This window comes from Atractosteus spatula, chromosome 3 (assembly GCF_055471065.1).
Source record: "Atractosteus spatula isolate fAtrSpa1 chromosome 3, fAtrSpa1.hap1, whole genome shotgun sequence".
NCBI classification, from domain to species: domain Eukaryota; kingdom Metazoa; phylum Chordata; class Actinopteri; order Semionotiformes; family Lepisosteidae; genus Atractosteus; species Atractosteus spatula.
In genome coordinates, this window is record NC_142708.1 from 11,566,390 (window position 1) to 11,710,568 (window position 144,179).

Sequence of the window (144,179 nt, forward strand, 5' to 3'; positions counted from 1 at the left end):
AATGTGCTTACATGAGTGTCTTTATTTCTGTTAAGTACTCACACTTTGTACTGGAACTTATGGTCAACTTTGATGGCACAAAAAGGGACTTTTTTATTTTTTACAGAATTTCTCCAAAAATAATGGCTGGGTGGTACACTACACTACCTTGTATTGCACTAGACTATGTTGGTTTTGCAGTAAGAAAGACTGGATTCTATTTCGTTCTTAAAACAATTAGGTAACTAGATCACAGCTCACACCATAGCATACAGTACTACTGTATATTTTACAGAACCAAAAAATAAAAAAATTGCAGAACTTTCTTCTTTAGAAAAGGTCAAGCTAGGATCTGGATCTGGAACAAGTCGGCTTAATGCAACTAAATGAAATGACAAGGAATGGGACTTACTGAGTTTATTTTTTAGATCACTTGTTTTAACCAAGAACGTTATCTGACATTCATTAGGTTTGTATGACTTTTAGAAATATCATTATCAGTCACATGTTGATCTTTAAGAAAGTAAATGTGTATTAAAGGAATACCACAGTACTCCTGTAATGCCTCAGCAAAGTTAACAACTTGTGGAAGCAGAGTTTCTGTACATTTCTCAAAGGGGATATTGACATTTCTTACATGCTGTTCTGCCTAAAAGTATTTTTCCCTCTGACTGACTTCAGCATGTTCCTGCCACACTTAAAGTAAGATGAATTAATTAGTATTATTTCATGCAATGCTTGAGCTGAAACTGGCAATGTTAAAGGAATCCAGCTGTATAAATAAGCTTTGATTTCACTGGCACACCATCAGCACTTGAGATGGTTTTTGCAAAGTGTAAGAAGTTAATAGCTGAAACTTTGACCTAAGCTACTCTGTTATTGTGTTTCACTCAGACCCTCTACTTATCACAGATTACTAGAGCACAAGTGAGAAACTGTAAAGAAGGGATGTCATGTTTGATAATCACCATTATCAATTTGTTTAAAGGTGGTGAGTGATAAAAGTGCACATGAAAGCAAATTCCGAGTTAATATACTGTAAGTAAAATTGAAGTTTCTGTTGGTTCCACTTGCATTTTCATGGCAGCTGTTATCTGCCACTCTGCGAGTCAGCTGTGCTGAATCAAAGGTCTAGCCTTCTAGAATTATCACGGTCTGTAATCTATTGTTTTTCACAGGCATCTGACTCACTAGTTTTCACTCACATACAAAACTTGCTTGGAAAATGTCACTTTACAAAAATGAACACTTCATGCGGATTGAAATAAACTTTTCAAATTATTTCTAAGGCTTAAGTAGTAAGGTTTATGTGACACATCAGGCAAAGATGGTAAAAGGTTATTTTTTAAAATAATGGCTCTAGAAGAAATGGGCGAGTTTTTAGTACAATGTTTGACACCCACATTATAGACAGCACCTTTTCTCTTTCCTGCAAAAAAATTACCTTCTCATTAAAGCTGCTGGAGAAAACCACACAATTTGTTGGTCACGTGACACTAATGGATGTGTATTCTAGCATTTTTTTTTAAACTTTCATCAAACGTTTCAAGGCTCCAGTTGCTGTCCTGCCAAATGAGAAGGAGAGAAAGCCTTAGACATGCAGTTTATTATTTAATTCTATTTGAAATAAACTAAACAAAAAGGAGCCCCATAAAAAACTAAACTTGTTTAACTTGTGATTTCTGAAGAGGGCCATCCATCAAATCTTTGACTGCTTTTTGGGTCGGTACAGTTTAAGAGACTTTTTTTTCTTTGAGTAAACATTTCAGGCATACGGTTTGAGTTAGTGACTTTTTGGTGTTGCGACTTGCACCTGTACATTATTATGTTTGTTCCAAAAAGCAAAATACGGGGTGAAGGAAGGCTGGCATCATACAGTACAAATGCAGTGTCTGATGACTTTTGTAATTGCAGAAAACATACCAGGGTTTGCCAGTTGAAAGCAATGGTTTGATTTCAGCTTTGTTCAAAACTTTGGCTTTCCTGAAAGAACACAACGGTAGTTTGCAATTTATAACTACAAGTATAAAGTTTTGCCTACTAAGCATCAGTGATATACAATCTCTTCGCTGTTTTCTTCCAGGGTGTTCCAGCCCTGTGCCTGTTGCTTGCTTGCTGAAATAGACTCCAGCTTCCCCATGACCCTGTAATGAATAAAGAGATTAGACAATAAATGGATGTCATTAGATAACGTTTTTACTTAATTTGATGTTATTTTACTTATATTTATATGTTAAAATGGTCAAAAATCAAGTATGCCAATTCATTCAAGTAAAGTACATTGGGATTCTTCTGTCTGCCCATTTATCCAACTTATTAGTCACAGAGATCTGAGTCACAGACTCAGAGGTCTCCAAAACTGGTTCTGGAGAGCTGCAGTCCACTTATTCTCTATACTTGTAAACTTTGAATATAATAAATACTTTTGACTTAGTGATATCATTTTTTCAATTGACATTTCTTAATGCTATTTTGTACAAATATATATATTTTTGCCTGCAGCTATATCACCCTGCAACTTACACCTGGCAGCCCACTGAAGCTCCGCAGGTGAGAGCCTGGCCAGTACCAGGATGGAAGACCGCCTGAGAAAAACTAAGGTTGCTGCTGGAACAGGTGAAAAAACCAGTAGGGAGTTGGGTGTATGGTCTGTGTGGGGACACTACATACTGTAAAAAAGGCATCGTCCTTGGATGAGATGAACAACTGAGGTCCTGACTCACTGTGGTCTTTACAAATCCCTGGATGATTCTTGAAAAGAGTGGCCAAATTTCTTTATCGATTACGCCTCCTAATAATCCCCATCTATGATAGACTTCATCACTCTGTTCTCCTCCCCAGTGATAGCAGATGTGTGGTGAGTGTTCTGGCGCTCTTCAGCTGCCATCACACCATCCAGGTCGGGCTAGACATTGTTGGTGGTGGAGTGGAATCCCCATATATGTAATTTTCTTTGAGTGGATTGTCCAGAAAAGCACTATACAAGTGTAAAATAATAATAATAATAATAATAATTGCTTACACTTATATAGCACTTTTCTGGACACTCCACTCAAAGCGCTTTACAGGTAATGGGGACTCCCCTCCACCACCACCAATGTGCAGCCCCACCTGGATGATGCGACGGCAGCCATAGTGCGCCAGAACGCTCACCACACATCAGCTATCAGTGGGGAGGAGAGCAGACTAATGTAGCCAATTCATAGAGGGGGATTATTAGGAGGCCATAATTGGTAAGGGCCAATGGGAAATTTGGCCAGGATGCCGGGGTTACACCCCTACTCTTTTTGAGAAACATCCTGGGATTTTTAATGACCACAGAGAGTCAGGACCTCGGTTTTACGTCTCATCAAAAGGACGGCGCCTGTTTACAGTATAGTGTCCCCATCACTATACTGGGGCATTAGGACCCACAGAGACCACAGGGTGAGCACCCCCTGCTGGCCCCACTAACACCTCTTCCAGCAGCAACTTTGGTTTTTCCCAGGAGGTCTCCCATCCAGATACTGACCAGGCTCACACCTGCTTAGCTTCAGTGGGTTGCCAGTTGTGAGTTGCAGGGTGATATGGCTGCTAATAAAATAAAATATATTAATTAGATCTATTAAATATAAAGTAAAATAACTATTTTGCCATTCATCTAATGATTACTGATTGGCTTTCTCTTTTTGTATGTGTAGTCTCAATGAAAATAGAAAAGGAATTGTGAATTTTTCTGTAGTATAAAAATCATAGGAATTGGTAAATTGGTTTACTTATTCCTTAGCTGCTTACACATGCAGCTACCTTCTTGAACTATCATAGTAATTGTGGGTTCAAAACCACATGAATGTCAGAACAGGTTAACCATTTATCTGTATGATACAGTATATTTAATCATCTCAACACTTGGCATGTTTGTCTTTTGAAGTATTTTTTGTAGCAATATCAAAGGTAGCATCATTAACACTTTCAACATTCACCCTAACCTACTTTGCAAGAAGGAATGTACAAATTAATTTTTTTAAACATTTAATAACATTCAACTGCAATTATTCCATGATGCTTCCAATGTTAAATCCACAGATTTCGTTGGATGTATTTGACTCTGTTTTAAAGATGAAAGTTTCAATTCATAAATCTGTTTTACTTAATGAGCATTAAGCCTTAATATTTGTGGTATTTTTCTGGCATAGATTTCTTTCATTAAAGGTGTTCCTTGCAAACTAGCCTATCTAATGAACAATTTTCCATGTATGGTGTTTTATGTACCCTTTATTTTAATAAACAGTATTCAGCTCTTTCCAGTACATGTTGAAAGACTTTTCTGAGAGCATATTTTCCATTGCTCTATGAAAATACAAAGGAATTTATTCTTAAATTACAGTGTCTTGCAGATGTTTTCAGACCCTTTAACAGTTTTCACATTTTGTTGCTTAAAAGCTTGTAGTAAGGACACTTTAAGGAGGAATGGATATTTGCCATATATACAATCTACTCCACACACAAAAATAAAACAAAAAACAAAAAGAAAAGTAAATAGAAAAATACTATGAAAAAAAATGGAAAAGTCATGATTGCATAAGTATTCCAATCCTATACTATAACAAATATAAATAACTTTACGTGCATAAAGTTACTTTAATGATTCATACAGTTAATTGAAAGTCCTGTGTATTGTAACAGTGCAATAATAATAATTCCTTATACTTATATAGCACTTTTCTGAACACCCCACTCAAAGCGCTTTACAGGTAATGGGGACTCCCCTCCACCACCACCAATTTGCAGCATCCACCTGGATGATGCGACGGCAGCCATAGTGCACCACTACGCTCACCACACATCAGGAGAACAGAGTGATGAAGCCAATTCAGAGATGGGGATTATTAGGAGGCCATGATTGGTATGGACCAGGGGAAAATTCGGTCAGGACGCCGGGGTAAAACCCTGCGATTTTTAATGACCACAGAGAATCAGGACCTTGGTTTTACGTCTCATCTAAAGGACAGTGCCTTTTTACAGTATAGTGTCTCAAGTAACTATATTGAGGCATTAGGACCCACAGAGACTGCAGGGTGAGCAATCCCTGCTGGCCCCACTAACACCACTTGCAGCAGCAACCTTAGTTTTTCCCAGGAGGTCTGTACTGACCAGGCTCACAGCTGCTTAGCTTCAGTGGGTTGCCAAATGTGAGCTGCAGGATGATTTTGGCTGCTAGGGCAGCAATGATGAAAATACACAGTTAATAAAAACACTTTAAGCACGGTGAAGTTGATCATTAAGATGTGAAAGGCACCCAGGCACTGCCTTGATCAGATAGTCTCTCCAGAATGAACAGCAAGGCAAGTAGGAAGCTTAAGCTAAGTTAAGAGACGTAACTGTGAGACCATTGGCAACTTTGAAAGACTTACAGACTTCAGTGACCAAGAAGGGAGAAAATGTAAATCAGTCAACAATATCCCAGTCACTTCACAAAGAGGGCTTGTATGAAACTGAAAAAGAAACATCTCAAATTCCACATGAGGGTTTCAACAAAAGAAATAATGCTGCAAACATGTGGCAAACGGTTTTGTGGTCAGACAAGACAAAGTTGGAAAACTGTGGTCTAAATACAGAAACCAACATTGTGCATCATTCAGTCAACACCATCCCTACTGTTAGGCATGGTGGTGGCAGTGTTATGTTCTAGTTCTTTTTCTCATCAGCAGGGACTGGAAAGTTTGTTATGACTGATAGGAACATAGATGGAGCAAAGTACTGGCAAATCCTAGGTGAAATCATTTTTCAGACCTACAACTGGCACAGAAATGTACCCTTTAGCAGGACAATAACCTGAAGCTCAAGGGCAATGCTTCACTGGATTGACTTAAGAGTAAAAAAGGGAATGTCCTTGAGGGGCCAAGTCAAAGCCCTGACTTGAACTGAGAAACTGAGATTCTGCGAGAAGAATTGAAAACTGCTGTTAATAAGCAATCCTCGAGCAACTTGAGAGATTTTGAGCAAATCTGCCAAGAAGAATGGGCAAAGTGTACCCAGCTATTGTGTAAAGTAGGCACGAGACTTACCCAAAAAGATTTGTGGACGTCATTGCTGCCAAAGCTGCTTTCAGTAGAAAATACATTTAGTTTTTCTCCTTACTTTTACAAAAGTTTTTTTTATTAAAAAGTTTACATTACAGTACATAATTGTCTCTAACTTAATTTAGTTTTCAGTATAATAAAATACTAAGTTTTAATAAATGTGCATCATCATTTTAGAATTTCCCAAAATGGGACAGCATAGGAAGGGTATGAATACTTCTGTTAGTCAGTGTGGCCATTTTGTTCATTAACAACATTAGTGTGGAATCGTCGGAGATCCAATTATTTCTAGTGGGGAGATAAATGACTTCAAGTCTCAGAACAGTAAGTCTACTCTTTAAAAAACAAAAACAAAATTAGAAATTGCTTGACGCACAACTGGTATTGAGGTGCTCATTTTCCAAATTCAAAAGTAAGAGCACTTTCCCAAAACATGTTAATGAAGAGTGAAGAGTGAATAACTGAACAGTACTTATTTTGCTTTTACGATGATGGCTGAATACTGTGAAAAACTGTTCAGAAACTCTGAAAAATGGCTTTGACAATCACGTAAGTATAAGTAGGATTAATTTTTTAGGAACACTCAATCAGACTTTTGATGTTCTCAGAGCTTTGTGATTTTTTGATCAGTCCTTGGTCATACTTGTCGATCCACCTGTTTTCTACTGCTTTAATCCAGTACAGGGTCTCAGGTGAGCCAGAGCTTAACAACAGAGTTCAGTGTCTTCAGACTTCAGGTGCAAGGCGGGATAGCACCCTAGACAGGACTCCAGTCCATCGCAGGGCAGACAGGTAAAAACGCACACACTCACATCGGGGCCAGTTTACCCAGAAACCAATTAATCTACCAGCGTGTCTTTGAATTTTAGAAAGAAACCAGAATGGTTATCCTTACCATTCCAATTTATTTAATATTGGTTGAAAGGTGTATTTTTAGTAAAATCATGTTTTAGGTATAAAACAGTGTTTTAACACCCAAGTTATTAATGAGCTTTTCCAGAGATGGTGCTTCCCGGTTAGCCAAGCAGCTTCATTGTGCTGCACAATCTTATATTTCCTGTTGATGAATAGGATAGACATAAAAGTTCTTGCCACTCCCTTTCTCAGTTCGGAATGTAAAGGCTAATGACATGGACAACTGGTTTTAAGTGAGTTATGATAACAGTAATCTGAAACCTCTGAGAACTGTATAAATTACTGAAGGAGATGGGAACCAGACAACCCCTCCCTTTGCTACCTTGAAATGGGGATATTAATGTCACTAAGGGAGAGAAGAAATAACAATCTCCTTCCTCCTATTGTTGAACTTCTTGGGTCCACACTTCAGGGCAGTGGTCTGGCATATCTGCTGATTGGAATTTCTGTGTGGGAAAAAAGCATGGATTAGAAATCAAAGGGTTGACCTCAGTAGAAGAATGAAGGAAGAATAATCAAACAAACCTTTTATACAATTGTTCTCATTGAAAATGGACAGAACAACATATGGCCAATACACGAGTCAGTATGAAAATAATGCTCATCTTATTACTATTTTAGTAAAGGAAAAGGCATTCTGTTCATACCAGCCCTAACATGTCAAATGCAAAATGCAGCTCCACCACCAGCACTATGGTCAATAAATGCTTATTTACTCACCACTCCACCATAAGCTGCAGGTTTAATCATGGACTTGGCTGTTTGTGTGTACAATGTGCATGCTTTCTTCATGAACATGGACTTTTGCAGCTTGGTTTGATTTCCTCCTACTTACTTTATACAGTCTCTGCAAGGTTTTCTGCCCTGCAACAAATTCTGGCTGTGACACTACACTTAAGTGAGGACCATTAGAACTTCTTAGTGCAACATATGGTCACCCAGAGCTACAGCATGAACTGATAAAGATGAAGCAATCTGACATGCTGGCTGAGTCTTGAATACATTTTTGGATATACTGTAACTGTGCAGTCTAATAATCCATTGCTGTAAAGGCTACCCTCTCTGGGAAACTAGCAAGGCTTGGTCTAGGTGCATGCTATTGCACGAAAATGTCAACCAGCTGCATAATTCAATATGTTTGAATGATGTCTAGAGCAACCCATCCTTACAAGTCACCAACCTCTCTCTCTTCCAGAGATGACAACAGGGAAAACAGACAGACACGGTGCTGCCTATACAATGGTGCATACTTTTTAAGGGGATGATGCATTAAGAAATTTAAGTGCCACAAGCATAAAAAAAGAAAACATGCATGGTACTGTACAGAGTATGCCAGGTTACAGCATCTCATATTCATGTAGTTTTCTGGAGGTTCTACACCTGAATGGCCCTTTATTTCTTTGCCATGTATATAATGCATAGAGAAGAAAAACAAAAGAACACTGAAGCTGTGGTTTTTGAATTCTTGTGGAGCTTTAGTGAAGGTTTTGGCACGAGGAAATGTCTGTTGCTAATAGTGTTGCTATTGGACCACAACTAAGCTAAAACAAATGGTAGTGTTAACCTCAAGAACAAAAAAGCACTTCAGTTAATGTCTGAATTGTGAATTTGGGTTAGTTTGGAATTGCCCGCCGTGACTGAAAAGAACATTGCTTTAAGTGTTTTTACAATGATTTTTGGACAGAGTACCAAACCCAGTCCATCCCTTGCGAATTGAAGAGGCAGACAGGGTAGTAAAAGAGAAACCAGCTTCCTAATGGCTGCCATTCTTTCACCCGTGTTTTGGAAATGCTTAAAGGAGGTCTGAAGACAGAAAGCGATTGTTGCTGAATCCACAATATATTCAGTATATGTTCTTCACAAGTTAATACCTGTATACCAGGTTAAAATAGCATATATAAATCAAGAAACATGCTTTAGACATGACCTTAAGGTAAAGTTCCTTGTAAAAAAACATTAGAACAGCCAAACCAACAATGTTATTTTTGCTTTACAGTAAAGCAATTCACATTTGTGATCAATAGATTAATATGAATGACAAGCACTGTATATTTTAATTTTGGGTAATTAGATAAAAAAATGTTTTCTAGTGAAATTAAGTATAGGGGCAAGTACCTGACTTTGAAGTACTTGAAATTTACAATAAGTTAAAATTTAAGTATAAAAATCAGTGGTATTTGGCTGCATGTCGCCTGTGACCCATTGATCTCACCAAAACCTTTGTGGAATAATTTGAGAAGTTTTGCCAAGCCACTGTACAGTAAATGCTCGTCTATTCTTGGGGTTTGAAACAATGTGGTTAAAGCCAATACTTTGGCTTCTTTATAAAAAATAGCTAGATGAGATCCTTGGATCAATATGCTACTACTAAATGGGCCAGGGTGACCAAATGGCCTCTTCCCATTTCTCCAACCTTTATGTTTTCAATTCTTTCTTAATCAAGTAAAGTGGACAATCGTATGTATTTAATCCCAGAGACTGACTTGGTCAATTTTAGAATTATTGATTATAAAATGATAAACTGTGTATGTTTAATATAAAACATGCAACTATCCAACTTGAATATATAAAGCTCTATTACATGATCAATTAATTACTATCACCCTGTAACTAATACCTCATATGTTGTGGACTAACAAGTCAAAGCAACTTTCTTAGTAGCTGATATATAAAATTTAGAAAAAAAACTAAACATTGCCAGAAATTAAGGCAGACGCAGCAGGAGTTTTATACAAGCTTTATTTACAACTTGTGTAACAACTGTACAATTTTGCAGCTTAGGAAGCATTGTATTAACAGATTTCTAATGGAAAGATACTGTGAAATCCCTCTATTCAACAATGTTTTCATATGACTCAACTCCTTGTCAAATGTTTCTCACATATGTACATATGTATACAAGCAATATAAAATGTGGCAGATGGGAAAATGTTACTTGCTTCTTCAGCAAATGTAAAACAAGCACATGAGGTCTATAAAAGAAATGAAAAAAAACTATAGTAACCATACAACCTGCTAAATAATGATGAATTCAATATAAGAGGCGCTGTTTTACACTTTGTTAGACTATCGGTTCTATACAGAAGACAACGAAAAACAGCTGGGTATTCCTGTGATGGACGGGTTAAATGGTGACCTTTTAGATTAACATTTATTCTTGACTTAATCTTATCACATACTCCCCATCTTTGTGTGCCATTGGTATTGCAGGACTAACATTATGCAAGACTTTATGTAATAAATACAGCATGTTTGATAGTATCGTATACATATATACTGTATTACATACATGATACCCACAAATTGCCAAACAGATAGGGGTTGAGACCTTCTTTTATTATTGTCTGACAACATTTTCCCTCAGTCTTAATTTATCCCTTTCTGCACTCAATGTTATTAAACATTTTTAAATATTTAAAAGCTGAATTATTTCAAAAGGCTCATAAATGACCATTTCCTATGATTCGTAGATAGGATTTCTGTGCTGACAAGCTGTAGCACAGAAGTTATGGTAAATAATTGTCATCATTCTGCTTTAATGCTTACTTGCCACTGTTGTTAGAAACCAACCATACAGCACATTAGGTAAAAGATCCGAATGCTTCGTTTGTAAAAAGAGCAACAAAAAAGGAGATGCTTGTAAAACTGCCACCTCCATAGTATTTCAGTTCAACTCTTTGGCTTTACTGAAACAGATGATGGAAAAGTGGTTTTGGCAGTTGTTCAGATAATGGAAGAAAGCATCAGAAACAGAATAAATCATGCTATATAACCTAAAGTGTCACCAATCCCTGAATTTCTAAACTAGCTAAATATGTCACATTTGCTGTTAATTTCAAACAAAGCTTTATTGTCAAGCATGACATTTTTCATTAAAAATATAACCCCCAATAAAGTCTATGAGTTAAAATGTTGCTGATCTATTAGTAAACACATTCTAAAAATATATATATGACAGAATATCCATTTTAATGCATTGGTAAGGACAATACTGCATGTGTAAATAAAAAAAGGTAATTACACTAATATAAAGGCATAATTGTGCAAAAGCCTTAAACTTAAGCTGCAGCTCAAACAAATTTTCCCCATTAGTTCACTTTTTTATAAGGGTTATAAATCCACTGTTAAGACATTACCATGGTGTGAAACACCCAACAAGCATGATTTCACGCAAAATAATAATCAAAGATGATCTTAAAATCGAAAATAAATACAAATCAGAAAAAAATATACAGATTTCAATAAACATTTGAATATTAGGGGACGGGACATAAAAACTGGAATCTTCTGGAATTCATCCATTTCTATAGGCAGTAATTACAGGAAACTATAATCTCGAAATAGAGCAAAACGTTTTAAAATACTTTTGAGCAGGATCTTTCGCCTGAAAAATAAAAACTAATAAAAACACAAAACATTTTTGCTGAAAATTTAACTCGGCAGCCTTGCATACAGTGAAAAGTTTAACAACAGTACACAGCCCATTTTTTAGAGTTCAAGAACTGAGGGGTTTATCCATGTTCAGTCTTCACGGCTTTGAAACCAGTACAAGAATGAATAAAGTTATATGCCCCACCTTTTTATCCAAAATGTTGTTTTAAAAATGGCAAATTGCTGAAAACAAAATGCAGAAGCAGGCCAGCTGAGAAAAGCAACCTCTTTAGCAATGACAAAAACTGATCTGCATGAAAGACAGCAGGAGGCAAAGTCATGCCTTTCCACCAGAGGACCTGCTCTCAGAGTGAGCCTTTTCTCTCAAGAGCACTGGCCCTTGCTCTGTGCTCAGACTTGGCAGGATTGCACAGTTTTAGTTGCACAGGCAAGCGTCCATGATTAGGACAGGCATTAATCTCTTCATTTCGAGACCTCTCCCTAGGAGTTAAGAGGACTGTGTTGGGAGCAGGGTTAGTCGTTATGCAGACTCAACGCAAAACGCCATGCAACTGCAGGTCATGCAACCATCACCCATGCTGAAGGTCATGCAATCACATCGCTGCAAATAAGAACAAAGAACAATAAAATTAAAGAGAAGCAAATCAGAACTGTAGATGTTAGTAGTATCCTGTTAGTGAAGCTATTACAGTGCCAAGTCCTGCAACTGGTCAAAATCACATTTCAATAAAGGAAATGGAGCAAAGACATTATGGAAAATGTTTATAATCACAGAGAAATTTAATAAAACTGTTAAAAACTGGTGGAAAAATGTAAACCAACATAAGGCTACAACAACATTAGAATTTCTATCAGAAGCATGAAATGTGCAATTTTTTCTAAACAGTATTTCCAAACTGTAATCTTCAAGCTGAAGTATGGCTACTATGAAATGAGATGCCTTGTGCACTGAAGGCATGATTCTGTACTGCAGTTGAGAAAAATGTGTTTCTAGCTGATTATTTTTCGAGTGTTATGATAACAAGAAACCACCTATGTAGTACAACTGATTTATTCACGGATAAAAATAAGATGCATTGTTTTACGAATTTAGATAGTCCAAGGACCAACATTACTGAAACCAAGTTGTAATCATGCTTGTTTTTAGCAGATTTTCCTCTGCAAATCATCCATAGGCTGTCAGATAAGGAAAAGCCATGTAATTCAAAGAAACCACTGAATTGGAAAGAGCAAAATGTTTAACATGATTAATTCCAAATGTTTAGGAAAATGTATCCTTTTTGGGGGGTTTTCACCATATTTGAATGAACTGCAGTATTAATCACAAGAATAGCAGTTATTTTAAAATTCCCCCCAAAAATAAAAAGCAAACAGGAAAGATCTGGGAATATACAGTTCAAGTGAATTGTGAGTGTTTCTACATTGCCCTTCTCAATATATATATTTATACATTATATAACAACAATGCTGTAAAAGGAGGGACAATAACTTCACAATGAATGACAAAATCAAGAGACATTACAAGCGACAACATTTTTAGCAATTGATAAAAAAATGTATAACAATGTGTACACATGCCATTAGAATTTCAGAAATTCAAATGGACATCGAACAGGTATAAAGAAGTAGGGTCATCATACACAACTGCAGCTTGAAATCATTTAAAATAATTTGGTTAATTAAAAAGTGTATGCCAATTCCCTTGAAAAAGTGAACTTGCGTATGTATTGTAGAGCAACTTGTTCTGTGATGTAATGAAACACTGCATGATAATCCACTACAAAAATGTTTTACACTTTGCATTTAATTTGTAATAATAAAGTCCTCAATCAAAACCCTTACTAAACAAGAGTTTTTGAATCATCTGAAGGGTTGAAGACTTAAAACTTAAACTTAAAAAATCTAAAAACCTTTGGCACTGTTAACTCAAAAATGTGTAATATTCTGGAAGACCTTTTGTAATCTTCTGTACAGGTGAACAGGAGCAGTTGGTGCTGCACGGTATCTCATGGGAAGTTATTTCAAAACGTGTTCTTACCTAAAGGATAATGATTATACTCCAAAACTGAACTTAAAATTAATATACACATTGTTTTATTAATTATTCTATTTTTGAATTATCTGCACCATAAATAACTTCAATATTTGACAACTAAACGCTTGCAGTTAACAAGTTGCTCATTCATAGCCTACAGAAAGGCTTTCTACACATATGGGCCCAATATAAAAAACATTATCTACCACAAATGATGAATGGTACTGCATTGCAGGTGCCATTTTGTGATGGAAGTGCAAATATTTAAGCAAAACAGTCTAGTCTACTTTCTTTGGATAGGTGGTGGTAATAATACTAAAAATAAAATGGAAAAAAAAGCAGGATGCTCACTTTGAGCCAGAATTCTGTAGCACAAAACTGGATTTTGATAAAGCTTGTAAGGAACAAATGTCAGAAATAACTATGCTAATGCTGTTTAAAATAGTGGTGGTAAAACCTTACACAGAAGAAGGGTCTACAATTATAGTGAAGTTTCAGAACTGCAAGATATAATCAGTTGCATTTACTGCCTATGAGTATGCATAGCATTGCCAGTCTTTGCAGGAAACATGTTGCACAACCGCTGATTACCATGATTTGGATAAAATCAACTTGGAATCGAAAAGCATGAGGAGCCTAATAACACAAAATGAACAAAAAAACAGCTGGTCAGGTGTTACTTTAACTGGTCAACATACTGTATATAGTGTCCAGTTTTAAAACTGGAGGATTATTATTTATTAATGATGACATAGCATTGACCAGAGAACTATCACAAAAATGTAACGTGACAAGACTTTGGGACCAAGTATACCTTCCCAATTAATGCATACATCATGGAAGAAATCAATATGTAAACAATACACAAATTATATATGAAAATGCAGGTTTTCCAGCATTTTATAAAAACAGAGAAACTAAAACTTAAGGAAAAAACATCTAAAGTTTGAAAAATGTTGATACTTGGAAACCACACTGCACACCTTCAGAAAATACATTATCTTTAACGACTTAAAATTGCTTTCTTTTGTGTTATGTATAATTCATTGCAAATTTAGACATGTAGCATTGTAAGTCCATGTCCCAGACATTGCTGTGCTTGTCATGCTTTGAGTGTTTGCTTGATGTCACACTTCATTTAAGGCTACACTGCAACATTCCAATAGGTCATGATGCATAGAAATTGGAATTACTAGTACAAAAAAAATGACAATCGTAACGAGTAAATTGTAAACTATAGACCAACTGAAGCTCAAAATTCAATTCCAACACTGCCCACCCATGGTGTCTTTGTCTTTCAATATTATTGGAATCACCACAACACTATATTGAAGTTAATCCTGGCATTTTTAAGCAGAGATGCTAATCTCAACGTAATACTGATCAATGGAAGCTCTTGATTACTCTTGATATGACGAGGGGCATTTGCCAATGAGGTACTCAATACTGGTGCTACTAATAAGAAACAGTTCTATGAAAACAATTTTAACACTAATACATAATCAACAAGAAAATGTGAATTGTTCCTTTTAAAACTTCAAATAGTTCCTGAATGTGTCAACGAAATGATGGTTCTGTTACTAGCCCTTGGTGCACATTGACAAATGTTTAATACACAAGGCTCCTGGATTATGGAACCACAAAACTGGTGGCATAATCCAAACCTAGGCATTAGTTAGCCAATTACTTTGGGAATACATATCAGTGATGATGCACTCTACTATAGTTATGAAAGATTTCGACAATAATCCAACAATTTCTCCCAACTGTTACTGTTAGTACAAGTAAAAGGTCGTAAAATACTATTCCAGAGTCCTTGTGCTTATTCCTTTCCTAAAACTGTAAAAAAGATTATCAAAGATGTCCACAACTAAAAGCACTGAACATTTCCCTGTTGCTTATTTCTTTCCAATGTTAATTACCGTGCAAGATATAGGATGATATCCTCAGCTTAAAACAAATTTTAATGTGATAAATGCACTACTTCCACTTCCTCTAACAATTTAGGTTCTGTATTTCCTTGAAAATGCTAGAAAATTAACTTTAACAAGCATCTCTGAAATATATAAAAAGAATCATCCATTACATTTATTTTATAATCAGAAAAGCTTAATAATTTCTATGATTAAACACAATATTGTGTATAATTATGTTTATCAATACTGACATTTCAGAGGTAACCATCTTCAGTTGTGAAATAAAATAGAAAATTATTAAAACCTACTGCTTTCCCACATGCTTAAAATTTGTGTAAATCACACTGACCATCAAGCGCTGAGGCACCATGACATAGAAAACATGTAAAAAAATAAATCAAACAAAGCAAAAGTCTGAGAATTATTTTCAAAACTGTTGTAAGCAGCTACCAGCTGAAGAAAGTGGTTTACTAAATAAAAATGCAATCAATTGCCAACAACTAATCCTATAGAATGAATGTAAATATTAAAGCTTTACTACTGCATAAAATGAATTGAAGATCAGCCTATTTTATTGCATATGGATATGAGCACTGAAAGAGCCAACAGAAGCTGTGAGCAGGGGGAGTGAAGAGAGAAAAGGGTTAGAACACAAAGACTGATGTGCTGTGGGAAAAACTGAACGATTGGCATCTCTGCTTAAATCTGACGATTCATGTAAAGAAGCGAGGCACCCCAAACAATATTAAAAAAGGTCTCAGAAGTACAACATAAGCAACAGAAACATGTACTTTTCAAAGAAGCACAGTATTTAGTGTTCACCCAAAATATGAGTATTTTCTTTGTCCTGAATTGCTACACTGTGCAATGACATGATTGCGTGACTGGTGTCTCCCGTTTCCTTCTCTCTACCTGGCTGTGGCTGGTTGGACATGACTTGGGTATGACCTCCTGGTGCTGGTGGCTTGCCTCTGCCGGGCCAAGAAGGACTGTCCAGAGCCTGTGCTGGCAAGGCGATCTTCTGCTGCTTTCTTCTGAAGGGTCATACCCTGGAAGGAAGGGCAGCGCACATCAACTCACAACAGACACCCAGGATATTCTTGGGTCTTCTATCTCCCTCTGCTGGACAAAGTTAAAAGATCTGAGGAGGCAGCACTTCTGATTCCTCTTTCATTGCCGTGCTGCAGCTAAATGTTTTCACACCATTTCATATAGAGCACACCGAAAAAAAATACTAACGCCAGGAAAACACATGACATTTTCCTTTAAGGAAAGTGTTAAATTAGCTGTATCTTTGTAAAAGAGGAGATGAGATGTGCCCTGCAGGGTATCTTTCAGCCTGTTCTGTCTCCTCACTTTGCTAAGTGGCACTTACCATGTTATACCAAGCAGAAACAATCAGCTTCTCTTCTTGATCTCTTTGAGTTTTGGTCTTCTCATATTCTTTCTGTTAAGCATTAAAAGGAAAACAGCTCTAATAAGCATGGGCGTGCTTCTTATTGTCTGGACAAAGCCCAATCTGAAATCATTTTACAAATCAATACTTTTTTTCAAGCTTTCCAGTTTCAATGGTGATATTATGATGAATCACCTTTATTAGTGTGGATATAGAATCTTAGGTTTGTTATATAAGACTTCACGAATTTCTATTGGGAAAATAAAACTTAGAGGTTTAAAAGGGTTTCCTTAAAAGGGGGTCAAGTTTAATACTGCAGGAACAAATAACTTAAAATATTTTATTGTAAAATTGATATTAAATTATTCAACTAATGATTTTATATGTAGAGCTGAAGTTCACAAAATACTTTGCATCTGAATAAAACTGCTGCACAGTAGTATCTTAAATTTAAATTTTAACAGGAATTAAGAGTTATTCTTACGTCACCAGCAATATTATTAGAATGCATCTCTAACTGGTGAGCACTAAAAGCCTACTGGCTACTCTTTAACTGATTGTCTGTGGATTTCAACTAGCTAAACCGTGAGAAATGAATACCTTCCTGCTAGTGCAAAGGAAGAGATATGAACAAGCACGTGACAAGAGGACAGAGCAAAACTAAATACGATGCAAACTGACCTTCTTTCAGGCTATCTAAAATACTCTTACAAAGGAAATTTTAACTATTACTTAATGTTACATGCATCAACATTTTAGTGACGTCTAGTGACATTTTTAGACATTTTAATAATGTGACATCACAGATTAAATTTATCACAGTAAATTATCTATCTCTTAGATAAAATTAACTTTTTGAGGTGGAAAGAGAGCATCTACACTATCTAGAATTGTAAATAAAAAGTTTTATATATTTTATAGATGGGGATAATAAGCCATGATTGGTAAGGGCCAATGGGAAATTCGGCCAGGATGCCGGGGTTACACCCCTACTCTTTTTGAGAAACTCCCTGGGATTTTTAATGACAACAGAGATTCAGGACCTTGGTTTTACATCTCATCCAAAGGACGGCACCTTTTCACAGTATAGTGTCCCAGTCACTATACTGGGGCATTAGGATCCATGCAGACTGCAGGGTGAGCGCCCCCTGCTGGTCTCACTGACAGTTCTTTCAGCAGCAACCTTAACTTTCCCAGGAGGTCTGTCAAACAGGTACTGACAAGGCTCACACCTACTGAGCTTCAATGGGCTGTCACTTGCAGGGCGATATGGCTGCTAATAAGTGACATTGGCTTTGTAATGGCTTTACTCTGCGTTTACGTGGAAAGTAACACACAAGGACATAAAATGGAACGACCTTTCCGGTGATCACTTAGTCTATGTATTATGATTAATGTTATCTACCTCTAATGAATGGAGCATCCTCTCCCTCTCTTGTAGCTGATTCTTGAGAGCCTGTACTTCTGGTGCTGAACCCTGATTTTGTTTTGGGTCTAAGGTTCGAATCACCTGCAAAAAAATAAGGCAAAATGCAGCAGCTATCTGTAGAACATTACACATTACATACATCACTATTCTGTGTAATTAAGACAGATAAACACAAAAAAACACAGAAGGAAAAAGAGCCACAACATTCTAAACTCACCTTCCTTCAAAGAACGGGAAAAAATCTACTTACACTCTTAGCCTTCTCCAGATATTTCTTATATCTCTCTTCCATTTGCTTCATTTCTTCGTCTTTCTTCCTTAAAGCCTCTTCTAGTTCTTCAACCTTTTGAGCTTTAAAGGCAAAGAAAAAACAAATTTAATCAGTTTTAACACAACAGGACTTACTAAGTGGAATCATATAAATAAAAGAAAAATGTCACTTTGATTTTTCTACAACAAAATTGCAGAAAAGCCATTGGTAACATACTTTAATATATGGCAAATGAAGAGAACACAAGGAAAGAAAGGTTCTGCTAACAGTAAATATAAGAAATGCTTTGAAAAACAAAAAAAGCCAGACCTATAAATGACAATGGTTTACTCCTACCATTTCAAAACCTAACCCCAACAGAATACACATAACCTCTTCAAACATGACTCACAGATATACCGTCATCCATGCATTTCCGAACCGATTTATCCAATACATGCTTGCGAGGAACCCAGAGCCAATCCCAGGATGCCAAAGGTGCAAGGCAGGATACACCCTGAACGGGATGCCAGCCCACTGCAGGGCACACACAGATACAAACAAGCACACACTCACACCAGACTAGTATTCCCCAAAGCCAATAAACCTAACAGTGTGTCTTTGGACTGTGGAAGGAAACTGGAGCACTATGAGGAAACGTGTACACAGGAAGAACATACAGACTCCATGCAGACAGCACCCAGGTCCAGAACTGAACCAGGCCCCCATGCTGCAAGGCAGCAATGCCAATATATCGTAATGTGTCATTCAAATACTGCCTCACTATACTTAGCTAGTGCAAACCATGGGACCGCCAGAGATGTATTTTTCTCATAATTAATTTCTTATTAAATTATTTTATTTCACTGGAATGACCTTAACATGAAGAAATGCAGATGCTGTTGTCAGCTATGTCTTAAATAGGAACACTCACAGCTTGTGTTGTATTTCGGCTCCAAATCTTCAATGTATGCACTCTTCTTCTGAAGCTCATTGTGAACTTCCCGCATCTTCTCTCTTTTTCCATAAATACCAGGAGGGGAATGAAAATCAAGACAATGAGCCGAAATTAATAGAAGTTCACAGGAGTGCTACACAAACAGAAACTTGAAGAAAATTTACTATGTTGCTTTTGTCACATTGGACCTAATAAACAGCCTGCTAATTAAAGAAATAATCAGAATGCTACAGACCAGGTACATGATACAATGGCTAATTTCTTTCTGAATTCAGTAAATTCTCCTCGGGATGCAAATGGATACAAGACTAAGCCATTGCAGTCTGAACTAATGTGAAGTTGAAAGCAAGGTATCTAAAAACCTACTGCTACTGTTTCAGTCTAGTCTATTCCATAACCTGTAAACAAATACATATAATAGTAAAGAGACATGCTGGCAAATTGGGACCAAAAGAAACTAACTCACAAGTGCTCTTCGTACTTCTTCTTCAGAATCATTGACTGCAAAAAGAGTAAGCAAAATTAGGGAACAGAAGGATCTTAATCTTTCCTACGCTTTTCAAGATAGAGCTTGCTGTATTGCCAAGATGCCCTCTGCTGGTAAGACATCAGTACAGTAATTTTAATTCAGTTTATTTGGTATGGGTCGATTTTAAAAAGATTTTGCTCAGAGCCACATGTGGTGTAAAATTCTCATATCTTGATATTTTAATTACAGATTTCTGGACCATATGTAGAAAGTTGTACAGTTCAATGAGATGTCGCCAAAAGCCAATAATTTAAAAACAAATCGGTCTGATAAAAGCCAGTTTTATTTTAAAATCTTCTATTTTAAAAGATGCATTTAAGACATGGAAGACTTTTTTGGACATTCTAGGAATTCATTAAAAAAACCTTAAGCATCCATCAGCAAAGCTAGGAAATTCCTTAATCTGAACCCATTTACAGGTCATCTGGCAATGGTAAATTTCAAGAGCTTGACTTAAATTTACTGGCTGATCTAAATATCTCATCCTATTAATTTGAACAGTGTGATGAGTTGACAGGTTGCTTGGCACATGCTTGATGGCCCATATGAATTCTATTAGCTATGATCTTCAGGATGGAATACCTCAGGAAGAAAGTGTGGACAAAATAGGATTAATAACATAGACTGTACTGATGACATTCAATTAATTTTTCAGAGCTAATAGTGGAAGATTATTCTTGATTAAATTAAATAAATGATCCTACTATCCACCAATTTCCCAGCAGCTTGTATAAATATAGCAAGTGCTGGATTCTAAGTTTTTACCCTATGGCAATTTAAGATAATTAATCTAGGAAATGACACAAAATGTAACTCTGAAACATACTTAAATATGTGTTTTAACAACCGGTGATGAGCTGTGAACTTAAACTAATTTGGGTCTTGCTTTATGATACTCTTTCCTATTTCAAAGCAGTAAAGAGAAAAAAAAAACTGGAGAATAATTTATGGTATGAGTAGGTTAAGGTCAGTATCAATCACTTTATGAAACAACTGCTTTAACAAAAACATGAAGAAGCAAGCCTGATGCATGATGCCAAATAACTCTCCTTTGCAATCCTTGTTAATGACTAAGGAAAGGAATTGAACTGAAAGTTAATATAAAAATGCACATTTAAGTACTCTGTCAGCAGGGCAATGCACATCCATTTCTATAAAGCACCACACTGGCTATGCAGTTTCTTTTAACAAAATTTATAATATTTGATAAATTCAGTGTTAAAGATTTCTGAATCTTCAGCAGAGAACACAATAAAGCAACAGCACAAAAGCAGTCAGTTGCCCTGATACATGAGGTGTACCAAGGCATTTTAAAAGGCCAACCTTCAGTGTCAGTTGAACAATGTACCGGAAAAAAAAAGAGTTTCACTGCAGTTAAAATTTAGTAGCAGCTCAAAGAAGTTTTAAGAATATAATACTGGATGCACCACTTCTCATTAGTGCATGGATAACATCATGTGATGTTAAAGTTTGTCAAATTCACAGGCTGCCTAGTTTTCAGTCCAAAAAAGTAGACATTATTAACCAAGCCACTCCAATGAAATGGATTTAATGAATCTTAAGTAATTAAATCAGTCACTCAAAATAATCAGGGACATTTTAGGATGTTTGATATAAAGTATGATACAAATTAAAAGAATTCCGATTATTTTTGGCAGTCCTACAACTGATATATTTATCCCCTAAAATTCAATATAACAAAAACTACTACAGACTTGTTGCTATACAATAAAATTGAAAATAGGAAAGAAGTTTGAAATACTATCAAACTGAGATTATGACAGAAGTAAAACAATATAGCATACATGTATACACATATATACATGATCTCTTCTGAAAAATAATAATGGGACAAAAGGAGACTGCTAATCCTGAGAGCAAACTACAATAAAACATATTGAAGATTGATTTTAAAAATATCACTGTGTTAGTATCTGGTCACATAGATTATATGTATAAGGCTTAGATTCTGTAGTCAAAATCTGGGTAATTTGTAATATATTAAAAATATTACTGCACTGTGTATTTCTGTAAGTGTTTCATTATGAGGGTGTAGGTTTCACTGTAAGTTACAGAGCCATATTGTGAAATGCAATAATATAGTTTCTTTCAAAAAACAGCTAAATGAGATCCTCAGATCGTTTATGGACTAAAAACCAAATGAGATATACAATATTTAGTTTTTATTTAGTTGGGTTGGGTCTGACTGACCTCTTGTTTGCAATCTCTCTTTGAGTTTTGTTCTAAATAAATCTATTTCAGAACAGTCTCATTTGTCTTTTAGTATTTTGTGATAATTTATAATCAGCCAGTAGGTGATGTGTTTATTACTTTATTACCTAATTATTCATTGGCAGTGTTTCATTGGAATGGCTTGTTCAATATTGCAAGGTGGTGGGGAAAAAAAACTGGAAGCCATACTGATTCACACAAATTATTTCACAGGATCTTCCAGCTGGGAGAGGAAGCACGCGTGTTTTCGGTATTCTACTCATCCTCCTTTTAGAATGGTTCATGACAGTTTTAAGGTAAAGTACTATACTTTAATCTAAACAAACCAAATTTAGAATTATAGAAAGTTTAGCCATGCAATTAGAAATCCAGTATTATGAGTTGCAAGTCTCACAGCCTTTCACAATGAAATTTATCATATTGACTCATTAATGCACTGCTGTTGAAACCACACAGCTCACTCTTTCTCCCCCAGAACATGATTAGCAGATTAATTTTTCTTAGTTAATGCACAATGCCCTACTTGATGATTGGAGATAAATGTAATGAGACTTGGAGCCACACAGTTTGATTTAATTTTTTCAATTATTTCAATCAGATTGGGGGAAAAAAATCAAAACTCATTCTAGGACTAAAATGTTTTCCTCATAGGTTTATAGATTCAGGCATATGTCACTGCACAAAATTAACTCTAGCATCTGAAATTATCAAGGAGTGTTGTTTTAAAAAAAATAAGTCACTAATTTATTAGTTTTGACTAAGGAGTAGTAAAACATGACATCCTGATGTGTAAATTACCAAGCTTATTAACTAACAGGAGTAGGAAACAGCAATAGAATGATCTGCGCTGCACCTCAATCTTCAAGCATTTATTTTCTTTGATGCAAAACTATAGTTCAGAACTTTTTCAGCAGATTAGGGAAATAAAAAAATGATGCAAGAAATTCCAGACATCCATTGCCATGTTAGGAAGCCATGGGTTATATTTTTAGTTTTAGTCCTAGGAGCTTAGAGTGATTAAAATACAAGCCATACTCACAATAGCCTTGAGAGGAAGCGCAGAAATAGACAAAAGAAGAAAGATTAATGTGCAAAACCAGCAACCAAGAGACGAACGGAACAATGTAAGGAAGTATCAAGTAGGTTAACAGAAAAAAAAGATGTTAATGGATATTTTCACACATGCATTTTCATTCCTCTTCATGTTTTCATCTTTGGAGGAACCAACATGTATCCCTCTGTGTAGATTTCTAGATACACAGGACTCAGTATCCACAGTGTGTGCATGAAAATAAATGCCTTTCCTCTTCCACACTAAAACACAAACAACAGCACAGAAGTCAAGGGAACAGCCACAGACAACTACACTCTGCTCTCTGCATTACGTCAGTACTAGAATGTATGTTATCCACAACAAAAGAACTGCCTCCACTGCCTCTGCTTATACTCCAATTAAAAGAATTATTTTCCTGCTAAGGAGCAAATATAGAACAAAGTGTTCAAATCTAATGAGAATTAGAGTAAAACTGGTTTGAATTGCATCTATTTTTAAAAGCCTGAGTAACAGAATTCAAAGGTCCTTGCTGAATCCAAAAAATACCTCCCACTCACTTAATTCTTCACAATTACTCACAGAAGACATCTGTATTTATCATCATGTTTTATAACCATATGCTGAATATTAAAAAGATCAGATTCCTCCAACACATTTTTACATATCTCAACTTCAAAGCTTTGTCTGATCTGTCAAACCTGTGACAGCAACACTAGTGTACTTTAAGGTAGATGACATACTACAGTTGCAAGCAAACGTTTGTGAACCCTCTGGAATTACCTGGATTTCTGCATTAATTACTCATTAAAACGTGGTCTGATTTTCAACTAAGTCACAATAATAGACACGTATGAATATGTGCATCAGATTTGTAAGACAAAATCTGATTTGAAATGCCTGAGATGTGTGTGTATATATATATATTGCAGTCAGTGTTGACAATGCCTCATGAACTCACTTGAGAAGTTCTCCAATAACCCAACTGCAAAGCCCTTTGCCATTTGATGGGTTGTGAGGCCTAGAGAGCCTGGCATGAGAGAGTGCTGTCTGGAGCAGCACACCATGTCTCACTGATAACAGCACGAGCCTGCAGGAGCCAAGATCCCAAACCATGGACTGGCAAAGCTCGTCAGCTTGTGATACCTTCCAGGCTCAAAAGTAACCTTGGGACAACGAAGCTCAACCTGTGCTCTGAGCTAGTGCTTTGAATAGGGGCCAGTTCTTTCTTCCACTATTCCTTTATGCAAATAAGTTTAAACACATCCATGATGACAAAAACATGCTATTCAACTCGAACCACACTAATAGGAAAAAAAAAACAAACCCGACAAAAAAGATAAGGCATTTGCAGATTAGACATAAAGAATACTAACAAAAGTTGCAAAATATACACGCATAATACACACAGCAAGCACTGTTAAGGTCATTAGTACTGTTATTGCAAACACTCAAATATCACAAACGTTGGTGGATTCTTCATGTAATTTCATGTCTGTATTCCATAACAGACAAACTGAGCTAAGTAATGAGAGGAATAAAAGTGGAAATGACCAATATCACAAGGCTCTGTTATAAACTGTGCAAAGTACCAGAGGCCTGCCAACAGGATTCATACTCACATCATCTGCCTTGGACCCCTGTTCCTGTAGTGACTTCTGCAACTCCTCAACCTGAGACTGTACTTCTATCAGTCTCTGGTTAACTAATCTAGAAAGGGAATAAAAAACAAAAAAGGTTTGGTTAAGCAAATAAATGAAGGGAATTTATTTTTAGAACAGAAAACTTATTTACTGGATGTTTGTGTAGCAAATTCAGAATATGAAAGACCAAAGACCACAGATTGAGTTTTAATTTCTAAGGAATACAACACAGCACTTAAATATAAAGACAAACGACCGGTCTGTGAGGAATTTAGCCCATAATGGCTTATTTACTGGGGAATTCATTAGATAACTCCAGATCTTTAAGGGTAGGGACATTATTTTATATTAGTGAAGACAGGATGTGTTAGTTAGTTAGTTCATTTCTGCTATTTCAGATTAAGAACAAAATAGAAGAAAGGTTACAAAAATGAGGAGGCCATTCAGCTCATTTATCCTGTTATGTAGTTAGCAGCTAAATGATAAAGGATCTCATCCAGCTGTTTTGTGAAAGAAGACAATGGTTCTGAAACTGAAGCATGAGGTATATCACTAATGATTACTTGTATAGTATAATGAAAACTATTTGAGGTAACTCCTGTTCAGTACCCCAAGTTCTGTAAACTAACCACTTGTTTATTGATGTTCCATTTATCTGGATGTCTTCAAGTTGCACTGAATTCCTACACAATTATCTCAGTCTTACCTATTTTCGGTCTCCAGCTCATTCTTTCTGCTGTTGGCATCCTCTAATAAGCTCTGCAAAAGGGCTATCTGCTCATTGTCTGAGCCTTCTTGATTTATCTTCAGCATCCTATTCTCATGCTGCAGGCGGATAAGCCTCTCTCTGTGACACAAAAGATGCGTAAGATGCAGAAGAATAAACCTATTTTTACTTTTCCAGAAGAAGAAGAAGAAATTAACATGCTAACTTCACCTGCCCTTGCATATCTGTCTGCTGAGATATACACCTAAAGTGAATATTTTGTAATATCCCAAGAAACTGTACTTTAATTCTTCAGGAATATTAATCTGTTTTACAAAAATCATATTACATGGAAGATGTAACCTGGTCCATTAATGTACTGTGAGATGCTATGTTTTTACATTAGCACTGTGCTCAAAATCTGAAAAACATAAAAAAACAGTACACTCAATTTAATGATAAAAACAGACTCCAATTCAAAAATTTTCAGTCATGTTAAAACTTGCAGTGGATGACGGGTAGAAACAAAGTTTCAAGCTTACTAGCTAGAACAGAAAGTCGGCTGAAAAAAGACCTTAATCACAGAAGCATTTCTGGGTGTCTAATTTCACCAAAAAAGGAAATGAAAAAGCCTATAATCTTTGCAATTTAAGAGCTGTGCAGTGAAATCAGACTGGGTGTAATCTGATCATGCTGCTGAGGGTAAATACTATACCTAAAGAGTTAACAGACATGAGAAAAAAATACCACCACAACACATTGTAGATGTAAGAAAAAAAAACTCCACAGGTTTTGGCAGGCAACAATGAATAGCAAAATGATAATGCAAACCATCTGAACCTCAGCTGATGCAACTTGGAACAACTGGAGATCTAGTCACAGTGCTGTGGTTCCTCTTCTGTATTATGTAACCTGGACACTACTACAGTCCTCTGTTCTAATGAGCACATGGTTTTCAAAGAAAAAAAGAAGAAATCAAAAACAAAACCCAGAACAAACATGGTTAACAGAAATAAGACTCATGGGGCTAGGGGCTCTGCAGCTAACAATTTTGAAGATTGGTAAACATTAGTTTGAAAGCCTGATGCATTTCTTTCGCTTACCGAATTTCAGGTGTAACAATTTCTGCTGCCAGGCAGTCAGAAGCTTCATTGCTGCCTAGTGGCACGAGTCCTGTAGCAATGAAAAATTGAGGTTTTACAAGAGGAATAGGAAAGAATACCACAAGGCCGAATCTGCAACATGCTGTAAACACAGGCTCACAGATGTGCAGTCTGTATTGCTTCCAACAATGACCCCACTTGCTACTTGATGACAAGTGTTAATCAACGTAATGAACAAGGTCTTGTCTGTTCAATAAAATGTCAGTGGGGAGTCAGCAAATGGGGATTGTAATTTCCCCAATAATAACTATAAATTTGTAGCAGTTACTAGTGATAAGTTCCTTTTGTGACTCTATATATATATATAAGAGTGTCCAAGAAGAGTGCCTCTCTTAATCGGGACTGTATGTTATAGAAAAAACACACAGAATGTCCTATCACTATATATAATGAAAATTAAAAAGTTATGTTTTATATATATGAAAGGGTTATAAATTTATCATACTATATATATGAATTATGTTTTATATAAAGATAAAAGTTAGTTTTATTTATATATATAATGTCTTTAATTCAGGATATTAAGCAGTTTCACATTTCATCAATTTATGTTCTTCAAATGTTGCTTCTATTACATTTTAGATAAGAACCTTTAGTATAGGTTAAATGATTAAATCAAATATTGACTACAACTTTGAACTGAAGTCATCACCTCTTGTGAGTTGGCCCTCTTGTGCTTGTACACATCGCAGCTCCTCAATAGTCTCCTTTAGAGAATCTCTCTCTGTTCGCAAACGCTAGGAGAGCACAAGAAAGCCACATATTCAAAATGGACAAAAACCTCACAGCTGATGATCAAGGATAGAAACAACTGTTGCATTTAACATCCACCACTGGTAATGTTAACTTCTGACTTCCAATTTTCCTTTTCCTCTATGAAATGTATATGTCTTTATCTTTGTCCTACAGCAACCCCTCATGCTTTACTGTGCATAATTTACTATCCCGTGATTTGACAAGCATTTCTTGGCATCTCAGCCCAAGCAAGCCAAGAGTTTTGGTCAGGATCATAAGTGTGCCATATTTACCCTATCTACAAGAGTTAAGGAAAATACATTCTATCCTTTCATTTATTATAATTTATTTATCTGTTTTTGAGAAGAAAAGTAATCTGCACTGAGCAATAAACAAGCTTTCCTTCCTTAGAGATGTATCTTCTTGCTCTATAATGTTACCTGTATAGAGCAGGTACCTAATAGGACCAGGCTGTACTTGAGATTGGACACTGAGAACTTGATGTTGTACTTCTCATCAGGATTAATTTATAGGTTCGTTGGGTGTAAAAAGTTTATTGTCGGAAGGGCAGATAAGATATGTTTGTTGATTTCCAGTGCTACAAGATCACTCAAGGCTGGCCACCATCAGATCAAAGCTGAGCATTCTGATGTTTAGGGGGGACAAGGGTACACTGTGAGCTTGACATAAAAGAAGGAGAGAAACTAGGACAAATACTGCCACAAGTCTTCCAAAACAAAATGCCAGATGACCATCTCTTTTGTTATATTTCTGTACAAAAAACTAATACAGAAGACTTTTACATAAGATTGGACACTCACTGATTCTCAAACCATGGAAAATGTAGAACTATTGGATACCCTCAAATTTTAACATAAGGCATTGCTCTAAATCCCTAGTTAATAAACATAAAGCTGTGGTCAGAGTACAAAAAAGATAAAATTGGCTGTTATATGTCCAGGTTAATTTCAAAGCATGTCTTTTAAAGCCCTCTGCAAGAATTCTGGGAAAATGTTAAACTACATAGTTAACAATGCAATTAAACTGGCGATACACAGTAACTACAATTAATCAAGGGAAAAGAAAACAACATAACAGACTTTCTCATAGTAAACTAAAAGAGTATGTTTCAGATATTGTCCAGTTGCTCCCCCTGCTTAAAACTTAAAAAAAAATAAAAAACAACAAAACTAAAACCTTGTCTAACATCCTTATTAAATGAAAGTAGATGATGGATGTACAGTACATGGAATCTGTAAAATTCCTGTATAGCTAAATATATTTTCTGCAATACATGTATGGAAGTCAACAATGCCAGGGATAGAAACATGCAATATAATTACATAAGCTGAAAGACGGCTTTAAAAAGCGAGTTTGTTTGTTCCCTTTGTTCATGAGAGCTATTAACGAATTAAAAAGTCTGACAGGATGCATGACTCCCATCAAAATTATTGAGTAACAACCAAAACATAAAAATCATTCAAATGTTATCATTTTTTTTTGGATGAAAAGGAATAGCACTGCTAGCAAATTACAGGGCATGTCACTATTTGACCACATTCTGCATATTGAATGAACTATGACTTCTACAATTTCAACAACTGTGTACAATTGTGAAGACACATTTGCATGTGTAAAAACAAATTCTGAAACGGATTAAAACCGGTATTCTTTAGAACATGTATGAACCAAAATTGTTTAGACACCAAATTATTTTCCATATTAATACCTATATCGATAATGTATAAAAGATTATGAATTAAATACAAATATATAAGCATTACATCTTTTTCTTTTTGGAGTGAATCCACTTTTTCTTTCAATCTTTTGTACTCAAACTCCATCTTGTCGGCTTTCTTTGACTCCTCGGACAGCCTGTTCTGGAGCTCCACCACCTGTAGGAAGAAGGCAAAGGGAGTCAAGCATTGCCATCCGATTCAAATGAACTGAATGAACTTTCACTCAATCTTGCCCATCTCTCCCTCAAGTTCTGGAACGGATTTGTATTATAGGAAAGCAATGCATAACATTAACGTTTTTTTCCCCTCTTTGTCATATGTCACTATTGGCCTACCTAACTAAAGCATATACTGAAATACCTTTAGTTTTCAAGTATTTTCTTGTTGAAGCATTGGAAAATTGGATATATTCTACTGATATTTTACTGTGAACACTCTGTATATTAGCCCAGGTATGCATGAATGTACTGTATGTAAAGCTTCCAAAGCAATTCAGCATCCAAAAAAACATTACAATTGTATAGAACTCAAATGACTTGCATTTTCCTTTATGAGAACTTCTACTATTTAATAAACTCGGATGAGCTGATACAGAAAAAACAGAAAAAGAAAACTTTTCTTAATCAAAACGTAAATTTGCAAAATCTGTACATTGCTGTCAGGAAAATGTACACTTTTAGCAACAGGAAACATTTTTAAGAGATAGTTTATTAATTTTTGTTTTTACTTTTCTCATAGATGAAGCACACCTGTTAATATCATGGAGGCAAACCACTGTGTTGCAGAGCTTTGGAAAAAACTTATGTAACGTAAATGAGTTTCACAATTTAGCTTACATTAAAAAAATAAACCCCAGTTTTTTTTTATTTTTGCAAAACTTATAACTTCACAAATCTTGTTAAAGATGAACTGCAAATATATTGCTGCATCCAAAGTTTAATATGAAATAGCTACATAAATGTCAAATTTTGCCTGTAAAGAGATCTGAGTGTTGAAATCACAGAGATGAAAGTTCAGACTATGTACTCTGTAAGTCTGACTAAGGGAAAAAATTTATTAGTTTAGGCGTCAAAAGCTACAAATCATGTTCTTCTTCTGCGGCTTCTTACATCATTACTGAAGAAAATGGTATACTTTCTTCTAACTAGAAGTAGATTTTATTAAGATTATTTTTGATTTTCAAACAGTAAGAATACTGATTGACTCTAAGGCTAATTTATTTAATATTTAAATATTAAATATTTAATTTTGGAACTTTAAAAATAAAAAATGAAATTCTAACACTGGTTATAACAACTGTATATCTTTAAAAAAACCATTAAACTATGCTCACTCTGAAACAAAAAAACAACAAAGCATTATGCTAGCAGTTACAGAAGTGGTAAGACTGTGAATGTGTCAGGCTTCTAAAGTCCTATACAATCCTTGTGTCTATTCTCTTTGCTGTCTGAGCAGACCAAATCAGAAAATTGTGTTCCAAATACCATAATTTTGCTAGCCACTTTTAAAACTGCTACTTTGCCAGGCCGTATATTATATATTACGAATATCAATTATTTTCTTCATATCATTACAGAGAGACAGCGTGGTTATGGTATGGTACCTGTCTCTTGTAGGTCTCCAGCTGGCCGCGGGATGCATTAGCTTTCCTCAGCTCTTCCTCTAGGGCAACAGTGTTCTGCATGTACAGCGTGTTCTTCTCCTCCATCAGCTTCACTTGCCTCCGCAGGTCTCCCAGGTCCTCGAGCTTTTTCTTATACGACTCCACCATCCCCTCCAGCTTGGCCACTTTGTCGGAGGAATGTCTGAGTGCAGCAGAGAGCAGGCCAGCGTTAGTGCTCAACAATCTGAACACCGAAGCTTATTAAAGGGGAGCTGCAGTCCCAATTTCTCAGACCGGTTGTTAAATCTCGGTAACAAAATAAATTGACATTATAGAAAAAAGTTTTTTTTGCAAACTCGCACTCAAATTCTCACAAATTGTTACATGCTGTGGCCTTCCTGCTCACTAGTCACCTTAATGGCTAATGTTATGTACAAGCAAATAAATCTAGGTTGTGCAGCAGACATTTTACTGCAGAAATGTTCCAACGTGATCTGCATGGAGAGATAACAAGTTAGTAGCATTTGTCAGCAAAACCATAGTTGAATCGAAAGCAATATTTCTATTAGCTTAAAACACAATTTTATTTTTTTAACACATGGTCGGAAGATTCGTTGCATCGTCCTGAGTCGCAGAACATGGCGCTGTGTAAAACCTGGAAATTTAGCATGTTTTGTGATGTAAACTGGAGGTTTGACAAGTTACTGTTACTGTGCATTGTGGTTTGAAATGCATACATCAATGCCGATTCTCTGAAACCCCGAAATATGCATTGCAGTTCCCCTTCAAGAAAAAGTACTCAGATTTTACTGAAAGACTCTTGTTAAAACACATTTCACTATGAAATTATCATAGTTACCCGTCTTTACAATAAGACGACACTTAAGAAAATGGAATTTAAGTGTTAATGGAAGATTTAAAAAAATAAGCTGTGGATTGCAACAATTTCTCAAAGCTACATACTGTACTCCTGTGCAAACGTCTGAATCAACATTTTTCCACTATTTCTGCTCTTCACTTAGTGCCCTTCCTTCTTTAAGGGGAGGTCAGGGCACATTGGCACAACAAGTAAAGGTTAATTCCAGAAGTAGAAATGAGAAACCACATTTTGGCTGCAGAGCCTTCTTTGGAACATCTTTATATTTTGTGGCACAGAATTAACCATTAATTGATCTTCTATGGCTGATGTCCATTGAATTTGGAGCTATGTTGTTAAGCTAAAAGTGCATTTTGCTTACAAATTAAATTAAAACTAAAACAATGTGTGTATTTTCTGCTTGTTAGTTTACCTTGAGTTATTATGATGTTCTGGATGATTCTCATCACTATATCATAATATAAACATTGAACAGCAGATCTTACCTGAGAACGTCCATTTCATCCTTTAAAGACTGTGCTTCATCTGCAAGAGAGGTCAACTCCTCATTTTGCCCTCGCAGTTCCAAGATTTCTTTCTCCAGTTCTTCACAGCGTATTCTATAATCATCTTTGGCTGCCTCTAACCTGCAAGCCCAGGACACCTTTCAAATACTTATTTGAATTTTTGTTATTGTCCCAATTATAACTAATTTTATATTTGTATTATTTGAAAATGGAAAGGACAAGGCACAACTTGCACACAAACCTACACTTACTTCCGATCTAAGACAAAAACACTGGAAAGATTCACAGATTGAAACACTACGGTTAATAAATTAACAGGGAAGAAGGGTGCCTCCGGAAGGGCATGGGTGATAAGACTTCTACAGATTCCTTGTTTGTCAGCCTTATTTTCCTGTCAAACAACAGCTGAGACCAATAGCTGATATGTTAACTTCAGTTCAATATGTCTTCAGCTATATCCAAGAATGCTAAAAAATAAAATGTAAAAAGCACAAAAAGCACTTAAATGCACTAGCGGAGTCCCACAGAAGAACGCTGGCAATTAACCCAAGTTGAGACGTTTAATACCATGCAGGCGTAAAAGACTAAAAGCACGGGGATGCAAATCGGGAGAGAATGTGTGCAGGTCTCAAGTTTGTGGCACCATGTACGAGAGCAGTCATAGTGCACCAGTACACTCACCACACACCAGCTCTCAGTGGGGAGAACAGGGTGATGACTGATACTCATGACACAGCATCAAGATTCAGTCTTGGCACACAGCTGTAATATTCTTCCAATATTAATTACTGGATTAGAAGTAATCGCAATTACAAAGTTCATTAATTGCATTTACAGTGCTTAATCTGTCTAAATGCCAAATTAAGTGGAATTGTTAACAGGGCCTATGGCAAAGGGGAAGTTCAATAACTGTCCACCAGTGCTCAGATTTTGCTGAGACTGCAATGGGTCAAGTGACACTTCCATAATTTACAGGAATGCGCTACAGCTGGTTTCATTTTAACACTGCATTAAAAATGTCACAACTTTGTTCAACCCTGATAAGGAGGAACAACTAAAGTACACTATTCACAGGAAACGCAGTAGTCAATTAAAAAAAAAAACATTTAGATAATTTAGAGCCAAAACCAGGTCTCATTTCAAGTAGCACAATACAAAAAAATTCAGTTTCACACTGCTTTATAATAATCCTACATCAGGACCCAACACATTCAGACTTCCATGTGGATTTTAAACTGTATTCCAGCACTGAAAAGCAGGACAGACTGGCAAGTGCAACATTAACAGTGCAATTGCCTTCTAAGTACATATCTGTAATGCATGTGAGAGAAACAGACTGAGAGGAGACAAGGGTCCCACAACCTCAGTCCCCCATATCCTGTATTTCCCCACTGAAGTACAGACGATGATCAGGAAATGATGCCAGTGCTGTAGGACTCTGCGGAGCCCCAGACATTTCAATCTGATGAGCAGAGGTAACTTCAATAAAGCGAGGGAAATCAACACTTAAATACATTAGTGACTTTTTTTCTCTCTTTTGAATATCTCCAGGTATGAAAGTAACCTGCCTGTGCCGGGGAACATAAACTGGCTCTGTGGCACATGCATCACATACTGCTCACCAGTTTAGTGCGCTCAGTTACCAAGGATACTGCAGCTGACCTCCTCATGACAAATCAGTAACTCAAAGAAACACAGTGTACTAAATCACACCTTTCTGTACATACTGATACTCTACACCAGCGTACCTAAAGGTTTCTTCTTGGAGCTGTTCTAATTGGGTTTGGAGATGTAGATGTCTCCTTCCTGCGGGGCTGTTGGGGTCTTCGATGGAGTCCGACTGGTTCAGTCGTTCCATAAGAACCTGGTTTTCTGCGAGCAAACTACTTTTCTCCTCCTGAAGTGCTGCCACCTGCATGAACAAAAAAGACAGAACCACTTATACAACTTTATGAAGGAAGGAATAGTGCAGACTGCAATCAGCACTGTCAAAAAAAATCAACTAAATTAGGTTTCAAATACTGGAAATATAATGCCAAACATTATTTTATTTTCTTAAAACAAAGGAATTTTAGCATGTTAAGACAAAAGGGTATTCTATGCCACACTGATTGTACTGTATGAACTGGATTAAAATGCAAACCAATATAATGTTAGGGCTATTGAAGAGGAACAACCCCAACCAACCAATGTAGTGAACAAATTAACTGTAAATACATAAATTGAAATAATTCAGTAGAACTCTGTTGGACAATTGCTGTTTAATGAGACATTAAACACATCATTTAACAAAATGGATTTAAAAATAAAATCATCTTTCACTGGCAGTTAAATTTATATCTGTCCATTTAAGGAAATCTGCTAAGTACTTCAATCAGACTGGCACAGATACAGTAGTTCCGAGGGAAATGTTGAAATATAAAGCTTATGGTAATATTCAACTCAGCAGACAAACTCAAAAGTTTTACATATAATAAAGGGTCACACAACAGTCAAATGAACAACTGTTCATTGTTACTTGGCTGGTTTCTGCCTTAAAAATAAAATGAGATGAATATAATGATAAAAACAATAAAACAGAAGTGACAAAGTGTTTTAGTATCAACTTATTGGAACATGCATCTTATTATTCGTGGGAGGAGTGGATTCAAACCTTAAAGCATTCACAATTTCAAGACTTAAGCAAAAAACAGCAAACAATGTAGTTTAGGAGGGAATTTCTAGGGAAATCAGTGATGCCGCCTCAAAAGTTGTTAGTCTTAAAATACTTATTTTTGTACTGCATGACACCTCCTCTACACAGCTTCATAAATTTCTTCTCCATATCATTTGGCTCTAAGATGTTAAGTCTGATGTATATAACATGCAGATTTCTATGTTACTTGCATAACGCTGTGACCACTTGTGAAATGTTCCTGAATAAGGCTTCCTTTGCTTTAAAAGAATAGCTTTGGAACAAACTGCTGTTATTCTGGTCTAAATCCAAATAAAAAGTTCATTTCTTATTTATACTATTTTTTGTTTTAATTTAAACATATATAATAGGCAGTTCAGTACACATAAACAAACTTCATCCTGATACTAGCAATATTCTGCACACACTTATTAATGGAAGATAATGTTCTTGATCATGCACATACAAAACAATTCAATTTTTTTGCTGCATGTCTTAAGCTTACCACTCCTTAACTTTTAATACATAGGATTTAAATCTTTTCTGAGCGAGACAGAATGAATGACTAAATAAATCAAGGACTTTCATCATTTACAATTAAGCCAAATTAAAACCATTTTTCTTTCTTTTGGCAAATGTAGTCCACATGAAAACAAAAACAAACTAATATATACTTGCCAAACTCCTACATGTTAATGAAATTCAGGAGATTTACTTTGACCACATAAAAGTTACTGCCTATATGAGAAATGAAAGCTTGTTTCAGAATAAAGCTATATTTTCAAGACATGACGCTGCTCCTAAGGATCTACCACAGGACGTCTAAGCAGGTTACACAGCAAGTGGGATGTGCCTCCTCCTTTTACAGCTTGTCTGCTCCTCAGTAAGAATCCCTCAGCCAACACTCAAATGTAAATCTACACTGTTTTTTTCTTTACCCAAAGCTAATCGATGTAGAACATAAAAATGGTCACAAACAAAAGGGAGGCCCTTTGCCCCAACTTGACTTGAAACTGATTCATGCAAGGAACTCATCCAATTTTTTTTTCAGAAGCCAAGGTATCAGCCAACAACATGGCGCAGTACGCAAACCATATCCTTAAAACCCTTTGAGCAAAGATGTGACTTTAAAAGTACTTCCTGTAGTTACTCACAACAACTGTTACCTGCTATTTCTTCTACTTCTACAGACTACATTCCTCTTCATAAGTCATCTAAGAAAACTAAACGTATTTTCTTAAAAACGGTTAAAAAACCTTAAAATATCCAGCTACAGAATGGCTACAAATGAGAAGAGGCCATTCAAAATAACAGCTGTTACAACCAAGAGCAGCTCATTCGCCACATTTTTCCCCGACTGCAAATATGTAGGACATATTTACCCCATTTTCTCTGGTGGCTACAATAAAAACAAGGTACACAATTCAATTGGTAAAAGTCAATTTACAGAGCTTTAAAACAGCTTTAGGATTCACTTCTATGTAAATCCTTAGTATTCACAAATATGTCCAAAACTTAAGTCAGAAGGTGTTACAAATTATTTTCTAAAATTTTAACTAAAATAATTTGGCCCCATAGAACTTGAGGTAATTACCTGCTTTGAACAGTTTTTCAACAATGGTCAACCCTTCAGTGGCAGTGAACTAATTCCCTTGCTTTCCCCAAACATTAGAGCAACTTTAAAAGTAGCCTTGCAGACGTATGTTATTTTCTTTTCAGCTACAGTAGAGTGCATGCTACAGTGGCATTTCATAGCATATACTTTGATTAAGTTTTATACAAATTGTGTATACTGAAAGTCTGAGTGTCGAAAGGCAGCAGAATAGACATGGACACTGGCCAGAGTTTGTATCCCAAAGAGCCAGATGTGAATTCTTTGCCATTAAATAAATGAATCTCTACTACATTCTAGGTGCATACTCCTGATTTTACAAAAATCCTGATTTTTACCACATTTCTTCTCTTATTGAATTTGCGAGTCATTGAAGCCGAATCATTTTTCTATAAATATATCCCCATCATCCTTGGGAAATGCATACAACTGATCATTTTATGTTATAACAAAACTATCTGCACACATGACAACCTAATAACTTCTGAATATTTAACATTCATACACTGCACATGGGTGTCTAGACCCATTGTCTGTGAATAGTACCACAGTAGCGAAAACATTCTCAAGATAAGATTATCAAAGGAAGCATTTCTACAATATACTGTACAAGCACTTATTAGCTCTTTTAACACAAACAAAAACAAGTCAGGTCATTCAAAGGCTAAACCTTTTACAGTAGGTCAATAATTTTAAGCTTTAAGAAAGATTTTTTTCCTGAGCATCCTGTTACCCTGTTTCTGAACTACAGTCATGCATTGATTCTATTGATGCCTTTTCTCAGCTGGCAGGAGCACAGAGTACTGATAAGGGCTCGGGACACCTGACCAGATGGCTTTGGGTTCAAACCTGGATTAGACCCTGCTGTTGGACCCTTGAGCAAGGCACTTCGCTCAGATTCCACTGGTTAATGCATGGCTGTATACATTGGTCGTGCAATTGAGAATCTGTTCACATTAAATAAAAGTATTTCTTTGCAGATTGGTTTTATTTACCTAGTCCACATTTATCAAATAAAAACCATTTGCTTTAAACTTGCTATCCATGCAATTTTGAAATATACTTCACTCTATTTTAGTGATCTCTACAATGAGATCAATGCGATCTGTGCTCCAAGTTGACTTATACTGACATAGGCGAGGAAAACTGAAATCCACCAATGTGATCTCTTACTAGGCTCAATTAGTTTTTAGTAAAAGCATGCTAAACCTCTGGAAATTTGTTACCTAAACTGTAATCCATAAACATTTCTACTAAATCAAATTTGACTGTTTCTTTTCAATTTTTGATATAAACTGCCAAGATTTCATTTTAAAGTCTAAAGACATGGAATGCCATCCTCCCACTGCATGCAGTGTTCTACACATCCAATGCTTTAAGCTATGACTTCAGTTTCGCAAAGCTTGCATAAGCATGAGGAGAGCACAATCATGCACTTATGTGTCAGCTTTTCAAAAGTTTACATTTTTTACTTACAAAATCTCAACTTCAGAAAGGCGTGACTCAAACTTTGTCATTCTTATATTTACAAAGCAGAATTAATGTCCACCTACTACAAAAACATTAAACTTAAATATACATCCAATCTGCAGCAGAAAATTGCTCCTCTTTTATATTAAACTACAGCAGTAAATACAGTAAATGCCAAATGCACAACCAACAATGGTTTAATAAACTACTCTATTTGTTGTGAATAGGTCATAGTTTCCATCAACATACCCATGTGTTTTATGTGTAAAATGAAAGATCAATTATAAGCATTAAAATATAACCACTGAATCTTAAGAGACAAAAGACAAATCATGGATTAAAGAACACTTCTGTTTACACTCCAAGTAGAGCTAAAAAGTGCTTCCCATAAGATTCATAAACTCCATTCAGTTTTAAAATACAACTACAACTGTTTCTCAAATACAGTAGCATTACTGAGTTCTAACAACTAGAAAAGCTGTTTATCCATGACAGTTCTTGAACGCAAACATCATACTTAATAAATATTACCAGAACAGGTTTTGAGGGCAAAATCTGTCTCATTTACAAACGCAAAGCAACTGCTTATTATAAGGCTAAACCTCTATAAGGGTCAGAAGTAACATACCAAATTCTGCCAAGCCGGCGCCCACACTTGAGAAACCACCCACTCAAGTATGCTAACTAGCTTATCAACAGTTAACTCGTTAAGCGACAAAAAACAACAATAGCAGAACTAAGTGGTAACCTTGCTTCTCTAGTCTCTACAAGTTATCTCTTATAAATACCACGGTAAACTAACTACCTGCCTGCTTCAACATCCAAGCCTCACTTCTGGCTTAATGCCAGCTCTTTAAGGCATTTATTGTTTCTTCTGTTATTGCATCCTGTGAGGTTGAAGAGGGAGGGTATTAGTTTTGAGCACTGTGACAGTACAGAACGCATTGTGACAGGACAGCTGACGCGCACACACAACCAAGAGTCTGGATTTCCCAGGGATGCTGTTAAAGCAGGCTGCAAATCCAGTGCTTTCTGAGCCCAAAACAAAGATAGAAGAAAAAGCGGATTTACCCTTTCGTCTAGTTCATTACACTCTAACCTCAGTCTATCTCGCTCCTCTTGAACAAGGTATGCCTTCAAAGCGAGGCAGAGTGAAGAGGTTAAAGGAAAAGGAAAAAAACAAAAAAAGAAAACAAAAACGAAGCACAAATTAGAAAAAGATTACAGGATACAGCAGGGTTTCCATGACATCTTGAAAAATACAATCTAATAGCCATTACAACAACTTCTACGGCATTTATTTTCACACTTCCTGTATATTAAGATTAAAGTTAAAATTTAACTGCAGCATTAACGTCCATATACATGTCTTCCAAGTTACTGCAATAGAGGCATTATAATTCTGAATTTCAAGAATAGTTTTAAAACTTTTCCTTTTCCATTTGCTTTACAAAAACTAGAAAGAATGTTGAGTCTAAAAAGATCCCATGGATTGGAGAATTGACAATTGCTATGAATTCAAGAGATTTAAAGAAAACCATTTTTTACAATGATATTTAAATTAGATCCCTAAGGTAAACATCAATTGTGTTGTTTGAAAAACAACCTCTAAATACGTATGAAAAGACTGCAATTAGAGGAGACACAGGCATGCAATATCATTTGTGGGCAACATCAGAGGAAGGGCACAGTGACTGCCCACATACAGATCAAGAAGAACCCCTCATGTCTGCTCTGTCATTTCTTTTAGATAACTTCACTGCAAACAGCTACTAAACTTGCCTACAATCTTGGATTTGATCATGTCAGAGCAGCTTTACACATTGTAGGTTTTATGAAAGTAAGACCCTAGCTTTCCATTTAGCCAAAGCAAACCTGCTGTCTTTCTGAGATGGAGCTACCCTGAAGTAAACAAATTAAAAATTTACTAATTCATTTTACCAACAGCTTATTGAATCACCACTGTGAAGATCTGAAACTTTTTCAAAGATGCATGGAAACCCTGTAACATGGCAATGAAAAGTAATTAAAAGCACAAAAAGTAATGATTTCCAGGACATAAGAAAAAAGGCTGAATTATTTAACTCAATGGATTTTAGAGAATAGGTCATTACAGAAGTAAATGCAATTTATCAACACGCACTTTTAATATCAGTATCATTCTACATTCATTAATATGAAATGCCTGTAAGGTGTTGAAAAACATTACAAAAAAAGATTACAAATCCCTGTTAAAAAAAAAAATAGTTTGTTGTTCAGTTAAGCCCACCTGCATGTCCAACTCGTGACACCTTTGGGCGATTTCTTCTTTTGCAGCTAAAGCATCATTGAGCTCCTCCATTGTTTTCTTGAGCTAAAGTGAACAAATAAAAAGACACATGATATGTCCAAAAAAAAAAAACAAAAGTTAGGATTTTATTTTTTACATTAACTGACAGTTATTTTAGGAACCAGCTAAATACTTTGGAACGGGCAAAATTCTGTTATCACAGTCCACTGTATAAACCCATAATTTTGATCATAATGAGTGAAAAGGACTCCAAAAACTCAAAATAAAAAAACAAAGCCAAAAAAACAGCCAACAGTGTGAATACATACTTTTACTTCTCATTAGCTGTAATAATTTATATATTTTTATTGTTATATTTTTTTTATTTTAATAATGTTCACATTATCTGTTTGATATTTAAGAAAAAAGTATCACTAATATTTTGTTGTACATTTCAATCATTTTAAAAATAACACTATCAATGTTTTTGGTGATACACAAAATAATAAGTATTAAATATTTTGTTTAATGAGAATTCTTCTGAATTCATACAATCAGATTTTTATATTCACTGGTTGAAGTTTTAATAATCTAGGAAAACAGAATAGTTCAGGTGGGTAGCTGCATCAGCATGCGTAGGCTGCAAAGGAACAAGTAATAGGTTTATTCCATGCTGAAAAAGGAAGAAAGAAAACACATTTCGGCCGTGGAGCCTGGACACACCTGAAGAAAGCTCCAAGGCCGAAACGTTGTTTTCTTTCTTCCTTTTTCAGCATGGAATAAACCTATTACTTGTTCCTAGGAAAACAGAATTCTACATATTGTAATTTTGCTCCTTCTAGACCAGAGCATTCAAGGTAACAATTTTAGTCTACCTGAACACAATATACCAAACCTCTTGATAACCATCTCTAGCACCTGTTTACCTGTCTGTCCAGATCCACATAGGTGTCGTTTCCAGGGGAAACTGGGGTCTCTTTGCTCATCAGCTAAAAACAGATAAGTGTAAATTTTTAAAATGTTATACCATTAATTAAATTCTACTTTCAGGATAATCACATTTCAGTTGGGATTCTACTTTTTACTGTTAAACTTTCAGCTATCAATTAAATAAAAATGTTAAAAAGGAAAAATGTCAAAATAATTTGAACATGTTTTCTGAACTCTCAACTTAAAATTGCAATAAATTCAGTCATTTTAACAGATTACCTCCTGGATTGCTGTCATGACGACGTGTTGTACGGACTCCTCCATCATCATTATTGTCTGAATGTATTCTGTGTAACACACACATACAGACAGTGACTAAACCCATGGATTCAATGGACATATTGGAGCAACAAAATAGAAAAGATTTCATTCCCCTTTTCATTTAGAATTCAGATTATTTTTTTAATTAAATGTGAAAACATCCTTGACGAATGGTGAAAATATCTGAAGCTAATAATCACACAGAATTACGGTAAATGATCCATCTATAGTATCTAGCTCCACATCATTTGAACATCTTATCTACTCAAAAGGTCTCTAACACTGCAATAATGGACAACTGCATTCATTAATGAAAGATCCACCTTCAAAATGTAAAACATATAAGGTAAGAAATGTAACTAATTCTTCTTAGATCTTTAGTGTTACACACTTTGAAACTTCACAAATCAGCAAACCTAGAACCTAGAACCCTAAATCTAGGTTTGGGGAGGCTTAGGGGAGTCAGTCCGGTTTTGTTTTTTTGAGGTAGCCATGAATATGATAAATATTGAATTTCTAGAACGTTCTACAGCTCATATCAACCGTGCCAAGATACAGAATTTGATCATGGGAGTCAACAATTGTTTTAGTTTATCTTTATAAATCCTTTATCGCTATTTATCAATTACCGTTACAGTTGTAGGCCTTCTAATTAAGTTTTGTTAGTGCTGCGTTTTTGCCTGACGCGGCACAAAAGGGGCACTAACGAATCACACCAATTTGGTTCCCCGGCGCCACTGAAGGGGGCTGTGACATCACCCCTCTGAAAAACTATAGGCGCTATATCTCGTAAACGAAATCAGCATAAACGCACCACTAATGAATGTGGTGGGCTTGATTGGTTCTGCTGTTTGTAGGGAGGCCAACTTCATGAAGCTTCTTTGATGTCCTACTGTCAGCCTCTGGTTTCTTTAAAGGTAAGCTATGAATATGAATAATTGAGTTTTCAGTACTAAACAAAAAAAAATGTATGACTATGAGTAAAAAACAAAAAGAGGGACTGCTCAAGATCATAGTGGACATAGTTTAATTTGTCAACGTGAAGATCTAGTTTAGTCAAGGAAATGTGTAATCTAACAGTAACAGTAATCTAGCTACTGCTTGCTTTACTTCCCAATTAGCACTGCTGAACAAATGAGGGAATGAGTGCTGCATCTAGTCATGCAATGCATTCCTAGTGCAGTGACCTTCAAACTGCTTTGGAAACCTGTTGAATTTAGGCTCCAAGAGCACAGTCGCCCCCCACCTTGTTTCTGCTCACAGTTGACAGCGCAGCCCAGGATGAGCTGCAACATCCTCCCGAGCTCTGCTGCGTCGGAGTGCTCCCCCACCAGGTTGACATCAGGCAGGGTGAAGTCATTGATCTGCTGGCCAAGGACCTGAGGAGAGAGGAAGGGACTCCATGAACATGACTGGGCCAAATACAGGCAGCAAGGATTTGATGGGTGTTGTAGACCGGAGATAATACAAGTATCAACAAACAATGACTGGGACAACAATTTTCAAGCCGCACAAGATTAGTAGATGATCTACATTAATGCTTCAATGGTTTCAGGAAACTGAGCTTCTTGTGTCATTAATATCATTTATATAATGTAAGGCAATCACTATTCACTGAAACTCAAAAAAAAATATGAATAAAGTTTTCTCCGTTTTTGGTACAATTCTGAATGTTTTTGTAATCTAGGTGTTCTAATTCAGGTCTTTTAAGCTATAGGAGAAATTCAAATCACTTCGGTACATTTCTGTACTTTGTCACCAATGGCACACCAACAGCTTAAACACAATACAAAATCAAACGCTATACTTGATACTCTTTAACATACAGTGAAAATAGTGACATGTTGTGCAGTCTTTTTACTGTGGACATGTCCAAAAATATGCTTAAAGAACAAGGAGGGCAATTTTGAAAAAATCCAGAGTGTCAAATGATGCAAGTGAGCTACTACAGCCACACCTGTATTTTCTTCTCTTCACCGACTGCGTTCAGAAAGTTTTTGTACAGCACACCCACTTTCAAGACATCAGTTTGCATTCTTTGCAGGGGTGCAATTTTCTGACATTATTCACAGCTGCTTCCATTACGGGGGGAGTGGTGGCTCTGTGGCTAAGGTTCTGCGCCTGCGGCTGGAAGGTTGACGGCAGAGGAATCCTACTCCGTTGGGCCCCTGAGCAAGGCCCTTAATCCCAAGTGCTCCAGGGGCGCCGTATAAATGGCTGACCCTGCGCTCTGACCCCAAGCTTCTCTCTCCCTGTCTATGTGCCTGTGTGTCTCATGGAGAGCAAGTTGGGGTATGCAAAAAGGCAAATTCCTAATGCAAGAAATTGTATATGGCCAATAAAGTGATCTTCTTACTTCATTTCAGGAAAAGCCATGCGTCTGTCGAATTACAGACAGACAGCAGCCTCAAGCACTCACCCTTGATGCAAACTGACTAAGTTATAAGATGAACAAGTGGTAAAGTTTAATGATGATAATCAAAATGCCAGATTTGCTTTTCAAAATATTTCAGCTCATCCTGAAGGAAACATTACAATTCCTACCAGTGAGGGCTCTCAAATATTTGTACCCATCACTGACCATAGATTTAACTCAATTATACTAATTGCTTTATTATAATCATACATAATAATTACAATTAACAATATAGCTAATAATAAATAATTCTAACCAATTATAATAATTTCCCTGTCTTGTCATTAATTACAATTTAATGTAGGTATATTAATAAATATATTTTACACACTTGTCATCCAACTGAAGCAAACTTTCTTCTCAGTTTGTATTAAGAAAACAGTCCTGTTTTTTTCTCACCTCATGATTGTAATCCAGAATGCCTTTCAGAATTTTCTTTAAATTGCTAACCTACAAGAAAAAAGCAATTTCATTAGGATTTCAATAAGAGATCTTTATGATAGCCAGTTTTTATATATAACCAAAGTTATGTTGCACATGGGAAAGGAGTTACAAAGATGTTTTGTACTCTATTAATCTATTCCCTCAGAGAGGTTTCAATAAACCCATGTGGTCTGCCATCAATAAACACATGCTGAGAACCCAGCTGCCCATAAAGATACCCTTCTACCCTGGAGTAACCCATACAGTGCAAAAAGGGCAAGGCAATCAATACTTCTGTCTGTGCTACACTGCTGGAAAAGGAGAACGTTTCAGTTAGAAGACGGTCAGGAGGGTGAAAATCAAATGTGCACTTTGAGCTACAAATTCTTTGGCACCAGAACATTTTCAGGAATTTATTGTGGCATACCACAATACTGTATGTTTTTATACTCTTAATAAACTCTGATCTAAAAGTAACAGGCTTATTTCCTGTACTTTGAGACAAGAATTCAAATTTTTTGATCAACAGACAGTGACTAGTGCACTGAACACTCAAACTGCAATACCATAAAAAGACTGATCTCCTGTGTAACCAACTAGTAACATTCATACACTTAGTGTCAAGAGTAATTACCGGAGTTTAAACTTATGGTGCCGTCATTAATTAGATGAAAACGTAAAACAAAATCTGAAATGAACTGGATGAAAACTAAACGATTTAACTGGGGAAAACAAAAACATGAAAATGGTTCATGAAAAAGCAGAATAGATTTTCACGTGCTCAAGAAACACAGAACTCTGCCTACACTTTACAATCTGGGTAAGTGAAAACCATTCTCCCAGGTCAGAGGTTGAAATAGTGCAGAAACATTATAAATATACCTTACCTTTAATCTCCAATTATCACCAACTTCAGTTTTTATTCGGCTTATCCAGTTGTCATTAAAATATGACACATCTCTGCAAAAAATTGAAATGTCCATGTAACAAAATATCATTAACAAAACAATACTTGGTGAAGGTGAGCGTGTGCCATTGATTTACTAAATGCTACTCGATGAAAATGCATATTCCAGTATGCATTTCGTCTTAAAGAAATTCCCCAAACCCCATTCTTAAAGCATAGTATGGGCTGCTCAAATTTATATTCTTATAAAATGAAAAAAAAAACTTTGCCAAGATGGTCTGGAAGCAAATCAGAAAATCGATATTTTCAGTACCAAGAGGAAAAGCATTTAAAACCATGAACAAATGCCTATCGGAATTAGACATTAAAAGAGAGCAAAACAGTTTGTCTCTTATGCCCTCTATAAATAAGATGTGAAGGATGTGCTACAGCAGTTATCACACTTATTCAGTCAAGAAACCACTCCTCCACAGCTCCACAGAGAAATGTACACGCCAACTGTAGACCATAAATACAGAGATGGAACAATATCTTTCATGGACAGATGAAAGGCTGCTTCATGGCTGTCTTTCCAAATTACCCTTAAAAACTCATCAGGATTTTTTAAGTCTGTATGTATACAATTCAGCTATGATATCTCCTTCTTGACTGCCACATATATTAAATGTCCCAGTAAAAACACCTGGTGAAGAATCTGATTTAAGCTCAATATCAGGAAGATGGTAGGAGAAGCAGGTGAATTCCACACTTTGCGTTATTAAAAGCCTAAGAGACTATAGTCATTGTATCACTTCTTTGTTTCCTGACATTCAGCTATTTTTTGGACATTTTAACTAGTGGTACATATGCTTGAGACCAAAATAACAAAAATGTGTAAATAAGGTATGGACAGAGACAACAGAACAAGTACAAAATTAAATGCAAGTGACTTGACAAGAAACAGGAAATTCTTAATATAATAAGACAGTACCATTACTGTCCCTTGAAATCTTTTCATACACTGATTTCAAAGAGCTGTTTCTTACACAGAAAAAACAAGCTCGATATACAGAGATGTGGCAAACTTTCACAGAGGAACTTTTTCACTACAGCTTTGCAAATTAAATACAAACAAAATATATACAATAACTAAAATAATAAGACAGAAAAATAATAGGTGTAAAAAGCAAGCGACCCTTCCAACTGAATTATAACATGTAAGATTAAAATATATCATACTGAAAATTAGTAGATTTCTCGTCATGTATATAGTATGAATTTATATTAACAAGAAATACAACATTAAATCATAAACTGAACTAAGTTAAGTAAAATGAAGTATAAATTCTACAGAGTAATACTGTAGGTTCAAAGCTACACTGTTAACAAGATCGCTGCCAGTCTCTCCCTCTTCACCTCTGCCAAGAACTTCTATCACTCTTGACCTCTCTCTTCATTTCTCCTAATGCAGTGACATAATTCAAGTATCCAGTTAACCCCAACGCACACCAGACAGAAAAAGAGTTGGAAGATGCAACGTCTGAGCCTTCTTTTTAAAACGGCTACACCGTCAATCTCACAAAGACTTAAAACTTACACAGCATGACACCGCCATGTTCTGTAGTCCAATTATGTAAAAAAAAAAAAACAATTATCCACCTCCTCTGTATTCTAACATATTCCTAAACTGATCTACTGTATATTGCAACTGGCTAGGCTACACGTCACATCCGAGTGGAAGCAGGCGTATAAGGAAATAGTGAAGTGGTGTATGTTTGGCAAACAGCTGAAAAAAATAGATGAGGTCTTACTGAAACATTAGCTCACTTTCCTCAGTTTACTTCAAAATAATGCAAATGTAATTCTCATACTTTTAAAATAATGAGACAATTGATAATGGGCAGGGCAAAGCAGGCAGAAGTGAAACTGTCGACACTGCCATCTTATTACATCATGGCTGCCACGGTACTCACATTTTTTGAAGAACTTGAGCCATTACAACCCCACTTGTGAGATCCTCTACTGTTTTACATGGTGCCTCTACTCCGAATGTCTGTATCTGAAAGGACAGGAAAAAACATGAAAGTTATTCAAGAGGTTGGTGTACATTTCATGGGAATTAAAATTAACACAATGCAAAAGACATGTGCAGGCCCTCACGGTTTTGAAGTTGGTTTTTGTGTGGAACCAAGGAAGGAAATCATTTCCGTCATTCGTAGTTACAATGTGCCTCAGAAAGGAATAACACAGGAACACAGAATAACAAAAGGAAAAAACAGACAGGGTCTTGGATAGTCCAGAATCAGAAACCAATCTAGGAAGTTACTACTGGTCTAGCGAATAGAGAGAAGAGTGACTACAGCACACGTAATTATCATATCACTGATAATTCAATTTTATTAGTGAAAAAGACAGGGGGGAAATTGCATAATAAGCCTTCTTAAGTGCTGTAAATGTGTTTAAGGGTGTACAAAGTTGCTGGACAAAGTTGGAGCACCTCATACTTTTTAAAAATTTAAACGCATATCTATTTTCAACTGATCACCAAAATGTTAGGTATGAATTTTTGCTTTACATATTCATATCTCTTGTTTTGTAGAGGTATACGTAGCGCAGGCCAGATATCCCCTCAGATTCCAACAAACCAAGCACTGGTCAAAAGGGGCACTGTCAACAAATAGTCAGCAAAGTAGAACAGCTGTAAAAGTGAAAAGGAAATTGTCAAGAGCAAAATAACCAGTACTTTGTCACAGGTCTTGAGTGCTTCAGATGAAAGCAAAAGGTAGTATCTTATTCTGGATAGCCCAAAGTAAAATGACTAAATTACTACAAGTATCTTATTCTGTCTGCTAAGTTCTATCAGCTAGAGAGATGAAGATGGAAATCATTTTCTGATTTTTTCTATTTTGCCAGAATGAAGAACATTGTATTATATTCAGAAAAAACAACAAAACCACTTAAATAAATACAGTCTGCTTCTGAAAAACATCAACACTTGCTTGTACCTAGCATACACTGCTTTGACTATTTTCTTCACTAGGTGCTCTTCGAATGAAAACTGTAACAAGTGTCTTGAGAGTAGGCTCTTGTGTACATCTGCAGTAAAATACAGCTTTGAAAATAACCAAGAAAAAAACACCAATTTAAAAACACTAGAACCCATAAGCTGTGATGTTTGTGTACAACTGTCACACAAAAACAGGAAAATATATCAGCAGTACCCAAACAACAACAAAAAAAAGTTCTCTTCACCAGGGGTCTACAAAGTCTCAGGACATGCTGGACCTTCCAATATACAGCACCTTCCAAGTTTTTCTTTCCTCAACAGGGCAATATACCACAGGCTAGAGAAGAAAATTATGATAAATCATTACACTTAATATAAAAGCAAATTAGACACACTAAGGTGGTGACAGTAACAGATCAGCTGCTGACTCACTATAAAATACTTTGCTCTTTAGTAAAGGACAACTAGGGTCACTCTAGAAGTGTTACGTTTAAAGTAAGGCTACCTACATGTATTGTGCAGCACAGACATTACACAACTTACAGCTCTCATGTGAAATATATTTAGAATAATTTTGTAATGGAGCTTGTGAACACTGTCTTCTTGTCACATGCTGCACAGTACCTTCACTATAATGTTTCAGAGTATGGCTGATGTGGGATAATATGAGTGCTTCAGATTTTCCTGAAGCTAAAATAGACACACTGCTAACTGACTACAGCAATAAGTAAGATAAAAACAAATTCACCATGTATTCTGAAAAATTGTCTTATGTTCTGTAAAAGCTACATATTAAACTACATATTTATGCACTTTTCAATACATTTCAATAGTTTAAATGAATGGCAAATGAACATACAGTTCATATGCAAGAAATATTTGCTAGAAAAAAATCAAAACAGGGTCTATTATAAAGCAGTCTAACTTTAAATACCAGTTAGCCCTTCTTTTTGCAAGTTCTTGACTTTCTGAGCAGCTTAGTGACAGTGCATCATTTAAGTAGTGGCTATGTCTGAGAAAATCATGCAAGGAATTAAAGATGAAAAGTTAAAAACCTTAAAAACATAGTTGCGTTGTAATTCATGGTTTATATATATCAATTATACTGCCAGAGTGTACTGTATATGTGTAATTCAAAATGTGGGAGTTCCTCAACATAACATTTCATTCATCACACCCATTTTTTTTAAGAAAATCACACTAGCTTGCCAGTTAGTTTTACAGTCACCCCCCAGTTAACGAATTTTTGCTACAATAAAGCCCATGTATATATATACCTATAAAAAACATTTTTCACTACTAAGAACGAAATCTCTTCGCAGGGTGCTAACTTACTAGACGCAGAAGAACACACACTGAGGCTGTGAGTCTAATAAGATCATGCCCAGATCCGTAGGACTTTGTCATACTGTTTAGGCCTGATAAAGCTGTGCTTGTCGTACTGCAGTGTGCACACACCCTAATCACTATATTTTATTGGAACATTATCTGTGCAATCAATATGTATCCTGGGTCCAAAAATGTGGCCAAAACTCAAGGTAGTGTTGAGAAAGTAAAGAAAGTATCGAAAAAAAGTAACCATTGCCCAGAAAATAGAAATAATCAAGTGAGTGGATGAGGGTCAGCGATTAAAAAAACATCTGTGTTGCTATGCATTTGGATGCTTCAATATTCTGTGTGTTGTTTTGCAAAAGTATAAGATACAGAACGGCACAATCTAGTGTTAGTGCTGTGACAGTGCTTTTCATTAACTAGGCAAAACTGTTACTCTTTTTTTCACATTTTAATGATTAAATTGGAGCTTCGAAGATTAGACATTTTTTCTTTCTTTTACACTAGTTTCTTCCAGTACCAGTTATTGTTTGGGAAAGCATGTTCTACTAAGCTTTAATTGGTTAGTGTATCTATATTTTACGATAGAATGTTACACTAAAGACCAAGACTGAAAATTTGAACATGTGGTAAGACCCTCCAAACCCTTAAGAATCTCTTGTCTAATTTGCCTCGTTATCTTAGTCTGACAGCACGCTGTCTACGCTGACACGCTTGAGCAATACAGTGGCCAGTTACGTCACTTTCAGTTTCCATCATAGCTGTCACTTTTTCTGCTGAGCTCAGGGTTTCCTGAAGTATGGCAATGCATGACGTTGTGGTTTATTAAAAAAAGAAAGATAACTCTTTTCACATCCGGAGATGTTATTCTCTTTCATGTTAAGTATTTTCTAGATTCCGTTTTTTGAAATTACAGCGAAGTTTCTAAAAATACACTGACAAGTACTGAAAGTTCAAAGCACATGACATTTCATGCTTCAAAACTATAGGCACAAAGGCCTCTGCTGCTACCAGAATGCAGCTTTGTTAATGCTGTACTGTATCCATATAGGGAAACCTATCAATGAAAACCAATTATGCTTATTTTCCGTTGTGGGCACATTTCCTAGGTCACATGAGACAAGAGCTTTCCCTGGTTGTAGAATAGCACACATAAAACAACGAGAACTCATAAAACATTCAAGGAAAAAAAGTACATTGAATTGACTTAATGACACCAAGACAAAGCCTGAATTATGTATTATCCCCTTTAGTAAACGGCATTTAACGGTTTTGAAAATGGCAATTCAAAGACTAATGAAATTGGGCAAGGGACTCCACAAATGAGGTGCTGCACATGGGACTATCACCCATTGTGGGGAGATTGGTGATTGGAATAAGAAGATCAAAATCAATATATGTAATATTAAGAGCTGGACAAAACTCATGCAATAAGTCTTTAAAATAAAAAATGGTGGGGCTAAACGATTCAGTGCCTTGAAAATGAGCGAAAAAACATTAAAGTTCACTCAGAATTTTATGGGAAGCCAGGGCAATTTATAGAGAAATCAGAGGAGGCCAATCCTAGTCCTGAAAGGCTGTTTTTTTCCTTAAAGCAGTAGTGCCTGAAGAGCTGGGAGAAGTCATTCTGGATCTGCTAAACCAAAAATGAGCCGGAAGAGATGACTTGGACCTGCAGACACAAATGCCCACCCCTGATCTAGTCTATATCACGCCATCAGTTAGATACATGTAAAAGAGCACTGCTAACTTATGTGGTCTACAAAGTCCATAATGGTAAATAATTTGACAACAAGGCAACATGTAAATAATAAAAAATTAGAACCCTATGGAATAATAACCTTGAATAATATCTACAGGTGGACTTGGCTCCACCACAGGCAAACCCCCCTGCAGTGACCGACTCCAGGCTCTAAAATATTGATGGTCCTCAGATACAGTTCTCTTGATAAGAGGGGCACATTGTTTGTTTTCTGTGTTTTCATTTTTTGGGATTTTCAACAGTCTCACCAGCGAGTAATTACCTGTGCCATTATTCAACCGGTAAGGCAATCCAATCAAGCCTCTCAATAAAGAGGTGAATTAGTACTTAAACAGTTAAAACCACTCAGCTGCAGCAAGGTCAGTCACGAATGATCAACTAACCAAAATGATTCCAAAAATATTTCACATCCAAAATCTGTACAGTATACTTATCTAAAATTGTACACATATAGAGGGGTTTATTTTGATGCCCAGTTATAGTTTAGTATTCAAGTCTTTATAAACAATTAAAAAAATTAGACTTCTAATAATAATAATCATAAAAACACATACAATTTTGGTTAAAAAGTCTTTGCACAGAATAACTGAATTAGCTTGTGACCCATTGACATCACCAAACTCAGACTGCATTTTTGAGATGCTTTGTGGTCATTTTATGTTGGTTGGGGTGTTTTTTTTTGGGGGGGGGGGGGGGGGATTCTGACACGAGTCTCCTTTTCATTATTAGATTTAATCTAAATTAGATTTAAATCAGGAGATCAACTTGGCCAGTCCAGGACTTTCCACTTTTCTGCCCTTGGTTGCGCTGCCAGTGGTGCGTCATTGTCTTGGAGCGTGAAGAAGCAACAGCCAATGAGTCTGGAGGTATTGTCTTGTACATGGGTAGACAAAATGTTTCTGTACACTTCTGAAATCATTCTTCTACTGCAATCATGAGCCAGTGAGCCAGTTCCAGAGGCGGCCCTGCATGCCCAGGCCATGACACTATCTCCACCCTGTTCACAGATGAAGTGGTACCGTATACTTTGGATTATCTTCGTTCCTTTCTCCACACCTTCTCCATCTTGCCATCACTTTAGTAGAGGTTTATCTTTCTCTCATCCATCCATAACACTTTAGTGCAGAACTCTACTGGCTCATCTCTGTACTTTTTAGTAAACTGTAATCTGACCTCTCTATTTTTGGCGCTGATGAAAGGTTTGCATCATGCGGTGTAGCCTTTATAATTCTGCTGTCAAAAGACTTCTGTAAACAGTAGATTGTGATACCTTCACCTCTGCAATGTGGAGGTTGTTGATGATTGCAGCGACAGTTTTCGAGTTTTCCTTCACAGCTCTGATAACTTTCCTACGATCAACTGCAGTTGTTTTCCTCGGCCAACCGGTTTGCTGCCGATTGCTAAGAATAGCAGTGGATTGCCTCTTGTTCAGGATATTCTAAACTGTTGATTTTGTTATGCCTAGTTTTTGTGCTATGGTTCTGACTGAATTCATCCTTTCTTTCAGGATTCAAAATTGCTTACTTTTCTCTCAAAGTTCTCTAGCCTTTGTGCTGGTTTAGGCCTACTGACTCTAAAGGCAGACACTAAAGGGAAGAGCAAAGGCTAAATCTGACACTAAACATTCGCAGCTCTTTTGTGTGAGCAACAGGAAACAACTGACCAACAAGAAAAACCTGGCAGCCAATTGTTCCAACACTTATGCTCACCTGATACGGGGGGATTGAACACAAAAGGCACTATTATTATACAACAGTATAACAATCACAGAACTGCCCAGAAATAGGAGATATTCTGCACTCGTCTCACATTCAACTTTTCATCCCACATCCAAATTGCTTGAGTATACAGCAAAAATAGCAATTTTGACACTGTCCCCACACTGCAGGAAGGCTCAGACCTGAAGAAGGCTCCACAGCCGAAACGTTGTTTTCTTTCTTCTTCTTTCAGCATGGAATAAACCTATTGTTCCTTTGCAACCTACTCATGCTGACGCTCTTATCCACCTGAACTATATATTTTGTTTCCATTTGTACAATACAGAAATAATCATTTTCAAGGGTACTGAAATATGAGTCTGCTTTTAAATACTTGGTTACTGCAAGTTATTCCTAGAACTAATCTTACATTCAAATACTAATTTTCTTATTAAAACTAAACTCCTGTGACAGTTATTTTCTTTATCGCGTCATGAATTGTAATTTTGCCTTGAATAGACACACTCAGGTCGGCCCTTGTCTGGCTGCTTGACTGACATCACTCAAAATGCTGCACGCACAGCAAAAAGGAGTATCAGTGAAAATCTCCCTGGGGGTTATAGATATTCTGAGGGTGTTCTCTCAGGCTCCTCCATCATTCAAACACCACTCGATTCCTATGCACATCCAGATGAAAATCCCTTACACTAGACACATGCTAACTGAAATCAAATTACAGCAACTAATTTAAACACAACAGTTCCTCATGTATCATAATGCCAGTCAAATCACGAACACTGTCAATTGAACATCTGTCCAACTGTGTGTCCATGAGCTTGATTTCAGTTTGTCAGCGTGTAAGAAGCAGAAGACAACTGACAAAGCTGACTTTTCGGGGTCACAGTGAGTGCAGGCTGAGAACGAGTTAGGTGCTTGAGTTGCAACCGACACCAGAGTATGCAATACAATAATCATCTGCGTGCTCAAGGGAGCTTTCTTTACCTGGGACAATGTTTTACATTTCGGGAGTCTTCCTACAGTACATTTTGGTTTCCTCCGTTTTTGTTACCTGTAAACAGCCACTTGTGAGCAATTCCACAGACAACCCAGCTAATCTGCCAGATTCATGAATATTGCCCCACATTCCCATTCTAAATTAAACTTACTGCTCAATGCTTTTCCTTCATGACCTAGTCTCCACGATTATATTTCCCAAGAGCTGAGAAACATGTGGGGAAAAGAAGATCATTCCAAATTATTTTTTTCCATGCAACAGTCTGAAATCAGTTTCAACATTTCTTGAAAATGTGCCCACATTTTTACACCATGAAATCCACAACTAACAGTAGGCCTACAGAATTGTGATTTATAACTTACTGTAAAGCTTGAGAACAGAATTTAACAATACTGGAAGAGTAACAGACATGTCTGTAACAGGTTTGTAAGGGATTTCTCTAATATACCTTCAGTTAAAGAAGTATAGCTGGAAAATTAGTTCTTTTACCCTGCTTTGCACGCGCTGTCAATTTTTCATGTAAGTAACATCATACTACAGTCTATTACACATGAAGACGGTGAGCTCAGCCTCCTTAGGTCTGAGTCCAAACCAAAGTTTATTTTTTCTGGCGTAATTGCAGATACTGTATCTCTAGGTTATTGTGGAATTTTTAAAACTGTCTTGCGTGCACAATACAGCACCTTTGTAAGCAACTGCAAAACCTGAGTTGTCTCATCTTCTGGCAGTAAAGTAACCGTTAAATAAAGATGGCACTGCAAAAATCTAGTTCATAGAAAAAACAGAAACAAAATAACCCTGTTTTAAAAATTACATGCTTAAGATTTTTAGTCTGAAAATTAGGACTGTACAGTTAAATTTCAAGCTCTGTTATGGCAAAAATTGATTGAATCTGAAGCATTTACAAAATCTGGGATTAGTGAGTTACCAAAGTTAAACTTTCTTATGACAAAATAGACAGCTATAAGGGACTGATCAATTATAACAAACACACTGAGTTGAATGTATACCTTGAATTTCAAGAACTTGTCTACAGTCTTTAAGAAGGGGTGAGTGAAACAAGTGAAGGGATTAAGATAACCAAGGGATTACAAAGATTGCAGTGGTAAACTTGCATCATAACTGAACCTTCCAACAAAGGTGCTGGAAACAAATATTGGACACCCCAGAAATAAAATTTAAGAAACATGTCTTTATTCAATAATTTCTGCAAGAAAACAGTCACAAAGACATTGGGGTGTACTTAAATGTAACTGCACGATTTGTTCATTCTTGAAAAAGGATTTGATATGCTTATTCAAAAATCTTGAAAGGCACTGGAAAAGCAAACCCCAAAACCTTTCACTCAACAATGAATCAAAAGACGGAGAGCAAAAATGACAAGTACATTGTGAAAGCTATTTCACTGGCATCCACGAAGATCAGGCTGAACAAGATCCTTGGATCTATGAGCAATTTACAACCAAACGCATATGATGCCCATTGGTGAGGTAGACAAATACATTTTCTTCAAGGAATGTAATGGCAAGGTTGGCTAGTTCTGCTCTAAAACTGATAATTGTGGGATTATATCATACTGTAAACATCCACAAAACACTTTCAATGACTTGAGAGAAGCATACAATTCAATATACTGTACATCCCAATGTTCAAATTAATCAAAAGACTAGGACTGCAACCCTAGGCAGAGATCAACAAGGCCACACTACAGTATCAAGCTGTAGAGTTGAAAACTGCCTGAGGTACAGTGACTGGCTGCTGTACCTCTGGGTTTAATTCTTCAAAACCCAATAACTGGGACATCAGAGGGTAAACGAATCTGACACTTATCAACCTAAAGTACTTATCTGTAAAACTGTACTGATAGCAACAAAGGTGAAGACAAGCAGTCGGGCAAAGTACCATGTACTACAGCTGAAACTGCTCTTTCATTATGAAACACTACTCGGATGCTATTTGTCTGCATAACGCACACCTGCAGCAAATGGTTTGTTTCACCCAGCAATCACACATTTGAAAAGATGTGGCAAAAACAGCAGTCTTTCACAGCATCACAATCGCACTAATCTCACCTCAGGCAAAGAGCTGGAGCACAGAACTACACTGCGGTGGCATAAACAGTTTAAGCTGTTATGTAATGGAAGCGGTCTATAAATGCTTGCATGCTGTCTGCTTAATACAAGCTAGAGTCTGCCCGAACTCCAGCCAACCTTATAAAAAAGGGTTTCGATTTTTCTCCTGGATGTAAAAATTAAAGCCATTTACAGAACAGAAACTATTGTTTTTATTCTCTTTCCTTTTGAATGCTCAAAACAAAAACATAAGCAAACTTGATTCCCTTATGTATTTCCCTCTGCTTTCCCCATAGTGCTTTCTCTTTCATTCAGCTTGTACCTGGCCTCCAAAAGCCTGTGCTAAATAATACATTGCATTTTGAGCTCATGTACATACAATAAGTATCCAACGTCAATTCCAAGATTTCTTCTGACAGCGTACCCTGTAGCGGTATCTGCCGTGATACACATGAAAGAGTGGTACTGTGAGTACCAAAGCGCTGGATTACAGGATGAGGATCCTTCTGCTGAACAGTTTCTGTGCATTACACCTAAATCAGTCTTCCTGTCCTAACACCAGCATGTTTTGATGGCTGGAGGGGGGGGGGGGGGGGGTCACAATTTGGGGTCTCTTTCCATCAGTTAGTGTAGCCTTAGCACACCTTAACTAGGCAAAAAATACAATAAAGAGACACTAGTGTATCTTCCGACAGTCGTCCATATTCTGTTATCTGCATGTTTTACATACTTAATTTCTAAGGCTGAGCACTGTTCAAAGGCTTAAAAAAAAGCAAGATGAAAACAGCATCCCCCAAATCTGGAGTAGATCCAGGCTATACAGATGGTCAAAATAGTACACCTTACCAGACTAATATTATATCAACTGGTTTTCTTGCCAAAGGCTGAGAAAAAGACAACATTTGCAGTCCTGGTAGATGCTTTGTACATTTACGCTATAGAATAAGAGATAGGAGAACCCCAAAGCCAATTAACTAATTAACAAATCATTATTTTATCTCCCTTGGGAAGAACTCCCTGGTTTGCTGTGGTGCTGAATTCAATGGGGTACAGTGACTAGAGTCAAGGCTAATCAGCACAGCAAAGTTTAATTACTAATTAATGATGCATCCCCGCAGTGTAGCTGCCCTGCCAGGGTTGTTTTCATGCTGCCATTTGCACCGTCTACGACACACACAGTTTACCGGTGAGAAACACCCAAAGGTTTGGAAATCCACACCACACCGAGCTGTAAGAACCACGCCACTGCTTCCAAAGTCACGGTGTGGTAAAGGAAAGAAAAGTATGTTTATGGCCTGTGCATACGAACATAAAAAGTATGCCCCTCACAGCCCTGGGAACAAGGATATCCCATAGAATTGAATGAGGAACTGTTGCAAACAGCCCGAAGCTATCAAAACTGCTCATGTGCAGCTTATATAAGCATATAGGCTACATTATAAAAACTATTTTATTTCTTAATGTTTTTTTCATCTTGATTGGCGTACGCTCCAACATCATCCTTGCTACATTTCAAGATTTTGTTTTTGTCATAACGTAAACATGCCCTGCTGGAACAAAAAAAGTGACTGCAGTGAAATTTCAGGTGAAATACTAAATCACCCACTACTGTACAATCCATAAGTGTTAAAAGAAATGCTGCCCTCCGAGGAGCACAGCGCACAGCTTTGAAAACCAGTTAATCAATGTCTGGAAACAAATTCAGTTCTTTCTAGCTAGATACAATTTCAATGTGATTTGCAATTTTTTTTTTCTCTAATTGTACAGAAAAAGTATGCAAATGCATGCTGAAACTTTCCCAACATTAATACCACCATGCCATAGAATTTCAATCTGTTCATAAAAGAGAACCCAAAATGTTCATGCACAATGTACATCTGGAGATGTACGTCAATACAGTCTTACCCCTTTTATTGTCCTTACACAGTACAGTACATGACATGATAATGCTAAGCAAAACATTATCAAATGTTTATCAACATAATTCTATTCATTCGAAATATGGTAAAGCACCTTCAGATTGTACTATGAGTTATATAAATTCATAGGAGTTACATAAAATGATGGTTTTACGATCATTAATAAAGTGTGATATTAGTATTAGTACAGAAGCTTTCCTAATTTGTCTTACAGTATATTTAGTTCTGCTAATACTGAAAATTGTTTTGAAATCTAATTTTTTTATCCCGTTAAACTACTGTATCATGTTCTTCTTCAAGAAAAGTGATCTTCTATACTGTCCACTAGATCAGGGGTCCCCAACCCCTCCCTGGGGATCACTGTCCCTGCTGGTTTTCATTCTAGCTGAGCTCTTAAACATTTAAGCATGCAAGCAGATGGATCTGAGGCGTGAGCTGGCACTCGTGATTTGTCTGTTTCAAGCGTATTGTCTCCAGATAATTATATCATACAGAACGACACGCATTTTCTCCTCAACGTGCTTTTAAGTGAATGTTACCTTAATTCTGACTAATAAGCAAGATGAAATTTTTTAACATGAACAGACACAGACAGGAATGACAATGTCTTAATCATTCCCACAATGTTTCAATTTTTTCTTTTCTCCAGCAATCCAGCTGATCCCATTTCAGCGAACACACCTGGACAGGACCAAAATCAATCAAGACCTTAGGGAGAAGACTGGAAACCACTGCACTAGATCTGCTGCATTGTTCGAAATGGAATTTTCCTTACAACATTGTGCAATTTACTTTCTCATTCCCTGCTTCACGCTTGTTCTTGTAGCCTGTATGCACAAATTTCAGACACAGATACTTCATTCTATGTGAACACCTCATTAGCTCAGACCGATCAATGTGTCTGGCACACAACAACAGCTGCAGCAGGACTGTCTGGGTAATGGGGACACGCATTACAAAATCCCAATGCTTAAACTTTAGGAAATAGATTTTCAGAATCTATGTTGACCCAAAAATAAAATGATTCTACAAAAACCTATTTCCTTTACTGGAAGCATCACAGGGTACTTCAGAAAAGGCTTGTATGAGATGAATGACAGAAGTATTATAACAAGGTTACGCATAGTTGCCTGCATGATACCCTGCTCTTTGCTGGACTGGTGCAGTGCTCATCTGTTTGCCCTGCACATGGCTGCTCCAGAATGCTGCCTGTCTCTTGGGAGTCTTTTTTGAAGCTGCAGTATCGTGGCTGAAATAATTAATCAAAAATGATACAATATGTGCAACGAGTACAAATTCAAATAATAGTAAAATGCAGATGACTTCACCTTTTCCTTTAATTCCTTACCAACATACTGACAACTGTTTCTGTAACATCTATTATATGGATGACTGTCCTCTTTTTAAATAATTACACAATCCTTGCACTGTAACAGATTATGTGCTGTAAGAAAGCAGAAATGCTCTGTTGCTTTTGGTGGGGGAGTTGAAAATGGCCATTGCTGCATTCAGTAAATTCTGCTTTGCCATCTTAAAATCTATCGCCACAGAGCTCTTTGTACATCAGATGATTAATCTGCACATTAAAATTGATACTGTTTCTTGTTCACACAGAGTGCTGAATAAGTATACTCATGTCCCAAGCTCTTTGATTTCTCATAAAACATAACATTACACAGATTTAATTCATGAGTAAGCAGTGATGTGAGCCACTGCAGTTCAGGAAATTGTTACAAGGCTCTAGACTGGTTTTCAGAAATTCTATAGTATCTCTTTCCAGAAGAAGGATTTACAAATGTGTAAATTTTAATTAGGGAAAAAAAAACAAGCAGGGATAGAGAGTGGGCCATGATATCTGGAGGAACTTTAAAGAGAAAGTTAAAAAATAAAAATAACTGAATCATGCATGGACTTGTGTCATGCATATATTAAGAACAGTGTAGATTTTGCTCATGTCTTGAATTGAAATAAATAGCATTCATTAAATAAAAACATTTAATTCACTATTTTATTTACATTATCTTTACTCCCCTTCAGAAAAAGTTATCCACATATCTAAATATATGTAAAAAAGATTTGGCGGGTTCAATGGGTTCCGAAAACTACTACTTTTGTTGTTTCTTATAAACATAGGTAGCTGTGCAGAAAAAAAAGGTCATTCAAAGCAATGACATCAGAAGCTAGATCAAAAATACATGACCCATGGGTCCAGTCCAGCAAGCTCATTTGTTTGGCTTGTATGACAGCTGTGGTCAGAGCTTCAGCCATGATTCAATCATAGCCTGAGCCTGAACAGTCCACACATGAAGCAGATGACTTGATGATGCTACTGGAAACACAGTGCAGCGCTCCTTGTGTTCCTCTACCTCTATCCAATCACTGTGCCAGTGCCTGATGTTGTCACACATGTACTATAACAACGGCGTGTCTTTGAATTGGTGGGAAATTAAATGATACTGCAAGACCTGAGTTTTGGAGCTACCTCAGAGACTGCACAATCCCACTGAAATTGCTCATTAAGTTGTTTTTTAGAATCTCAAAGGGAAATTTCTGAATATAATAATTTACAGTAACATTGTAAATATGTTGTTGAAAAAACGAAAAATAAAGTGTGAGATATGTGGTCCAAGAGAGGTTTTGAAGTCTTTATTTCTTTGTAGGAGTAAAAAGACAACATGTTTGATATGTAAAAATGTTACTTGTTGCCAAAGAGCAATAGCACTACTTGTAGAATTGAATATATTGCCGATACCTAGCAAATAATGTTCTGCATTTTCATGCTTGTTCCTTCTCACACAACATCTATTTCCCTGGCAAAAACAGTAAAACTCTTAATTACAAAACAAGGAAAACTTCTACTCACTTATCACAAGCTTTGAGTATTAGTTTTACTGATTATTAATCCCACAGCCAATATAACTCACATTTCTGGCATAGACACTGAATGTTTAAGCAATGTCTTCAATAAATAAGTACAACTGTTTGTGTGCTATTTATTTAATCATATTGTGTTTATCTATTATGATAACCTGGATGAAGATTGGACTACAATTAATGCAGGAACAGACGATTCAAAGGGTTCACAAAATCCTTTTCAATTTTTTTTCTCACAAGAATACATACATATACATTCCCCAATTTACAAAGACTTAAAAATGTCTTCATAATGTGATGAACTGTGGATTCTGCGGTATCTAATGAAAATTGTACAGTATTCGTTGCAAAAATACTGTATATGAATAATCAGAATGTAACATTTTAAACATTTTTAAGTATTATTCTGCAATCCTTTATTTGCAGCTACTGTAAACAACTTCAGTAAGTTTGTCTTGGTTCGTGTTAGTATTTAATACATCTTGAAGAAATACTCATAAACAACTATCCACACAAACACAAGCAGAGAGAGACACATATAATGTATATATCTATATAAAGTAAAACATTGCAAATATGCATTTATTGTAAATATACACTAATAATGTTTAAGTATAAACTTACAAAATAAATGATATTAGAAGAACAAATTTAAAAAGTACAATGTAAATTCAGGACACATTATATATAAAAGATTCACATCCTTAGCAATGCAATAACTGTACAGTACTGGATTAGCATTTTTACTTCATATCTTTAACAGTTTAAAACATTATGATTATGTGTTGAGACAGCTGTTTAGGCTTTAAATATAGCTTTAACCTATGAAATGCAGCCTGGTATGAACCTCAACCATGTAATTCAATGACAATTTCATACAGCAAGTTCTTTAACCTAATGTTAATTCCAAGCAGTCATGGCTTTAAGAAATATAGCTGGACTGTAAATATAAAGTTAAGAAGACCTTAAGCAGTACAAGACAAGGCCTGAAAGAAATCAAAACTCTGACATAACCAATCTCAAAATCCAGTCTTACAATACAGACCCTGCACTTGGTAGCAACTGTGCTGAATTTTTTCTCATCTAACCCCATTTATCAAATATTGAGTTTATAGTTTAATGATTTTAAACTCACACTGAGCCAGATTTAAAATTTGTAGCCTCAAAAAAGCCATCTCTCACTTCAAATATGGGTTAACAATCCTCAGAAAACCATTGTATTGATCTGTGTAACAACTAGAACATTAAATAGTTGCTTGCAACATCAGAGCAAATTCCAGTATTATATCATTTCATGTAGCTCCATGAAAAGGAATTCACACTCTTCCAGATTTTCTCAATTTATGCATACTTTTGCCATTGAATGTTATCAGACCTTCACGTGGGTCTTGGTGATATAAAAAGGAAAACTGGGTGAACACATAACACCAAAGATTGGTGCTTGTTTCATATATTTCACCAACAAGACTTTAAACCATTAAATAGGTCTCAGAAATAAATTATCTATGTGGCCTGTAGCAGACCAGAGGAATTTGTATGTAAAGAGAAAAGTACAAGGTATAACACTAATTAAATCCAGCCTAGTAAAGATTTGGTTAAAGATCAAATTTTCCATGTATTTTTTGTATTCAAAAACTTTCTTTTTCCTCTAAGACCCTCCCATATACCACTACTGCACCTACTATCACTATAGTTTACAAGTTACACAGTCCACAAGTGAGCTTTCAGGCTTAAGCATATTACTGTTTTCTGAAAGTCAAATTAAATGCTCTGAAACTGACAACCATAAAGTAAAATAGGAAAAGTAAAATAAGGAAAATGAACTAAACTAAGTACTGTAACATGCACTGCATTAACATCAACTGTTTGTGTACTAAAAGAGGACATTCCCTAATTTGGGTAAAATGGATAATGGTCAGAATTCTCCATTGGCACCATGCCTCACAGTGACACTTAGTATAGAGGCGTTGCTCCGGATGTTAAAAACTTCTACAGTTAAAAATACCTACAACAAGCACATTTCCGTTTACAGTTTTTCCACATTATAAATTACAGAAAGGCGAGTTGGTGGATAAACGACAAAGCATATCTATCATTTCTGTTTCACAATAAGAGAATAAAGTTCAGGCTAACAGAACAATTTCATAGTTACATTCCCCCTGACTTCTCACTGCATGCAGTACACGTGTACACCTTCCCCATATTTGACATATACTCCTACCAAGTTCACTGCTTTTGTAGATGAAGGATAGAGAGATATGTTAGGAATGTACACTGATCACATACCCCACAAAAACAGGAATGCCACTCTTTACATATCACCACAGCATGCCATAAAAAGCTCATTCTTTTCCCACAAAAGCATTGCATCACACTGTATCATGCCTAGAAAGAATCCTTTCAGCACTCTTAATATCGTCATCCACCAGCTACATTAAAATCATTAAATTATATAAAGTCTATAAGAGTTAATAAAAATGTTGATCAATTCTAGGAGTGTTACAAATGGCAAAATCAGGGTCATGAAAAAACTTTATCAGCAGTTGGGAACATTGCAAGTCACTGTGTAATCACATGCACTCAAAACCTTCAAGGCCACATTGTCAATCTCAAAAATGAGTCTTTTCAGTGAAGTCCCCAAAACAAGGAAAGATCTGATCAGAAAGTCTTGGTGAAGTATTTTTGAGATTTACTCTTTACAACACACTGCTCAGGAGCATACACCTAAAATTGAAGGATATTATTTTGACACTGTAGTATTGATGTTTTTCCCAAAACTATTAAACTTTCAGGAAAGACTTAATCTTAGTTATGTAAATACTTATTTTTACAAAAATGTAAAAACATAGAAAATGTATAATTTATAATGTGACAAAATATTAAAACCATTGTAGTGTTTAATCAAGTTTTTTGTTAACAAATGAGGCTCAGGCTCTAACATATGTCCTGGGAAAGGTTACTTCAGGTCATACCGATTCAACAGCCTTTAATGACAAAGTGCAGGCTTCTTTGAAGTTACTTTACTGTATTTCCTGACCATTATTAGCCAGGATGTTTTTAATTTAAAACGGCAAGTAGACACAATCCCACTGTTACACTGCTCACAAACAAGCAGCAAAAATGCACATCTCTGCTATCGGTTGCTGTGCTGACAAATTAATGCTGTTGCACAAGGCCACCATTAATGAGGGGGTTGATGCCAAATGTCTGCTGTGTCAGATTAGCATAGTTTGTTCAAGAATTAAGGAGCCATGAACTGCACTCTGTAGAGAAAGAATTAAAATCAACTCCTATGTTTTTCTTTTTACTTTTGTAAGCAATTATATTGGTGACAAGCCAAAACCAATTAACATCAAGTGCTAGTTCAAATGAAAATGCCATAATGTGCAGACATACAGTACACTGGTGGAGCTGGGCTTCAATATGATGGTTAGTAACCAAGATATTTTACAAAAAAATGAGGATTTGGGCAGTTCACTGAAAACTGAACAAAATGATTAGCAACCTATGCAAACTTTTGCTTAAATAGTGTCCAGCAGCTGGGTCACCTGTACTCTGGGGCTGGATCAAGTGGAAGGAAGTAGTCAGCAAAACCAGAAAAGAGAAAGAAAGCATGTCTGCCCATCTGGAGGATGGTCTGGCGGCAAAACTAATACATGAAGGAAATTTTGCCAAGTGGAACAGCAATGGAAATGTGAATTTCCACTGGTCAACTATTTTTCTTTCTGTCCTTTAATAGCGTTATTCTCTAAATAATAACGCCTAATAATTTTAATACCTAAGAAACATAGCATGTTTTATACCATACCTATATAAAAAAAGGCTATTCCTATTTTTAGGCTTTTGTGCTTTAGTGGTTTTATTTTTGTGTGACTTAAAACAGCATGAAATGTATAAATCTTTTTGCACCAATGCATGGAAATCTGATTCTCAAATATTCTTTGCAGATTCACTGTAGGAATTTACTGTAGGAAACAGGTTGAAGGTAGCAGTACCATAAACAGGAAGCCATCTGTGCAGACTAAAAACACTGCACACTGACCAAAACTATGCTTTCAGGTTACAAGTGACCTGAATAATAGAAAATAAAAACTTGAGTTTAATATTTCAGAAAGGCTTAGTATGCAGAATGATATATGAACAGAACTCATAACGGCTTTTACCAGAAGCAGAATAATACTAATACACAATGTATTACAGTGGAATACACAAATCATAGCGTAACCGTCTATAAAGTATACAGTTTGTAAAAGGGTTCTTGGGACCAAATTGAATTACTAAAGGATACTGGATGTATGCATAATACACAGCAATATACAGTACATATTACCTATATTAAAGTGTCTTCCTTATGTAATACCCTTCTACTGCATGAAGAACTTTGATTTCCATATACTGTAGAAACTGAAAAAGGAAAGTTGTTTTTTGACACCGAGTATTTTTACAATGGTCAAATAAATTATACACTACCCGATCTATGAAAGTAAATGAAACAATACATTGATATACATCATATTACTGACTGTTCCTTGTAATTTGCTTTTATTTCACTTTCAGATCACTTGCCCCAAATCAACAAAGATATTAGATATCTTAACTTCATTGCCTGAAGCTTCATGCTGAACAGTACTCAGTGGAGACATTGTACTTAGTTGAAACAAAAAAACAAGCTGGATTATACAGACGGGAAACTCAGATCAAAAGATTACTGTCATGGTAAAAAGTCTACTACCACTGGAGCTGCTATTCATATTCAGCACTTGAATGTTTATCAAAACCTTTTGAGCACAACTGAACTCAGCACCGCATTTCTTTGGTGGCAAGAGTTCACACTCTTCATCGACATGTATATCTCATGACTTTTAGCATTTAGGTACAATATCATGTTGAGCATCAAACAGCAACACCTCACTGTGATAAATTCCATGAAGGCTTTATAGACTTACAGTACCATAAAAATGAAGTGTGAATGTACCTAGTAGTTCTAACTTACTGTATAAAATTGACCTGTTACTTCTAAAACTTGTTGTAGGATCCTTGGTATATACAGTGAACAAACACTTGTGGAAAAAGTAAAGTTTACCGTAATGGCAGTCTTCCTTAACGGACTTTTTTTCATAATTTCCCAAGTTGCAAGGGTACTTATTTAGACAGTCACTAATTTTCTGTCTCTGTGCTTCTGATGAGTTAATGACCACGCATGGCAGCTATCTTAAACAACAGGGAACAAAAAAAGATCACAGAAGGAATGGCCACGCACTACAGCACAGGAAACAAGACATGTAAAAGAGAACAAGGAGAAGAGATACCGGTGACACAGTGGTTTCTGTGCTGTACAGTAAAGCCACCAATATCAAGAAAGAAAATGATCTGAAACAGCAGTGAAGGATTTTGAAGGAAAAGCACATGTGCTACAACTGTAGGCAAAGTTATGCAACAGGGTCAGTTTCTAAATTCTTTATCACATGGTCAAGGACCATAAGAACAATGCACTAGTCACAGTATCTGAAAGACTAGTGCACTGCATCTTTTGCATCTCCATAAACAGGATGAAGGAGTATTAAACAAATCTTTTTGTTCAGAAAATCTGAAGTATTATCACAATCTCCAATACGAATTGCTACAAATGAGAGGAAACCAACTGGCCCATCAACAACAGTAAGAATGATCATGACAATAGTAATACAAGTTCTTTTTACATCATAAACTGACTCCTTAAAAAGAAAAATAGATCAAAAACAAGTTTAAATCAATGGTCTTATTTAAATAAGTTGTTGATATTAGCACTGTTTATGGACCAGAAATTGGCATGCTTCCCTCTGGGCTACAGTTTCAAAACCAGTATGGTGACAAAGGACAGTGCTGTAAAGACAGGATCTGGTCTATACTACACTGGAGGAGGTGCTGTCTTTTGAATGAGTCATGAATTAAGATGAAAAATCTCATAGCAGTTTTCAAAACAGCAGTGGGGTGTTCATCCACCAGTGTCCTAGCTATTTTCCATCGTGGCTTTAACAACTGGCCAACCTATCTCTTATTTTAAAAGGCAATTGCTCACCCTTCCCCACCACCTTGTGGTGAGGGTGCTGGCACACAATTGTCATGCGCCACCCAGGTGGGCACTGCACTTCAGAGGTGTGTGTTTGAGGTCCCCCCACCCCAGGTATGCCACGCTATATAAATACTTATTTTTTATAAGGCAAAGCTTTAGGGACTGATGCTTATTCATAACTCACAGTAACAACTCTTATATGCAGGGAGACTGAGGAAGTGCACAACGTCTGCTACAGACATGTGGATTAGTGTCAATTGGAGGAGAGGCACATCTCTCGCTGATGTCACTGCATGTCTGCAGGTACCCATGAAATCAAAGGCATATTCTCATCGAAAGAGCCCCTGACAATAAATCCCAAAGCCACCCCTAATAGGAGCCAACTGTGTATTTCCACTTGGGTAATCCTGGTCACAGACTGCACCTTGAACTCACAACATCTGGATCATACAGCTTGATGTAGATTCTGAGATAGCACCTTTATCAATGGAGCATGTTTGGCATTCCAGAGTGATTTTTCATCTCTTTGTAAACCAATTCATATTCACTGGAAGGCCTAAATACCAAACATTTCAAATTGAAAAATCTAAAAGAATTTTGACTACAACTTTTTGTTCCGGAATCTACTCTCTTATAATGAGACCTCTACCTTCACAAATTCTGTATTCTTGACCTGCAACTTTCTCATTATTCACCCTTCCAAGCTTTAACTACATGGCTCTACCCTCGTTATGCATGACTCTGTTTACCCTTTCTTCCTGGCATCCCTCTGAACTACGGTATGCCTGGCAGCATTATAGAGATTGCAATGCAAAACTGCAGACAGTCTCTTCATTTCAAAAACAGCCTACAGCTCCTTACTGGAATCTTCCTTTTCTGGGCTCTGTGAGCACATTGGACTCTCTGCAAGTGTGACAGCTCAGATTTTTCTACTTTGGCATGCTAAATATGTTTCGCTGAACTTCGCTTTGAAAAGAATGTGCACAACTATAGGGGAAGCACATTAGCATGGCACAGATGTAGAGATGCATGGCCTAGAGTCTAAGACCTTTATTCTGAACCATGTGCATGATTAGCTACCAACCTCATTTCCTCACTGTGAACCTTAAGGCACTTCAGAGGTGCCAGTTCAGTCTGAACTTGAAAGGGTGGAATAATATAAACTGATTAATCTAAACAGAAACCAGAAAATGATCATATCCGAGAACAACAATAATGCCATTTGAAACACGTTTTTATATCAGCAGCAAGACTAATAACCCTTTATGGATCCTCCGTATTTCTAGACTTCCTCTCACATATCTCAAGTACAAAAGCTCTAAGAAATCTAACCAGATGTATCTGGGAATGTCGCTTTCCAATATCTTATTTTTACTCTTTCAAAAAATGTTATATCCTACAAACACTGCTTTCAAAGATAGAGAGGGACAAAAGATGTTATTAAAAATATTAAAATCATTATGATGGTAGTATTGAAATAGTAAGAAGTTTTAAAACATTGAAACAGAATTTTAAACACTATTTGCACTGCTGTAACATACAGTGAACCTTCACTAAACAGATCTGAGGACAAATACAATCATGGTTACAGAAATGTTTATCAGAACTAAGATTGCAATAACCATTTTAGTTTGCCCAGTTGCCAAATGACTATGCTCATTACTTTTGACCTAAAATGTGAAAACTAATATCCAATGATTGACTTGGTTCTTTTCAAATAAGGGTCTTGCATGATAGTTAACACTACAACCTGACAGCTCCAGCGCTCTGGATTGGGAAATCAGCTCGGGGCGCCTGGCTGTGTGGAGTCTGTATGTTCGACTCATGTTTACATGGAGAGATGATCCTATTCTCACCTAACTCTCAGAGACGTGCAGGTCAGGTTTGACTGGCTACAAGACATCTTTCTGGGGCTGGAAGGTTTCAAGGGGATTGCATTTTTGTGGGATTTATTCCAATACAGCAATTACAGGCTATGGGACTACAGAGAAACAGAACCCAACAGGCTAAATGGACCGAATGACCTCCTCTCACTCCTGGCTTTTCCGTTGTGTGTATGTGCCCAAATTCGAGCTCTTTAAAATTACTTCCAAAGCTTGGTTTTTGAATTGATAAATTAGACACAGTCCTATAAATCTAGAGTATTTGATAAGACCGTTGCTCTAGAATTAAAAAAAACGGAAAATGATTAACTTCCTCCAAAGTAAATCCTCTGCAGTGGTGGTCTCACTTCCAGGCCACAATATTACACGGTACGTGAAATCCACTGTTGTTTTTGAATCATTTTTCTTGCACAAAAATCTACCATCTATGTGGTTGTTGTTGTTTTTTTTTAAATCAGACCATTGAAAACGATTCTTTGATTTTTAAACGCCTGACTGATTTCCATAGGAAAAAAAAAACTAAAGGTCTGGCTTCATTCTGCAAGCCTAGAAAGAAGGGAATGAATTTCATCTGTCTAAACTTCCAAACTGTAAATGACACTCTCTGTAACTGTAAAATGTTCTAAAGGAAAGACGCGTGTGCTCAGTTTAATGAAACACTGCACAAACGAATAACAATAATCAAGGGTATAATGACAAATTATCCTAATTAATCCAAAACAGTGTGGGGAAAAAAAGCATCTTTTACTACTGTGATACTAGAAAGGTGTACCAAAAGATACTGCATAATCAAATCTCTTCTAGAGATATGTACAGTAGGATATCTTTTGTTTTATATTAACCACATTTAACAAATACCTTTGTTGTCGCGAATCGGAAGACAAAGGGAGCGAGCACTCCTCAGATAATGACGGTCCCAGACCTTAAACACTCATTTTGACCAGTCATTGTATAACCAGTGTTAGCAGCGCTAGTTGATGTGTATTCAAAGTTGAATACAACCGCAAAATATGAGACGGCAAATCGGAAATACAGACATAATATCACCGCATAAAATCCACACCGGTCTCCGAGACAATTGAAGATCCCTACTGATTTCACAACCGTCCTGGGATTTTTGGGGTCATATGTTTACATCGTTCACTTTACGTATTTGACAGACTATGAAAACAAACGTTGAAGACAGTCCAGTACTAAGCTTTTCCAGTTTCTTGTTATGACACTATTTTTTTCCCCCAAAGACCTCCTCTAGTATGATAACGGCGTACAGCAAAGCAAAACCTATTGTCCGTCAGTCTTCATAGCGGGCTGCAGGGGAAAAAAAACAACAAGACTAATGAATGCGGTATAGTGCTAGTTTAAAAATCGTGGCATTGGGATATTTCTCTGCAGAATCAATCCCACTGTTTATACAGCTGTGTGTTTTTGCCGGGAGGCTGCCCTGAACTGAAAAGAAAAGACGTGGAAAAACCTCTGTCTGTGAAGGGTGGAGCACACTGAGACTAGCAAACCCTCTCGTCTGCTGCAGCACCAACTCGTTCCGTCTGCGTTAACGGCGTTTTAAACGGGACTGTAACTTTCCCCCGTTATTATACCGATATTTCCCTCCTTAAAAAAAATTGCATAGCTGAAATAATACAACCCATTACCGGTATTTGCTGCCTGCACAGACTCGCAGACGACTAGTGAGTCAGCCCAGACAATGCGCATAATGTAGAACTGACTAGGTATACATTACAGGACTCCGTCCGTTGTAGTTTATTATCCCGAAATATGTTCTAATCGCCAAGAAGAGTCTTGAGCAAAAAGTCACTACTGACAGACAGACCACCCTAAGAAACTGTAAAACAGGAAATCAGGCCGGCCGCGGAATATAGGGACTCTAGTGCATTGCTGATGAGACAAGATAACGTAATTTAAAAAGCGCCGGTTTTTTTTTCCTCCGAAACCCCCAGAATTATAGAAAACAAAACGCTGGCAATTGAATAAAGTGCTCAGTACCGGATTTTCCAACTTCTGGACAGCGAACAGGCAAACAAAATCTCGTAACGCTGGGAAACTTTGGAGTAGTACAGTTAGGGCAGAAACTAACTACATGACTGGACGAGCTGAGGCGACAGGGGAGAAAATAATCCCAAAAAGGACAAAAAAAACTCACCCACGTCAAGAGGCTCTCGCACAATTCGACCCGATCCACCGACTCCAGCGTATTCATTGTAGTTCACCACTAATCCACAAATATACAGGGTATATAACGCGATACTTTAGTATTATAAAGAAAAATCACTAGTCGTTTGACTGAATCACGGTATCCAGGTCACATAAAAAAAACAATATTCACGGGACCTTTTCACCCCCCCCACTCCAGATGCGGCTCTTTGTTCTAACCCCCTAAAATGTCGATAAAAAAGAGAATTAGTTATTATAGACTGAAACAGTGAGACACGAACAACCAGTCCACCGGTTTCTCTCCTCTCCCTGTCTCTCTCCTAGTCAGGCGGGGTCCTACAGCTGCCACCCAGCACCCTCTGGGCAGCCCTTGCCTGTCCCAAAGCATCGCCGGGAAATAAAGCAGAAACATCTCTTTGTCCTTAACGTGCCTTTATTTTCGGTTATATAATATTTAATGTCCTATCGTCTTTACTTTCTTTATTCTATTCTGAGGGAAAAAAATACTATTACACTGGCAGTATCAGAGACAGCCTACACAAGGTCTGTGACACGGAAAAGCCCTCTGCGTGAGTGCATCTAAACTCATGCGGAAGTCTTAACACCAATGGATAACACGAAGCAGGTAAAGAGAACAAGATTATTGCTGTGCAGGATAGGTAACATGGAAAGCGTTTGCAGTGTCAGCACTTTGTGTAAATGACAGATTAAACACGTCATTCGTTCTAAAACGAAAATAACCGTGCTGCAAAATGTTGCCAAACTCGAATTCGTTCATTAAAAAAATTAAGAATGAAAGCTTGACGACGTTAAGAAATCGTTTTAACATTTACGTGATAGCATCTCATAATTGCTCTGACGTCTTTGAGTAGGTACAGTAGTTATGCAGAGTCGCTAATGTGAGATGTATATGTCATCAAAAAGTATCGAACTTAATTTTTAACACTTCACTTTCAGTATTTGATGCATAAAGTATATGGTATGCATTGTATGGCTTGGTGAAATAGCTGTAGAGATGTCGATGGTGTTGGTACCCTATTGCTTTTGTAGGTGTTGTCAAACCCTGTCCTAGAGGACTTTGGGTCCTCTTTTAATTAACTGCCTTGATTGGAGCAGTTGAACAGATTTTCAAAATTCTTCAAGTGCTGTAGAATTTAGCAGCCTTAGAAACCTACAGGACTGGAGCTGCCCCCTCCTGCATTTAATGATTAAATGCATATTTTTTGTTTAAAAGGAGGATTGACAAGTATGATTTAGGAAACAACATTCATGGGGTCTCAATATAGACATCTGCAGCAGTGAAAGTACAAACTCACATCCGTACATCCACTGATGATCAAAATTATGGAGATGCCCTTATATTCATGTTTTATATTAAGAAAACTGATACACTTTGTTTTATAAAGCATTGTTCATAAAACACTTAAAGCATTATAAAATACAATTATTTGGAAAATAAGAATCAGGCCAAATATATCCATACTTAATAGGCCATACAAACATGAATTCTGTGGGAATACCTCATTAAAAACAGTAAGTACTATTAAAATGAGATTAGAAAACCTTAATAGTAGACTGTACTTTAATGTAATAGGACAGATTTTCAAAACATAACTAATTGAGACAAGAAATAAAATGATTGGCTGTATGTCAGATGTTCTTTCTTTAAAACATAGTGTGTTACCATGGCTCTGAGGAAGAAAGTGTCACTTAATGACAATACATTTATACTTACCTATCTCAAGGAAGAGTATTTTGAGACATAGATTGAAGGAAGGAAAGTTAGTGTTTTGTGTTGTAAAATAAAAAGCACAATAAACAGATACAGAATGTGTTGTGTTTGATATTTGTGTGAACAAAAATAGCCAAGACAGAAAAAGGTCATTTGAAAATGCAGAAAAGCTGATTATTTTGTAGAAGACCTTGATGAGCAGATGAATCGAGAGGCTTGCTGTAAACAAACGAAAAGTGAAGAATGTCTTGGAAATGTGTGCTCCTTTCAGCCCAACATTTGGAGCGTCAATTTGATTGTTTTAGTTGGCCAGTAAATGCCAGTAAAATCTGTAGGGAGACAAGCAGTCACAGCGAAGAAACAGTCAAAGTGAAGGTTTGAGATTAGTTTAATTGTAACAAAAATGGCCACTTCCGGAGAACACTGAAGGAGACACACACAAGGTGTATTTACCACAGTATCCCAAATTACAACAGTGTTACAGAGGTTTTCATAGTCTCAATCCAGCCATGTTATGACCATGAATGGGGGTTTAAGTCTCCTGATGGTCCCATGGCTGTTCTTGATGATGTTGTCCCACCTTCAGCTATTTTTGTGGTGTCACGTACAACAGCAGATGTCTGTTCTAAAAGTCTCTAAAGCCAGGTCAGGAGACCAGGTCAATGACCCCAGACCAGAGCCAGATGTCTACAAATCTCAGGTGTATCTTCAGTTGAATTAATATAAACCTTCTCAAAAGAAAATGCATTTAATCTGTCTGTGTGTATATACAGTATATTAACAATTTTGGGGGCATGATGGCTCAGTAATTGGCAGCACTGGGGCCCTTGTTCAGTTCCAGTTCAGTTCCAGGTGTGCTGTCTGCATGGAGTCTGTATGTTCTCAGGGGTTCTCTGCTTTCTTCCCACAGCCCAAAGACATGCTGGTACAGTAGGTCAATTATCTTTTGCAACAGTTGTGCCATCTGTGTGTGCTCTGTGATGGATTGTCCCATCCTGGGTGTATCCCACCTTGTGCTCAGTGCTTCACAGGATAGGCCCTGATTTGGATAAGTGGTTATTGAAAGTGATATGCTTAAGGATTTTTTGTCAAAACTATATTTCAGTAAACTTTTTAAGCTAAGCTTTCTTAACTTTAAAAGTCCACATAGACTGCTATAATGTACTGTTTGCACTAAGCTGTTTACTGTTAGTGAAATGCTAGCAAATGTCTGAAAGTGGCCATGCTCTGCAATTAAGTGGTTCACATAGATACAGTATCTGTGGAAAAAAAATAATTAATATTTTTCTTTGTGTAAAAATCGTTCTCCCTTGCTTGTTAAATACCGTGAAATAATAGGATTTCCTTTACTAAAAAAAAAAGGTATTTTTTTCACTTGGCTGCACTAATGGGAGCCATGCCTCTAAGTATCTTAACCCAAACAAACTTCTTGTCTTCAGAAGAGTAAGTGATGCATGGTCCATTTAGTCAGGGGAAACCGGCTTTCTTAATCCCAAAAGTCTGTCTGCAGTTTTTTTTTTTCAAACGTTAATGCAGCTGTTGACATGACTTAAGTTCCAAGTGTTGATTTGCTGTGCCAAGCCAATCAAGAGCTGCTGTTACCATCTGTGTGTTTAAATTGCTGGTTTAAAAGTGGAACTTTGCCACTTGAAGATAAAATGGATTTTATTCAAAGATGATCTGAAAGCCTATGGTTGTTATTGTTTACTTTTCTAATGGCGTTCAGCAGTGATATTCTGACAAGAGAAGTTAGGTTGACATATACAGTATTCTGCCAAATGGGGCTTCCCAAAATCACTAGAAAAGGTGAGAAAGTCAAAGTGACAAAACAAAAAATAAAAAAGGTTTCACAGCCTATAACCTGATTACTATAATTTGCGATACAGCAAATCTTTATCAGTGTGATCTCAATTTGGGGTCATTTAAAATTTGTAGGAAGTTGTTTTCTACTACACAGCAATTTAGGCCATTAATGGTCTCCTGATTGGTCAAATACGTCCTTGACATTTTTTTTTCTGCTGCTCAAAGTTAGGATTTAGTTGCCAAAGAATATGTTGTAGCAGAGGAAGAGGAAAATCATTTTTAAATGTACCGCAAAGGCAACACCACAGCAGATACTCTGAGAAGTTCCAATGCTGCAGGAACTTCAAGTACACTATTTTCTCAATGCTGCTATGCTGGGTGATGGCCAGAACTTGATGATTTGTGACAGTTTCTCCACAGTCCCGGTCAAAGCTATTGTGGGTCAGGTCTGCTCATTAACTTGTCATCTAAAGGCAGAAGGAGGTAATGGAGACCATTAGTCTGCATCCCGTTTGGCCTGAGGTATTACTCTAGACTGAAGAGAAGAGAATTGTAGCTCTCTTGTGGAGATACTATATTCTCACAAACTCCAGCATATCTAATTCTCACCATTCTTGTGGGAATTTCCCAGTCTTCTATCATCTGTCTTTGCATCTGTACCTGTCTACTAAATTGAGAGAACTTATCTAAGGTTGTTTTTTTGAGCAGTCTTTTTTCTGACATATACTGAAAACAAAGCCTCCACAGTCATACAATGACCAGTATGTACACAAGACAGAACATGCAATATGTATTCATGTACACAAGGCCATCTTTTGTTGAACGCAATAACTTAAAACATCATCGCTTAACGTAATGTCACTTTTTAGAGTGAAATAAGGTTCTAAGAGAACAAGTGTTCTAGCATAACTTTTGGATTGTGCATAATTAAATCTGGGACGCGTACATCAAGACTTTCAGGAAGTGCTAACATGTAATCATTACAAGGTTTAAATATACCTTAAACTGGAATTTTCTAACATAATCTGTATCTTGTGTATGTTTACTGAGGGGACTAGGGTAGTGATAATTGATTTATGGATTTATCATATAAATAATGACCAACACAGTGTAATATATTTAATAGTCTCAAGGTTGGTATCAAAAGCCATATATTTTTTGCTCCTGGATAACCACATCTCTCATTAATGTATATTGAATATTGAATTTGTTCTGATCACAAAATTTAATTTAATTTAATGGTCTTTGGCAAGTGTTTGTATTTTGGGATATGTTCATAAAGAAATCACCTTACAAAACACTCACACGTGGATATTTGAAGCACAACTTAAACTGTGCATGAAACTGTTTAATACATTTTTACAATTAACATTGTGTTTTCTTTTCACATTTCCTAGAAAAGCAGGTTAGTATAGGGTGGAATGGAAGAAATCCAGTGGGCTACTGGGAACTCCAGACAGGGTGACGACTCTCTTATAGAAGGCATCAGCAACCAGGTTCTTGTAGCAGTTGTCCTCAGCTTTACATTTCTGGGTGGACTTGCAACTTTGCTGTACAGGTAAGGATTGCAATAGATGTCACTCATATCGGGGATTCAGAGATTTCTGGAATATATTCTGTGACTGTACAGTAATATTTTTTCCTGCAATGCTTACTGCTGTTCAACCACTAACATGTTCTATTCCACACACTGTGTGCTTGATGCTAATACATTCTGTCTGTATGAGCCCTGATACTTAAGGTACTGTGAAGCAAATGCTTCAACCATTTCTGTGAGGTGAACAAGAAACACAAGGCGAGTTGCTTGGTATTGTTGAACATGTTCTCCGATAAGATCACACTGGACAAGTAAGGATATTTTCATTAGTCAGCACCCACGCTGTGGGAATAAAGACGGCAGCACATCCGGAGAACAAGGAGGTGAGCCATGAGAAAAGACTGAGGGATGGACATTGAGCAAAGAAAAAAAGCTTAACATTTTGGCAACGTTCTCATAGAGCAAGGGTCAAAAGTACAGGATCCACAATGCTGTTTTAGCATGATTGTTTGTGGAATATTTTGGATATTTATTAATTTAAATTGATTTCAAGCTGGGTTTGTGTCCTCCTGCAAGAGCTTCCATAGAGAAATTAATAATAAGAAGAATAATATGCAAAGAAAATTGAAGGTTTTGAGCACTATTTAAATTGATAGATTTGTATAAACCCTTGCTAGTTTCTCATCTGTTACCTTGATGACTGTTCCTCCAAATAAATTATTAGTTAAAATTGTGTAATGAGTATTGAGAGTAACAAAGATAATACCCATAATTATATCTTCTAGATTTTTCCTTGTACTAAATGTGGTTCAGTAATAGTAAAAAGTATTCTGACCCTATATAAATCTGCTTGAACTCAACAAAGTAATACTGCAATAAATCCTATTAAAAATTATAGCTAGAAAGATAACGGATATATTTTAATAAAAATACAAGCAATGCTCTTGAGTCAAATATTATTATAAGATAAATCAACATATCTTAATTACCAATATGGCAGTGATTTCTATTATATTTATATGCTGTCATATATTATCGCAAAATGAATTTTATTGCCTTGTAATATACATAAATTGTCTTTAAAACATATACTGTACATTGTGTTTTTGTATTGTTACAGAATAGGGCAGGAAATAAAGTGTTACTCCAGGTGTGTGATCTTTTATTCTGCGGCACAGCTCTAACATAATTAAACCGGTCTAAACTCAGGCAAGTCTTAGAAATACTTATTAACAACAAGACAACTATGCAATGGTTACAGAGAGTTACAAAGATTGATTTAAAAATCAGAAACAGTAGTTTCCATTTTTAATATGCAAGTAGTATTGTTAATTCTAAAAGTAAATATTACCCTTACTGCATACAGTATATCCATTAAGAAAATTATAGGTAGTTTATGATATTCAAAAATTAAGGTTTAATTGACGAGAAAACAATTTTAATTAGAGTTGACGGGTGAATAAACGAAGGATTGTTACAGCATTGTTGTGTCTTAGCTAAGGTCTCAATTGTATTTGGTTTCCTGGAGTCTAGTAATTTAGAAAAGTGGTTGGAACTATTTTGTATTGCTTTGAAAATCCAGTTGTTTCCATCTGTTTAGGGACATTGTCAGGTTTGAATCAGCAATTATAATTTACTGGCCTATGAGTTTATGGAATCGTAGTTTTGTTTTGTCATCAGATTTAAGGAAATCTTGACTACAGCAGATGTCTCCAAATCCTGCATTGTGAAAGAAAGTCCCAGTCACATCATACTTCCCTTTTCATTTGCTGGAAAAACAGTTCTCTTACTTTGGATGGAAAATAATTTTCAAAAATCTTGTGGTGATAGAAAATATTGAATTTTTGCACATTTTAAACCAATTGTCTTAAGGCATTCTCACAGTAGAACCAGTTCATTATTTAAATAATTTCTCAGCCTAGTCATAAAATAATTCCAGAATCTTCATCTTCTTCAGATCCTCCAGCTATTGATTGTGGTGTATTTTCTCAAAAAAATCTTATTCAGGCACTTAGAAATAATCTTCTTGGCTTTCGATTCTGTATAAAGTTTGAGTTGTATTATGCCTTCTAAGTATTTGATCTTTTGAGCTGACAGCGTCTATTTCTGTAACAGATTATTTCACTCTACTTTGTACCTACAGTATTTACTTTTTCTAAAGTTCCACAACGTATAACTTAGAATTCCGTTGTCTTGTATAATTTCTTCCCTTTGTTGTTTGCTGCTATTTTTGTAGTCTGAAAATATATCTCTGTTTTGTTGGGAAACAATTACAAAACATTGGTTTGTTTAGAAATGTATTCCTATTGGAAATTAAGTAATTTAGAAGGTCTTTGTCAAGTCATAAGAAGTTTGTATGAATAGTTTCCCTTTACCAGAATATAGAGTAGTCATACTTGGAGGAAAAAGTCGTGGACATACTGTAACGCATGCAGAGGTTAGTCTCAATTGTTTTCACAAAGCTGCTTTTAGTCACAAGATCTTTTTTTGTTAAAATGGTGTATTATACTTTTGTACAGTAAAGTGATTGAGGAATTTACACTAAGCATTTGGTTTTGAGTTTTGCTCATTTGATGTGTATCTGGTAGTACAGTATATATGGGCATTTTTATCACGTGTATGTAAAAAGTATATGAACTTTGCTGTAACATTCTGTAAAAACAGTCAGTATTGATTATTTAGTGGTTGTTTGGGAGTGTTCTATGACAAATACACATGCAATTTGATTAAAGAATTATGTTGCACTGATCCTGGTGATTCTTGTTTTTGGTATATCGGAGTACTTAGTATACTACAGGTAATTTGATTTTCAGTCATTCATTTAATATTTACATTGACAAATACATATGCATGCCTTCAAATTAATCATGACTCATTGCCAATGGCAAATGTCAATATTCTTGCCTTTATGACACTTTCTTACTGTATTGGAATGATTTGGTGTTCTATTGACTTTTTGCGTGTGCAGAGGATTTACAACCAATGTTTTATACTACTTTAATTTTAATTTAAAGTTATTTTGTGCCACTACTGATGCCCACTTGGAGAATTTGAACACAAAAAGTGCTATTTTTCTAAAATGGTACAAAATAAAAGCACAACAGTACCCAGAAATAAAAGGTGATGTTGTGTGCTTTTGCCACATATTCATCTTTTCATCTCAAATCCGAATTGCTTGAGTATACAGACAAAATAGCCATTTTGACTTTGTGTCCCAGTACTTGTGGAGCACACTGTATGAAAACAGAAGATTTGTAAGCTGTATTTGTTCATACAGTATATGTCTGACGCAACCTTCTTTTTTAGCAGGACTGAGCAACAAAACATTCATCCTGAGAACCAGGAGCGTGTGAGAGCCATTAGACAGCAGCTTCAATCAGAGCAGGTACAGAACCTTCACAACATGTATTCACAGAGACAAGCGCTTCTCTCTGGAGGACAGACTCCAGTCAGAGCTACGCATGAGACATTCGTTTCGTGTCAGAGTGACTTGTAGTGTAAACAAGTCTAAAACTAGTGAAAGAATCTGATGGTTTTTGCCTTAGAGAACTGACATAACTCTCTTGCCTACAGTTTCTTCTTGAATATACAATTTATTTGAAGGCTGTGCAAGATTTATTAAAGTATTTAAAATTCTTTTGTATTACTTTTGTTTTCAAATAAGGAACAATTAAAAAAAAATGTGGGTCGCTCATTTGGAATGCCGATTAAGTTGTATTCTCCAGGCTGTGGTGCACTATTGGCCAAAAAAAATTGGTTTGCAATGAATGAGCCAGCATAATCTTGACTTGACTGGCATTAGGGGGTTCCAGTTTGCTCTGTAGTCAGTGAGACTCAAATTGCTCTTCCAACTGAAGAGAGCTCTGCTGTCAGCACTGCACACAGTGCGAAAGACAGCCTCTGTCTTTTAGAAGAAAGCACATATGGCCTTGTATCGCAGTAATGCAAAATTTAAGGAGATTTTAGATGAAAATTAATTGTGAATTGGATATTTCAATAATATAAAAAATTATTGACTAGATAATATTTTAACTAGGGTTTTAAAAATGGTTGTCTGTCAATTCCAAATTATTTTCTGTCTCTGTAAATTTATGATGGCTATAATCTATGTGACTCTGCCTTTGGAGATGCTTTTTAAAAATCAAAATTCTACATGAAGAATAATCTTTTTTGTTTCAGATGTAAAAAAGGTTTTCTTATAAGCTAACCCATCACAGCGCTGTGTTACCATTCTTCATATTGTTTGTTTTTTTCATAAATGGTATCCTGTACAGTTTTAAAGAGTTTGCCCTTTTCATATTGTATCAACAAATGTTGCCAGTTGTTTTTTGTCAAATGCCACAAGCACCTTCTGTTACCCTGTAATGTCTTTTTAGGATGCTGGTGCAGAGCCCCGGCACCAATTCTACACCGACATGTCCTGTCCAGTATGTTTACAGCAGGCCTCTCTGCCTGTTGAAACCAATTGTGGTCATCTCTTCTGTGGTGAGTATGGATACGAAATGTTGTAATAAAATACTTTCTACACAGTTTCTGAAGTCTAAGAGTTTGTTGTTGTTTTTTAAGCAGTCTTAAACCGTGGTTGTAAATCTGACGTGGCCTTTTAATAAATGTGGCAAGGGTGTGTGGTCTTTGGAAAAACTGTACTAGCCATAGCTTGCCACCAGAGGTCGCCAAATGGAATCTCAAACATTAATGCACATTCTTACTTGGGCTTAATCTGGGTTGTTTTATACTGTATATCAAGTGTCAGTGGAAAGAAATTGTGTAGGTCACTGAGGTGAGTAGGTCCAGATATAAACCTACTCTTAAACTGCCCACCTGGGGATGAATTAAGTATTTGAACTGTATTAAATACTCTGGAAAAATAGTTTGGGAAGGAATGATGAAGGAGATCTGGGAATAGTTTGTTGTGCAGCAGTATGACCATTTTGTAGCAGTGAAGGGGTGGTGGGAACCTCCCTTTCTAAAGACACTTTGGCTTATTTGTTTTTTTTTTCTTTAAGAAGAAGTTTGGATAAATTATGGAAAGGCGGATGGTCCAATTAACCATCACCAAACGAACTATGGATCGAAACACAAACCTGATAAAGAGAAAAAAAGAAAGGGAAAAGAAAAAAACAAACACAGCCAACCTAGGGCCGTGACACCAGTGTGTTCTGATTAAGTGACAAGTGGTACAGAAAAACAGAGGCTAGCAGTTTTTTCTTCTTTGCAGACATCTTTCTGACTTTATAAATTCAGTACATTTATCTGACTGTTAGAAAATTGACAAGCCATAAGCTCTACTTTGAATACTATTGCATTTTAAGAACACATTCTTACATGTATGACACAAACCTAGTCTTCCACATTGAGGAGCTGTCACTAGTATGAAAATAAATGTAAACTCAAGAAGTTGGAAAATTTCAAATAAAAAAAAACTGCTTTAGCAGTAATATCAAGAAAAAAAAATCTAAACCTTTAGTAATCAAAGTTTGGTAAGAAAAGATTAAACACCTTTCATCATTAAGGAAAAATGCACATTTATTCTGGTGGAATGTATTGGAAAAATATGCTTTCTTCAGGATCTGAATATCGTCCCTGCATTTATTGTACTCAGTACAGTAGCTTATTATAAAAGCACAAATATTGGAAAGTTTTACTTTTATATTTTGTTCACCTGTCTACTGCAATAAAACATAGGTTTTGAAATCTGCATTCTTCTCATCTTGTCCTGAATTGCTGCTGCAATTTTATAGATCTAAATCACAAAATAATTTTTCTAGGATCCAATCGTACATGCCTTAGCAATCTACAGGATTAACTTGAATAATTTTCTTACTCTAATGAACTGACAATGCAAGGCTTCTGTTTTCTGCAAATTTATAAAGATATTCATGCGATTTATTTTGCTGACACCTTGTTCCAAACTAACATGCATTCAGAACAACTATTGAGCCATAAACCTCAAAGCACAAATGTTATACTGTATCATTTAGAGTGGTACAGCAGTCATTCTGCTGGAATACATCCTAGAATCTATAGTTGAAATAGTCCATTCCAGCATGTGACTCCCCCCCCCCAGATCAGACACTGGTCCATCCCAGGGATACTGGTCATTGTTTCCTCAAACTGGGTGGACTGGAGCTACTTGGTTAAAATGCAGGTTCCTCACTCAAGGTGCAACAACAGTGTCTGCAGCAGGGACTTAAACCCACAACCTGTTAATTATGAGACCAGAGGTTTACCACTGCTTGCCATTACTCCTGTATATTAGGTGTTTCATCTCCTAAATAAAGAAATAGACAATGTTCACATTTATTATCAGGTACAGGACAATTAATATAAGTTTTAAAATAGTTTGTAGAGGCTTGTAGAACTATACTAGTTTGTTGAACTATAATGCAAGAGAAGCCTAAGGTATTATTACCTTTGATACTTGTGTCAAGTGAGGCCATGTAGTTATCCTGGCATACCATGTAGATTAAAGACAGTATTCAGTTTTGCAGGGACACGGACATTACATTTGTTCTCTATTATGTTTGAGATCAGTATGCAGCACAGCATTAAAAATAGAAAACCTAACCATGTAATTCTACCAGATGTCCAAAGGAGGGCTGTCCTACACACTGCAATGAGTTTCCTGCTCCTTTCAGTAGGCTGTTGCTTTGCGTAGTGTTCTAGATATTGTACAGAAGATATTGTATTTTCATTTTTAAGGTCAGATAGACTTAAACACTGATTGCCTGGACTCATCCTTTATTTCTTGGTAAAAAAACAAAATGTGGGTAATTGTTTTTATTCTGTATGCACAAGAAACATTAGTTCTGGAAAATAATATTTTATTTACACAATACATAATACATAAATATCGATTTTTTTTTGTATTTTGTTGCAATTTAATAAATCTAAAGTGTTAAATAGTAAAATCTAAATATTCAACTAGAATCCTCTCAACCTACTGTCTGCTGGCATCTTTTATTACTCTGGTGATCTACTGTTTTATTATAGATGGCAGATCTAAAATTGATTGACATGACATTTTCCATATAAAGAAATCATCACTTTGAATGAGTTATGTCCTTTAAGTCATTTAAATCAAAGTTAACATTTCTGTATGTTCAGAACAGTCATTATCCAAACAAATCTGTCCACAGTAGAAAAGTATATAGACACTTTAATTTGTTTTGTAAGAGATCTCCTTGATTATGTCCATATTATTTTTAAAATTAGAGCTGAAGTTCTTCTCAGAAGTGTGAAGGGTCAGAAGTATGAATACTGAAGACCTGACACATCCCTATGCCTCAATCCAGTTTACTAGCATGACTAATTTAAAGGAGGTACACTGCAAAAAATGAAATGGCAGTACAAAACCTCGATTTAGTATACTTTGTGCCCTTTATCAGCCTTTGTCTTACTGTGAGTCACGCTGAAAACGTCCTTACTTTTGACAACTACGCTCTATCCACGTGTTGAAGGGGGTTAATTAATACTGTATCTTAAACCACCAAATTTAGCTCAGTGTTCCATCGAACCAATTTAAGCATTGTTTTTTTAGTGTGGGAAGAAAAGATTTTTACAGCTGTCTTTATATTTTCATTAATTCAATTGAATTCAAATTTAGGAAAACTTTGGTGGCCTGTGTCATTTTGAACATAAATGTAGGTCGTAAATGAATTGATAGTTTAACAAGAGAGAAGGCCAGTAAAATTCTACTAAGACCAAATAGAAGAGAATGATTATAGTCCTGTAATCTTAAGTTTAGTTTAAAGCTTACAAGGATATCAGGAAAGCTTATCAGGGTTCCATCTGTTTTGTGAAGATAGAGAACTTGGAAAAAAAATGTTTCTCACAATTTTAATTTTCGTACACAAATATGTGATATGACGTTTAATATATAATTATATTATTTGAGCAATAATAATAATAATAATAAATTGTGTATATTAGTCTACTAACCAGAATGAATTATGGTATTGCTCGCCCTTCAGTTTTGAGCACTTAGAGCTCTGAAATCATTGCATAATGTCTTCAGTTCATATTATTGGAACTGGTTTGAAGGTCATAGAATAATTATTCTTTGATTTATCTTTTTAAAAGTATGCTTATTCTATGATTCATGCTTACATAACTTTCTAATTGCTTTTCTTTCATCCTCCTAGGATCCTGCATCATTGCATATTGGAGGTATGGGTCATGGCTTGGAGCTATTAATTGTCCCATCTGTAGACAAATGGTAAGATTTGAAAAAAGACACGTGAACTTTTGAAACTTCATCAACAAAGGCTGTTCTCTAATGGTCTCTAATGGTCCAGGAACATGTGGAAAGGAACATAGCTCATAGCTAACACTGTGGCAGCACGGATGTTGGAAGGGTTAAAAGTTCTTAGGTTTATTAGGTTCATTTTGGTAATCAAAATATTTGTAATGTTTAGTCACTGACATGGCAATCATTAAAGATTTTTTTGAAGGGTTACACGTGTGTCTATTTTTGTTTTCTTTAAATAGGTGTATTAAACAAGTAACAACATAGATATGGAGAAATGGCATTGTAGGGTTATTATCACTACATTGTGTATAGTAACTATAATTTTGGGGAAATATTTTTCTAAACAACTGTATAATTAGGTGACTGCATTTACACTACAGATCATAAGTTCTAAGTAAGTTTTGATTCATGTTAAAAGTGCAAAGTACAGGTATGTAAATTATGATGAATTACAGAATATCAAATATTCATCAGGTCCAGGCACTATGCAAGCCAATTACAAAACCTTAACAATATTTACACACCTTATAGTCAAATCAATCATTATACTGAATGTGTGTAATGGAGTGCTATTTCAGAATATAAGCAATAGACAGCTGTCAGAATGAGAATGAACTGTAAATGAGAATAGTACTTGTTTCCATAAATGAATAGTAAATTTAAAAATATATATTCCAAAAACTTTTTATATGTAAAAAGAAGAAAACCATATCTGCTCATACTGTTCAATCATACCAAACTGCCGGGCCTGTTCTGGAAATTGTTTTAAGTGTTATGCTGTTATAAATACAGTATATTTTTTCATGCTATAAGGCAGGAAAACAGCTGAAGAGAAATGACAAAAAGCTGTGCAGTGTCACTGATGCTGTGTCTCTCTGCTTTTGATTCAGGTAACTTTACTCTTCCCTTTGTTTCATGAGCATGATCTACCAGCCCAAACCCAAGAGGGGCAGCCCGAGGCAGGGCAAATACTTCAGGATGTCTATGACTATAACAGGAGGTTTTCTGGGCAGCCCAGATCTGTGAGTACAGATGACTCTGCCTTTCGTTCTCCCTGCTGTACAATAATGAATCATTGCAAAGGATTCACAACACAATTTCTTGCACCATTACAAGCACTCTGCCCCTAAGAAATACCAAAATCACCATCTAAGCGAGTGATAATTTCAAAGAGCAAGCAGTGGTAGACAGTTATTCTTGGGAAATATTCTAGGGAATGCTTTTTTAAAAGGCGTCAAAACTGTCAAATAATTCCCAAAACTTTTGACAGCTCTGTGCTGTTGTATTTTGTAAGATTTATAACCCCCCTTTTTGTTAACTTACTGAGAGAGCAGTGCACTGGTGTTGATATACTGTGGTGTATATGAAAGCTCAAGCATTCATAGGTGCTGCAGAAAATAAAACAAATCTTTTCAGTGTTATCAGTGTATATGTGAACTCTTCTACCAAACCAGTAACTTAAAGCCAAAATTGGTTTTATTTTAAGATGGGTGGTACAATAATTATAGCACATTTACTTATATATTATGCATTTGTGAGAAAGCTGAAAAGCTATCCTGGTTTAAATCCTTTACGCAGAAATTTGCAGGTGCATTGTTTTGGCCACCATAAGTGATGCATATATAAATATGATACTGTATGTTGCCTCAGTCTTAATCAGATTAATTCCACATTTTAGAATAGTCGACAGTAGTCCCAACAATAGCATTGTACCAGTTGTGTTAGAAGTAAACATTTTGCTTTACCATCACATTTCAACTCTACAGTATGTGTCCCTTAAGACTGCAAGTTTGATTAATAAATAATTTAGTGAAAAAACTGAGAAATAAATTCAGGGGAAATAAAAGCCCCCAATACCTGTTCAGTCAGTGTATAAGTCAGCGTATAGGATATTTATTAGATATGTCATGTCTCTAACAGAGTCAGCGTAAAGCATGAACTTGAAATAAGAGCACGTAAAAAAGTTGTGGTTGATGTACAGTATTTATTTTGCCCATCATACCAATATGTGAACGGAGTAGCCCCTTACAGAGGCCAGATCCGTGGAAATGCATGGATTCATTATTAGCAGTCTGTTCTTGTCACACTGGCTTAAGCGCTAAAGATGTGTTCTGTTGTAGCTGATGGACCGGATCAGAGATGTTCCCACCCTTCTGCGTCATGCCTTCAGGGAGATGTTCTCCGTAGGAGGACTCTTCTGGATGTTCCGGATCCGGATCTTGCTCTGCCTGATCGGAGCTTTGACCTACCTTGCCTCTCCACTGGACTTCATTCCCGAGGCGCTCTTTGGAATCCTGGGATTCATGGATGACCTGTTTGTCATTCTGCTGCTCTTCATCTATATCTCCATCATGTACAGAGAGGTGGTGACGCAGAGACTGGTTGGGTGATGCCACCGTCCGCAAGACCTCTTCAGGTCGAGGAGATATGTCAAACCAGAGTTACACATACAGTATGCTTCCTCTCCAAAATCAATAAAAAAAAAATAAAAATCAGGCTGTTCCACCACTTGCAGCTTCATAAGCGTTCTTTTTAAACTACCATACTAATGTACATTTTTGCAGCCTAAAATTTTTATCATCACTACAATTTAAGCAGCCACAGTTAAAGTGGGTTAGAGGAAACACAGGAGATTTCTTTCACCTGAATTTCAAAGTCTGTTCTTTGCTTGAAGTCGGTATTGATATAGACAGTTCAGTTTCACAGCAGTTAAAACTGCAATTGAATATCCCTCATGGCTACTTTTCCCCCTCCTTGCTCTCACATTGTAATTGCCAGTTTTACGGGATAAAGAATTAAAAAAAAAATGGAACATGTGCAGCTCATCTTTTTGTCACTGTTCAGCTCTGTTGTGGCCATGGGTTTGCTGTATGCCAAAAACTTTTATCTCTCAGAAATCAGCCCCCAAACTCTTCGCAGGTCTGAAAAAAGATAAGTTAAAAGAACAAACGCCTACATTTGGTGACCCTAAAGGCATCTTCTGAACACTTTGGCAAATAGATACAAGTAAACCTGATACTTCAATCAGGATTATGCTCAGGCTTTTCCTCTTATACAGTACAGAATGTTTTGTTCTGTTCATACATATGGTTTTTGTATCCTTCAGGCCTACTGAAGGATACAAAAACCTAATGTATCGTGTCTCTAATCTAAGACCCTTCAAATCAATTTACTGATGGTCTACTTTCAGCAGAGGTGATAAAAATATATTAAATCTGTATACCTGCTTTACAAATTGAATTGATTAAAGTTTACATGCAGTGTATTTGTGTAAATTTGTAATACGTATTGTAACTTAATACTTGGATGGGGATTTGATTTTTCTTCATAAGCCATTTGATGTGAATGTTTTTTCTTTGGTGGATACGTTAAAAGGATATTTTCCGCAAACCTACTGAATCACAACAACAAAAAAAAATCCACAGAGACTCTCCAAAGCAGCCAAAAAATAAAAAGGCTTTTGTTTTGTGGGATAATACAGAGTAAAGAGAATTTCAAAACAAGCTTCAGCTTCAATATGATACAATTTTTATATTTGGTCTCTTATGAAAGTGAAGCTAAATGGTGGTACTGTTTGTTTTTGGTTTCTTTTTGAAAATGTGTTAAATGTCCACTACCTGGACAGACTACATTGATATACTGTATGCTGGACAAATCATTTCAGAATGGATTTGTACTGAGACTATTTGACAACATTATTAGGCAAAATGTGTAATGGGACATGCATCAAATACAGCATAATGACAGAATGAACAGTGAAACACAAATCAATGTTGTCAATTAACAAACTTTGAGTTTTTTATTTGGAAAAGTGCACATCATGCAGGCCCAGAAGGAAATGGCCATGTTACAGGATGCACTGTAATTGTATACTGTATATACGGTACATTACAATGACAATGGACTAGACCAGGGGTCAGCAACCTTCCAGAAGGAGCATGTCCAGAGTTAGCTCATGCCCTTGTTTTTACGAATTTGCATGTCATTGATACTTCATTTAATGTCAGTAATAGCCCTACTTATATTTTGATTAATAAACTATAATCAAATATAAAATTAATAAATTCATATGCACATCCTTGCCCTTGCTTTCCCTTGCTGAGTTCTTCAGTCTCAAGCTTGTAGCAGAGTTTGAGCCACGTATGCGTCAAGGCAGATCGTGCCACAAAGAAATTGACTGTTTCCACCGCTGTTGTCATCATGTTATTAAGCTCATACTGTAACTCAAAACCTTGGCACAACCGTGGGGCGGCCAGTGTGCCGTGATCTTTACGAATCTCTTCTGTTTCCCCGACCATAGCCAGGGGACCGTCAGTCGCCACTGAAAACATTTTCTCGATTTCAATTCCTCTTTCTTCAAAATGATTAACATGTAAGCTATATCTTCCCCTGTGGTTGTGCCGTGAATAGGTGTTAGCCAGCACAGCTCTTTGTTTCGAATTCCAACAATTCTCGCAACAATTCCTAGTCGCAGCACATCGTATATACAGTATTCTCACACTCGGAGCACTGACAGCATGGTCTTTATGTTGGACAAATCCAGATTCATCTCTCCAAATGAGCGAACATCGGACTTTATTTTATTAGCAACCAGCATTTTGTCCAATATGTTTGACTTTACTCTTAAGTGTGAAAATTCTTATCAGGGGTATGGATTGCAAGCTTTCCTGTGAAAACAATAGGCAGGCCCCAATAAAAATGATGCAGTAAATAAACCAGGTGGCCTATTTATGTTTGTGGCCTATTAGTCTCTAATATCTCTAATGCTTGCCAATACAGTTGCCAACCCCTGGAATAAACATACAGTATGATAGTAAGAATGGATAGTGGTCATACAACAGAAATGTGGAACTGAAAGGTATAAGCCTCCTTTACTAATTTTATGAAATTGTCAGAAAGTCAGTCAAAACATCCATAGACAGCAATACTGTATGTGGAAGCCGTCTGGGAGACCTTCAGCTGAAATGCATTGATAAAGGCTAAAGATATATCTACAGTATATGCAAACTCTTCCTTGTGTAATGTCTGCATTGTTCGATGTTTTTATTTCATTTCTTAATTCCGTTTAACATGGATGATCTTTTCCTTAGACAGACCTGATTGAAGTTTTACAAAAGAAAATAAGCAATTAAGGCCCGTCTAGCTTGTTTGGCTTTTAGTAAGCAATTGATCTAAGGATACTATCCTCCTTGGGTGGTTAGCGCTACCTTGCAGTGCTGGGGCCCTGGGTTCAATTCCTGGGGTGCTATCTGTGTGGAGTTTGTATGTTCTCCCTATTCTTGCATGGGTTTCTGCCAGGTGCTCCAGGTTCCTCCTACAGTCCAGAGACATACAGTACTGGTACAGTAGTTTAATTGGCTTTTGGAAATGTGAGACTATGTACTGTACATGTGTCTGTGTGTGCCCTGAAATTGATTGGCTAACCATCCAAGATGTATATTGCCTCATACCCATTGCTTACCGAGATTGCCCATGAACCTGAATTGGATAATGGACTCGAAAATGGATGAAAGAATGAAAGTGATACAAAGTTCATGTGCTATCTCTGAAAAAATTGTATAGACTTCCACAGACGCAATAAGCTAACAAGAAGAAATTTGAATTTGTTGACAATGCAAAAGCATGAAACATTATGAACTAAACTGTTGAAATATTACAATATTACAAGTCTAGTAATTTTAAAAATCAGAACTTTCTTCTTTAAAACGGCATTTCGCAAGGTCGTTTGATTTGTTTTTACCACCAGGTGGCACTAGTGTGCTTTCCAAAGGTGAAAGTAAGCATACGCCAGTAAAGAGAGAAATATCTTGATTTCTATTTTGCATAACCACAGCATACTACATTAGTAATGTGACATCTGATGGCAAAGTTTCATTATTAAATAAACATTGGTTCGGATTGCTGGTATAAATCATTAAATATGTGAGAATAAGGTTATTGGTACTTTATGGAACAAGACGATTGATTTTTTAGTTATTTAATAACTATTCCAACAAGAAGAGGACAACAGCTCAATTAGGCAAATATTGGATGCTGCTTTTCAGTTCCGTTTTTATGCCTATGTTGTCCTAAAAAGATTGGACTCATCTAATAAAGTTAGGATTATTATCTGATAAACATTTTTAAGCCTGCTTCAGCATAAAAAAAATTGTGTTAATACTAAATTAGTGCTTTTTAACAGTTCATATTACTCTTAAATTACATCTTTATACTGGAAAACTGTCTTCTACAACCCACTAGCCACTTGTAAGAGGTAAAGAAACAGCAAGTTTGCTAGTACATTTTTATCTTCTAAGTTAAATGTATACCCTTATACAGATTTCCTCTGACAAGAGTTTCCATTGTTTAAAATAAGTTTTGGACTCAAGCATGGGTCTACAGTTTTCAGTGGCATTTTTTGGTTAGTGGTTACTATCCTGTAGGTACATAGTTAGTTACCAATATTGTAGCTGGAAAGAAAAAAATACCGATACTGTACATTTACCATACATTCTTAACTTAATACTGACCTAGTTTTTGTCTTGGTACTGCCGCCCTCAGCATGTTATTTATATCCTCAGTAAATGCATGGAAGAGACTGCTTCGTTGGAATGTTTTTCTTTTTCTCGATTTATGACTAGACTTAACCTAAGTCATCTCCTTCAAGTTGGTTATCTAAATAAAAGCAGCACCATACTGTATGTAATTTAAGATCGTGTCGGGTTACAACAAAAAATATTACACAGTGAAGTCTATACAAAGAAGTCATTTTAATCCTAGAGGGTTTTTTTTTTGTTCTTGTACGCTCTAAAAAAAGGAAATTCCTTTATCTTATACCCAAGTAGAAAATAAATAATAATAGGTTATGCTTTAGTCCAAGTTGTAAACTGATAGTCTTAGGCTGAATTTCTACACGTTTTAAAGAGGAAATTGCAACATATTTCACCACAAAGGAAACATTAAGATATTATTGCCCCATTTTGCATGAAACTCAGTGGAGATTGCATCAAGTGCCCCTGATTCATTTGATTGGACATTTTGTTCTTCATACCTGACATAGTTTTTAATTGACTCAACAACAGCCCGGTTCAGTGTAGTTGTCAGGACGGGTGGCTGGCAGTCAGAGAATAATGAGCGCTTTGAGATTTGCACATGCTTCACATGTAGACTCAATGCATCAATATTCCACAAAATATGAAATAGTTACTAAAACTGAAAAATGAAAAAAATAAATGGCAATACTCATTCATTGCATGGTTTAGTTTACGCATAAGCTGATTGAAACCTACAACCTCATCAACAAATCCCTACCAATTACAGTCGTTCTTATTCTGCCCGTGTTTTTTTTTAAGCTTTGTACATCCCCGACCCCATTTCAAGCAAAATAAAATAAAAAAATAAGTCATTTCCATTCACTCTATCCCTCTTCTTCTTCAAAGTGAACTTAAGAGATAAGAAAAGGAAACAGAACTGATTAGTAAGATGCAAATACAGTAAATCAAAATAAATCACTGTTCTCTGCCATTTCCAAAATGCATACTCTGCACGTTGCTCACAAATAATAAGATAAAGAGTCAGACAGTTCGTGCTTAGAAACATCTTGTAAGTCAAATCCCACTCTTCTCCCTCTTCCATCTGTCGGTGTGCATCCTTCCTTCCCTCCTTTCTAATTCCCTAAGCCAAATTAGTACACATTGGCAAATGTTTTGGAAAAAGAAGGATTTGCAGTCCAAGTCTTAGATGCTCATGTGAACCTCGTACCTCTCTAAAAGAGTGGCACTGTTTTCCAAAATTGAGGACAGTGCTATTGTTATGTGAATAGACAAAATGTTTTTTTTTGTCTTGTTTTTTGCTGTTTTGGACTCGATTAAATGTGAAGTATTAGTTGTCAAATTTCAGAATTTCCAATGTTTCGGCCCAATCTTTTCGTTTCTGATTAAACCGAACAGCTTTGATACCAGCAACGTGAATTTTGAAGTGTTTCAACAGATTGGTGTGTAGAGGATTTTGAAATGCAGCTAATTATAGTGCTCAGACTTATGGAAGTTTTGGAATCTGTGAACTATACCTTTGTGTGAACAGATATTTTCACTCATAGAGTCAGTTCTCTGCCCCTCCTGCAGCAAGTTAACTGAACACTCAGAGGCTTGGATCCTGCTTAAAGTGTCAAGCTATGAGCCTGAGATTGAAGAACTCAGCAAGGGAAAGCAAATGCAAGGATCACACTATAATTTTAGATATCCTTATATTTTAATGTTTAGTGTTTCATTAATCAAAAAATATGTCAGACTATTATTGACATTAAAATAGTGTCAATGGCATACAAGTCTCCAAAACCAAGTGCAAGAACTAACTTATGACACACCCCTTCTTAAAGGTCGACAACCCCTGGCTTAGAGCATCGTTATGTTTATCACAAGAATAATTGAAATATTTTGTAAAACCTTCTCTGGCAGGGAATACCCTGACTAGACGTCTTTTTTTTGTGTGCCAATAGGTTCTGGCACTTTGTGAGCATACTGTACCCTTGGCAAGGAAGTGGTCCTGTTTTACTCAGATCAGGTCTCTTCATCACAAAACATGTCCACTACAATGACCACTACAAATTACATATACTGTTTGGCAGAAGTTTGTCTTTGGTAGAATCGCATTACCTAATTCATCATAGTGAAAATGGCTTGGCCTTCTACAATCAGCGTGTGCAGCTAAAATTAGATTTAATTTTGCCGTGGGGAATTATTGATTAGTTGGTGCTATGATCAAATTGATCCGACCCTACCAATAAAGTCAATATACCTTATCACACTGTTTATTTTTAGCTATTAGTTATTAGAAAGCTATTAGTTTTGCCTTTTATCCTTTATCACAGAGCCACCTGTTCTAATGAGGGCTTGGAGTTAGCCTATCCGGGAAGCATGGGGTTTAAAATGGGACTGAGAGCGCACTACTGCACTTCCGTTAGATACAGTAGGTTACCAGTTCATTGGCGCTAGTACTAATCCCTGGACATTGGAACTGCAAGGCTACTGCTCCAACCCCCAAACCACTGCATTACCATGTGTATTAAAAGGGCCACCAATAACTGGAGATCGACACAGAACATCCAGTTTCCAAGGTATGTAATTATCAGCATAGATCAAAGTACTGCACTGCTCAGTTCTATGACAGATGTCTAAGTACTACTCATAAGTTCATAAGGAGTGGTAAATCACAGAATATTATGAGAGCAAAAGGTTTAAATCACAGAGGGACATTTACTTTTATTAATTCAATCACAACAAAGAATAATGTTAGAAAAATCCTTGTTTCTCTTTGAACACCAGCAAAGGACATGTGCCCAGACCTGTTTCTAAAAGTACGAATGATAAGGAAAGCATTTTCTTTCATTTCACGGTAATATTTAAATAAGAACTATTGAGCTTATGCAAATCAGATTACTGTTATAACCTGCTGTCTCAAAAGAGAAATACCTTGTCACTTTGCGAGACGCAGCAGGTAGTAGTGAAATACAATAAAGTAATGTACTCACTGGCACAAGTTCATAAGCCAGTTTGAATCATTAAAATTGTGAGGGAAGCCAGTGAAAGAAGGATAGAGAAGTTAACAATCACCAGCATCTACAGTACCATCATACCACATACAGTATTCACTTTCTTTTGCGATCCTTCTTTTCAGTACACATGCTAATAGTTTGACACACAGCTTTCCTCTAGGACTTACTTATTACTCAGGTGTTAATTCTGGAGATTAGAATGCCTTCTAAATCAGAAAAAAAACATGATATGTCAAAGCAACCCTTCTTGGAAAACTTAAATTACTTCCACTTGCATGGAGATGGTAATTGAGTTGTGCTGGTACGTGTACACAGCAAAATGTCCTAATGACACATTGTGGGGCCGTGCCTTGTAATCAAGACCATTTCTTTTTCTATAGAACAGCAGACAACAAAAATTATTTAAAGCTTGTTGTTTTGAAAATAATGCAGGTAAATACATTACAATAATGGAATTAACCTTTGATTCCTTGATCCGTCCATTATCAGAAATCTTCTTAATCCTGGTAAGGATCATGGCAATATAGAGCAGCACAGGGCATGGAGTGAGCTTACCCTCTGGATAGCACGTCACTCCATCACAGGACACTCACAGAGACAGCAATGTACAGTACCTAGGCAGCACACCTTTACAGTGGAGGTGCAATCCAGAACAGCTGTCACAAACCGCATTCCTACGAGCACCTCTCGTCCCTTGGCTTTCTCTTGTGTGCGTTTAATACTCTCAACCTGATTTCTGGCTTCCCGACCTTGTTTTTTCTCGTGCTTCGACTTCGTCTGGCGTTTTGGGCTTGGATACTCTCGACCTGACTCTTGTGATACCCGACCTAGCTCTTCTACCTCAACCACGACTTTTCCCTTTTGCCCTTGGGATTTGGACGCCAAACATAAGCTGCCTACAGTCTCAGCGCCGCATAGGGTCCAACCAGGTACTCTTAACGTCAACCCTTGACAACACCCGGACGATAATAAAACATGTGCTCTAAACTCCATGTGGATTGCACCCCAGTCTGAAGTAAAATACATAAATCAAGAGCTGTGAAACAACAGCACTAAATGTTACACCAGTACCTGCCACTCCTCATTCCTTCATTTTATTTAAATGATCCTATACATTTGGGGTTTGGCAAAGTATAAGAAAGATCCTCTGATAGTGCATTGTTTAATGTTCTTATTACACACCTCTGTAACTTTTTTTTACTTCTTTTAAGTGCATTTCAACATCAATATAAGTTTTAGGTCTTCTCATGTTTCATGCCATATTGGTTTTAAAGCAACCCAATCTCAAGATCATTTTCTTTAGACTGAAATGGTTGTTGCAATAAATTAGGACTAACCATAGTGTTAGCCTCTGCATTCTCTGATTAGCTGTCATATAATATCCCCTTAATTTTCGGAAAAACACATCTGTTCCAGTTTATGTTTTTATATTACACAGATGGTTTGGGTGTTTTATTTCACCTCCCCCTAAACACACAAATTTTAGGTTTTCAAAAACTTTGTTTTAATTTGTAGAATTTTAAGCATTGTTGTGATGCATGGAAAAATACTGAAAATAAAATAAAACACTCCACTTAATTTTCATAAACATTTCTTCCTAATTCAACTTTTGTTTGTCTTTCTGTGCTTGTCTGGCTACACCACACTTTTTTTTCCTGTGTCTGAATCATTCCATAGTGCTTTTTTTCATATTTTATACTGAGAGCTATAACAAGTGTTCTAAATTTACCATTTCTAAATTGAATTACACTTCGATGAGGTCATTTTCCTCCTGAGGAAACAAATGATCAACACCAAAAAGATTTTGTGTCCTTCCTTAATTATGTACCGTCCTTTTTTAGGGATGCCAAGTTTTACACAATGTTTTTTTTTCCCCAGATATGTTATTTTACTTCATTAATCAGAATCTAAAGCTTGTGGTCGGTGTCTTTCTGATCAAATGAAAGATATCGGTCATTCTCTGTATGTGAGTACAGGGGTCATGGCTGTGAACTGAAAAGCAAAGACATAATTGTAAATTCCATACTGGGTGGGTATTTAATAAACTAAGAGGTCATTTTAAATTTAATAAAATTATAGCTATCGTTATTTTCTTTTTGCTAGTGCTGAGTTGCCATAACATTTAAGGAGAAGGCCTTTAATCATTGAAGTGAAATTGGTTTGCCGTAATGCAACAGTATTAAAAATTATTAACATTTAGAATTGATTTTTGTGATTAAATCCTTCTGTCCTGCGATGGACTGGTATCTTTTCCGAAGTGTACCCTGGGGCTCAAGACATGAACACAACCTAGGCAAGAGTAATGTTACAGAGAATAAGTCTATATTTTATAGAGAGAAGTAATTGAAAAAACAAAACAACTGTTCACTTCCTTCTGGCTGTATATTCTTCAAAAATAACTTTAATATCAGGTTAGCTGGTCTGCCTCGATAAAATAAAAACACAAACAAAAAAAAGGCCAGTCACCAACACAGTGGAAAACAAATAATTTTCTTGTATCCAAAACAAAGACGTATAGATTTTTTTCTCAAAGTTAGAAAAACAAATGTCATATTTTTTCTCCCTCAAAAAAACAGATCCCATCTTGCTTTCTTAATAGAAATAGACTGCCTCAGCATCACGTCTTCCTTTTATTCCTCTTCTTAGTAATTGTTAGGTCTTCTTCCTTGAATTAAAAAAGAAACTAGTTGTGTGCTTGCTAAGCCCATTTTATCTTTCCCTTTTTCTCGTCCTCTTTCAGGCTCTTTTAAAGAGTGCTATCTGTGGGTCTCTTGCTTATTTCTTTACTTTTTTAGTACTTCTCTCTTCTACCCTTCTGCTTCTTGTGTTTCACTATGGTTTAGTTTAAAAAAAAGTCTTAATTTTTCCTTTTTCTTCCAGCTCATTCTCGTTATATCTTTTTCCAAATGGAAAATTGTGTACTCACCAAATAAAGTCAGAAGTAGTTTGTATGGTCGCACAGCTTCAGTAATCAGTGAACGTACTCTTTGTCATCTCTGGGTTCTGTTATACTGTTATAAGACCTGTAGGTAGGAGTGCTCCTGTGTCTTGGTACCCTTCTGATGTCCTGAAGTGATCGGCACAAATTTGATGACAGTTGTTGTGAGCAAAATGTTTTGTCCTGCTTTATTTTGATCATAAAACAGAGAACAACTGCAGGTAACAGACACATTGATGTTGGGGGCAGGGAAGATATGAAGCAGAGACATCAATGAGGAGGCTGTTTGATGTAAATATGGATTTAATTAAAGGGATAATCCTGAATGAGAAAAGGGGGAATAAAAAAGAGGTGGGGGAGGATCCATGGCCAGGTAGAATCCTGTGGAACAGAGGAAGAGATACATGATAATTTAACTGATGCAGGTAGACGACAGCCTGAGCTGAAGGTAAGGGGCAGAGCTGGCGCCAAGAGGTGTGTGACAACTCCACTGATGTGGGCGGGCAGCTGCTCAACTGAACGTTGGGGTATAGAGGTGTATGAAAGATACATTGCTACAGACAGGCAATGACCCAAGGTCTGGCGTGCGTAGCTGGAGCTGCGTAGAGGAGCCCAGCATCTGAGCAATGCAGAAAGCTGGTGCACAAGAGAAGGACCACTCCACCCTGATCACATAGACCACCAGGTCTGTGAGTATTTCAAGAGAGCAGACCGTGCATAAAATAGACACATCCTAAGAAAAGTAAAATGTCCTAGAATACATGTGGAATGAACTGAAACAGTTTAAATTTATTAAACTATTTAAATGATTAGAGTGAGCAAAACAGATATCTAAAATATATATTTCAGTATTATAACAGCAAAAGAACAGTAAAAGATAAAGTTTTTATAAAGATGAATGTTTTACAGATAAAAAATGGAAAGTTAATTGTATAATATTAAATAAACATTTCGATCAAGTGTTCACCAAGGAAAAACTCATCAATATTTTCCTCAGCTTCTCCTCAGGCTAAGGAAAGGCTAATGTACAATATTTCTAGTTTTAGCACTGAAGAAGCAGAAATCTTATGATGCTAGAAGTACATAAAACTTCAATTTTCCAAAATGTACATAAATAAAAAATTCTATTCAAAGCACAAAAACAAAACCGTTCCACAGTCGCTCAAGACAAGAGTAGTAAATATGGACTGGAGAATTGCTAACGTACAGCTCATCGAAGGAAAGACTGACAAAACCGAAGCACATAATCATAGACTTACATCTGTATGAGTGATTATGGAAATGATAAATAGAACAAAACTAAAGGATCAGCTGGATTGAAATAAGATTCTAGAAAACCGGCAAAGTGTCTTGTAGTCAAACAGACAAAAGGAACACGGAAATGATGGGCGTGATGTTAAAGGAGAAGGCGGCCATGAAAAGCTGTGGGGTGCCTGCTGATTGCCAGGGTAGGACACCAGACTGTCTGACTGCCAGGGATAGGACACCAGACATGCCTAGAGCTGAAGACCTAGCATCAGGAGCAGCAGGGGCAAGAGGGGGGAGTTTGAGGCATTATTGGGAGCTGGGTATAGCACAAACTGTAGGACACCTGCTGACTGACCTGCAGGTAGGATGCCAGACAGACCCAGAACTGAGGAGGTCATATCAGAAGCAGGAGGAGCTGAGACAGAAGAACCTGGGGCTGAGTTGGACACCGGGGAACAGAAGCAGAAGAACAAATTAAGATTAAAGAACATGAAAGAATGAAGAAGGTGTGTGACTTGAAATTTTGAAGAGCCCGGTTCACATACTATACAGACAAAGCAGGAGACGAATGTGAAACAAGTAGTATGTTTTTCTCTTTCATTCTGCCTTGTTTTCTATTTCCTGCCAGTTGTTTGAAGCTCTCAACATACAGAATGATTGTTAAAAATGTGAGAAGAGGTGTAAGAGTTATATATAAATCATTATCGACTTTAAAAAAGTGATTTAAAACAGCTAGGTGAGATTTGCTTATTTGTTGTTATCCCTCCCGAACTTCCATTCAAAATGGTTGATCCACAAAAGAAGCTTTTTAGAAGTTAAAGCTTTTTAATGTTTTTTACGCATGTCTAGTGTCCATCTGCACTCCTCTTATGCCCTCATAGCAGACAAAGCTGCAGTCTACACTTATCTTATCCAAAGCTGCAATCTACACTTGTCATCTTATCCAAAGCTGCAATCTAAACTTATCATCTTATCGGTGATCTCTTTTACAAATAAAATAACAACTGCAAAGAATGGACGATTCAGTGATGAAAACATCTACAAATAATAAATATTTGGGGTTAACTACTGTACCTTCTGTACTTCTAAGAAAGCTTTGAATTTTACTGAACTTGCTCTGTGGATATTCATTATTGACTTATGTTTTCAAGACTTTTCGCAGGAGTAATAAAAACAAATCAGGCTTTAGAAAAAAGTTTTTGTTTTGGTGATGTCTTTTCATTTGGTTTAAACTGGAATGCCCTTACAATTGATACAGCATATGCCTTCATTCTGTTCAGCAGAAGGAAATGTCGAGACACAAGGGAAATCTCCTGAAGAAATGTCTGTATGCATGGCTCATTTCAGGTTCCAAGCACTGGAGGCCCTTTGCTTTCAATCTGAACGAGTCTTTTTAGCCCATTTCTGTTTGGCGTTGTGCCTCTAGTTTTTCCACAAGGCAATTGAACATGCCTTGCAGTCAGTGGCTTTGTTCGGAGGATTCACCATGAAGAAATGTCATAAAAGAGCATGAACAGCAATAAATCATGATGCTAAAGAATATTAATTAATAACTGCTACTTGTCTGCACAAAGTATTCTTACCCTACCTGTAACAGGTTGTTTTTAATGCACAATGCATTCACATAGTCAGCTACAGATGCAAGTAATACGGAATACGTTACAGGGATTTATAGTTTGTGCAGAAACCAAGTCTGTAAGCTTTTAATCAATATCAGTGGTTAAAAAATCACTGAACACTAACAGCACATTCCGTACTTCTAAACCAGTATATTATAGGGGAGTAAACCACTGACATGCTCTCAACTATTACCTACCCTGAATAGTATTTTCACAATTTAGAATCCAACAGCATGTTTGGAGTTTCAGACTATGAAACTATAACTAGGCTATAAGTCTGTAAATGATCAAGAATATGAGCATGCATCTCAGAACCAGCAGAATCTAAGAGCCTGTTGCTGTAGTCTGCAGGCGATATACTCCCTATACTGAATATTTCACATTCAGATGCTTATGCATGTAAACTTTGCTCCACATTGTTTCTATGATATGCTGTAGATAGGGCCCATTAAAGACACTTTTTATATAAACACATACTAAAGTTAGTTTTGTGTTCAACAACTGTGTTGTCTGTAGCTTGTTTGGCATTATTCGGTTACTTTCAATAACTTTTAAGGATTAAAAACCTGTTTTCATATTTAAGCCTCCTACCCTAGTTTTAAAGAACTGTACACTTTGTTCTCTCATCTGCAGACTACAGAACCAGCCTCTTAAATTCTGCTGGTTCTGAGATGCACTTGCATGCTCACATGCTTGATTATTTACAGACTTATAGCCTAGTTATAGATTCATAGTCTGAAACTCCAAACATGCTGTTGGATTCTAAATTGTGAAAATACTATTCAGGGTAGGTAATAGTTAAGAGCATGTCAGTGGTTTTCTGAAGAAATCTGTACTTTCTTAGGAAAGGACTGAGACATTGAGACAAGTAGAAACACAGACAACAGTCTTCCAGAATTCATTTATGGGAAACTAATAAACTATTAAAATTATGGAAAGATATATAAAAAATATATTTAAAACAATAAAAAAGTGAAACGGACAATGAAAACCTGCTGGTGGTAGCACATTATGTGCTAACACCAAGGAAAAGAACACCACGTCAAAGCACTTTTGATGTTTTACAAAGGTGAAAAAGGGTCTAAGGACGTTCAAAGTCAATTACCACATTAAACAGATGTAACTCAATGAAAACAAATTAAAGCACAGGCAGCTCTAGCAGTTGCAGTACTCTAACAGTACTCAGGAGGGGTGCATGGTCTACCCACAAGGATACTAATGATCTCCTTAAAGAAAGTAATGCTGGCCTTGTCCAGTTCCTTGATTTGACAAGATGTCAACCCATTAACAAATTCACACTCTCCTCTTCTTTTGATTGCAAGTCCTCCATTATTTAAAACAGTGTTTTTGATCCATCCATCCCTGCAGCCTTCTCCCTTCTGGCGCCCAAGCTGCTGAAGGATCTGTGTCAATAGAGGTTGTTTCGCTCAAATGACATGTGTAGCAGACTTCGGATTTTGCTTCACCCCGTTAAAACACAGTGAGTAACCCTCACATCTGACTGTCTTTTTCTTAGTCATAGCCGTGGGCTTGATCTGCCAAAACAGTGCATCTCAAGAGACTTTTGGTTTCTGCAGTATTTGTTTAAACTTTTGTACACCCATTCAGACAAACTGCAATCAAATGGCACATTCCTCCTGCGTTTGGAAAAGCTTTAGTTACTTAAAACACAGCACTGGACAGCCCCCATATCTTTATGATTAATGCAGTGACACATTAAAATGCATTTCAGATTATGTTCAGAATATGGGATCATATTTATGATAGTTTGATTTCCAGAAAGTAAATCAGTAAGTTTTTGAGGTGTGTGGGGTCTAGGAATATACATAATGTAGCATGAAAAAGTACCTTTTCTTTTTTAATTTTCTTAAAGCCTCAGATAAATGTATTAATCCTACAGTGCAAGAAAGAACTTTAAAAGAACTACAATGCCCTTCACAGTTATTGGGGCAGAAAAATTAAAACTGTTGTTTTTCTTTACGGTCATGATGTATGTATTTCTGATCATGAGATTATTGGAAATGATAAATATAAATTAAATCATATGTTGGACAAATCCAAGATTAATATGCATAAGTAATAAATGGAAAAAATAACAGCATATACTAGTATAATTAATATATACTGTAATAATATTTCATTTTTTTATATAAATTGTATATAATGAAATTGTATATAATTTCATGTATATATTTGATCGTATTAGAACACAAATACTTTGTTTTCAAGTCAGTGATGTCAAGTGATTAACTATTTGGGACACATTTACTTTAAGTAGATATAAAGTAAGTCAAACATCTATTATATTGTATAAACATTCCATACACAATGCCTTGCAAATGTATTCAGACTTCTGCACAGTTTCACATTTTGTTGCTTTAAACCCTGCAGTCACGACTCTTTGATGTAGCAGTTCATATTTGTTATATACTGTACATAAATAGAGCTAAGTACAGACAAATCGTAAAGGAAAGTTTTCAGACCAAAAACTGGGCCCACTATTCACGTTTCAAAGGCACAATAATCCAAAGAACAAAGTCAAAGCTACACTGGAGTGGCTTAAGAATAAGAAATTGAATTCTATACAGAAACTGTGGAAAGACGTGAAAACTGCTGTCCATACAGTAAGCGATCCCCAAACAATGTGAGAGAGCTACTGTAAAGCAAATCTGTCAAGAAGAGTGAGCAAAAAGTGGACAAATCAGTGTGCAAGGTTAGTGCAGACTTCCCCAAGAAGACCTACAGCTGTCCTGTAATTCCTGCCAAAGTTGCTTCTACCAAACAACAACTTAATGAGTTTGAATACTTACAAAATAAACATGTTTTAGTTTCTGCTGACATCTACTGTAGTTTATTTTGCCTTTACAAGTCTTCATATTGAGCATTCAGGTTTTGAATAAAATAGTATAATAAAAAAATGTGTATTTTTAATTTCACAGCACGGAAGACCATAGGAATGGTCTGAAAACCTCTGCAAGACAGTATTTTCTGTCTTCCTATCCAGTCTGGTAGTTAATAACTAATACTGCATATTCAAGGATCTCATTGCGCCGTTTGTTGGAAGAAGCCAAGAAATCAGCTTTTTTCTTCTTTCCACTCTTGCAAGTCTTTTTCAATTAAACCCTAGAGGCATATACGGTTTGAAGAATATTCCCCTCTTTACAAGAATTTTGGGAATACTGTATAAGGCCCAAAATGTCAATGTTGTATTTTGACTGGCAGTTTCCCATGTCCTACCTAATGTTTCATTTCACCAACTCAAAGGGTCATTCTGTAAGCAATTATTATTATTATTATTATTATTATTATTATTATTATTATCCGAAGCTAGAATTGAAGAACAAAATGCACTAACCAGGAACTGTGAAGCTGCAATGCTATCCTCCACTAGGGTAAAACCATGCCAGCTTGGTCTGGATCCCTTCTTTGGCCTCATTAGATACCCTTGCTCTTATAACGTGTTTTACCACAGGAATGTTTCAAATGCAAATGAAACCTTAAAGAAGCTTTATTTCTTAAACATTTCATATTTCATTCTTAACACTCATGCATCAAAGCTCTGAGTCAGTCTTCTTCCGCAACTACAGAATCTGCAATGACCAATTTCACAACCTTTCACACTGCTTGGTGCTTTGCTTTACCCTTTTCACACCATTTTTCAAAGCTCAGTAATTATTCAGATCAAAGCTTTTATCTTGATTAGGTTTATTAGCAATGGATGGAGGTCAATTGCTTCTTGACTGGAAATATAGCCCACATGAATAAATAGGCGAAGGTATGATTATTGTTCAGTGTTTACACTAAGGGTAGCAAATACTTTAAGTGCTTTGTTTTGTTATCACACAAAGGGTGGTTTTGACTCTGATCTGACCTTTTATGAAGTTTGTTACTTCCAATGTTAAAAAATAATAGTTCAAAACATTTACTGAAAAAAACATGCAAATACCATCAAATTCTGAAACATCATCTCAAGATACTGTATACATAGCTCAGGTGACGATACAGAAAACTTTCATATTCAGTTTTACAATTACACTCTGCAGCTGCTAATAATATTTTTTTCAGATTAACATTTATGGTTGTGTGATTTATAATTTTCATAAAATAAGATGACACTTTTTTGCTCTGATTTGAATAATATCAATAATTGAATAATATCATGCTTAAATTGTTAACCTGAAAGCAGGAAGGTATTTTGCTCAAGAAAACATTTCTATGTACTGCGTGTCTAAGAGAAGCACTGTGCACAAGATTGTGTGGATGACATACAGTATTTGTGATTGACTCACATTACATTTATGAGTTTTATATTTCTCTTGTACCACATAAATCCTCATTCATCTAAAATTCAAATTCATGGGAGTAATACCGCAGTTCATAAACAGTCATAGTATTTTTATGGAAATTCTAATTAGTTTGGGGAAATTACCACTTTGAAAGTGGTGAAAGAGTGATGGATGAGTTGACACTTTGAAAGAGGTAAAAGAGTAAAGGGAGTTAACAATTTAAAAGTTGTGCAAGAATGAAGGGAGAACAAGCTGTAAAAATAGAAAAAAGTTAGTGTTTTTGTTCTTTGGTACTTTGGTAATCTTCTCTTTCCTGATTATTTTCAAACTTTGAATATAAACACCATTAAAAAAAAGGTTTTATATATTAATACATCCTCTGGTGCAGAAAGTAGTGCTTCACCAAATATATACTTTTGAAAAAATAAATTTCCATTTTACAAAATTTGTGATGTGCCAGAACAAATATTGAAGGGGATAATCATTAACTCTTCAGAACACTTCAATTGCAGTACTGTTTTTTGTGTGGTTAACTAAATGAAAATTTTTACTTCTTGTCCCATTAAGACATTCTGGTATAGTGAATTTAAATTATACTGTACGTGTTCTAAAAATACTATACATGTATCTAATAATACTCTAATACTATAGTATATACTGTAACGCATACAGCCAACATTACAGGTTGTGCGAGCTGGCTTGCCAACGCAGTGACGTCACCGCCCTTCCCTGTGAATAGCAGAGACCTCAGCCGCCGGGCTGAGGGGAGATCTCCCTTTAGCTCAGCTGGCTGGTTCCCTGTTGAGTTATGTCAGAGGACTGGGTTCAAACCCCCAGTGGTGGGGAGCTGACCTGAACCCGAAAGTGCTACCATAGTACAGTACACTGTATATACTGTTTTTCTGGTTGAAAACCCGTAAAAAGACTGCCTCAATCAGATTTCACAAGAAATGAGTCAGATGCTTAAAATGCATTTTGTTTTTACACTGTTTTAAGGGTTGAAGAAATACCTTCAGTTGAAAATACTGGTTACAGCAGTGATACTGTTTACCTGAACTCCAAGAGACCTCCAAGATCACTTGGCTTTCACTTTAGCGTAGCTAATGATTATTAATTGATGAAATGGTTTAAATCACCAACATTTCTAGCTGTTTAGCAACTGAAGTTCTGACATTAACCTCAGAGCCTCTGAGGCTGTGACAGTTCAGAATGTGCACAAAGTATCTGTGTTTGTGTGTGCTCCAGCTCTCACACAATCTTTAGCATTTAACTGAGGATCTATGCTGAAGCATGCTGTCTCTTTTTTTAAAAAAAAAACACGCTCCTCCTCCTCTCAGGAAGTGTGTCAGTGAAGAGGCTGAGATGTCGTACTGCTCATGCCGATCCATTAAATCACAGCTCTGCTGACGCAGGAGCTGACCAGCACTGGGAGCAGCATTTCCTTTGATAGGGTAAGCCTCCTTCATGAGTGGGATACTGAGTCATTTCAGGTGGGCTGGAGAAGCATGACTCACAGCCAGAATCCCACAGCCAGACTTCCATTTGAACAGTGTGTAAAATCTGTGAGAGATTAGATCAGGATGTGTAAAGGACATCTGCGTTAATCTACTTTTCTCACTTAGCGTGTGCTGTATGAGGCACTCTACTTATTTGCCTCACTTTCAGGCTCGCATTTTTGTGATTTTAAGAGTCAGAAAAACTTTGTTCTAAGAGAAATTATCTTCAGTTTTTAGCAAAGCAGAATTTATGTCATATTCCAGTCATTTTTCTTTATTTTCCTTTTCTTATTGTACTAATAAAAGGGAATTACAATTGATCAAGTTATTCTGATGTATTGACAACATATTCAATGTATTGCTTCAACCACTGGACATGTAAAAATCTTAGATCATCTGAATTATTTTGCTTTTGTCTAACCACCACATTGGGCAGCATGGTAAAACAGTGATTAGCTTTGTTGCCTTGCAGCGCTGAGGCCCTGGGTTCAGTTCCTGTGGGGCTACCTGCATGGACTTTTGTACGTTCTCCCTGTGTTTGTGTTGGTTTCCTCTGGGTGCTCCAGTTTCCTCCCACAGTCCAAAGACATACGGTTAGGTTATTAGCCCTGTTGTGAGTGTGTGCGTGTCTGTGTCTGTGTCTGCCCTGTGATGGTCTGGCATCCTGTCCAGGGTGTATTCTGACTTGCGATCATTGTTTTCCAGGACTGGTTCAGGCTTCTCCACAACACTTTGTTGGTTAAAGTACAGTAGATAGAAAATGGATGGAAAGATAATCTCCAAATTCACCACTGCAGGGGAACAGAGGACTAAGCATACTCTTCTCCCACACATTCATTGTCATACCAGGTGACATACTGTACTGTACTATGTGCCCCACAGTTCTTTACAGGACAACTACATAACCCACACAATCTTATCTGCACTCCTGCTATAGCAAACCTTATAGAATGAGCCAGTCAGGAGCCCCCACCAACTGATATATTTTATAGAATCCTAAATCTTTTAGATCTGTTGTGATAATAATCAAATTTCAACACCACTTGATACCTATGCAGATATTGAACTTTTAACTGCTGATAAACATCTCCCCTTTTCTTGTAATGAAGCATAGCATATTACAGTACATCAGTTTCAATCAACACCAATTTAATTTGGTAATTTCCCCAACGATACTTCTGTAAGGCTAAGGTACAGTATACAAAAAACTAGAATACAAATTGTAGGCAACCCTCTGACAAGAAGAATTGTTTTTGCTGTTAGAAGTGTGATTATGCAGACTTTTGTCAGCAAAAGATTTCTTTAGAAACTTTCACTGTAATATTTTTTTCTGGCTGTAATTTATTCATGCGCTACAGAAGAGTAAAGTAGTGGTCAGGGATCTGGACTTGTAAGTGGAAGGGTGTGATTTTAATTCCTAAGCAGGGTGCTTCTGTTGTACCTTAGAGCCGGGCGCTTCAGTCATATTGCTGCACTAAAATGTTTGCTACTGTATATAAATGGGTACTTTTTAGTACCCATTGCAAAGTAGAATCTGTTTTTGACTGACGTATCTGCTTGAATAAAGGATAACTATTGTTGTTATTGTTACACATGATTGATCAGCACCCATGATCCATAACCCTTCAGGATATACTGTATAAGGAATTCAAAGCCCTAAACATGACAAACAGCTCTGCTTTCACTGGGAATTGAACTGCTGTTCATGGACAGCTCAGGTTTCAGAGCCACACAGCACCACTACCCATAAAGAAGAGAATTCCTGAGGCCAGGTGTCCCGCAGCAGGAGTGCTATCTGGGTTCCAAAGGGCTGATGTCACCTTCTGTAACAAGCCCAGTGCCAACTGTTCTCTTTTTCATTCTCCTCCTTTTCCTCCGCAGCAGCCTCCATGACTGATCACAGGCATCGGTTTCAGTCATTCAGCGGATGGCAACAATGTGACAAGTCTAGCTCTGCTCCAGCCAGGATTTCGGTCTTGGCTGTTCAAGGCAATTCCATTTTCAGAGCCGCACAGTGCCACTCCACAGGCATTGGGAGAATTCCTCTACGCCAAAAGGCCAGGTCTCCTGGTGGTGGAGTATTAAATCTATCTAGGTTCCAAGAGGGTGATGTCACTTTCTGTAACCCTGTTACATATAGACCTGATAAATAGTTGTAATTGCCTTTAAGAATAATTCTATTGTACAACCAACTCAATCACCAGTTATACCATTGGAACTCCACCACAATGAAAACCAGAAGACCACAAGTGGTTCTCTAAGACCAGCAGCGGGGATCACTGGTGCAGAGTTTTTTCTTCTCATTAATTGTTCCAGTGCTGCCACTGCCTGAGATTGATTTGATAAAATGTTGGACCACGAAGGTGTGCAGCATTGTGACAGTATTTTTTTCCAATGACTGATCTTCAAATCTACCCATGCCAACACTACACAGACAGGCTCTCCAAACTAGAATCAGCTCCAGACCCAAGAGCTGCCATACTGTACATTTCAAAAAGTTTTTAAAAAGTTAAAATTCAAAATTCATCACATAGCTCAAATAACAAAGTATGCAGCTGATAAAATGGTCAAATTATAGATTATGTATAAATATGGCATTGGAGATATTTTCACCATACGTATCTTATTATTGTCAAGCCTCTGAAAGTACATGTAAATATTTACAACTGGTAAGATGTTCCAGAGTTATCAACCTCTAGTACACCCTATTGCTCAAATTGTTTTCTTCTTACTGCACTGTTTTCAAGCTCATGTCTTACGTACTTAAAGAAAGTTGTTGGAGAAAACCTATAATAAAGCAACCACATAATTATGTAGTTATGGCCATAAATAGCCAGAAATGTTTTGTGTTTCTCAAAGTGTGTGAAATAGCAATCTGCAGTGTTAAACTGGAAAACAAAGTAATTTATGTATGATTTTCCTGGACAGAACCCGACTATCAGCATGTGACGTATAAAATAGGAGAATCTACTCATCAGCTTAAATGGCACAAAAAATAATGCCAAGCACCCTGCTCACTAATGAAGGTGGTATCAGGAATATGAATGCTATATTTACTTTTGATTTTTCTGCAGCTGCGTACATTTTTATAAATTCAATTTCATTTTGTTTAGCATTGCTTTCACTATAAAAACGCCTTTTAATAAACCTATGAGGTAGTACCAGCTGCCCAGTTTCTATTAATATTTCCAACAGATGATGCAGACAAATTGCTCCATTTTCAACAGACAGGAGAGTGACGTCATGACCGGTATTTTATTTCTGAAGTCTGCTGTCATCTGTTCAGGAAGAGTACTTGCAAAAGCTTTAATTTGACTTCAAACAAATAAAAAAAACACATAATTGTAATTAATTCAAGATGAATAGACTTGAGAAACTATCCAAGAATCAATCTGTGCAGAGTGTTGAATGACCGACTTTTGGCTTTGAATCAAGTAGCCTGAATAACATGCCTTACGAAACCTACAGACTGAAACAATGCAGTTGCTTGGGCAGAAGGCACACAAGAATGAAAATCATTTATTGTTCAAGTCTACCTAGTGTCACACAAGTTAAAGGTATACAGTTGTAAGCAGTTGGAGGTCAAATGATTAAAATACTCAGATAAAATGTATCAGCCAACCAGATTAAAAATAATATAAAATTATGTTAGTTTCTTATTTTACATGCAATCAAACCAAAGATTTCAAATAATATTACTGTAGTTCTGGCACGTATGTAACATACAGAGGGAAAGTACAATTTTGTAGACTAGTTTGTAGATTTGAGCTTCTATTTAAGAAAGGAGAATGTCTACTGTTTTTAAAGAGAAGGATATCTTTTGAGATGGCACAGCTCACTATGCAAATATAAGAGATTACAGGATATAATAATTACTGTACATGCAATCTTCAATATATGATGTTTGCTACAATATTGTAAAGTAAAACCAGAGCTGGATAACATAATTAGACGATATCCAAGAGAAGCAGAACAAAGTCGTGTCATTTTTTGCCACAGTTTTTTTTAAGTCCTAGCAAGGCTCTTGTCGCTGTACTGCGCATTCTGTATGCATCCTTTGTCTGAACTATTATTTCAGTAGTTTGATCAAATTCTCGTGATGCCGGAACAAGCAGATGAATATGAAGTGTGGCATGACGCGGGGGGGCGTGCCCAGTGTGGAGGCGGAGACCTAGAGGAAGGGCGACGCCTCGCCTATGTAGTCCCGGTTGTTTCGGCTACTAGAGGATGAGCCACAGCTGTGTAGGTTTATAGTATAAAGGCACACTGGTCACCCCCCAAAGGGACGAGCAGGGACCCCCGAAAGGAGAGTAACTTTTCACCTGCAGTCACGGAGGGGATTGTACTCTTCTTTTTGCCTGTCCCGTCACGTGACGAATTTCCACCTGGGGCAGGCACACTTTTTCCACACACTAAGTTTTTGTTTTGTTTTGGCCTTGTCTGCCCTGCTCTACCAGACTGGACCCCGCTAAATAGGGTAAGCCCAGCCTGGTCGTGACGCACAGCGGTAAACCTTTCTTTTTGCCTTTTTGTGTTATTTTTGGTCCCCGCTAACCTCACGCTGGTGTTCCCGTCCCTTCGTTAGGGGCGCTGACTTCTTACCGGCGCTCGCCGTGGCTCCGCCCACTCCCAAACTGCTCCAGAAGAGATGGCATACTGTACTGTACTTATTTGATGGCGTTACTTCACCTGGCAGAGGAAGTGAAAGCACTGTCTGAAGATTAACACCTCCCCCAGGCAGTTCGGGTGAAGGGAGGGGAACTATTAAAGATGTGTACAAAATGCAGACATGGAGCATTTACAGTATACATAGGGGAGCAGAAGAATTTGACCAATCTACAAACTTGTTAAACAACATCATTTGTTAGAAGAAGAATCTGACGATAAAATGAACAAAAATACAAGTATTTTTATCACAACCTAATAAATCCCACTCTAGTAACACCACTCCACTAAAGCATGCTTAAAATGAGCTTTTGCACTAAACACAAAGCTCTGTCATTTCATTCGTTTTGTACTCGCTACTGGAATTTCATTAATACGCGGTAATGTTTATCGGTTCTCACCCTCGATTATGAAAAAAAGAGATGCTTGTTATTTTTTAGAGCTGAAAATTGGATGGATACCAGAGAAGACTGATATCATGGCAAACACAGGACAACAGTGACATTTACTTCACTACCTGATCAATACATTTTGATACACAGACTTATGTCACCCCAAAATACAATCTAATCAATCTCAATCTAACTAACGTTCCCTAATTTGATACTATTCCCTTCATTTTTATGGAAATAGCCTCCTACTTTATGTTGTACGGGCACAGTTTATCCTTTTATAACTCAGTTTATCTCTCCTCCATGTTTAAATTGTTCTTGGGGGGAAATTTCCTATATTAATTTTGCTATAAATCCTGACTTTCTGGTCCCTAAACCTAACATACTTCAGGGAACAGGTTCCTTACCCCTTTGTTCTGGGCTCTTACATTTTCTACATCAGTTCTCAGACCTTACATTCTTGTTTCTTTTCCTAGCTCTGTCAGAGAAGACAAGATGTAAGCTAAACTATGCTGTCTTTAGGGATGATATTTTGCTCTTTCTAAATAAGTGCGGTGCTTTCTGATGTGTACAGACATGTTGGTGCCCAATAATGTTGAATAATTCTAGTTTATAGTAGTCATCCCCTGTCATTAATCTTGACAGACCTGAGAATTAGGAAACCTGCACTATAACTGGAAGTATAATGTATGCTTTAAAGAAAAAGGTACACATTCTTGAGAGTATGTCATCTGAATGTTGACAAAACATTGAGTCAACAGCATAGATCAAAGGCAGAGAGAACTTATTTGAACTTACTGCTATGAAACTACCTTATTTGTTAGAAAAAATATAGCAATCTGAATTTAAAATGTGTTCTGTACAGGTTTCCTTGTGCATTAATGATATTAGACCAGTGTAATAAAAGTGTTATTGTGATGGAAAGGTCTGCAGGACCTGGTATGGAATTAACATGCCAATAAATACCTCGATATTGAACACGAGATGACAAATCACACATTTGTCGAACACATTTGGCTAGCCTGTTTAGTAGACAGTAACTTTTGATTCAATGATCTAATCCAGCAGCTTGCTGAAGGAAGCCAGGGTATCTGCTTCAACCATAAAGCTATGTACTGTAGGTTGTTCCATATTCACACAACCCTTTGAACAAAGAACTTCCTCCTGTTCTCAGTTTTAAATGCACTTTCATTTAATTTCCATTTGTGTCCTCTATGTCCCAAGTCATTGAGACATGGATTAATATATTTTTATTGACATGGACTTTATCGATCCTTTTGAAACAATCAAGAAAAATCTCTACACACTTTACCCTTGCAAATAATTCATAACAGGTGATCTGGAGGCTATAGGCTATGTACAGTGTAATGTCAGAGAGAATTGGTGCACTTCTCAAGGTATGTTTGTCTCCCTTGAGTAATTAAATCGCTGTGGTTTACTGTCATGCTATAAACGCATAATAGCATAGCTAATCTTCAAAAGAGCACATTAGCCTGTTGTCAAGCAAACTTCTAAATTGCCTTGGGTGGGAAAAAAGTATCACATTCAGATTCAGGAGAGTGAAAATTGGCTGTTGCAAGTCAAGGTTAACAAGCTAAATAGGTTCCTTATTACGTAAATCTATTCTCTACATATGTTTAGTAAATTAGTTCATATACCTAAAATAATTCAGGTGTGTGAAATGCCTTATTATATATTTTTATGTTGTTTTATTGTATTTTCATAGCTGATATGTACTTATCCCTGAAAATGTTTTCCCGTAGTTTAATTAATTAAAATTTTACTACAAAAATACATAAAGTGTTAGTTACACTGCAATGTTCGCACACATTCAGAGTTTATTAACAGTAGAAATGCAACTTGCAAGTAATTTCATGGAAAAAAACATGATTATGTTATGATTCCCACCTTAAGCAATATTTTTTCCTTTGAAAACATCTCATTTGAACAGTGACAGAATGTAGGATACATTTAAAATTTGTCGTAGACACATTACTCATCACGCAGAATAATCTGATCGATGCAGTGTGTCAAAGGCCTGTTTTTATTTGTGATTAATAATGTGATTAAAAATTTCCAAAGAAATGGGGAGGAGCACTGGACTTCACAGACTCATTAAATATTGAGAATAATTAAAGGCTGACTAATGTCAATTTTCCTGAAATCAGTGTGTGCACCAATGCCAAAAACCACCGTGAAAGAGGTTTTTGTTAGAATTTGATTATTTTTTAACTAATCCATGAAACAAGCAGTTATCTTAAGGTACATCCCTGCAGTAGATATTCACGTAAGGCCATCAGCAGTATGAAATATTCCAGCTCCAGGAAGGACGATCTCTGCATCTGCAGCTAATGTACAGTGGCAGTCATTTCAGAGACAGTCAAAGGAGTGATTTTCAGAAAAACGTTCATCATTTGTATCTAGGCTTTCTTCAAAACATTCTAATTGACTGATTTACAGATACTACAGGCACAATCTTGGTGTCTATGAAATTTATTAGGAATTGATAAATATTAGTTTTTCATATTTTAGAATCAGAATACAAATCATTCATAAATGCCATACAGGGGTTGTATTTTCAGTGTTCATATGCATTTTTAATAAGTAATGTTTTGAGCACAGTTCTATAATCCCCTTTAAACATATCCTGTTCTTTTCCCAGCTGTTAACAAAAATCATTGGAGGAAAAAGATAAATTAATTAAACCACAAATAAAAAGAATCAGGTTCAATGATCCATTACTGATTGATGTGTGTTGCCAAGGCTACAAGATAAGTTATTGATATACATGTTATTGCAAGGAGCAAGTTATTGGACCTCTGACTCACATATTGATCACAAATCCTAAAGTGGCCTTTTTTTCCTTTTGCTAAGCTAGATATTAACCCTTTCTCAGCTCAGCTCTCAGCTCAGCAGGGTTGAGACTTTTTTGTTGTACTGTGCTACTATATGGAATGGAATCTACTGTGTGACGTTTTTTCAGTGAACCTTTACCAAATGCAGTGTTTAGCGTAATCTGTTTGAGTTTCTTATATACTGTATACCGGTGTGACCAGTTTAAGATTTAAGTTTTGTAAATGTGCAGAAATCTAAATGATAGTTTTCCAATTGTATATGTGGTTTATAAACCATTTCATTTGTGCCACCTTTCTCAGATCACTAATAATGGAATCCTAAAAGGAACTTGACAGTTTGTCTTCAGCTCTAATCTTGACCTGAAGAACATCAACTTTCCATTTGAGTAAAGTTAAAAATTTGAAAAGTTTTTAACACCTTCCATTTAATTGCATTCAAATGGCATTCATGTTCATCAAGTTTCTCATTTCGCTTACTTGAGTGCCTTCTGAGTGTTACATTCTGGTTAAAGTAGAACTCCACTAGAAAAACAATTAACATAAAAATACACACAAGACTGTTTTTAAAACACCTTTGATATGGCTCGGCTGGCTGGAGTGCACTGCTGTGGTCAGACCGACGGGTGGAGGTTTACTGGCAGGTCTTGGATCGGTGCAGACGGTCCGACTGGAAAGCCCTGCGCAGCGCCTGAGGATCCAGGGCGAACAAGGAAGCCCACTGTGGTGCAGCCGACAGGAAAGGAGCGCCGCTAACTTCAGTGCTGCTGGCGAGGAGTACAGTATCTGGATGCTGAAAGGAAAGCATTGGCGGTATTGGCGAGTCAGGATCTCACAATGACAGGTTCCCGAAGCCGGGCAGTTCACGGAATTAGTGGGATTACCAGGGCTTAGATGTGGCGATTAATTGGACAGATGATTGGATGATTGGGTCCCTGATTGAAAAGGAGAGGGCCGGATATACAGGCAGCCTGACCTGGTCCTCACAGGCTGGGTTGCAATGCAAGCACTCAGGGGAATGCTGCAGTTGCCCATGGCAACCGCGGGCAGTGAGCTGACTTTAGCCCAGGCCTTACAATCAATTAATATTGTATTACATACTGTACTACCCTATAGGCATCCATATAGGATAGCTGTTATTAATAGCCTATACTTTAACATAACAAACAGTATTATGATCTTCATGTTATGACAAGCTCCAGTGTTCCCAAGTGTCAGTGTAGGGTGAATCCGACTCAGGAATGGTTTATCGCCCTGTTGCTGACAGAGGGCCATGCTAGTCAAGGAGAGGGAAAATGCAGAAAGGAGTGAGAGAAACATTTGTAGAGCTTCCACTGGATAGACACGAGGACAAAGAAAAAAGAGTCGAGTCTTCCCTTCTGTTTAATAGGAGGAGGAAGAGGAACAAGTGAGCTTAACCAAGGGTGACAATTGTAGCAATTCAATGACCTACAAAGTGGTTCTAGGCCATTGAAATTTATGCCAAGCTGCTTGAAATTTCAGAGAACTTACAGAGAGTTCATTTTCCATACTTTATACTTTGATTTTACTCTTTCATCTTTAAAATAAAATCAGATGAAAAACGTTTAGAAAGCCAAAATTAATCCACTCTCCAAAACGTTACGAATGGAAAATGTATGAAATTTACAGTACTTGCCTGACTCCACCAATGTGAATGTGGCTTGTGTAAAAAAGTTTCCGAAAGGAAACTACTTCTAAAGAAAAATGACAATGCCATTTAATCAGCACAACGTTCACTTCAGGGGAAATTTCTCTTAGCTAAGAAATTCTTTTAGCATCTGTGCCCAGACAATTACTATGGCAAGCCCGCTGAACCATTCCGGCTTTGAATTTGACATATTTGTAATTGATTAACATGAGGCAAACTACCTAAAGCAAAGACAAAAACAATCATTGTTTCCTCCTACACATATTTCTTTGGCAAGGTGAAATCTGGAGTGAAGATTAAAAGATGGTTTTGGAGTTGGAGTCAAGTTGGCCTGAAAAAACAAGCCCAAAAAGTCTTTGAATAACATCATAGTACAGCACTATCAGTAAATTAGAATACTTTTACCAAATAAAAGAAAAGAATAAAAAATTTGATGGCAAATGCTGAAAACCTTTCATAATTCTCTAGTGTTATTTGGAGTTAAATTCTCCTTTTGTAAAATACTCCACAGAGTTGTTTGTGATACAAGCTTGAACTTTGGTTAGTGATTTGGTAATGCCAAATATAATACAAGATAATAAAAAAAATATAATGCCATCTTGTTTTTAGCAGTTCATGGATGACCATGCCTCTGCTTGTGGACTGACCAACTTTGTGAGATGTGTGGAAACAAAGCTACAATCAATTCCAGTTTCAGAATATAAGTATTATTTGGCTCACTTTTTGATCCAACAGGAGCGATAGATACATTTTTCTATTTTATTACCAGCTGCTGCAAATAACCCGCTTCTGGAAAGAACAAAAGGTCATCAAAAATGTGTAGCTGAAAAGAACTATAGTAGCAACTGATTGATGACTGTTCCAGAAGTGTAATAAACACAACACCAAGTCACAAAACAAAAACAAAAGCAGAAAGCATGCAAAGTGCTTATAAATTATGAATATCCAATGCTGACAGATATCCTTAAAAATGACAGATATTTGGTTGACAAATGATGGAAGTGACAGAGAGATCCCTAACTATTTAATTTGCCTTTTCTGTCATACTGTAGTTCTGTTCTGCTTTGGAAAAACAACATTATTTTTAAAAATGCAGTGGGAGTTTACACTTATATGTCTTTTTATACCTCAAAAACATGAAATGACAATGAAATGACACTTACTGTAACTCTATGGCAGGGATGAGGCTGTTAATGCTATATCCCATTTTTCACACTGGCTTAATGACCTCACTGATGATCAGGATATTGATTTTCTGTGACTGCCCCAGCTAAGAATTGGGTACTTTTGATTAGAGATTTCAACATCAGAATACCCCAATAAAGTGGTAAAAATAACTCTCAGGACAACGAGGATACTGAAAATGTTCAGTTTATTGTAGCTTTTTCAGAGACTCACTTTAACCCACAAGGTTTCAATTAGAGATTACTACCATTAACTGTCTGACTGTTCTACCTTCCTGAACTCCTTCATCAAATATGCAATAATTGATTTATTAGTAAATATATATAATAAACATTATAATATCAATACTACAAAGTCAAAATATTGGAAAAAGCAAAAACAGCATAACAATGCACAATCTCCAGTCTTAATTTTGAAGATCCTGGGTTTTAGAAGAGCAAGTCTTTATTTTCTCTCTTTGTTGAAGTGATAAATTTTAGCATTTGCTGTGACAATACTACCTTATATGTGTTTCAAATATTTAAATTGTCTTAAGACACTTAATATGAGAATCTGAGAATGTGTGAATTGTGTTACTTTCTTAAATATATGTACATATCCAGTCCAAAGAGAAGAGAGCAGACTTGTCAGATCCACAATGATAATATGAATATTTTCTCAGACACCAGTCAAATGTATGGTATATAAATGTTAGAATATTAGAAAAAGTTACTTCCTTACACTGTTATTGCAGTTGTGAATTGAGATTTAACTTGACATTTCTGAATAACAGTCTCTCTAGCTATTGCAGGTTAATATGGAAAAAGTGTTTTCATAGAGAAAAGCTTTCTCTTCCACAGACTGAAGTGAACATGCTGGTTGTTACATATGAATGCCCATTTCCAGCAAAGCTCACTCACCCCAGTTGTACCTTTGGACCTTGGAATTAGAATCAGACCGAAGAGCATGCTAATGAGGCCTTCCCCTTTGTTGAAACATCAAACATTGCTTCATTAGCCCTGAGGGGTTAATTATTTGAATTAACCTTTTACTTCAAAGTTGAAACACAGTACTATTTTATACATCGCTAAAGGCAGTATTATCACAAAATGTTAATTAAATAAAATGGCACCAGAAGCATATTTACTCAATTAGTAAATTAGTAGTATTACATTATAACCTTAACTTGAATGCCTAGAATGCCTTGTTTAGGATGAATTAAATAGGATTTGCCAAGAAATACAACATGCAAAAAATGATTTCAAATCCATTAGATCTACCATCTTTTTTTCTAAAAGCTATATACAGTACATTATACGGTACATCAAAGGACGTACTGTACCAATTTCCAATATAAAAAAGTAACTCATTTTAAATGGGCTTGCAGTTAAGCAATATAATTCATTAGGAGCAAGCAGAGGTTAATTCTATGCTCAACAGGAGAAAAAAGAAAACACAATATTTCAGCTTTGGAGCATACTTCAGGTATGAAGAAGAATGGGAGAGAGCAGGAATATGAAGGAAAGAGCTACGTAAGCAGGGAAAAAGAAAGGATGGATTAAGATAAGGTTTAGCTTATTTTTGATCTTGTACAGTACATTAATTTTTATAGAAAATGTGATATGGAGTTTATTTAATGAAAGTTCGGGAGGGATGACAACAACCACGCTCAATCGTTCCCAACCGTCAGTAATCAGCAATCACTACCTTCGTCCTTCCTCCACTGAACGCTATCAATACCAACGCGATATCCCTCTCCCTCACGTGCGACCTTTGCATGTTCGGGTGCGTCTTTCGCTTTGCACAAGCCAGTGCTAATTTCTCTTGCGTTTCGATTGCCTTCAGACCTGTAAATTTTCTGCTCCGACGAAGAACCTTTGGCAGCACAGAGATTCCCCTACACTCCTCGACCAGCCCGTTCCTCCTGCCTTTCATTCCAGCATACTGTTGCCTCCATCCCCTACCTTCCTACCAGCAGCGCTCATCTCCGGCCAGCTCTCTCAAGATTCAACTCCTCGCTGAAGTTCACATTCTGCAATTATCGAATTCTCCAAGCAGCCCCCACCTCATACATAAACGTTCCCACCGCAGTCACGCATATCCACTCCTCCTTTCCCTGGATCGTCTCCCACGATTACAGACCTGACGCCGTCACCTGAAGGCTTGCGACAGTCCAGTTTAAAGAAACGCTTCCAAATTTTCCGGTGCCCTCTGCTGAGGTCACCCGCGCAGCCGTTCCCCAGCCTATGATAGAACTTGATAGGCCTATGATAGGCCATCAATGCTTGCTATCCAGTTCCAGATTCCGTAAGAGTCCCAGCACTTATTTCCTTACACTTAATTTATCTTCAATTAGCAAAGGAGTTACTTGCCATAAGGTCTACAAGCCTCCGCATTTCCTTCGAGCTGGCCACTCCGTCCGTCTAGGAAACCCTCATCAAACTTATAACGGCTATAAAAGAACAAGTCACTACTGTCTACCTCCATCTCTCCTCCCGATCACCATGCGAATCAAGTGCAGAAGTCTCCAATTTCCATTGCTGCTTTTGGGGGACACAATCGCAAACATGGCCCCGTATCCATCCGGATAACACCGGCACCACTAACCCAATCCAATAATAGCAGCGATTTCCTTTCCCATCTACAAAGAGCCTACATGGTTTCTCATCATTTAGACCCCATGTTTGTTTGAATTCCCATCCGTCAGCACCTCAACGCGTACCTATAATAAGCAACTCGCCTACAGTACGCCAACAGAAGCCGACTTCCCTACAGTAAACCTATACAGAACGCAGACAGGCACTCCGACCGCCCTACTGCCGCATCAATCCATGCGTCACAGACCACACCTTCTTCAGGCTCCTCCAAATTCTGCATTGGTGGCTTGGGGTCCCGCTTGGTTCTTTTTGGGGGTTCTGGCCTCCTCGTCCTATGGCCAGGAGGCCAGCCCTCAGCCAAGCGGGTTAAGCCAAATATCAGCTCCATAATAGTTCATTACGCTTCAGTCTTGGGCGTTGTCATTCCTAGTGAACTTATATATAGTGTTCCAAACTGCAAAACATAGCATATTTTGGAATTGTAAAAATGTATATATGCATTATGTACTGTATGTTTGTATAGTCAAAACATTTGTTATATTTAGCAAAAAGATTTGCCACATAATGACTTGGTGTGGATCATAGAAGGTGCCAATTATTGTTATTATAGCATGCAATAAATATTGCTCTATAGAGACTGTTCAAGTCATGTTATGATAAGACTGTGTTCAACAGCATTAGCTAAAGAATGAAAATTAAAGTGAGATGAAATTCAATTTGACCTAATGTCCTTATCTTTTGGAAAGAATACTCAGGCGGCAAGCTTATCATGCAACTCCAGGGAGACAACAGCCATGAGATTGTGACAAGGGAGACAGACAGGGAAATAATTAGACAACATGAGATACAGGGCAGGTGAATTTAAATAGGCTTTGGATAGCCCAATGCTGGATTTTCTGATATCTGCTCCCTCTAATAAAATGCCAATATTAAGTTTATTGTGATCAGGAAACAAAATAAAAACTTGGTTAAAAAAATTCAGAGACCTTCACACAATTCAAAATGCAATTTATTTTTTTCTGAATTCTGACTGTCATATATAGAACTATTATTTTATGTGACAGCAAGGTTTCAGGAACAGATGTAACAGTCTGTTCATTACTTTAACCCAGAATATTCACTTCCCCTGGCAAAACACTTCCTTTAAACTCAGACTAAGAGTAACACTATACCTAACCGTAACTGTAACCCAGCAGAATACTGCATTTTAACCCAGCCTAACACTCTCCTTAACATTATCCAAAGTTGAGACCTATCTCTATCCTTTACCTAAGATATTCCAATCTACAGTACCACCCTGTGCTGTAAAAACTAAACGCACCCAAGATTAAACCAAGCAATAGTACAAAATTATTCCTTACCTCAAACAAACTTTATAAGCTTCCTTGTCTAAACTCTAATTGAACCATGAACTTAGCCTTGGCCCTAAATTTAAGCCTGATCCTAACTTTAATACTGGCAATAACCAAAACTAGACATGCTGGAAGTGATCTAAGCAAAAATGGAAATGAAAAATGTAATTTTATTTTAGTTGGCACAGTGGTTAGCAGTTAGCATTGCTACCTTGCAGCGCTGGGGCCCTGGGTTCAGTTCCTGGGGTGCTGTCTGTGTGGCTTGCATGTTCCCCCTGTACTTGCATGGGTATCCTCATGGTGCTCCACTTTCCTCCCACAGTCCAAAGACATACAAGTACAGTAGGTTAATTTGCTGCTGAGAAGAATTGGCCCTGGTGTGAGTGTATGATGTTTGTCCTGCAATGGACTGTCATCTCGTCCATGGTGTGTCCTGCCTTGTGCCTGTTGGTTGTCAGGAAAGGCTCCAGAACCCCCATGACTCTGTGTATTGGATAGATCAGTTAGAAAATGAATGGATGGATATAGTGGTTTTAAGGGATTCTTGTACTGATTTTATTATTGCTAATAAAAATGATTATTATTAAGTCACTAAATAAGGCCTTTCTTCATCCAGATGACTCTTTTCCAATTCTTCAATGCCTCGAATATCATTTGGTACTCCAGGCTCGGTACAATGCTTTGCTATATGTGTAGGGGCTTCAAAACAGGTAATAAAATCGCTTCACTATTACAGTATATGGCCACAATGGTGGCAGTCAGTGGTTAAAAATACCAATTTCTTTTTTTTTTCTTTCTTGTGGGACTGTGCACTCATTGCCACAAGAACTCACAGAAATAATAGGCTTTAGAGAGGCTGCTCAGGTTCTTTTAAAAGCAATAAATAAAGAAGCAAAACTAAACTGCAAAAGTATATACTGTATTTTCTGATATTAAATGATATTAAGAGTTCAGCTCTAATAGTTTTGATATAGGGGCACTTTCCCATTTCTCATTTAAATTAACTGTAGTCTCCACTCCTTTTAAGTCTCAATCTTGAAGACATTATACAAAGTCCAGTGTACATATTGCTGTCTTAGCTCTCCTCTCTATAATGGATGGCAATCTGACATACTGTCATACTAAAATAACCACATTTTCATTATTTTAACTAATGCAAACACAGGGGAATTGTGTCCAGTCACTTTTCTAGACATACCAACAATGCTATTGTCTCTACAGTCTGATGCTGCTTATTATTTTGAGGTTTATGGTCTTCACAAAAAAAGTCACAGGTATTTTATAGAAAAAATAATACAAAAACAGTAAGTTAACAGTAAAAAGAAAATGTAGTTCATCCATATCTCTATTATTACTATTAATAAATACTATAGATAAATGTTTTTACATTTTACTTTTACATACATACAGTATTATTTACCCATACTTTATTGCACACAACATACTTTTGATAGCACGGCAGTTGCATCAGGCCTGAAAGCACTTGGTTGTACTTCAGGAGAACAGAGTAATGAAGCCAATTCATAGATGGGGATTATTAGGAGGCCATGATCGGTAAGGGCCAATGGGAAATTTGGCCAGGACACTGGGATTACACCCCTACCCTTTTCGAGAAATGCTCTGGGATTTTTAATGACCACAGAGAGTCAGGACCCTGGTTTTACGTCTTATCTGAAGGACGGCGCCTTTTTACAGTATAGTGTCCCAGTCACTATACTGGGGCATTAGGATCCACATAGACCGCAGGGTTAATCATTATAAAACCTAAAGAAAAAGGATTTTTAATAACTCTTGGTATTTTATTAATAATAACACTGGAACTAAATGTATAATAATCAATTAAAATTGCTTAAAAGTGTCTAACACTTTCCAGCAGTCACAGGCCAATCTGTCAGAAGTATATCATACATTACTTACAATGTCTTCTTTCTCATTAACCAGGTGCAATATTAAATGTATTGCATTATGCTTTCTATTAAATATTATAATTACATTACATTAATATACAATGTAATGTGTACAGCACCATGTTTCTGTAAGACTGTTCTTTACTGTAGTCTATGTGTGTGTTTTTGAGTAATTCATGCTTTATTTATAACATTGTTATACAGTAAACAAAATCAGCCCACTGAACACATATACGCAACACTCAAACAATCAATCTTATAAAAGACAAAAGCTACTAAAAAAGCTTTGATGAGATTATCCAGGTTTTTGAAAAATGTGGTGATCTCTTCTCCCCTAGGATATTCGATAATCAATGATCTGCTGTTATTTATTTTAAGGAAAATAAAACATGAACTGTTTTACAGATACAATTACCTTTGTGTCTCAAAATGTATACATATAACAAATGTCATGTGGTTTTGTCTCTTGAGGATAAATATTAAGAATAGCAATTTCACCAGCTTTCAAGTAATAGAGATTATATGTGGGCAAAGGTTATCATGACAGGTTAGTGCTATCTTAGTCAATGGCAAATTCTGAAATAATCTTTGTATTTAAACCTTACTCTGCATTACAAAACATGAATATTTCACAACCCGTATACTGTATTATAATTTCCTAATTGGAAATTATTTTAATCAGCATTTTGTATTGTAAGCTATCATTTAGCCAAATTTATGAAAGTAGAGTGCAGTGTAATTGGAAAATTTCAAGTGAATGATTTTATTCAGCACCTGTGATCAAAGCCAAGACATGTGTACCCTAGTCCTTTAAAGTATTATAATTATCATAAAAATACTTCCTTCACCTTCACTTTCACATAAAACCTGAAGCAATCTTGAAGTTTCACTCAAAATCAATACCCAATTAACCAACAGAAACAAACATAACCTCTACCTGTCAGTTTTATTTAGCTAACCATTTACATTGGCCTACTTTGTCTTTTATCCTTTTGCATATTTCACTACCATTCTCTTTTTAGATTCAAAAGAACACAGCCACCTTCATCATTTATTAACAAAAATGTGATTTTAAGGATATATATCTATAAATGTAAATACATTAATTTAGATTTTTATTGAAAAATATTACCCGCTTTCATCTACTGGCAAATGATGTAAAGCAATTCATGTCAGTAAAGCTTCTATTTTGAACCCAAGTGAAGTCCCATTATCACGGCTGGCCCCTAGTTCAATCTTACAGCATATCTTCATCTTTTTAATGGGTGCAAGAGGACAGCCAGAGGCTCCAAAATGTGAACTTGATGTCATTTCAGGCATGTCCTGAAGCCTCTTGTATCTCACTTAAAGCAAATCTCTGAATCTCTGAAAACATGTACAGTATAGCCGCCAGCGTGTCTCATTTAACTGTTCTCTACTCTTGCTTATTTTGACACAGGCTAACAGAGTGTAGCTGTAGCCTAAAGGACATCAAATTCAGTTGTTAGCCAGAAATATTACATTTTCTTTGACCTCAGATGAAGTGTTAGTACCTACACCAAAAAAAAACACATTTTTCTTTAGCACGTATTTTTTATGTATTAATTTTACTTGTATTATTAGTATTATTTTGAATGTGAAGTGTGACAGTTCTTTAATCATATGTAGAGAAAGATTTGCACTGTTTGGTGTTACAGTACAGTATAAAATATCTAATTAAAAATGGTTCTTAAGTTTATTTGCAGCTTGCACCACATATGAACTATCCAGGAAGAATATGAACATCAAAACAACATCTGTGAAAACAGCCACAAAATCTGGAAAAGTGAATGTGCTGTAGGCCGATTTACATAAAATTTCATCCCACGTTAATTGAAGTTTACACCCCATTATCATCATAGCAAAACACAGAAGAAGAGAGACAGTAGATGGTTCCAGCTTGTTAAAGGAATACAAGTACGGTTGTTTATCCTGACAAACCCAATTTACATCACTAATCCAAACAAGCTTGCTCTACTACAGGAGTTGAACACAGACACTCAATCCTTGAAAGCTCAAGATGACTTTTCCCAGGATATCACCATTATAGACAGTGATGTTCATACACCAATCACAGCAACTTCAGTCAGTACCAGTGCTACCAAAAACACAAGTTCATAAGCAGTAGTGGTTGCTGGGGACAGTGTCCTCAATATCACCACAAGTGAGATATGCACTAAAAGGTCAAAAACAGTATGATGTCCCACTTGAGTTGAGGTGATTAAATTCTTCTAAAGAAAACAAGGCCTAGTTGTTGTTTTTCTTTTTGGAACAAACAACATTGGGATAAACAGCACTCTTTCACCGTGAACAGTTTTCAAAGACCTTGAAGAAAAACACAGCTGGCCTCAGCTTGCCAAAGGCTGGATTTGTAGATTCCAGTCATTGCTGAATTTCTTCATCAGTATTAGCTTTCTATAGAAGTAACTCCCAAGATATGGGAAGAGCTCATCATGGAACTCAATATATGGCCTTGGGGGCATGTTTATTTGTAGATCATTAGTTTTATGTTGGAGTCGTTTAAGATTAAATAAATTGCTGCCCATTCTATAAATCAGCTGCGCTCCCCAAAGAACCCATCAGTAGACTAACGCAGTGTGGTACTCAGAAATATTGTAAGGATAACTTTGGAGATAACACACCCTTTTCATCTTTTTTTCTGTCATTACAGAATCATTGCACATTAACGTGACAAATCACTGATATCTTCACAGATGATAGTCTTGATTCAATGGTATGGAAACCAAGACAGTTGATCTCATTGTCCTGCAGCTTTCATCTGCTGGAACATTAAGCAAGGTATTACAATATATACATGTTCTGCCACCTGTTTTGCCTTGGTTACCAGTGCCCCATTGAAGTCGTTATTGTGGAAGATGTTTTTATTTCACACATAGACTGGGAGAAAACATCAGGTACATGCGCATCTGAAACTGAAGGTAGACGTGAGTATCAACCACTTCTTTGTGCTATATATTGTCACTTCAGAACAACTACTACTGTGGGTTGAATTCCTGCATTGCTATAGTCATTTCACACAATAAAGCACAGAGGTAAGTGAACAATTGTGATCATAATTTACCATAGTAGTCTTTAATAATAATAATTGCTTACAATTATATAGCGCTTTTCTAGACACTCCACTCTTTATAGTACTGGCACTTTATAGTAATGGGGACACCCCCCTACAACAGTACCACCAATGTACAGCCCCACCTGGATGATGTGACGGCAGCCATAGTGCACCAGTACTCTAACCACACAGCAGCTATTAGTGGGAAGGAAAACGGAGTAATGAAGCCAAATCATTGGTTGGGATAATTAGGAGGCCATGATTGGTAAGGGCCTACTTTTTTCAAGAAATGCCCTGGGATATTTCATGACGAGTGAGAATCAGGACCTCAGTTGTACATCTCATCCAAAGGACTGCACCTTTTTTTACAGTATAGTGTGTCCCCATCACTATACTGGGGCATTAGGACCCACATAGATCGCAGAGTGAGCACCCCCTGCTGCTTCACTAACACCTCTTCCAGCAGCATCCTTTGTTTTTCCCAGGTGGTTTCCCATCCAGGTACTGACCAGGCTCACACCTGCTTAGCTTCAGTGGGTTGCCAGTTGTGAGTTGCAGGGTGATATGGCTGCTGGTAGTATAATCTATTGTAAAAATAAAATTTCATTTATGTATTAAATCAGCAAAAGAACAGCAATGAATGGAGTAATGTGAAACATTTTTGATCATGAAAGCAAAATAACTAATGTATTAAATGAACATTTCACATTTACTGAAAACTGTTTACCAATTAAAAAACTGACAACATGATTAAATTAAATCTCACGAGAGAGGAATAAATGCTGTACAGTAGGTACTACAAGTAACTAAGATAAATTTCATTTATGTTATTCATAAGTCACTCACAAAACGTCCTAAATAATTGATTCTCAGACTTCAGGTGGTAGGTTTTCGAGCATGTACTTTGACTGAGAACACATTTTGAAAAGAAAACATGGAGTACACATAAGCAGTGAATGCTCTAATTGATGTGATGTTATTAGTGGAGAATGACAAGAATGTGTATAAGGACCACTGTGCTCCTAATTTATATAGATAATCTCGATTCAGGTATAGTGAGCCTATACTTGGTCTCACTTTAAATAGATTAGATACCGTTGGAAAATACTACCAAAACAGGTAGGTTTAGCAAATGACTGTAGACGTAGTAAAGAAAATTCAGAAAGGCTTGACACAATTAGAGATGAAGATGACATTCACATTCATTGCCATGAGCTCCTCCTACTCCAACAACATTCATCAGCAGTACTTATAAAAAAACTTAGTCATCCTTTTAGATCTCATTCCAGTACAGTACAGTGCAGGTACAGATCTAATTAACTCAGGCTGCAAAAGTCGTGATTCTTCATAATACTCAGTCCATACTGTATTTTGAGTATTACCCCATGTGTGTATTTAATACAGATACTGTATTTTACCCTCGTCTCCTACAAGCATGTTACAAGGGAGAGAACAAGCTATTCTTGTCAGCTATGATAAATCCATCATCATAAAACCACTGGATTTCCATTCTTCACCACAAGCAGATATTGAGGTTTTATATTTTTGGACATTCTGGACAAAGCTGAACACTTCTTAAGTGACTCTGTTACATGCTGATCACTTGTTTTAGCTCAGTAAAGCCCTAAGGCCAGCCAATACTACAGAACAATTCTTGGGAAATCAATCTCAATGAAGAGTTTGTGGTGGGTAATAATTACAACTCTGTTCCCCAGAAGAAAATCAATCATCCTATTTAAAACTAAATCAATCACACAACTGCAATCACTGGTGAAATTGTAAGAAAATAATGTGGAACACAGTCATAAGGCACATCTTATTAAATTCACAATGCAAATATTTAACAGGATTTTGGACAAGGCTATCCATGTAACATACAATTATTAATATTGATATTCATAACTCATGCTTATGGTGATGTAAACTGATCTGCCTTTTAACAGCCATGGTAACTTACAATAGCACCATACTTCAACACTGCTCTTTCACACTGCCATTTCAAAAAGAAACTGAAAGCAGGACTCTCCTGGCTCCTTCTATTGGCTTCTCCAGGGAAGTCTTTTGCGTGGAGGTAAGATTGCACCCAATAGTCAGGTTTGTACACAAGTTGTCATTAGCTACAGCATGTGTGACCAAGATTCTCTAAGAAACCAAAAATGTCTGGGGTTTGTGTGGGCTTGTGTTGGTCAGTGTATCCTTGCCCTGTAACAGTAGGCCCTGTCACACCTGAAGAAGACTCCACAGCCAAAACCTTTGTGTTTCCTTTCTTTTCTTTTCAGCATGGAATAAATCCGTTACCAGTTCCTTTGCAGCCTACGGATGCTGATGCAGCTACTGTACCTACTTGAACTACCCGAATACTTGCTTAGTACCTGTGAACTTCTGTCCTAATTGAGTGATTATTGTTCCTCCAGTCATTGATAATCATTTCTGAATGGCACAGTGCTTCCGTGTACAGTGCTCATTCACCTACTGGGTGTACACGACGCTGTGGAGATTATATCCACAATTAGAGAATCTATACTTGTAACAAAGCTTTGTTAAAAACAATACAAGTGATTGGAGATTTTCCTTAAATATTTGAAGTCACTTGATGATTTTTATAGGGAGAAAAATCCATCAAAGGGCTTCATTTGCTGAAAAAGCAACAATAAAGTAGAGAAAATGAGAATTGTTGCTCATGTCCAGGTTTAAATATGGTGGAGTACATGCATAATATGGCCTTATTTTTTCTCCTCAAGTATATACTATATAAAAAGAATGGTGCCATATACAATATACACAGGTTAATAATCCTAAGCATTAAGCGAAGCCTGTAAATAAAGAGGACAACAGTAATGGACTGGCCATCTTAGTCCCTAGATCTGAATCCTATCAACATGTTATAGATCAGTTTAAAGGCTGTTGTCAGAAAAAAAAGACCTTTGTTGAAGCATTACCAAAATATTTCCAGAGAAACTAGTCAAGAAACTCAGTGCACCGGGTCTCGACATCACCTTCTGCAACTGGATTCGGGACTTTCTGGCAGGCAGACCTCAGGCTGTCAGGCTTGGAAATCACAACTCCGGCACACTAACTCTGAACACTGGGGTCCCCAAGGGGTGTGTGCTTAGTCCATTGCTCTACTCCCTCTACACCCACGACTGTAAGGCTAAACGCAACACCAACTCCATCATCAAGTTTGCCGATGACACCACAGATGTAGGTCTGATCACAGACAATGATGAGAGGGCCTACAGGGAGGAGGTCAATCCCCTTTACAACGTGGTATGAAGACAACAACCTCACCCTCAACGTCAGCAAAACCAAGGAGCTGATCGTTGATTTCAGAAAACTGCAAAACGGACATGCCCCTATCCACATCAACGGGACTGAAGTAGAAAGGGTCAGTAACTTCAAATTCCTTGGCGTCCATATCACTGAGGACCTCACATGGTCTCTCAATGCCACCTGTCTGATCAAGAAAGAAGCAACAGCGCTTGTACTTCCTAAGACGGTTGAAGAAGACTAAGATATGTCCCCAGATCCTCACTAACTTTTACAGATGAACTACATAAAGCACACTGACAGGTTGCATCACAGTGTGGAATGGCAACTGCAGTATTGCTGACCGCAAAGCCCTACAGCGGGTGGTGAAAACTGCCCAGTCCATCACTGGGGTTGCCCTCCCATCCATACAGGACATTTATAACAGATGGTGCTTGAGGAAAGCTCTAAGCATCATCAAAGACCCCACACACCCCAGCTACAGACTGTATGACCCTCTACTATCTGAAAAACGGTACCGGAGCATTCGGGCCCTGACTACCAGACTCAGAGACAGTTTTTACCACCGCACTATCAAACTATTAAACTCCCAGCCTCTCTCACCTACGATCTGAACCTCACAGTGCCTTCTCTCTTACCAAAAACTCAAACACACATTGAAATCTACCTCTACCTCACATGTCAAGAAGCTCACCCCATAATTTTCTATTCTTTATTTCATTCTGTTGATGTATGATTTTGCACATTACCTGTTACCTGTTGTTGTTTTTCACACTGCCTGTTGTCTCTGTCTTTCTATTCTTATACAATTGTATTGTTGTTATTTGTACTACTTATCGTCTGAGAGCTAGCTAAATAGCATTTCATTATACCATATACCTGTATATGAGTACAATGACAATAAACTTGAACTTGAACTTGAACTTGAAAGATGCCAAGAACTGGTTTCTAAATACACGAAAAGACGGCTATCTATAAATGAAGCAAACAGTAGGCACATGAAAAAAGAGGATGTTCAAATAATTTTGGTATGAAAATGCAGTTATGCCATTTCCCCTTTATCCATATCATATACTATTTTTTTCTTTTATTACATTGCCAGATCTCGTTTTGTATTGTTCAATAACACAATTAAAATTGACAGATTTTTTAAACTTTCTTTATTTAGAATTTTTCTGCAGCTGTATAAATCTAAGCTAGTTTTTCATTTCTTTGGCTAAAGAAAATAAGTCTATATAACTTGTATATCACCGGATGAGATAGATGTGATGGTGTGGTACTGTTAAGAGAATGTTAAAATAAAGATGCCATTTATATTTTTGACACTGTCCTCTAAGGCAGTCATCATCTCTTTATAATGATAATAGGGATTAGACATGCATGGTTTGCGTCACTGCAGGCAACTGTAAGTCTATAATGAGATCATTTAAAGGTCTCGAACATTAGTTGTATTGTGGAAATAGTGCATGGGTCATTACTCTATTAGGGTCACTAAATCCCATTTGAACACAGCTTTAAATTCTCTTTAACCTGGTAATTAAAGCTCAAGGCTCAGAAAATATTACAAGTCTGTGAAGAATTTTCCTCCATGCAAAAGCATATATACAGTACAGGCATACATGAACAACACAAACACCACATGCATGCATTTTTCACTTTCTATGAAAACATAATTATAATAACAACAATAACATCAGTATACTGTATATTGGATCGCCTGTTCTCATTTAAGGCATTGTTCTCTTGGTGTCATCTACTGTATGTTCAAATGATGTAACCTGGGGGCTCCACTGTCATTCTGTTTTATAAACATTTATCATTGCAGTTTGTACTAGAGGACATTTGCTATCTCCTGTGAAAAGCATGTTTGGCATACCAAATGTATATTCAGGCTTGTTCGCAACCTGTAGCAGCGATTTCTTGAAAAGTGGTATGTGGACAGGTGAAGGTAGAAATTCAATAAAAAATGGTGGTTGCTTGCCATACAGGATTATCATTTACAGATAACAGTTAAGTAAAGGAGATGGGCTTCTTGTCTGTAATCTTATGTTCAATACAGTTAAATGGTAACATTAGTTCCTTTTTGACAATTGCAGTAGGTGTTCAAATAATAACTTCTAACGTTTAATAACATCTTCCTGATCTTAGTCTTCCTAATATTGCATTATGCAGTAATGGGTGGTTCTAGAAATGCTATTAAATTGACATCAATTAATACACACTTCCTTACTAACAAGGTATTATTATGGACCGGGTTTATTATCGAGAAAGGTCTAGACGTTTTAACTGAAATTGGCATCAGCAAAATCAACTTCTTGCTTCTTACTATACTGCTTTTAAATCATATGAATGTGCAATATTGGCCCTGATGTGACCATGTGTGTGTTTGTGTCTGTATGTATTCTGCCTTGCGCTAAAAGCTTCCTGGGATAGGCTCTGGGCCACCGTGACCCTGAACTGTATTACAAAATGCAGCATAGTAACTGGGGATGAGCCTGTGGTTAGTATGCAATTCCATACCAAACTAGTCACGGAAGTGCTGTGATATTCTTGTGATGTTATCATTAGGTCAGATTCTTCATAGGTATAGTTATATTCTTATATCTCTCCAGTTATATCCTCTACTTATATTCATGTTCATATTCAAGAATATTCATATTCAAGAGAAGAAAAGAACACAATGTTTCAGCTGTGGAGCCTTCTTCAGGTGTGACACCTGAAAAAAGGCTCCACAGCTGAAACATTGTGTTTCTTTTCTTCTCTTTTCAGCATGGAATAAACCTTTACTCATTCCTTTGCAGCCTGCGCATGCTGACACAGCTACCCACTTGATATTCTTTCTTTTTTTGCCTTATCCTCATATAATAACATTGCAATATGCAGTAATGGATGGTTCTAGAAACCTAGAAACTCTTCCTCTTTCCCCCATCCCCCCACACACCTGAAGAAGGCTCAAAAGCTGAAATGTTTTTATATTTATACAATTTAGCGGATTCATTACATTTGTCACATAGAGTATTGCAGCCTTTTATCTACTTCTGCAAGAACATTTTTTAAAGTTCTGTTTCAAACAAAAAAAAAGCTAACTTTTTATCGGGCTTCATGAAAAAGTCTAAAACGAGGTCAGTTCCTTGAAGAAATTCAGCAATAGGATGTTGATGAAATTATCCACTCGCATGGAAATTGAACTTAATGACCAGAAAGAGCTTCGTCTTAAACAAACAACAGTAGTACAGCCTGCAGGTGCAAACACACTAACTCCCCAGTCTGCCTCACCATTCGAGATAAATATTCTTTGTATTTTAATTTCAATTAAATACTTCTCTTTCTGATTTTTATTCCAGGTGATCTGTGAGTTTTATTTCAACAACAGGATGTTCTTACATTTCAAGAACACGTTATCCTTCAGGCTGGTAGACATTTCAAAGCTGTTAAAGTCATTGCTTGTTAAATAATGTACGATCTATTCCTAAATGGTCTGATGTGGTCTAGTTTAGAACATGATTTCCTCTGATGTTATTGTTTTGTTTTTTACAAATCAATTGCAGTCATCACACAATATGTTTTCTGCTCCATGGAAGGAGGCCTTCCTCACCTTGCTTGCAGGGGTTGGTCTCTGGATGTGGCTGAGAGGTACTGACAGTCCAAGAGAGTCTTTCTGTGGCATTTGCTGAAGAGAACACCTTGGAAGAGGGCTAAATGACTGTTGGACAGCCTTACAAATGTTCTAACAAGCCATGTGACGACTCAGAAGGTGGAACGTCACCCTGGCTGTTCTCACTAAGGGCTGGGACACATTGACCTCAACTGGGGATATCATTGAGAAGGAGCGTTTTAAGGAACTCTAAATCCAGTGGACATGCCCTATGTTCAGGAGACAGTGGCAGAAGCCCCTGGTGGGACTGGGTTCATTTCCTTGCCTATGGCTACTGTGGTGATTAAATGTAATGCAGAGGTAGGTGAGATCTGACCAGAAATGCAGCCTAGGTGGCTAACTGCTAGTGCTGCTTCCTCCTCACTGACTAATGTTCTGTCACCTGCATCACACAAGTACTATAGGCTAAATCCTGTACCTGCCGAAACGTCAGCTGAACTGATTCACTAGTAGCTCATTGTTTTGGGGGATCCTATTGCTGGGATGGGACACCACTGATTTCCAACCAGCACTGTCATTTCCTCAGCCAGGCGATCTAAAGTCAACGTATTGAGCATGCAATCACTTCATATACGTTGGTTCGTTTTCGTCTTTACTGAATTACCGAAATGGTGTTTGAATAGAAGTTCTTCCCTACACATAGAAGCATCCAGGCTGAGAACAGCACAGTAAGCATCTAGCACCCCTACCTCCGCCCAAATTTCCCCGTTGCAGCATTTTCTTCCTGGCTCATATTGCTAAGTAAAAGGCAGGATGTGACAGCGCTGATCTTCGACTAGCACTGCCATTTTCTCAGCCAGGCGAACCGAAGCCAAAGCATTAAGTACAATATCCCTTTACGTTCATCAGCTCATTTCGTCATTAGAATCTAACCAAACTGAAACTCTCAGTTTCAGCACAATGCTCTGTTGAAAATGTTCTTTTGTCATATAGTCGGTTGGAAATATTTGCAGAGAAGAGGAAACATGGATGGAGAATTTTATGCTTTTGTCATTTAATATTTCCTTCCCGAGAGCCATAGTGTTTACCATCAATGGTATCACTGCATATGGCTCTTACTGTACATATGCCTTAAGGTAGTGGGGCACCATCTGTTCTGTTGTCTGACAACAAATGACATTGCAACTTTCAAGCACTACTGTATCAGGTAATGTATTTTTCATGCAAATGTACATTTCTTTACATTCTGACTTTTTTGTTTGCTCCTAAAACACACTCTTTTAGCAAATGTAGTTTTTCAGAGCTAAAATATATCAGATGTGCATATAACCAAGATTTATCCTCTTTCTTAGAAGGGTTAAGCCATATTAAAATAGATTCCAGAAGAATTTGCTCAAATTTGAATGACGTTGCTGGATTGTACTACTGTCTGGAGTCATCCAAGACACTGATCTAGAAGATATTGAAAGATTCAGCACATCAACTGTTGACTAAATATTAGTCTAGTACCTCTATACTGATGCAACCTGTATACTGCTGCATTCACTTAAATATAATTCCTAAGGCCCACAATGCAAGACAGACTTTCTCTCTTAAATTTTCTACATGCTCCAATGTAAATTGTGCACGATTTACTCACATATTGCGTAATGCCTTATATCTGCACAACCACTTCACAGCTCGGATCAATATACATAAAAAATCTAAAGTATTTAAAGATCTTTTTTTCACTTTCTATAAATAGAATAGTTTATTTGCACCTTTTGTTTCCTGTAAACCAATTTGTGAAAGGAAAGGTCAGAGAGATTTTGCATAAATCATTCTTCTGTTTCTGCACAGGCAGAGACAGGCAGGGTTTTCTGAGATAATCAGCTCAGCCCTTCAGGGCCTGTGGCCTTTCTTCTGATGAACAGATCTTCGGATGGAGGGACTAAGTCAACATCCAATATGTAGGAAATCTGCTTCAAGGTCTTTCACAAAAATGCAATTTGATGGAATCAAAAAGGCCAAAAAAACACACAAATAAAAACAGCAACAACATATGTTACTAAGAATAAATAAATGAACAATGTTTTATGATGAAATAATATGAAGATGACATAAATGTGGTGAAGCTTATGAATTTCTATGGAATTTCTTTTTTTAACTTCTAACCATGTCTTAGACACACAGTCCGAGAGATTACCCAAGTGATATAGTGTTCTGTTCCAGGGAGCTCTTCTTACTGTACATAGAAAAACACAGACATTATCTATGAATACTCACTTTTTAAAAGGAAATTGCTTTCTCTTTTTATTTGACTAATTGTTCTGCTTGGATGTCAGATTTTGTTTTAAAATGATATATATAAGGGAATCAATTTTCCGTATTGCATTTTGAGAATATTCAGGAATTAGTGTTCTCTATGTTGCCATTAAACCCTTTCAGACAGAATGTATGTACTGTATTATATGACTTTTGTCTTCCTGTCCTGGATGAGCACCAGCGAATTTGGTGTGCTTTAATTTCTTTGTTTTATATTTTAATACTTGTATGTTTTTCCTTTGCACTCACTAAATCTTTATATTTATATCCATTTCCAGATTTAGCTGTATTAATATTTTGCTCATTCTCTGCAAAAAAAAATCACCTCTTTCCCTGCTGTGCTGCTGATTTGAGGCGTTCTTCAAACCACTGTCCCCTGATCTTGGATTTTACACTGTTTTTGTCTTTTTGTCCTGAACTTCACCATAATGGTTGTAAGGCAAACCTCATCACAATTACTGCAACTTAAATGGAATTATTTCCTCAAAAAACCCATCTTCCAGTCTTGTCTAGAGATTGGGATTTTGTGACCTACTGTATCAGATACATCCATCTCAGCCCTGGATGCCGTTTTATGCCAACCTCTTTGAGCTGTGTTAAAATTCCTGTTTTTTTGGCACCAGGCCCCTAAATTGTCCTGCTCTGGTGCTGACCTTAACAGTTTACTTAACAGCTACCTCCCTTGTCTGGAACACATTTTGCTTCTCACCAAATACCCTGTTTCACTGAGACCAGCCAAATCAGCTTCATTCAACATCCATTCTGCAAACAACAAAGCAGTCTTTCTAAATAACTTCATCATTGACAAAACAAACTATCTGTGAACTTGACTGAAACCTGGCATAGACAACATGGTGGTCTCTAGCTTAACCAGAGTATTCCTCCAGGGTATGGTTTCTTTGAGCAATCTCACCCCTCTGGCTGTGATGGGAGCCTGATTGTTATTTTTAATTTACTTTTTTGTGTGAGTTCATTTACTGTATCTCTGCATTCTTCTTTTAATTATCTTAATTTAATTGTCTGTGTTCTCCAGTGTACAATAATTGATACACCTCATAGAATCCCAAGTATAATGATACTTTTTTTAAGTGAGTCTGCTTTTTCACTATACAGTACTACAGTATGTTGTAGATTTAATAAGATGCTTATACTGGGTGATTTTAATATCCACATTGATAGCATTTCAATATACAGTAGCTAAGGATTTTCAAGCTCCGTTTGAATGCTTTGGTTTGTCACAGCTTGTTCTCAATCCAACCCGCAAAAAAGGTCACACATTTGCACTCAGGCATTATAAATGACTCTTTTTCTTCTCACTTATCTTATCTTGAACTAGGTCTTTCTGATCACTTGTTCTTTCTGATCGTTTGTTCTCTTTGATCTAAAATTCCCTGTCTCACACTCTTCAACTTTATAGCAAAAAGTTGACCAGATTAAGTTTGCCGAATCTATTCTCTCTTCATTGTCTTGCTTTCCTATCTCTGATACTCTGGATGACAAACCTTTAATAGCTCTCTTTTAACTACTCTTGACAGCTTAGCTAAAACCATCGCATATACTCCTATACTTGCTGTGCCACATGTTATACTGACCTGTTGTGTTAAATGAAGGCAGTCTCACACAAACTAGAATGTAAGTGGTGTCTTCCTGACTGTGTACATCTACAGTCTTGAAAGGAGTACCTACAGTAACTGAATACTAGATACAGACTCCACTGCATACCAGATATGGGACCTGCTTCTCTCATATCATTGAGAATAACCAAAACAATCCTAGATACCTATTCTCATTCTATCTCATATCTATATCTATTCCTAGATACCACCAACCGATTGCTGGAGCCTAACTACCCTGCTAAATTATCTGGCTTATCTCAACTTTTCAACACTTTTTTAGAGTTTTTTACAACCAAGGTAGACAATAACCGGCATCACATTCTCTTCACCACTTGCACACCTGCTCACTGCAGGCTTTTTTTTTGCCGGTTCTTCGTCGCATTTCTCTCACCTGACACTGCATGCTTATGGTATTGTGTATGAAACCCATCACCTGTCTACTAGACCTTATTCCTTCTGTTTTTTATATCAGTCCTGTTCTCCAGCCCTCTGCCCTACCATCCTCGACGGTTTCAAGTTGACTTCAAAATCCTCGTGCTCACCTATAAGGCTCAGTATCTGTTTATTCCCCACCTTGCCACCTTTCTTTCATCTGACTTTTATATGTCCCCCCAGACATGTTTGCATTCTATGAGTTACATGTCTTTCTCTTGCTGCACACCAAAGCTCTGGAATTCTATCCCCAATGATATCGGAGAGCCACCTACCCTTAGTGCATTTACTGTAAGTTTAGACACAAAAGCTTTCTGTTCAGAAAAGGCTTGTTTTCAGTTATTGTCTGTGTCTGCTCCATTTTCCAACAACTGCGCTGTTTTTTGGGCTTGGTGGTGGTGGGGGGGGGGGTTTGGGTGGCAGCTGGCTACCTGGGTTCCAGGTAGATTGCCCCTGCAGTATCAATGTGCATCAATACCAGATAGATTACCCTTGCGGAATCAATGTGCATCAATACCAGATAGATTGCCCTTGCGGTATCAATGTGCATCAATACCAGATAAATTGCCCTTGCGGTATCAATGTGCATCAATACCAGATAGATTGCCCTTGTGGTATCAATGTGCATCAATACCAGATAGATTGCCCCTGCAGTATCAATGTGCATCAATACCAGATAGATTGCCCTTGCGGTATCAATGTGCATCAATACCAGATAGATTGCCCTTGCGGTATCAATGTGCATCAATACCAGATAGATTGCCCCTGCAGTATCAATGTGTATCAATACCAGATAGATTGCCCTTGCGGTATCAATGTGCATCAATACCAGATAGATTGCCCTTGCGGTATCAATGTGACCCCAGAAAATTACCAGGTCAAGAATAGTCACTAAATGACTAAATATCAGTGAGAGGTATGGTTTAGAAGATGAACTATGAAATGGATCAGAAGAAAAGGTTCAACTGCTATCTACTGGTGACCAGTACATTCTAGGCAGAACTTTAAAAGTGTGTACAGACCAGTTTATAACAGCATCACTTTTAAAAACATGGATTACATTCTAGTTGTAAAAGTTCAATATATTGATGTTAATAATTTAGGGATAAGGATTTAAGAGAAAAGGTCAGTACCTTTAAATTATAAGGCATTTTATGTAACCATTCTCTGAGGCGATCTGAAAAGAAAATACAGTTTGAAAGTACAGAATGGCCAACTGGCATATGTGCTGCCTATTCATCTGGGATATTGCTTAAATATATCCTACTGTTTTGTACAGTATATTGGTTTGCTTCAGTATTCATTCTGCTCTTACCTTCTGTTATAGACAGCCAATGGGAATTATGAGACATAACAGGCTGCATCGAAATTCTCTGGAACTCTGTATAGTGATGCATGTTCTGAAAAGTAAAAATGTCCTACTGTATAGTCATAAAACTGCATATTGTGACCTACCTCAAAGCAATTGAAGATTTTTGAATATCTATGTTTTGACTCATAGTTAGATCATTAAAACAGTCATATTAAACCAGAAATATTCAAGGTGACTGCAAAATTCTTAGTGACGTCATTAAGCTACTCTCCATAGTAATGAACCATAGCATGAATACTGGAACAGACCTGCAGATAGACCATGAACAGACATGCAGAAAGACAAGCTAGAATAGGAGGAAACAAGGATAGGAAGAAGGACTGACATAATCATTTATCATCTTCATCTTCATCAGACACTTGCGTTGTGAGAGGGTACCTTTTTCCAATTGGACTTAAAACAAATTCCGTCCAGTTAATTTGAGTGCTGAAAGACTACCAGACTCTGAGCCTTATTACATAAGAGAGCTTGCTGGCTTATTTATTTGGAAATCTGATTTCTTTTATTGTGGAGTCTTCAGGCTAAACACACTGTCCTACTTTTAGTGATGTATTGTTAGAGTAGGGAATTTGGTTCCCATTCATTTTTGAGTACCCATTTGAAGAGGGAGATCTGGTCCTTTTCAGGACCTATTTTGTTTACTGAAATGCACGTTCTCTCTCTTTGGCCTATTTAGATGTTTGTGGAATTTAGATTACACAGTAGGTATAGAATTCTAGGATTTTCTTTGTCTAAAAAAGGGCTCTCACAGAACCGTAAATATGCGTTCATATTTCAAATATCATTGCTCATAGTGAAAAAGTAGTAGTGTGTGTTGAGTAACATTTTGTGAATTGTATAGTTATATTTTTTCATGTTAATAAATATTTGTTAGTGTTATCTATGTTTGGGGCTGACTTTTACTCCATTATCAAGCTGGGCTGGAGAATAAAAGAAAACAAATGCCATATATCACTTGGTAATCCCTGATTGTAAGGGGAGGAATCATTAACCGTTATAATTTGCTTGCATAGCAAGCTGGTATCAGTACCTGATTCTTATTTGATCTTCATATTTGATTTAATGACATCCTTATGTTTTGGAATTTTAACACCCCCAGGTTGTAACAATGGTCATTTATTTTCCTATGCTCTGGTGGAAATTAGATATTTTTGAATGGATTAATGAGGAGCCAACTGTGCTGATGATACCCTCTGGTAACTTGTTGAATGCAAACTAGTATCTGATCATCATTAACTCGGGAACACGGGTTAGTATAGGAACATCATCTTAGCCAATCTTAATTTTGGATCTAAAATTGACTTCCTATTTTTTGTGCCTAGTTAAAATGATATGTTAACCATAGGAAAGAAAATACAATTCTATGGAAAAATGACTATTTATGTCTCTTTCACATTTTATCGTTTTCTGATCTTTCTTCCCCTCATTTCATAGCACAATGATCTACAATTTGAAAGAGAGAAAGGTAATTACTATAAATCAGATCTGACTGTTGTATGAGAAGGTGATGGCAAGCAATTATACAGTTTAATTTTTTGAAGTTATGAAAGTGTTGACTCTGACCTTTTTATGGATTTTAAAGGTACTGGTCACAAGTGTTGTTGTCAATTGTGTTAAATCTGTTTCACGAATGTGAAACTAGGATGACGAACTGAGAACTTGCCTAGTGATCAACATTATAATTTGGCACCAGCAAGGTGAAGAAATCTCATAATTAGATTTCAAATAAACTACTGTGTCCTGTTTTTAACAGTAATGTGAAAATGTAGATTTTTCTTTCCAAAAACCAGGTATAATGTTCATCATGCCATAGCCTGTAACATTTTTTAAAGTACCATGTATATTTTATTAAGTGTTTTAAAACTGCAATTACGAAACTACATCATGGGTCTTTTTTGTGCAGCACACTAATGAGTATATTTTCCAAACATATGGGAGGTGTTTGGAAACAGTGGGGTATTGAACATTTACGATGTATTCCCATAAGGTACAGAATGCCCGTCCCATTAGGCAATGCCAACTGGATCATTCACCCATCCTTTCATCTATCTACTGTATGTCTGTCCGCAAACATACAAAAGAAAATGAATTGAGATCTATTCTAAATTACACTGTTATCGATAAGCTTTAGTGATTGATTCCCTATCTCCATCTCTCACATTTATGCATTTTACTGCCAGTGCTTGTGGCATATGATGTTGTCAGTGATTTTGATTATTTAACCACATTATTGTCTCACTATCCTGTTGTTGGTAAACACTATGGAGAAGATATGAACAATGTTTAGTTCAGTGCACAAGCTACATGGATTATTGCAGTTAGCTGAAACAGGTGCATAACCCTGTGATGAGGTGTAACTGAGCAAGAATAGAAATTGAGAAGACAAAAGTACCTACGTATCATGTCTATTGTTATACCTAAGTAGTGCACAACATGCCCTGGGTGCCTATATTATTAAATGATTGGGGAAGTTTAAAGATCAGTGACTGTTTCCTTAATATCTTGATTAAATGAAGAGATTCTGAACATTATATATTTAAAGAAATGGAAAGTCAGACATAGTGGTGGTTTTCTTTCGGTTTATACGCCACCAAATACAGGATGGCTCCCTCGCAAAGAATATCTTTTCTTATTAAAAAAAACCTTCAAAGAACATAAGAGGGCGGCTTAAAAGGTTTCAGCAAACAAAATACCCCCCGCTGAAGATTCATTGTCCTGTGTATTAAACCAATAAAGTGTAATATTGAATGGAAAACGCCACGACCCCAAACTTGATCAGTTAAAAAGTTCAGGGATATAATTATAGTAACACACATCCCCCAAGGGAGGTGAAATGGTGAGCAATATGTATTGCTGATGCAACTAGTTCCGAAGTGACACTGGTCTCCTGGGCAACAGTGACATCTGCTAAAATGAACCAACGTAAATGGTGAAGGCAGCTTCTGTCACTGATTTTCCTTGCTTCAGAGCACAAGTGGAGATCAAGTTCTTAAGAAGAAAAAGAAATTGATGCGTGAGCTTGAAAACATCAAAACAACCATTGAAATAACCCAGTAGCGTCATCCTGATTGTTTTTCTTTGTCTGTGAAATGCCTTCAGTTAACTTTAACAAAAGCTAAATGCCAAAGAAGTCAAATTATTGAGATTTAGGATAGACAACTACTGCCGACTATTTGTCTTACACAAATTCTGGACAAAATAAAGAATGCATATGCACATCTTCCTACACTAAACTGAGCTATGCTATTCATCCTTCCTGCACTCCCTACACTAAATCCTTTGATTTAAATGAATATATATTCCAAAATATAACTTTTTAAGAGACAAACGTTTTTTTTAATGTAAATGACTTTTTTATATCACACATCTTTTATCCCTTTGTACAAATTAAACTGTGCTTTTGAAAAAATGCATCACTTTCACTGTATAACATTTTGGTATGGAGTAGTTCAAGAACAGATAGTTGCATTTAGTTGATTATTAATCATTTTATTCCAGTCTTCTAGAAATCTATAAAAGCCTTTCATGGCTCACAGGTCCACTCAGACTGCTTTCCAAATGAGTACCAGGGGTTAATCGTTCTGGGGATAATAGGACAGATCTAAGAGCAAACATCCCTGTGGAGTGACCCTTGAGAAAGCAAAATGGGAAGAGTGTACCGTATGTAGTGGAATGTATAATGTGCTGCAGGCGATGAGCATTATTAGAGTTAAAAGAGCTATCTTTTACCAAAACTTGTCTGATTGTACCAATCTGGTCATACCTGCCAGGAGCTCTCAATCCTGGTCATGCTGGTTTTTGTTCCACCTGTAATAGGAATAATACGTTGAACTTGAACTAGTTGTTTTAAGTTTCCTAACATGTATAAGGTTGCCTTCTACCTTGAACTAAACTTCCGCAAGGCTCAAAACTAGGCATCTCTTAAATCAACACAAATACAAGCCTTTATTTTAACCTAATTATTGCTGTGCGGTTCTCTCCAAATGCTTTATGAACCTTTAGAAGAAATACTTTTCAAAATAATAAAGCTTCTAAATAGATTACATGTCTTCATTTTTCTTTTTTGAAACAGCAAAGAAAGAGATTGTGGGTTTTAGACACAAAAATGGAAAAGAAGATTCTGGAAGACTTTTCAAATGTAGCGGTCCTGAACTTTCCTGCTGAAAATACTGAAGGGTTATGAAACTGTTTGATTTCACTGGGCTGGCATCAGGTCCTGTCAACTTTAAAAAGAAAGCCAAGCTGGATATTTGTAGCCTGCCTATGGCAAGTTTACTTGTTAGTTCAGGTGGGGAGCTGCGTCAGCATGCGTAGGCTGCAAAGAAATAAGTACATGGTTTATTCCATGCTGAAAAGAGAAGAAAGAAAACACAACGTTTCGGCGGTAGAGCCTTCTCCACAGCCGAAACATTGTGTTTTCTTTCTTCTCTTTTCGGCATGAGATATGTGGTAGTTGCTATTGTGATGTAAAAGGCCATATAAAGTTTACCCGTGCATACCTAATTGTAAATTGCATTTGGTAAGGCATAAAAATATACATATAAATCAATACCATACACAGTTAGGTTGGAGAATACTTTGGTTAAAAAAAATAGTTCATAGACAGAAGGTGAAGAACTGCCTCATATCAATGCTGTAGGATGTGATAAGAATAAAACATTCTGGGGTATAAGAATGGATTCATGCTCTCTAGCTCTGATATGAAGCTCTGGAGCTTCTCAAATGACGCACGTCCAGCTGCAAGCTGTCCTTAAAAATGAGAATCTCTTGATCACTGAATGGATAGCAGCATTTCAGACTGTTTATTCCGCCCTTCATTTCTTTTTCAAGATGGCGCCATGACATGGCGACGTCTCGTTTGTAACTCTCTAATCACTATAATTAGTTTTCTTCCATATTTAGCTTTGCAGACATTAGTATAGCTTTTCAGTCTCATCTTTGTGCAACTGTCCAGATTTGCAAGTGTTTTATCAAGCTATTGAACCATTTACGAAACTGCAAAATCGCTAAAATCTTTTCTTCAGCTTTGTCTGGGATGTAATTGATTTTATGTATTGATTCAACAACTTCGTCACCCAAGTCTAGTTAATACAGCTAGAGTTTAAGCACTGTTTAAGTGGCATTGATAACATTTTCTGCCTACAGTATATCATTGCATAATATGACCCTGTGTTTTCTCTGTCAGTATCTGGAAGTGAGCAGTGTAAGTGATCCCTAGGGCAAAAAATTCTTTTTAAAAGAACTGTCACCCCTATCCCTTCTAAATCATAACCTAAACAGAAGAGAATATGATCTCTGGGCCAGATTTTCTTGATAAGCTGTAGAACAAAATAGATTGTGTTTGTATCTTCTGTGATTACTGAAAACAAACAAAGAGCAAGAGTCTCATTTTTCATGTGGATAGTAAATCCAAATGAGTTTAATGTTGTCATTTAGAATGTTTTCCTTAAACGTTGATGAAAGATATTTAACAGCAGGTGCAGAAAGCATTATGTTAGTTTCAAGCCACACAGTACTATTCAAGAGTATAGTACTGTGCACAAGGAATATATTACTGTAAGAATATTTTAAAGGTAAATTTATAACGTTATATTGATCTCAAACACTTATATATTTCCCTATAGATGTTATTTTTGACATACAATCACACAAACCATCATAATTTCCCAATTATTGAGACTCTGCAGACATACAGAATTCCAAAAGGAAAGACGTGTAAATTAAATCTGCAATGTTTGATCATATGCATATATATGCAGTATCTCTATGCCCTGGATAATAGATTTGAGCTAGTTTCTTTCTAGGTTCATGCCAGTGAAGCAACAGTTGAATGTTCTACTGCAGGAATGTTGCTACATAAACAATTCAAGTAAAAGGGAACTGCAACACTTTTTATATTTCTGGAAAAGAAAGAATCAGCACTGATTAGTGCATTTCAATATGCAATAAGTAAAATGTACACAGTAACTTGTAAAACCTCCAATTTACATCACAAAATGGACAAGTTTCCAGGTACTGTATGTGCAGCGCCATGTCCTGTGATTCCGAACGAGGCAGCAAAACTTTTGTTAACATGTGCGACCCTATGATATTGTAAATAAGCAGGCTTGTGAGTATATCTCTTTTAAACCAATATAATCCAAATGCTTTTGATTTCGAGAAGGTTTTGCTGACAAATACTACTTGTTAACTTTACATTTAGATCATGTTGGGCGGTGAAATGTCTGGTGCAGAACCTGTATTTATTTGCTTGTACATCACATTACATTAGACATTACGGAGACTAGTGAGCAGGAAGGGCCACATCACGTTGCAATTCTGATGCGAGTTTGAGACAACATGCCAACTTACAGTGCTTTCACAAAGTTCACGATTTTGTGCCTAATTTGAAATTTGTTAATTTTTTTTATAATGTCAATGAATTTATTTTGTTACCAAGATGTAATAACCGGTCTGAGAAACTGGAACTGCAGTTCCCCTTTAACAATGTTCCTCTTATTAAGTCAAAGATAAAGTATTATTCCTGTGTTTAATCTTAATATATTTGAAACCCTCATTTAAAA

General features: G+C 36.7%; 2 protein-coding genes across 9 annotated transcripts; one reads left to right on the plus strand and one right to left on the minus strand.

Moving 5' to 3' along the window:
* Positions 1-9,678: 9,678 nt before the first annotated feature.
* On the minus strand, positions 9,679-71,221 carry hook3 (hook microtubule-tethering protein 3). Of its 5 annotated transcripts, XM_088911014.1 has the most exons (24): positions 70,889-71,221; positions 47,091-47,176; positions 45,119-45,191; positions 44,208-44,258; positions 42,639-42,771; positions 41,351-41,418; positions 41,068-41,130; positions 40,142-40,225; positions 38,944-39,006; positions 33,865-34,028; positions 32,096-32,236; positions 30,734-30,935; positions 29,176-29,286; positions 27,309-27,393; positions 26,597-26,666; positions 25,494-25,634; positions 24,767-24,854; positions 19,799-19,833; positions 19,309-19,391; positions 18,375-18,475; positions 18,101-18,205; positions 16,675-16,746; positions 16,212-16,348; positions 9,679-11,949 (listed from the first exon to the last, which is right to left on the minus strand). In XM_088911014.1, exons 1-24 carry the CDS (start codon positions 70,943-70,945, stop codon positions 11,934-11,936), a joined length of 2,229 nt encoding a protein of 742 aa, XP_088767140.1. In that variant the 5' UTR covers positions 70,946-71,221; the 3' UTR covers positions 9,679-11,933. The 5 variants fall into 5 exon arrangements, with proteins under 5 accessions (XP_088767140.1, XP_088767141.1, XP_088767143.1 ...); XM_088911015.1 differs by lacking the exon at positions 38,944-39,006; XM_088911018.1 differs by lacking the exon at positions 9,679-11,949 and having other exon boundaries at positions 16,310-16,421.
* A 214-nt stretch (positions 71,222-71,435) lies between these two features.
* rnf170 (ring finger protein 170) lies at positions 71,436-88,302 on the plus strand. 4 transcript variants are annotated; one of them, XM_088911964.1, is made up of 7 exons: positions 71,436-71,524; positions 75,832-75,992; positions 79,281-79,356; positions 80,348-80,456; positions 84,116-84,189; positions 85,113-85,244; positions 86,343-88,302. In XM_088911964.1, the coding sequence occupies exons 2-7, from the start codon at positions 75,856-75,858 to the stop codon at positions 86,610-86,612; spliced, it is 798 nt and encodes a 265-aa protein (XP_088768090.1). In that variant the 5' UTR covers positions 71,436-71,524; positions 75,832-75,855; the 3' UTR covers positions 86,613-88,302. The 4 variants fall into 4 exon arrangements, with proteins under 4 accessions (XP_088768090.1, XP_088768087.1, XP_088768088.1 ...); XM_088911961.1 differs by having other exon boundaries at positions 71,438-71,524; positions 79,278-79,356; XM_088911962.1 differs by lacking the exon at positions 71,436-71,524 and adding an exon at positions 74,391-74,956 and having other exon boundaries at positions 79,278-79,356.
* The last annotated feature ends 55,877 nt before the right edge of the window (positions 88,303-144,179 follow it).

Bases quoted from the DNA above. Each gene is read 5' to 3' on its own strand.
- hook3 (XM_088911014.1), bottom strand. From the start codon at position 70,945: ATGAATACGCTGGAGTCGGTGGATCGGGTCGAATTGTGCGAGAGCCTC. The intron at 26,667-27,308 runs GTGATGACTTCA...TCATTGCTACAG, and splicing joins AGAGGGCCAACTCACAAGAG to GACTCGTGCCACTAGGCAGC. The intron at 18,206-18,374 runs GTAAGTAGATTT...ATTTTTTTGCAG, and splicing joins ATCTGGAGAAGGCTAAGAGT to GTGATTCGAACCTTAGACCC.
- rnf170 (XM_088911961.1), top strand. From the start codon at position 75,856: ATGGAAGAAATCCAGTGGGCTACTGGGAACTCCAGACAGGGTGACGAC. The intron at 75,993-79,277 runs GTAAGGATTGCA...CTTCTTTTTTAG, and splicing joins CTTGCAACTTTGCTGTACAG to CAGGACTGAGCAACAAAACA. The intron at 84,190-85,112 runs GTAAGATTTGAA...CTTTTGATTCAG, and splicing joins GTCCCATCTGTAGACAAATG to GTAACTTTACTCTTCCCTTT.